Genomic DNA, 144179 nt, shown 5'->3' with positions numbered 1-144179 from the left:
TCCTCTCCCTACTCCCTTCTCTCCTCTCTCCTCTCCCTCCTCCCTTCTCTCCTCTTCAATCTCCCTTCTCTCCTCTCTCCTCTCCCTACTCCCTTCTCTCCTCTCCCTACTGCCTTCTCTCCTCTCCCTCCTCCCTTCTCTCCTCTCCCTTCTTTCCTCTCCCTCCTCCCTTCTCTCCTCTCCTCTCCCTCTTCCCTTCTCTCCTCTCTCCTCTCCCTACTCCCTTCTCTCCTCTCCCTCCTCCCTTCTCTCCTCTCCCTCCTCCCTTCTCTCCTCTCCCTACTCCCTTCTCCCTTCTCTCCTCTCCCTCCTCCCCTCTTTTCTTCATAGTTCTAAGTCCACCATTAGTCCCTACACCTTGCACCTAAAGCTGGCCCCTACAACTAGCCCTACATCTAGCCCCTAGCCCCAGCTCTTACCCAGCCCCCAGCCAATACAACTAGCCCCAGCCCCCTAGCTCCTACACCTAGCCCCAGCTCTTAGCTTCAGTACCATAGCCCCTCACCCCAGCTCTTAACCCCAGCCCCCTAGCCATTACACCTACCCCCTTCACCTAGACCCTATACCTAGTCCCTCACCCCAGCTCTTAGCCCCAGCCCCCTAGCCCATGGTCCCAGCTCTTAGCCCCAAACCCCTAGACCCAGCTCTTAGCCCCTGCCCCTAGCCCCAGCTCTTAGCCCCAGCTCTTAGCCCCAGCTCTTAGCCCCTGCCCCTAGCCCCAGCTCTTAGCCCCAGCTCTTAGCCCCTGCCCCTAGCCCCAGCTCTCAGCCCCTGCCCCTAGCCCCAGCTCTTAGCCCCAGCTCTTAGCCCCTGCCCCTAGCCCCAGCTCTTAGCCCCTGCCCCTAGCCCCAGCTCTTAGCCCCTGCCCCTAGCCCCAGCTCTTAGCCCCTGCCCACACACACACCTGAGTGAGTGCAGGTGGCACTACAGATGCAGCACTATACAGTTTAAACAGTAGCTGAGGAGGAAATCAGAGTAGGGAACTTTTCCAACGTGTTACAACCTGCTGATTAAAGGTGTTTCTGAGTTCCAGAGTTTCTCACAATGTTTTCTCTTCTTGAAGATCTGCCTGCTGCAATGATCAAAGACAACACAGTACACAGCTGGCAAACACTCAAATAGCATCCTAAAATATCCCTTTTCAAATGGCTGAGATTAGAGTACATGGATGCCAGAGAGGGTCTGAGTCACAGAGAGAGAGAGAGAGAGAGAGAGAGAGAGAGAGAGAAGAGAAGAGAGAGAGAGAGAGAAAGAGGGAGAGAGAGAGACAGAGAGAGTGTGTGTGTGTACCTCTATACGGGAATTATATTATGTGGAGAAATAGAGAGGGAGAGAGAGAGAGAGAGAGAGAGAGAGAGAGGAGAGAGACAGAGAGAGAGACAGAGAGAGAGAGACAGAGAGAGAGGAGAGAGAGAGAGAGAGAGAGACAGAGAGAGAGTGTGTGTGTGTACCTCTATACGGGAATGATATTATGTGGAGAAATAGAGAGGGAGAGCACAGAGCAAATAGCTGGAACATACGGCTGCTATGGCACACATACACACACACATGTACAGTATACGCACACACACACACACACACATGTACAGTATACGCACACACACACACACATGTACAGTATACGCACACACACACACACGTACAGTATACGCACACACACACACATGTACAGTACACGCACACACACACACACATGTACAGTACACGCACACACACACACATGTTCAGTACACGCACACGCACACACACACTCACACATACAGATTTGATTAAACCTCACGTGGATGGGTTCTCGTCATAACACATTCTGCCTCTTCATCCCTCCATCCCCACATCCCTCCATCTCTCCATCTCTCCATCCCTCTCCCACCACGACAGCCATCCCATCTACTCAACACAGAGCATGTTGTGGTTGCTGCTTGGCTCAACAACAAGGACAGGCAGGATAAAGGCCTTTATTCACCCTCAGCACAACAAGGGCAACTTGCAGGCCAGCTAGCTAGCCAACACTCACTGTGACAAGAACAGAGTCAGCAGCTTTCACCTCTCACAGAGATGAAATGAGATAAGATAGGGAGGTGGAGGGCCATCCATTCACTCACTGCTAACAGAACAGCCAATAGCACATATAGCTAGCTGGATGTGAAGTAGGTGATTGTTTGAGAGCTTCTATTGAAGGTTTTTGACTCTCACTCCGGTTCACAGCTGTGTATTGTTGATGCTGATGCTTTGTGCTACGTGCTTTGTGCTACGGTCCATTGTAGAGCTAGCTGAGAGCCCGAAGCACAGCAGACGCAGATCTCATAATAGGATATGTATTCATGGATGACCAGGGTCGGCTCCAGGAATAAGGGACATAGTGGTCACTTAGGGAATCTGACACACCCCATATATATATTTTGGGGGAACTCAGTAGGGATTTTAACTTACTGTTGAGAGCTAGAATAGAATAATGCACAAGGTGCAAATTCACCATTTCTTTGTGCATCAGCAGTTTTTCTCTTTGTTTTGTCCGTCACTGACAGTCACTCAACTAGCCATGTCGGCTAACAATTATTTGACAGCTTGAGTTAGTTCAGCAAGTTATCTAACTTTGTAGTAAAAATGGCTGAATACTGACCAGGCATGTGCCCAGGGGCCCTGACTTTCAGGGTGCCCCATTGATTTTGTTAGCCGCTCTCACTCAGATACCATTATTAAGTCATGGCAAAATGGGTAGAATTGCAGGAAATTAGCTTTAAAATGTCAAAGATTTTTCTCTGCCGCATGACAAAATGAGTGAGTTTTCTCTCCGACCCATAACAACTCTGGTATCCATCTATCTGACCCATAATAACTCTGGTATCCATCTATCTGGCCCATAACAACTCTGGTATCCATCTATCTGACCCATAATAACTCTGGTATCCATCTCTCCGACCCATAACAACTCTGGTATCTATCTATCTGACCCATGGTAACTCTGGTATCCATCTATCTGGTCTAACCTCTATAATAACTATGGTATCCATCTATCTGGCCTAACCTCTATAATAACTCTGGTATCCATCTATCTGGTCTAAACTCTATAATAACTCTGGTATCCATGTCTCTGGCCTAACCTCTATAATAACTCTGGTATCCATCGATCTGGTCTAACCTCTATAATAACTCTGGTATCCATCCATCTATCTGACCCATGGTAACTCTGGTATCCATCTATCTGGCCTAACCTCTATAATAACTCTGGTATCTATCTATCTGGTCTAACCTCTGTAATAACTCTGGTATCCATATATCTGGTCTAACCTCTATAATAACTCTGGTATCCATCTATCTGGTCTAAACTCTGTAATAACTCTGGTATCCATCTATCTGGTCTAACCTCTATAATAACTCTGGTATCCATCTATCTGGTCTAACCTCTATAATAACTCTGGTATCCATGTCTCTGGCCTAACCTCTATAATAACTCTGGTATCCATCTATCTATCTGACCCATGGTAACTCTGGTATCCATCGATCTGGTCTAACCTCTATAATAACTCTGGTATCCATCTATCTATCTGACCCATGGTAACTCTGGTATCCATCTATCTGGTCTAACCTCTATAATAACTATGGTATCCATCTATCTGGTCTAACCTCTATAATAACTCTGGTATCCATCTATCTGGTCTAACCTCTGTAATAACTCTGGTATCCATCTAGCTGGTCTAACCTCTGTAATAACTCTGAAATTCATGTCTCTGGCCTAACCTCTATAATAACTCTGGTATCCATCTATCTGACCCATGGTAACTCTGGTATCCATCTATCTGACCCATGGTAACTCTGGTATCCATCTATCTGGTCTAACCTCTATAATAACTCTGGTATCCATCTATCTGGCCTAACCTCTATAATAACTATGGTATCTATCTATCTGGTCTAACCTCTATAATAACTCTGGTATCCATCTATCTGGTCTAACCTCTATAATAACTCTGGTATCCATCTATCTGACCCATGGTAACTCTGGTATCCATCTATCTGGTCTAACCTCTATAATAACTCTGGTATCTATCTATCTGACCCATGGTAACTCTGGAATCCATCTATCTGACCTAACCTCTGTAATAACTCTGGTATCCATCTATCTGACCCATGGTAACTCTTGTATCCATCTATCTGACCCATGGTAACTCTGGTATCCATCTATCTGGTCTAACCTCTATAATAACTCTGGTATCCATATATCTGGCCTAACCTCTATAATAACTATGGTATCTATCTATCTGGTCTAACCTCTGTAATAACTCTGGTATATATCTATCTGGTCTAACCTCTCTAATAACTCTGGTATCCATCTATCTGGTCCGACCTCTATAATAACTCTGGTATCCATCTATCTGACCCATGGTAACTCTGGTATCCATCTATCTTGTCTAACCTTTATAATAACTATGGTATCCATCTATCTGGCCTAACCTCTATAATAACTCTGGTATCTATCTTTCTGGTCTAACCTCTGTAATAACTCTGGTATCCATATATCTGGTCTAACCTCTATAATAACTCTGGTATCCATCTATCTGGTCTAACCTCTATAATAACTCTGGTATCCATCTATCTATCTGACCCATGGTAACTCTGGTATCCATCTATCTGGTCTAACCTCTATAATAACTCTGGTTTCCATCTATCTGGCCTAACCTCTATAATAACTCTGGTATCCATCTATCTGGTCTAACCTCTGTAATAACTCTGGTATCCATCTATCTGGTCTAACCTCTATAATAACTCTGGTATCCATCTATCTGGTCTAACCTCTATAATAACTCTGGTATCCATCGATCTGGTCTAACCTCTATAATAACTCTGGTATCCATCTATATATCTCACCCATGGTGACTCTGGTATCCATCTATCTGGTCTAACCTCTATAATAACTCTGGTATCCATCTATCTGGTCTAACCTCTATAATAACTATGGTATCCATCTATCTGGCCTAACCTCTATAATAACTCTGGTATCTATCTATCTGGTCTAACCTCTGTAATAACTCTGGTATCCATATATCTGGTCTAACCTCTATAATAACTCTGGTATCCATCTATCTGGTCTAACCTCTATAATAACTCTGGTATCCATGTATCTGGCATAACCTCTATAATAACTCTGGTATCCATCTATCTGACCTAACCTCTATAATAACTTTGGTATCCATCTATCTGGTCTAACCTCTATAATAACTCTGGTATCCATCTATCTGGTCTAACCTCTGTAATAACTCTGGTATCCATCTAGCTGGTCTAACCTCTGTAATAACTCTGATATTCATGTCTCTGGCCTAACCTCTATAATAACTCTGGTATCCATCTATCTGACCCATGGTAACTCTGGTATCCATCTATCTGACCCATGGTAACTCTGGTATCCATCTATCTGGTCTAACCTCTATAATAACTCTGGTATCCATCTATCTGGCCTAACCTCTATAATAACTATGGTATCTATCTGTCTGGTCTAACCTCTATAATAACTCTGGTATCCATCTATCTGGTCTAACCTCTATAATAACTCTGGTATCCATCTATCTGACCCATGGTAACTCTGGTATCCTTCTATCTGGTCTAACCTCTATAATAACTCTGGTATCTATCTATCTGACCCATGGTAACTCTGGAATCCATCTATCTGACCTAACCTCTGTAATAACTCTGGTATCCATCTATCTGACCCATGGTAACTCTGGTATCCATCTATCTGACCCATGGTAACTCTGGTATCCATTTATCTGGTCTAACCTCTATAATAACTCTAGTATCCATATATCTGGCCTAACCTCTATAATAACTATGGTATCTACCTATCTGGTCTAACCTCTGTAATAACTCTGGTATATATCTATCTGGTCTAACCTCTCTAATAACTCTGGTATCCATCTATCTGGTCCGACCTCTATAATAACTCTGGTATCCATCTATCTGACCCATGGTAACTCTGGTATCCATCTATCTTGTCTAACCTTTATAATAACTATGGTATCCATCTATCTGGCCTAACCTCTATAATAACTCTGGTATCCATCTATCTATCTGACCCATGGTAACTCTGGTATCCATCTATCTGGTCTAACCTCTATAATAACTCTGGTATCCATCTATCTGGCCTAACCTCTATAATAACTCTGGTATCCATCTATCTGGTCTAACCTCTGTAATAACTCTGGTATCCATCTATCTGGTCTAACCTCTATAATAACTCTGGTATCCATCTATCTGGTCTAACCTCTATAATAACTCTGGTATCCATCGATCTGGTCTAACCTCTATAATAACTCTGGTATCCATCTATATATCTCACTCATGGTGACTCTGGTATCCATCTATCTGGTTTAACCTCTATAATAACTCTGGTATCCATCTATCTGGTCTAACCTCTGTAATAACTCTGGTATCCATCTATCTGGTCTAACCTCTATAATAACTCTGGTATCCATCGATCTGGTCTAACCTCTATAATAACTCTGGTATCCATCTATATATCTCACCCATGGTGACTCTGGTATCCATCTATCTGGTTTAACCTCTATAATAACTCTGGTATCCATCTATCTGGTCTAACCTCTGTAATAAATCTGGTATCCATCTATCTGGTCTAACCTCTATAATAACTCTGGTATCCATCTATCTGGTCTAACCTCTGTAATAACTCTGGTATCCATCTATCTGGTCTAACCTCTATAATAACTCTGGTATCCATCTATCTGGTCCGACCTCTATAATAACTCTGGTATCCATCTATCTGACCCATGGTAACTCTGGTATCCATCTATCTTGTCTAACCTCTATAATAACTATGGTATCCATCTATCTGGCCTAACCTCTATAATAACTCTGGTATCTATCTATCTGACCTAACCTCTATAATAACTCTCGTATCCATCTATCTGACCTAACCTCTATAATAACTTTGGTATCCATCTATCTGGTCTAACCTCTATAATAACTCTGGTATCCATCTATCTGGTCTAACCTCTGTAATAACTCTGGTATCCATCTAGCTGGTCTAACCTCTGTAATAACTCTGATATTCATGTCTCTGGCCTAACCTCTATAATAACTCTGGTATCCATCTATCTGACCCATGGTAACTCTGGTATCCATCTATCTGACCCATGGTAACTCTGGTATCCATCTATCTGGTCTAACCTCTATAATAACTCTGGTATCCATCTATCTGGCCTAACCTCTATAATAACTATGGTATCTATCTATCTGGTCTAACCTCTATAATAACTCTGGTATCCATCTATCTGGTCTAACCTCTATAATAACTCTGGTATCCATCTATCTGACCCATGGTAACTCTGGTATCCTTCTATCTGGTCTAACCTCTATAATAACTCTGGTATCTATCTATCTGACCCATGGTAACTCTGGAATCCATCTATCTGACCTAACCTCTGTAATAACTCTGGTATCCATCTATCTGACCCATGGTAACTCTGGTATCCATCTATCTGACCCATGGTAACTCTGGTATCCATCTATCTGGTCTAACCTCTATAATAACTCTGGTATCCATATATCTGGCCTAACCTCTATAATAACTATGGTATCTATCTATCTGGTCAAACCTCTGTAATAACTCTGGTATATATCTATCTGGTCTAACCTCTCTAATAACTCTGGTATCCATCTATCTGACCCATGGTAACTCTGGTATCCATCTATCTGACCCATGGTAACTCTGGTATCCATCTAGCTGGTCTAACCTCTGTAATAACTCTGATATTCATGTCTCTGGCCTAACCTCTATAATAACTCTGGTATCCATCTATCTGACCCATGGTAACTCTGGTATCCATCTATCTGACCCATGGTAACTCTGGTATCCATCTATCTGGTCTAACCTCTATAATAACTCTGGTATCCATCTATCTGGCCTAACCTCTATAATAACTATGGTATCTATCTGTCTGGTCTAACCTCTATAATAACTCTGGTATCCATCTATCTGGTCTAACCTCTATAATAACTCTGGTATCCATCTATCTGGCCTAACCTCTATAATAACTATGGTATCTATCTATCTGGTCTAACCTCTGTAATAACTCTGGTATATATCTATCTGGTCTAACCTCTCTAATAACTCTGGTATCCATCTATCTGGTCCGACCTCTATAATAACTCTGGTATCCATCTATCTGACCCATGGTAACTCTGGTATCCATCTATCTTGTCTAACCTTTATAATAACTATGGTATCCATCTATCTGGCCTAACCTCTATAATAACTCTGGTATCTATCTTTCTGGTCTAACCTCTGTAATAACTCTGGTATCCATATATCTGGTCTAACCTCTATAATAACTCTGGTATCCATCTATCTGGTCTAACCTCTATAATAACTCTGGTATCCATCTATCTATCTGACCCATGGTAACTCTGGTATCCATCTATCTGGTCTAACCTCTATAATAACTCTGGTTTCCATCTATCTGGCCTAACCTCTATAATAACTCTGGTATCCATCTATCTGGTCTAACCTCTGTAATAACTCTGGTATCCATCTATCTGGTCTAACCTCTATAATAACTCTGGTATCCATCTATCTGGTCTAACCTCTATAATAACTCTGGTATCCATCGATCTGGTCTAACCTCTATAATAACTCTGGTATCCATCTATATATCTCACCCATGGTGACTCTGGTATCCATCTATCTGGTCTAACCTCTATAATAACTCTGGTATCCATGTATCTGGCATAACCTCTATAATAACTCTGGTATCCATCTATCTGACCTAACCTCTATAATAACTTTGGTATCCATCTATCTGGTCTAACCTCTATAATAACTCTGGTATCCATCTATCTGGTCTAACCTCTGTAATAACTCTGGTATCCATCTAGCTGGTCTAACCTCTGTAATAACTCTGATATTCATGTCTCTGGCCTAACCTCTATAATAACTCTGGTATCCATCTATCTGACCCATGGTAACTCTGGTATCCATCTATCTGACCCATGGTAACTCTGGTATCCATCTATCTGGTCTAACCTCTATAATAACTCTGGTATCCATCTATCTGGCCTAACCTCTATAATAACTATGGTATCTATCTGTCTGGTCTAACCTCTATAATAACTCTGGTATCCATCTATCTGGTCTAACCTCTATAATAACTCTGGTATCCATCTATCTGACCCATGGTAACTCTGGTATCCTTCTATCTGGTCTAACCTCTATAATAACTCTGGTATCTATCTATCTGACCCATGGTAACTCTGGAATCCATCTATCTGACCTAACCTCTGTAATAACTCTGGTATCCATCTATCTGACCCATGGTAACTCTGGTATCCATCTATCTGACCCATGGTAACTCTGGTATCCATTTATCTGGTCTAACCTCTATAATAACTCTAGTATCCATATATCTGGCCTAACCTCTATAATAACTATGGTATCTACCTATCTGGTCTAACCTCTGTAATAACTCTGGTATATATCTATCTGGTCTAACCTCTCTAATAACTCTGGTATCCATCTATCTGGTCCGACCTCTATAATAACTCTGGTATCCATCTATCTGACCCATGGTAACTCTGGTATCCATCTATCTTGTCTAACCTTTATAATAACTATGGTATCCATCTATCTGGCCTAACCTCTATAATAACTCTGGTATCCATCTATCTATCTGACCCATGGTAACTCTGGTATCCATCTATCTGGTCTAAACTCTATAATAACTCTGGTATCCATCTATCTGGCCTAACCTCTATAATAACTCTGGTATCCATCTATCTGGTCTAACCTCTGTAATAACTCTGGTATCCATCTATCTGGTCTAACCTCTATAATAACTCTGGTATCCATCTATCTGGTCTAACCTCTATAATAACTCTGGTATCCATCTATCTGGTCTAACCTCTGTAATAACTCTGGTATCCATCTATCTGGTCTAACCTCTATAATAACTCTGGTATCCATCTATCTGGTCTAACCTCTATAATAACTCTGGTATCCATCGATCTGGTCTAACCTCTATAATAACTCTGGTATCCATCTATATATCTCACCCATGGTGACTCTGGTATCCATCTATCTGGTCTAACCTCTATAATAACTCTGGTATCCATCTATCTGGTCTAACCTCTATAATAACTATGGTATCCATCTATCTGGCCTAACCTCTATAATAACTCTGGTATCTATCTATCTGGTCTAACCTCTGTAATAACTCTGGTATCCATATATCTGGTCTAACCTCTATAATAACTCTGGTATCCATCTATCTGGTCTAACCTCTATAATAACTCTGGTATCCATGTATCTGGCATAACCTCTATAATAACTCTGGTATCCATCTATCTGACCTAACCTCTATAATAACTTTGGTATCCATCTATCTGGTCTAACCTCTATAATAACTCTGGTATCCATCTATCTGGTCTAACCTCTGTAATAACTCTGGTATCCATCTAGCTGGTCTAACCTCTGTAATAACTCTGATATTCATGTCTCTGGCCTAACCTCTATAATAACTCTGGTATCCATCTATCTGACCCATGGTAACTCTGGTATCCATCTATCTGACCCATGGTAACTCTGGTATCCATCTATCTGGTCTAACCTCTATAATAACTCTGGTATCCATCTATCTGGCCTAACCTCTATAATAACTATGGTATCTATCTGTCTGGTCTAACCTCTATAATAACTCTGGTATCCATCTATCTGGTCTAACCTCTATAATAACTCTGGTATCCATCTATCTGACCCATGGTAACTCTGGTATCCTTCTATCTGGTCTAACCTCTATAATAACTCTGGTATCTATCTATCTGACCCATGGTAACTCTGGAATCCATCTATCTGACCTAACCTCTGTAATAACTCTGGTATCCATCTATCTGACCCATGGTAACTCTGGTATCCATCTATCTGACCCATGGTAACTCTGGTATCCATTTATCTGGTCTAACCTCTATAATAACTCTAGTATCCATATATCTGGCCTAACCTCTATAATAACTATGGTATCTACCTATCTGGTCTAACCTCTGTAATAACTCTGGTATATATCTATCTGGTCTAACCTCTCTAATAACTCTGGTATCCATCTATCTGGTCCGACCTCTATAATAACTCTGGTATCCATCTATCTGACCCATGGTAACTCTGGTATCCATCTATCTTGTCTAACCTTTATAATAACTATGGTATCCATCTATCTGGCCTAACCTCTATAATAACTCTGGTATCCATCTATCTATCTGACCCATGGTAACTCTGGTATCCATCTATCTGGTCTAACCTCTATAATAACTCTGGTATCCATCTATCTGGCCTAACCTCTATAATAACTCTGGTATCCATCTATCTGGTCTAACCTCTGTAATAACTCTGGTATCCATCTATCTGGTCTAACCTCTATAATAACTCTGGTATCCATCTATCTGGTCTAACCTCTATAATAACTCTGGTATCCATCGATCTGGTCTAACCTCTATAATAACTCTGGTATCCATCTATATATCTCACCCATGGTGACTCTGGTATCCATCTATCTGGTTTAACCTCTATAATAACTCTGGTATCCATCTATCTGGTCTAACCTCTGTAATAACTCTGGTATCCATCTATCTGGTCTAACCTCTATAATAACTCTGGTATCCATCGATCTGGTCTAACCTCTATAATAACTCTGGTATCCATCTATATATCTCACCCATGGTGACTCTGGTATCCATCTATCTGGTTTAACCTCTATAATAACTCTGGTATCCATCTATCTGGTCTAACCTCTGTAATAAATCTGGTATCCATCTATCTGGTCTAACCTCTATAATAACTCTGGTATCCATCTATCTGGTCTAACCTCTGTAATAACTCTGGTATCCATCTATCTGGTCTAACCTCTATAATAACTCTGGTATCCATCGATCTGGTCTAACCTCTATAATAACTCTGGTATCCATCTATATATCTCACCCATGGTGACTCTGGTATCCATCTATCTGGTTTAACCTCTATAATAACTCTGGTATCCATCTATCTGGTCTAACCTCTGTAATAAATCTGGTATCCATCTATCTGGTCTAACCTCTATAATAACTCTGGTATCCATCTATCTGGTCTAACCTCTGTAATAACTCTGGTATCCATCTATCTGGTCCGACCTCTATAATAACTCTGGTATCCATCTATCTGACCCATGGTAACTCTGGTATCCATCTATCTTGTCTAACCTCTATAATAACTATGGTATCCATCTATCTGGCCTAACCTCTATAATAACTCTGGTATCTATCTATCTGACCTAACCTCTATAATAACTCTCGTATCCATCTATCTGACCTAACCTCTATAATAACTTTGGTATCCATCTATCTGGTCTAACCTCTATAATAACTCTGGTATCCATCTATCTGGTCTAACCTCTGTAATAACTCTGGTATCCATCTAGCTGGTCTAACCTCTGTAATAACTCTGATATTCATGTCTCTGGCCTAACCTCTATAATAACTCTGGTATCCATCTATCTGACCCATGGTAACTCTGGTATCCATCTATCTGACCCATGGTAACTCTGGTATCCATCTATCTGGTCTAACCTCTATAATAACTCTGGTATCCATCTATCTGGCCTAACCTCTATAATAACTATGGTATCTATCTATCTGGTCTAACCTCTATAATAACTCTGGTATCCATCTATCTGGTCTAACCTCTATAATAACTCTGGTATCCATCTATCTGACCCATGGTAACTCTGGTATCCTTCTATCTGGTCTAACCTCTATAATAACTCTGGTATCTATCTATCTGACCCATGGTAACTCTGGAATCCATCTATCTGACCTAACCTCTGTAATAACTCTGGTATCCATCTATCTGACCCATGGTAACTCTGGTATCCATCTATCTGACCCATGGTAACTCTGGTATCCATCTATCTGGTCTAACCTCTATAATAACTCTGGTATCCATATATCTGGCCTAACCTCTATAATAACTATGGTATCTATCTATCTGGTCAAACCTCTGTAATAACTCTGGTATATATCTATCTGGTCTAACCTCTCTAATAACTCTGGTATCCATCTATCTGACCCATGGTAACTCTGGTATCCATCTATCTGACCCATGGTAACTCTGGTATCCATCTAGCTGGTCTAACCTCTGTAATAACTCTGATATTCATGTCTCTGGCCTAACCTCTATAATAACTCTGGTATCCATCTATCTGACCCATGGTAACTCTGGTATCCATCTATCTGACCCATGGTAACTCTGGTATCCATCTATCTGGTCTAACCTCTATAATAACTCTGGTATCCATCTATCTGGCCTAACCTCTATAATAACTATGGTATCTATCTGTCTGGTCTAACCTCTATAATAACTCTGGTATCCATCTATCTGACCCATGGTAACTCTGGTATCCTTCTATCTGGTCTAACCTCTATAATAACTCTGGTATCTATCTATCTGACCCATGGTAACTCTGGAATCCATCTATCTGACCTAACCTCTGTAATAACTCTGGTATCCATCTATCTGACCCATGGTAACTCTGGTATCCATCTATCTGACCCATGGTAACTCTGGTATCCATTTATCTGGTCTAACCTCTATAATAACTCTAGTATCCATATATCTGGCCTAACCTCTATAATAACTATGGTATCTACCTATCTGGTCTAACCTCTGTAATAACTCTGGTATATATCTATCTGGTCTAACCTCTCTAATAACTCTGGTATCCATCTATCTGGTCCGACCTCTATAATAACTCTGGTATCCATCTATCTGACCCATGGTAACTCTGGTATCCATCTATCTTGTCTAACCTTTATAATAACTATGGTATCCATCTATCTGGCCTAACCTCTATAATAACTCTGGTATCCATCTATCTATCTGACCCATGGTAACTCTGGTATCCATCTATCTGGTCTAACCTCTATAATAACTCTGGTATCCATCTATCTGGCCTAACCTCTATAATAACTCTGGTATCCATCTATCTGGTCTAACCTCTGTAATAACTCTGGTATCCATCTATCTGGTCTAACCTCTATAATAACTCTGGTATCCATCTATCTGGTCTAACCTCTATAATAACTCTGGTATCCATCGATCTGGTCTAACCTCTATAATAACTCTGGTATCCATCTATATATCTCACCCATGGTGACTCTGGTATCCATCTATCTGGTTTAACCTCTATAATAACTCTGGTATCCATCTATCTGGTCTAACCTCTGTAATAACTCTGGTATCCATCTATCTGGTCTAACCTCTATAATAACTCTGGTATCCATCGATCTGGTCTAACCTCTATAATAACTCTGGTATCCATCTATATATCTCACCCATGGTGACTCTGGTATCCATCTATCTGGTTTAACCTCTATAATAACTCTGGTATCCATCTATCTGGTCTAACCTCTGTAATAAATCTGGTATCCATCTATCTGGTCTAACCTCTATAATAACTCTGGTATCCATCTATCTGGTCTAACCTCTGTAATAACTCTGGTATCCATCTATCTGGTCTAACCTCTATAATAACTCTGGTATCCATCTATCTGGTCCGACCTCTATAATAACTCTGGTATCCATCTATCTGACCCATGGTAACTCTGGTATCCATCTATCTTGTCTAACCTCTATAATAACTATGGTATCCATCTATCTGGCCTAACCTCTATAATAACTCTGGTATCTATCTATCCGACCTAACCTCTATAATAACTCTCGTATCCATCTATCTGACCTAACCTCTATAATAACTTTGGTATCCATCTATCTGGTCTAACCTCTATAATAACTCTGGTATCCATCTATCTGGTCTAACCTCTGTAATAACTCTGGTATCCATCTAGCTGGTCTAACCTCTGTAATAACTCTGATATTCATGTCTCTGGCCTAACCTCTATAATAACTCTGGTATCCATCTATCTGACCCATGGTAACTCTGGTATCCATCTATCTGACCCATGGTAACTCTGGTATCCATCTATCTGGTCTAACCTCTATAATAACTCTGGTATCCATCTATCTGGCCTAACCTCTATAATAACTATGGTATCTATCTATCTGGTCTAACCTCTATAATAACTCTGGTATCCATCTATCTGGTCTAACCTCTATAATAACTCTGGTATCCATCTATCTGACCCATGGTAACTCTGGTATCCTTCTATCTGGTCTAACCTCTATAATAACTCTGGTATCCATCTATCTGACCCATGGTAACTCTGGAATCCATCTATCTGACCTAACCTCTGTAATAACTCTGGTATCCATCTATCTGACCCATGGTAACTCTGGTATCCATCTATCTGACCCATGGTAACTCTGGTATCCATCTATCTGGTCTAACCTCTATAATAACTCTGGTATCCATATATCTGGCCTAACCTCTATAATAACTATGGTATCTATCTATCTGGTCAAACCTCTGTAATAACTCTGGTATATATCTATCTGGTCTAACCTCTCTAATAACTCTGGTATCCATCTATCTGGTCCGACCTCTATAATAACTCTGGTATCCATCTATCTGACCCATGGTAACTCTGGTATCCATCTATCTTGTCTAACCTCTATAATAACTATGGTATCCATCTATCTGGCCTAACCTCTATAATAACTATGGTATCTATCTATCTGGTCTAACCTCTCTAATAACTCTGGTATCCATCTATCTGGTCCGACCTCTATAATAACTCTGGTATCCATCTATCTGACCCATGGTAACTCTGGTATCCATCTATCTTGTCTAACCTTTATAATAACTATGGTATCCATCTATCTGGCCTAACCTCTATAATAACTCTGGTATCTATCTATCTGGTCTAACCTCTGTAATAACTCTGGTATCCATATATCTGGTCTAACCTCTGTAATAACTCTGGTATCCATCTATCTGGTCTAACCTCTGTAATAACTCTGGTATTCATGTCTCTTGCCTAACCTCTATAATAACTCTGGTATCCATCTATCTGGTCTAACCTCTGTAATAACTCTGGTATCCATCTATCTGGTCTAACCTCTATAATAACTCTGGTATCAAACCATCTGACCCATGGTAACTCTGGTATCCATCTATCTGGTGTAAGCTCTATGATAACTCTGGTATCCATCTATCTGACCCATGGTAACTCTGGTATCCATCTATCTGGTCTAACCTCTATAATAACTCTGGTATCCATCTATCTGGCCTAACCTCTATAATAACTATGGTATCTATCTATCTGGTCTAACCTCTGTAATAACTCTGGTATCAATCTATCTTGTCTAACCTCTGTAATAAATCTGGTATCCATCTATCTGGTCTAACCTCTATAACAACTCTGGTATCCATCTATCTGGTCTAACCTCTATAATAACTCTATCCATCTATCTGGTCTAACCTCTATAATAACTCTGGTATCCATCTATCTGACCCATGGTAACTCTGGTATCCATCTATCTGGTCTAACCTCTATAATAACTCTGGTATCCATATATCTGGCCTAACCTCTATAATAACTATGGTATCTATCTATCTGGTCTAACCTCTGTAATAACTCTGGTATCAATCTATCTGGTCTAACCTCTATAATAACTCTGGTATCCATCTATCTGGTCTAACCTCTGTAATAACTCTGGTATCCATATATCTGGTCTAACCACTATAATAACTCTGGTATCCATCTATCTGGTCTAACCTCTGTAATAACTCTGGTATTCATGTCTCTGGTCTAACCTCTGTAATAACTCTGGTATCCATATATCTGGTCTAACCTCATTAATAACTCTGGTATCCATCTATCTGGTCTAACCTCTATAATAACTCTGGTATCCATGTCTCTGGTATAACCTCTATAATAACTCTGGTATCCATCTATCTGGTCTAACCTCTGTAATAACTCTGGTATCAATCTATCTGGTCTAACCTCTATAATAACTCTGGTATCAAACCATCTGACCTATGGTAACTCTGGAATCCATCTATCTGGTGTAAGCTCTCTGATAACTCTGGTATCTATCTATCTGACCCATGGTAACTCTGGTATCCATCTATCTGGTCTAACCTCTATAATAACTCTGGTATCCATCTATCTGGCCTAACCTCTGTAATAACTCTGGTATCAATCTATCTGGTCTAACCTCTATAATAACTCTGGTATCCATCTATCTGGTCTAACCTCTGTAATAACTCTGGTATCCATATATCTGGTCTAACCACTATAATAACTCTGGTATCCATCTATCTGGTCTAACCTCTGTAATAACTCTGGTATTCATGTCTCTGGTCTAACCTCTGTAATAACTCTGGTATCCATATATCTGGTCTAACCTCAATAATAACTCTGGTATCCATCTATCTGGTCTAACCTCTATAATAACTCTGGTATCCATGTCTCTGGTATAACCTCTAAAATAACTCTGGTATCCATCTATCTGACCTAACCTCTATAATAACTTTGGTATCCATCTATCTGGTCTAACCTCTATAATAACTCTGGTATCCATCTATCTCGTCTAACCTCTGTAATAACTCTGGTATCCATCTAGCTGGTCTAACCTCTGTAATAACTCTGGTATTCATGTCTCTGGTCTAACCTCTGTAATAACTCTGGTATCCATATATCTGGTCTAACCTCTATAATAACTCTGGTATCCATCTATCTGGTCTAACCTCTATAATAACTCTGGTATCCATGTCTCTGGTATAACCTCTATAATAACTCTGGTATCCATCTATCTGACCTAACCTCTATAATAACTATGGTATCTATCTATCTGGTCTAACCTCTGTAATAACTCTGGTATCAATCTATCTGGTCTAACCTCTATAATAACTATGGTATCTATCTATCTGGTCTAACCTCTGTAATAACTCTGGTATCCATCTATCTGGTCTAACCTCTGTAATAACTCTGGTATCCATATATCTGGTCTAACCTCTATAATAACTCTGGTATCCATCTATCTGGTCTAACCTCTATAATAACTCTGGTATCCATGTCTCTGGTATAACCTCTAAAATAACTCTGGTATCCATCTATCTGACCTAACCTCTATAATAACTTTGGTATCCATCTATCTGGTCTAACCTCTATAATAACTCTGGTATCCATCTATCTGGTCTAACCTCTGTAATAACTCTGGTATCCATCTAGCTGGTCTAACCTCTGTAATAAATGTGATATTCATGTCTCTGGTCTAACCTCTGTAATAACTCTGGTATCCATATATCTGGTCTAACCTCTATAATAACTCTGGTATCCATCTATCTGGTCTAACCTCTATAATAACTCTGTTATCCATGTCTCTGGTATAACCTCTATAATAACTCTGGTATCCATCTATCTGACCTAACCTCTATAATAACTATGGTATCTATCTATCTGGTCTAACCTCTGTAATAACTCTGGTATCAATCTATCTGGTCTAACCTCTATAACAACTCTGGTATCCATCTATCTGGTCTAACCTCTATAATAACTCTATCCATCTATCTGGTCTAACCTCTATAATAACTCTGGTATCCATCTATCTGACCCATGGTAACTCTGGTATCCATCTATCTGATCTAACCTCTATAATAACTCTGGTATCCATATATCTGGCCTAACCTCTATAATAACTATGGTATCTATCTATCTGGTCTAACCTCTGTAATAACTCTGGTATCAATCTATCTGGTCTAACCTCTGTAATAACTCTGGTATCCATCTAGCTGGTCTAACCTCTGTAATAACTCTGATATTCATGTCTCTGGCCTAACCTCTATAATAACTCTGGTATCCATCTATCTGACCCATGGTAACTCTGGTATCCATCTATCTGACCCATGGTAACTCTGGTATCCATCTATCTGGTCTAACCTCTATAATAACTCTGGTATCCATCTATCTTGCCTAACCTCTATAATAACTATGGTATCTATCTATCTGGTCTAACCTCTATAATAACTCTGGTATCCATCTATCTGGTCTAACCTCTATAATAACTCTGGTATCCATCTATCTGACCCATGGTAACTCTGGTATCCATCTATCTGGTCTAACCTCTATAATAACTCTGGTATCTATCTATCTGACCCATGGTAACTCTGGAATCCAACTATCTGACCTAACCTCTGTAATAACTCTGGTATCCATCTATCTGACCCATGGTAACTCTGGTATCCATCTATCTGACCCATGGTAACTCTGGTATCCATCTATCTGGTCTAACCTCTGTAATAACTCTGGTATCAATCTATCTGGTCTAACCTCTATAATAACTCTGTTATCCATCTATCTGGTCTAACCTCTGTAATAACTCTGGTATCCATATATCTGGTCTAACCACTATAATAACTCTGGTATCCATCTATCTGGTCTAACCTCTGTAATATCTCTGGTATCCATATATCTGGTCTAACCTCTATAATAACTCTGGTATCCATATATCTGGCCTAACCTCTATAATAACTATGGTATCTATCTATCTGGTCTAACCTCTGTAATAACTCTGGTATCAATCTATCTGGTCTAACCTCTATAATAACTCTGGTATCCATCTATCTGGTCTAACCTCTGTAATAACTCTGGTATCCATATATCTGGTCTAACCACTATAATAACTCTGGTATCCATCTATCTGGTCTAACCTCTGTAATAACTCTGGTATTCATGTCTCTGGTCTAACCTCTGTAATAACTCTGGTATCCATATATCTGGTCTAACCTCATTAATAACTCTGGTATCCATCTATCTGGTCTAACCTCTATAATAACTCTGGTATCCATGTCTCTGGTATAACCTCTATAATAACTCTGGTATCCATCTATCTGGTCTAACCTCTGTAATAACTCTGGTATCCATCTATCTGGTCTAACCTCTATAATAACTCTGGTATCAAACCATCTGACCTATGGTAACTCTGGAATCCATCTATCTGGTGTAAGCTCTCTGATAACTCTGGTATCTATCTATCTGACCCATGGTAACTCTGGTATCCATCTATCTGGTCTAACCTCTATAATAACTCTGGTATCCATCTATCTGGCCTAACCTCTGTAATAACTCTGGTATCAATCTATCTGGTCTAACCTCTATAATAACTCTGGTATCCATCTATCTGGTCTAACCTCTGTAATAACTCTGGTATCCATATATCTGGTCTAACCACTATAATAACTCTGGTATCCATCTATCTGGTCTAACCTCTGTAATAACTCTGGTATTCATGTCTCTGGTCTAACCTCTGTAATAACTCTGGTATCCATATATCTGGTCTAACCTCAATAATAACTCTGGTATCCATCTATCTGGTCTAACCTCTATAATAACTCTGGTATCCATGTCTCTGGTATAACCTCTAAAATAACTCTGGTATCCATCTATCTGACCTAACCTCTATAATAACTTTGGTATCCATCTATCTGGTCTAACCTCTATAATAACTCTGGTATCCATCTATCTGGTCTAACCTCTGTAATAACTCTGGTATCCATCTAGCTGGTCTAACCTCTGTAATAACTCTGGTATTCATGTCTCTGGTCTAACCTCTGTAATAACTCTGGTATCCATATATCTGGTCTAACCTCTATAATAACTCTGGTATCCATCTATCTGACCTAACCTCTATAATAACTATGGTATCTATCTATCTGGTCTAACCTCTGTAATAACTCTGGTATCAATCTATCTGGTCTAACCTCTATAATAACTATGGTATCTATCTATCTGGTCTAACCTCTGTAATAACTCTGGTATCCATCTATCTGGTCTAACCTCTGTAATAACTCTGGTATCCATATATCTGGTCTAACCTCTATAATAACTCTGGTATCCATCTATCTGGTCTAACCTCTATAATAACTCTGGTATCCATGTCTCTGGTATAACCTCTAAAATAACTCTGGTATCCATCTATCTGACCTAACCTCTATAATAACTTTGGTATCCATCTATCTGGTCTAACCTCTATAATAACTCTGGTATCCATCTATCTGGTCTAACCTCTGTAATAACTCTGGTATCCATCTAGCTGGTCTAACCTCTGTAATAAATGTGATATTCATGTCTCTGGTCTAACCTCTGTAATAACTCTGGTATCCATATATCTGGTCTAACCTCTATAATAACTCTGGTATCCATCTATCTGGTCTAACCTCTATAATAACTCTGTTATCCATGTCTCTGGTATAACCTCTATAATAACTCTGGTATCCATCTATCTGACCTAACCTCTATAATAACTATGGTATCTATCTATCTGGTCTAACCTCTGTAATAACTCTGGTATCATTCTATCTGGTCTAACCTCTGTAATAACTATGGTATCTATCTATCTGGTCTAACCTCTGTAATAACTCTGGTATCAATCTATCTGGTCTAACCTCTATAACAACTCTGGTATCCATCTATCTGGTCTAACCTCTATAATAACTCTATCCATCTATCTGGTCTAACCTCTATAATAACTCTGGTATCCATCTATCTGACCCATGGTAACTCTGGTATCCATCTATCTGATCTAACCTCTATAATAACTCTGGTATCCATATATCTGGCCTAACCTCTATAATAACTATGGTATCTATCTATCTGGTCTAACCTCTGTAATAACTCTGGTATCAATCTATCTGGTCTAACCTCTGTAATAACTCTGGTATCCATCTAGCTGGTCTAACCTCTGTAATAACTCTGATATTCATGTCTCTGGCCTAACCTCTATAATAACTCTGGTATCCATCTATCTGACCCATGGTAACTCTGGTATCCATCTATCTGACCCATGGTAACTCTGGTATCCATCTATCTGGTCTAACCTCTATAATAACTCTGGTATCCATCTATCTTGCCTAACCTCTATAATAACTATGGTATCTATCTATCTGGTCTAACCTCTATAATAACTCTGGTATCCATCTATCTGGTCTAACCTCTATAATAACTCTGGTATCCATCTATCTGACCCATGGTAACTCTGGTATCCATCTATCTGGTCTAACCTCTATAATAACTCTGGTATCTATCTATCTGACCCATGGTAACTCTGGAATCCAACTATCTGACCTAACCTCTGTAATAACTCTGGTATCCATCTATCTGACCCATGGTAACTCTGGTATCCATCTATTTGACCCATGGTAACTCTGGTATCCATCTATCTGGTCTAACCTCTGTAATAACTCTGGTATCAATCTATCTGGTCTAACCTCTATAATAACTCTGTTATCCATCTATCTGGTCTAACCTCTGTAATAACTCTGGTATCCATATATCTGGTCTAACCACAATAATAACTCTGGTATCCATCTATCTGGTCTAACCTCTGTAATATCTCTGGTATCCATATATCTGGTCTAACCTCTATAATAACTCTGGTATCCATCTATCTGGTCTCACCTCTATAATAACTCTGGTATCCATCTATCTGGTCCGACCTCTATAATAACTCTGGTATCCATCTATCTGGTCCGACCTCTATAATAACTCTGGTATCCATCTATCTGACCCATGGTAACTCTGGTATCCATCTATCTTGTCTAACCTTTATAATAACTATGGTATCCATCTATCTGGCCTAACCTCTATAATAACTCTGGTATCCATCAATCTATCTGACCCATGGTAACTCTGGTATCCATCTATCTGGTCTAACCTCTATAATAACTCTGGTATCCATCTATCTGGCCTAACCTCTATAATAACTCTGGTATCCATCTATCTGGTCTAACCTCTGTAATAACTCTGGTATCCATCTATCTGGTCTAACCTCTATAATAACTCTGGTATCCATCTATCTGGTCTAACCTCTATAATAACTCTGGTATCCATCGATCTGGTCTAACCTCTATAATAACTCTGGTATCCATCTATATATCTCACCCATGGTGACTCTGGTATCCATCTATCTGGTTTAACCTCTATAATAACTCTGGTATCCATCTATCTGGTCTAACCTCTGTAATAACTCTGGTATCCATCTATCTGGTCTAACCTCTATAATAACTCTGGTATCCATCTATCTGGCCTAACCTCTATAATAACTCTGGTATCCATCAATCTATCTGACCCATGGTAACTCTGGTATCCATCTATCTGGTCTAACCTCTATAATAACTCTGGTATCCATGTCTCTGGTATAACCTCTATAATAACTCTGGTATCCATCTATCTGGTCTAACCTCTGTAATAACTATGGTATCCATCTATCTGGTCTAACCTCTATAATAACTCTGGTATCAAACCATCTGACCTATGGTAACTCTGGAATCCATCTATCTGGTGTAAGCTCTCTGATAACTCTGGTATCTATCTATCTGACCCATGGTAACTCTGGTATCCATCTATCTGGTCTAACCTCTATAATAACTCTGGTATCCATCTATCTGGCCTAACCTCTGTAATAACTATGGTATCTATCTATCTGGTCTAACCTCTGTAATAACTCTGGTATCAATCTATCTGGTCTAACCTCTGTAATAAATCTGGTATCCATCTATCTGGTCTAACCTCTATAACAACTCTGGTATCCATCTATCTGGTCTAACCTCTATAATAACTCTATCCATCTATTTGGTCTAACCTCTATAATAACTCTGGCATCCATCTATCTGACCCATTGTAACTCTGGTATCCATCTATCTTGTCTAACCTCTATAATAACTCTGGTATCCATATATCTGGCCTAACCTCTATAATAACTATGGTATCCATCTATCTGGTCTAACCTCTGTAATAACTCTGGTATCAATCTATCTGGTCTGACCTCTATAATAACTCTGGTATCCATCTATCTGGTCTAACCTCTGTAATAACTCTGGTATCCATATATCTGGTCTAACCTCTATAATAACTCTGGTATCCATCTATCTGGTCTAACCTCTGTAATAACTCTGGTATCCATATATCTGGTCTAACCTCTATAATAACTCTGGTATCCATCTATCTGGTCTAACCTCTATAATAACTCTGGTATCCATGTCTCTGGTATAACCTCTAAAATAACTCTGGTATCCATCTATCTGACCTAACCTCTATAATAACTTTGGTATCCATCTATCTGGTCTAACCTCTATAATAACTCTGGTATCCATCTATCTGGTCTAACCTCTGTAATAACTCTGGTATCCATCTAGCTGGTCTAACCTCTGTAATAACTCTGGTATTCATGTCTCTGGTCTAACCTCTGTAATAACTCTGGTATCCATATATCTGGTCTAACCTCTATAATAACTCTGGTATCCATCTATCTGGTCTAACCTCTATAATAACTCTGGTATCCATGTCTCTGGTATAACCTCTATAATAACTCTGGTATCCATCTATCTGACCTAACCTCTATAATAACTATGGTATCTATCTATCTGGTCTAACCTCTGTAATAACTCTGGTATCAATCTATCTGGTCTAACCTCTATAATAACTATGGTATCTATCTATCTGGTCTAACCTCTGTAATAACTCTGGTATCCATCTATCTGGTCTAACCTCTGTAATAACTCTGGTATCCATATATCTGGTCTAACCTCTATAATAACTCTGGTATCCATCTATCTGGTCTAACCTCTATAATAACTCTGGTATCCATGTCTCTGGTATAACCTCTAAAATAACTCTGGTATCCATCTATCTGACCTAACCTCTATAATAACTTTGGTATCCATCTATCTGGTCTAACCTCTATAATAACTCTGGTATCCATCTATCTGGTCTAACCTCTGTAATAACTCTGGTATCCATCTAGCTGGTCTAACCTCTGTAATAAATGTGATATTCATGTCTCTGGTCTAACCTCTGTAATAACTCTGGTATCCATATATCTGGTCTAACCTCTATAATAACTCTGGTATCCATCTATCTGGTCTAACCTCTATAATAACTCTGTTATCCATGTCTCTGGTATAACCTCTATAATAACTCTGGTATCCATCTATCTGACCTAACCTCTATAATAACTATGGTATCTATCTATCTGGTCTAACCTCTGTAATAACTCTGGTATCATTCTATCTGGTCTAACCTCTGTAATAACTATGGTATCTATCTATCTGGTCTAACCTCTGTAATAACTCTGGTATCAATCTATCTGGTCTAACCTCTATAACAACTCTGGTATCCATCTATCTGGTCTAACCTCTATAATAACTCTATCCATCTATCTGGTCTAACCTCTATAATAACTCTGGTATCCATCTATCTGACCCATGGTAACTCTGGTATCCATCTATCTGATCTAACCTCTATAATAACTCTGGTATCCATATATCTGGCCTAACGTCTATAATAACTATGGTATCTATCTATCTGGTCTAACCTCTGTAATAACTCTGGTATCAATCCATCTGGTCTAACCTCTGTAATAACTCTGGTATCCATCTAGATGGTCTAACCTCTGTAATAACTCTGATATTCATGTCTCTGGCCTAACCTCTATAATAACTCTGGTATCCATCTATCTGACCCATGGTAACTCTGGTATCCATCTATCTGACCCATGGTAACTCTGGTATCCATCTATCTGGTCTAACCTCTATAATAACTCTGGTATCCATCTATCTTGCCTAACCTCTATAATAACTATGGTATCTATCTATCTGGTCTAACCTCTATAATAACTCTGGTATCCATCTATCTGGTCTAACCTCTATAATAACTCTGGTATCCATCTATCTGGTCTAACCTCTATAATAACTCTGGTATCCATGTCTCTGGTATAACCTCTAAAATAACTCTGGTATCCATCTATCTGACCTAACCTCTATAATAACTTTGGTATCCATCTATCTGGTCTAACCTCTATAATAACTCTGGTATCCATCTATCTGGTCTAACCTCTGTAATAACTCTGGTATCCATCTAGCTGGTCTAACCTCTGTAATAAATGTGATATTCATGTCTCTGGTCTAACCTCTGTAATAACTCTGGTATCCATATATCTGGTCTAACCTCTATAATAACTCTGGTATCCATCTATCTGGTCTAACCTCTATAATAACTCTGTTATCCATGTCTCTGGTATAACCTCTATAATAACTCTGGTATCCATCTATCTGACCTAACCTCTATAATAACTATGGTATCTATCTATCTGGTCTAACCTCTGTAATAACTCTGGTATCATTCTATCTGGTCTAACCTCTGTAATAACTATGGTATCTATCTATCTGGTCTAACCTCTGTAATAACTCTGGTATCAATCTATCTGGTCTAACCTCTATAACAACTCTGGTATCCATCTATCTGGTCTAACCTCTATAATAACTCTATCCATCTATCTGGTCTAACCTCTATAATAACTCTGGTATCCATCTATCTGACCCATGGTAACTCTGGTATCCATCTATCTGATCTAACCTCTATAATAACTCTGGTATCCATATATCTGGCCTAACGTCTATAATAACTATGGTATCTATCTATCTGGTCTAACCTCTGTAATAACTCTGGTATCAATCCATCTGGTCTAACCTCTGTAATAACTCTGGTATCCATGTCTCTGGCCTAACCTCTATAATAACTCTGGTATCCATCTATCTGACCCATGGTAACTCTGGTATCCATCTATCTGACCCATGGTAACTCTGGTATCCATCTATCTGGTCTAACCTCTATAATAACTCTGGTATCCATCTATCTTGCCTAACCTCTATAATAACTATGGTATCTATCTATCTGGTCTAACCTCTATAATAACTCTGGTATCCATCTATCTGGTCTAACCTCTATAATAACTCTGGTATCCATCTATCTGACCCATGGTAACTCTGGTATCCATCTATCTGGTCTAACCTCTATAATAACTCTGGTATCTATCTATCTGACCCATGGTAACTCTGGAATCCAACTATCTGACCTAACCTCTGTAATAACTCTGGTATCAATCCATCTGGTCTAACCTCTGTAATAACTCTGGTATCCATCTAGATGGTCTAACCTCTGTAATAACTCTGATATTCATGTCTCTGGCCTAACCTCTATAATAACTCTGGTATCCATCTATCTGACCCATGGTAACTCTGGTATCCATCTATCTGACCCATGGTAACTCTGGTATCCATCTATCTGGTCTAACCTCTATAATAACTCTGGTATCCATCTATCTTGCCTAACCTCTATAATAACTATGGTATCTATCTATCTGGTCTAACCTCTATAATAACTCTGGTATCCATCTATCTGGTCTAACCTCTATAATAACTCTGGTATCCATCTATCTGGTCTAACCTCTATAATAACTCTGGTATCCATGTCTCTGGTATAACCTCTAAAATAACTCTGGTATCCATCTATCTGACCTAACCTCTATAATAACTTTGGTATCCATCTATCTGGTCTAACCTCTATAATAACTCTGGTATCCATCTATCTGGTCTAACCTCTGTAATAACTCTGGTATCCATCTAGCTGGTCTAACCTCTGTAATAAATGTGATATTCATGTCTCTGGTCTAACCTCTGTAATAACTCTGGTATCCATATATCTGGTCTAACCTCTATAATAACTCTGGTATCCATCTATCTGGTCTAACCTCTATAATAACTCTGTTATCCATGTCTCTGGTATAACCTCTATAATAACTCTGGTATCCATCTATCTGACCTAACCTCTATAATAACTATGGTATCTATCTATCTGGTCTAACCTCTGTAATAACTCTGGTATCATTCTATCTGGTCTAACCTCTGTAATAACTATGGTATCTATCTATCTGGTCTAACCTCTGTAATAACTCTGGTATCAATCTATCTGGTCTAACCTCTATAACAACTCTGGTATCCATCTATCTGGTCTAACCTCTATAATAACTCTATCCATCTATCTGGTCTAACCTCTATAATAACTCTGGTATCCATCTATCTGACCCATGGTAACTCTGGTATCCATCTATCTGATCTAACCTCTATAATAACTCTGGTATCCATATATCTGGCCTAACGTCTATAATAACTATGGTATCTATCTATCTGGTCTAACCTCTGTAATAACTCTGGTATCAATCCATCTGGTCTAACCTCTGTAATAACTCTGGTATCCATGTCTCTGGCCTAACCTCTATAATAACTCTGGTATCCATCTATCTGACCCATGGTAACTCTGGTATCCATCTATCTGACCCATGGTAACTCTGGTATCCATCTATCTGGTCTAACCTCTATAATAACTCTGGTATCCATCTATCTTGCCTAACCTCTATAATAACTATGGTATCTATCTATCTGGTCTAACCTCTATAATAACTCTGGTATCCATCTATCTGGTCTAACCTCTATAATAACTCTGGTATCCATCTATCTGACCCATGGTAACTCTGGTATCCATCTATCTGGTCTAACCTCTATAATAACTCTGGTATCTATCTATCTGACCCATGGTAACTCTGGAATCCAACTATCTGACCTAACCTCTGTAATAACTCTGGTATCCATCTATCTGACCCATGGTAACTCTGGTATCAATCTATCTGGTCTAACCTCTATAATAACTCTGTTATCCATCTATCTGGTCTAACCTCTGTAATAACTCTGGTATCCATATATCTGGTCTAACCACTATAATAACTCTGGTATCCATCTATCTGGTCTAACCTCTGTAATATCTCTGGTATCCATATATCTGGTCTAACCTCTATAATAACTCTGGTATCCATCTATCTGGTCTAACCTCTATAATAACTCTGGTATCCATCTATCTGGTCCGACCTCTATAATAACTCTGGTATCCATCTATCTGGTCCGACCTCTATAATAACTCTGGTATCCATCTATCTGACCCATGGTAACTCTGGTATCCATCTATCTTGTCTAACCTTTATAATAACTATGGTATCCATCTATCTGGCCTAACCTCTATAATAACTCTGGTATCCATCAATCTATCTGACCCATGGTAACTCTGGTATCCATCTATCTGGTCTAACCTCTATAATAACTCTGGTATCCATCTATCTGGCCTAACCTCTATAATAACTCTGGTATCCATCTATCTGGTCTAACCTCTGTAATAACTCTGGTATCCATCTATCTGGTCTAACCTCTATAATAACTCTGGTATCCATCTATCTGGTCTAACCTCTATAATAACTCTGGTATCCATCGATCTGGTCTAACCTCTATAATAACTCTGGTATCCATCTATATATCTCACCCATGGTGACTCTGGTATCCATCTATCTGGTTTAACCTCTATAATAACTCTGGTATCCATCTATCTGGTCTAACCTCTGTAATAACTCTGGTATCCATCTATCTGGTCTAACCTCTATAATAACTCTGGTATCCATCTATCTGGTCCGACCTCTATAATAACTCTGGTATCCATCTATCTGACCCATGGTAACTCTGGTATCCATCTATCTGACCCATGGTAACTCTGGTATCCATCTATCTGGTTTAACCTCTATAATAATCTGGTATCCATCTATCTGGCCTAACCTCTATAATAACTATGGTATCTATCTATCTGGTCTAACCTCTATAATAACTCTGGTATCCATCTATCTGGTCTAACCTCTATAATAACTCTGGTATCCATCTATCTGACCCATGGTAACTCTGGTATCCTTCTATCTGGTCTAACCTCTATAATAACTCTGGTATCTATCTATCTGACCCATGGTAACTCTGGAATCCATCTATCTGACCTAACCTCTGTAATAACTCTGGTATCCATCTATCTGACCCATGGTAACTCTGGTATCCATCTATCTGGTCTAACCTCTATAATAACTATGGTATCCATATATCTGGCCTAACCTCTATAATAACTATGGTATCTATCTATCTGGTCTAACCTCTGTAATAACTCTGGTATATATCTATCTGGTCTAACCTCTCTAATAACTCTGGTATCCATCTATCTGACCCATGGTAACTCTGGTATCCATATATCTGATCTAACCTCTATAATAACTCTGGTATCCATGTATCTGGCCTAACCTCTATAATAACTATGGTATCTATCTATCTGGTCTAACCTCTGTAATAACTCTGGTATCAATCTATCTGGTCTAACCTCTGTAATAACTCTGGTATCCATCTAGCTGGTCTAACCTCTGTAATAACTCTGATATTCATGTCTCTGGCCTAACCTCTATAATAACTCTGGTATCCATCTATCTGACCCATGGTAACTCTGGTATCCATCTATCTGACCCATGGTAACTCTGGTATCCATCTATCTGGTCTAACCTCCATAATAACTCTGGTATCCATCTATCTTGCCTAACCTCTATAATAACTATGGTATCTATCTATCTGGTCTAACCTCTATAATAACTCTGGTATCCATCTATCTGGTCTAACCTCTATAATAACTCTGGTATCCATCTATCTGACCCATGGTAACTCTGGTATCCATCTATCTGGTCTAACCTCTATAATAACTCTGGTATCTATCTATCTGACCCATGGTAACTCTGGAATCCAACTATCTGACCTAACCTCTGTAATAACTCTGGTATCCATCTATCTGACCCATGGTAACTCTGGTATCCATCTATCTGACCCATGGTAACTCTGATATCCATCTATCTGGTCTAACCTCTGTAATAACTCTGGTATCAATCTATCTGGTCTAACCTCTATAATAACTCTGTTATCCATCTATCTGGTCTAACCTCTGTAATAACTCTGGTATCCATCTATCTGGTCTAACCTCTGTAATATCTCTGGTATCCATATATCTGGTCTAACCTCTATAATAACTCTGGTATCCATCTATCTGGTCTAACCTCTGTAATAACTCTGGTATTCATGTCTCTTGCCTAACCACTATAATAACTCTGGTATCCATCTATCTGGTCTAACCTCTGTAATATCTCTGGTATCCATATATCTGGTCTAACCTCTATAATAACTCTGGTATCCATCTATCTGGTCTAACCTCTATAATAACTCTGGTATCCATCTATCTTGTCCGACCTCTATAATAACTCTGGTATCCATCTATCTGGTCCGACCTCTATAATAACTCTGGTATCCATCTATCTGACCCATGGTAACTCTGGTATCCATCTATCTTGTCTAACCTTTATAATAACTATGGTATCCATCTATCTGGCCTAACCTCTATAATAACTCTGGTATCCATCAATCTATCTGACCCATGGTAACTCTGGTATCCATCTATCTGGTCTAACCTCTATAATAACTCTGGTATCCATCTATCTGGCCTAACCTCTATAATAACTCTGGTATCCATCTATCTGGTCTAACCTCTGTAATAACTCTGGTATCCATCTATCTGGTCTAACCTCTATAATAACTCTGGTATCCATCTATCTGGTCTAACCTCTATAATAACTCTGGTATCCATCGATCTGGTCTAACCTCTATAATAACTCTGGTATCCATCTATATATCTCACCCATGGTGACTCTGGTATCCATCTATCTGGTTTAACCTCTATAATAACTCTGGTATCCATCTATCTGGTCTAACCTCTGTAATAACTCTGGTATCCATCTATCTGGTCTAACCTCTATAATAACTCTGGTATCCATCTATCTGGTCCGACCTCTATAATAACTCTGGTATCCATCTATCTGACCCATGGTAACTCTGGTATCCATCTATCTGACCCATGGTAACTCTGGTATCCATCTATCTGGTCTAACCTCTATAATAACTCTGATATCCATCTATCTGGCCTAACCTCTATAATAACTATGGTATCTATCTATCTGGTCTAACCTCTATAATAACTCTGGTATCTATCTATCTGACCCATGGTAACTCTGGAATCCATCTATCTGACCTAACCTCTGTAATAACTCTGGTATCCATCTATCTGACCCATGGTAACTCTGGTATCCATCTATCTGGCCTAACCTCTATAATAACTATGGTATCTATCTATCTGGTCTAACCTCTGTAATAACTCTGGTATATATCTATCTGGTCTAACCTCTCTAATAACTCTGGTATCCATCTATCTGGTCCGACCTCTATAATAACTCTGGTATCCATCTATCTGACCCATGGTAACTCTGGTATCCATCTATCTTGTCTAACCTTTATAATAACTATGGTATCCATCTATCTGGCCTAACCTCTATAATAACTCTGGTATCTATCTATCTGGTCTAACCTCTCTAATAACTCTGGTATCCATCTATCTGGTCCGACCTCTATAATAACTCTGGTATCCATCTATCTGACCCATGGTAACTCTGGTATCCATCTATCTTGTCTAACCTTTATAATAACTATGGTATCCATCTATCTGGCCTAACCTCTATAATAACTCTGGTATCTATCTATCTGTCTAACCTCTCTAATAACTCTGGTATCCATCTATCTGGTCCGACCTCTATAATAACTCTGGTATCCATCTATCTGACCCATGGTAACTCTGGTATCCATCTATCTGGTCTAACCTCTATAATAACTCTGGTATCCATATATCTGGCCTAACCTCTATAATAACTATGGTATCTATCTATCTGGTCTAACCTCTGTAATAACTCTGGTATATATCTATCTGGTCTAACCTCTCTAATAACTCTGGTATCCATCTATCTGGTCCGACCTCTATAATAACTCTGGTATTTATCTATCTGACCCATGGTAACTCTGGTATCCATCTATCTTGTCTAACCTTTATAATAACTATGGTATCCATCTATCTGGCCTAACCTCTATAATAACTCTGGTATCTATCTATCTGGTCTAACCTCTCTAATAACTCTGGTATCCGTCTATCTGGTCCGACCTCTATAATAACTCTGGTATCCATCTATCTGACCCATGGTAACTCTGGTATCCATCTATCTTGTCTAACCTCTGTAATAACTCTGGTATCCATATATCTGGTCTAACCTCTGTAATAACTCTGGTATCCATCTATCTGGTCTAACCTCTGTAATAACTCTGGTATTCATGTCTCTTGCCTAACCTCTATAATAACTCTGGTATCCATCTATCTGGTCTAACCTCTGTAATAACTCTGGTATCCATCTATCTGGTCTAACCACTATAATAACTCTGGTATCAAACCATCTGACCCATGTTAACTCTGGTATCCATCTATCTGGTGTAAGCTCTATGATAACTCTGGTATCCATCTATCTGACCCATGGTAACCATATTATAGAGGTTAGACCAGATAGATGGATACCAGAGTTAACATGGGTCAGATGGTTTGATACCAGAGTTATTATAGAGGTTAGACCAGATAGATGGATACCAGAGTTATTATAGAGGTTAGACCAGATATATGGATACCAGAGTTATTACAGAGGTTAGACCAGAGACATGAATACCAGAGTTATTACAGAGGTTAGACCAGCTAGATGGATACCAGAGTTATTACAGAGGTTAGACCAGATAGATGGATACCAGAGTTATTATAGAGGTTAGACCAGATAGATGGATACCAAAGTTATTATAGAGGTTAGGTCAGATAGATGGATACCAGAGTTATTTTAGAGGTTATACAAGAGACATGGATACCAGAGTTATTACAGAGGTGAGACCAGATAGATGGATACCAGAGTTATTATAGAGGTTAGACCAGATATATGGATACCAGAGTTATTACAGAGGTTAGACCAGATAGATGGATACCAGAGTTATTATAGAGGTTAGACCAGATAGATTGATACCAGAGTTATTACAGAGGTTAGACCAGATAGATAGATACCATAGTTATTATAGAGGTTAGGTCAGATAGATGGATACCAGAGTTATTATAGAGGTTATACCAGAGACATGGATACCAGAGTTATTATAGAGGTTAGACCAGATAGATGGATACCAGAGTTATTATAGAGGTTAGACCAGATATATGGATACCAGAGTTATTACAGAGGTTAGACAAGAGACATGAATACCAGAGTTATTACAGAGGTTAGACCAGCTAGATGGATACCAGAGTTATTATAGAGGTTAGACCAGATAGATGGATACCAGAGTTATTATAGAGGTTAGACCAGATAGATGGATACCAACGTTATTATAGAGGTTAGGTCAGATAGATGGATACCAGAGTTATTTTAGAGGTTATACCAGAGACATGGATACCAGAGTTATTATAGAGGTTAGACCAGATAGATGGATACCAGAGTTACCATGGGTCAGATAGATGGATACCAGAGTTATTATAGAGGTTAGACCAAATAGATGGATAGAGTTATTATAAAGGTTAGACCAGATAGATGGATACCAGAGTTGTTATAGAGGTTAGACCAGATAGATGGATACCAGATTTATTACAGAGGTTAGACCAGATAGATTGATACCAGAGTTATTACAGAGGTTAGACCAGATAGATAGATACCATAGTTATTATAGAGGTTATGCCAGATAGATGGATACCAGAGTTATTATAGAGGTTAGACCAGATAGATGCATACCAGAGTTACCATGGGTCAGATAGATGGATACCAGAGTTATTATAGAGGTTAGGCCAGAGACATGAATATCAGAGTTATTACAGAGGTTAGACCAGCTAGATGGATACCAGAGTTATTACAGAGGTTAGACCAGATAGATGGATATAACTCTGGTATCCATATATCTGGTCTAACCTCTGTAATAACTCTGGTATCCATCTATCTGGTCTAACCTCTATAATAACTCTGGTATCCATGTCTCTGGTATAACCTCTAAAATAACTCTGGTATCCATCTATCTGACCTAACCTCTATAATAACGTTGGTATCCATCTATCTTGTCTAACCTCTATAATAACTATGGTATCCATCTATCTGGCCTAACCTCTGTAATAACTCTGGTATCCATCTATCTGGTCTAACCTCTATAATAACTCTGGTATCCATGTCTCTGGCATAACCTCTATAATAACTCTGGTATCCATCTATCTGACCTAACCTCTATAATAACTTTGGTATCCATCTATCTGGTCTAAACTCTATAATAACTCTGGTATCCATCTATCTGGTCTAACCTCTGTAATAACTCTGGTATCCATCTAGCTGGTCTAACCTCTGTAATAACTCTGGTATTCATGTCTCTGGCCTAACCTCTATAATAACTCTGGTATCCATCTATCTGGTCTAACCTCTGTAATAACTCTGGTATCCATCTATCTGGTCTAACCTCTATAATAACTCTGGTATCAAACCATCTGACCCATGGTAACTCTGGTATCCATCTATCTGGTGTAAGCTCTATAATAACTCTATCCATATATCTGACCTAACCTCTATAATAACGTTGGTATCCATCTATCTTGTCTAACCTCTATAATAAATATGGTATCCATCTATCTGGCCTAACCTCTGTAATAACTCTGGTATCCATCTATCTGGTCTAACCTCTATAATAACTCTGGTATCCTTGTCTCTGGCATAACCTCTATAATAACTCTGGTATCCATCTATCTGACCTAACCTCTATAATAACTTTGGTATCCATCTATCTGGTCTAAACTCTATAATAACTCTGGTATCCATCTATCTGGTCTAACCTCTGTAATAACTCTGGTATCCATCTAGCTGGTCTAACCTCTGTAATAACTCTGGTATTCATGTCTCTGGCCTAACCTCTATAATAACTCTGGTATCCATCTATCTGGTCTAACCTCTGTAATAACTCTGGTATCCATCTATCTGGTCTAACCTCTATAATAACTCTGGTATCAAACCATCTGACCCATGGTAACTCTGATATCCATCTATCTGGTGTAAGCTCTATAATAACTCTATCCATCTATCTGGTCTAACCTCTATAATAACTCTGGTATCCATCTATCTGGTCTACCCTCTATAATAACTCTGGTATCCATCTATCTGACCTAACCTCTGAAATAACTCTGGTATCCATCTAACTGACCCATGGTAACTCTGGTATCCATCTATCTGACCTATTCTCTGTAATAACTCTGGTATCCATCTATCTGACCCATGGTGACTCTGGTATCCATCTATCTGGCCTAACCTCTATAATAACTCTGGTATCCATCTATCTAACCTAACCTCTTTAACAACTCTGGTATCCATCTATCTGACCCATGGTAACTCTGGTATCCATCTATCTGACCCATGGTAACTCTGGTATCCATCTATCTGGTCTAACCTCTATAATAACTCTGGTACCCATCTATCTGGTCTAACCTCTGTAACAACTCTGGTATCCATCTATCTGGCCCATGGTAACTCTTTTATCCATCTATCTGGTCTAACCTCTATAATAACTCTGGTATCCATCTATCTGGTCTAACCTCTATAATAACTCTGGTATCCTTGTCTCTGGCATAACCTCTATAATAACTCTGGTATCCATCTATCTGACCTAACCTCTATAATAACTTTGGTATCCATCTATCTGGTCTAAACTCTATAATAACTCTGGTATCCATCTATCTGGTCTAACCTCTGTAATAACTCTGGTATCCATCTAGCTGGTCTAACCTCTGTAATAACTCTGGTATTCATGTCTCTGGCCTAACCTCTATAATAACTCTGGTATCCATCTATCTGGTCTAACCTCTGTAATAACTCTGGTATCCATCTATCTGGTCTAACCTCTATAATAACTCTGGTATCAAACCATCTGACCCATGGTAACTCTGATATCCATCTATCTGGTGTAAGCTCTATAATAACTCTATCCATCTATCTGGTCTAACCTCTATAATAACTCTGGTATCCATCTATCTGGTCTACCCTCTATAATAACTCTGGTATCCATCTATCTGACCTAACCTCTGAAATAACTCTGGTATCCATCTAACTGACCCATGGTAACTCTGGTATCCATCTATCTGACCTATTCTCTGTAATAACTCTGGTATCCATCTATCTGACCCATGGTGACTCTGGTATCCATCTATCTGGCCTAACCTCTATAATAACTCTGGTATCCATCTATCTAACCTAACCTCTTTAACAACTCTGGTATCCATCTATCTGACCCATGGTAACTCTGGTATCCATCTATCTGACCCATGGTAACTCTGGTATCCATCTATCTGGTCTAACCTCTATAATAACTCTGGTACCCATCTATCTGGTCTAACCTCTGTAACAGCTCTGGTATCCATCTATCTGGCCCATGGTAACTCTTTTATCCATCTATCTGGTCTAACCTCTATAATAACTCTGGTATCCATCTATCTGGTCTAACCTCTGTAATAACTCTGGTATTCATGTCTCTGGTCTAACCTCTGTAATAACTCTGGTATCCATCTATCTGACCCATGGTAACTCTTTTATCCATCTATCTGGTCTAACCTCTATAATAACTCTGGTATCCATCTATCTGGCCTAACCTCTATAATAACTCTGGTATCCATGTCTCTGGCCTAACCTCTATAATAACTCTGGTATCCATCTATCTGGTCTAACCTCTGTAATAACTCTGGTATCCATCTATCTGGTCTAACCTCTGTAATAAATGTGGTATCCATCTATCTGGTCTAACCTCTATAACAACTCTGGTATCCATCTATCTGGTCTAACCTCTATAATAACTCTGGTATCCATCTATCTGGTCTAACCTCTATAATAACTCTGGTATCCATCTATCTGACCCATGGTAACTCTGGTATCCATCTATCTGGTCTAACCTCTATAATAACTCTTGTATCTATCTATCTGACCCATGTTAACTCTGGTATCCATCTATCTGACCTAACCTTTGTAATAACTCTGGTATCCATCTATCTGGTCCGACCTCTATAATAACTCTGGTATCCATCTATCTGACCCATGGTAATTCTGGTATCCATCTATCTTGTCTAACCTCTATAATAACTATGGTATCCATCTATCTGGCCTAACCTCTGTAATAACTCTGGTATCCATCTATCTGGTCTAACCTCTATAATAACTCTGGTATCCATGTCTCTGGCATAACCTCTATAATAACTCTGGTATCCATCTATCTGACCTAACCTCTATAATAACTTTGGTATCCATCTATCTGGTCTAAACTCTATAATAACTCTGGTATCCATCTATCTTGTCTAACCTCTGTAATAACTCTGGTATCCATCTAGCTGGTCTAACCTCTGTAATAACTCTGGTATTCATGTCTCTGGCCTAACCTCTATAATAACTCTGGTATCCATCTATCTGGTCTAACCTCTGTAATAACTCTGGTATCCATCTATCTGGTCTAACCTCTATAATAACTCTGGTATCAAACCATCTGACCCATGGTAACTCTGGTATCCATCTATCTGGTGTAAGCTCTACAATAACTCTATCCATCTATCTGGTCTAACCTCTATAATAACTCTGGTATCCATCTATCTGGTCTACCCTCTATAATAACTCTGGTATCCATCTATCTGACCTAACCTCTGAAATAACTCTGGTATCCATCTATCTGACCTATTCTCTATAATAACTCTGGTATCCATCTATCTGACCCATGGTAACTCTGGTATCCATCTATCTGGCCTAACCTATATAATAACTCTGGTATCCATCTATCTGACCTAACCTCTTTAACAACTCTGGTATCCATCTATCTGACCCATGGTAACTCTGGTATCCATCTATCTGACCCATGGTAACTCTGGTATCCATCTATCTGGTCTAACCTCTATAATAACTCTGGTACCCATCTATCTGGTCTAACCTCTGTAAGAACTCTGGTATCCATCTATCTGACCCATGGTAACTATTTTATCCATCTATCTGGTCTAACCTCTATAATAACTCTGGTATCCATCTATCTGGCCTAACCTCTATAATAACTCTGGTATCCATGTCTCTGGCCTAACCTTTATAATAACTCTGGTATCCATCTGTCTGGTCTAACCTCTATAATAACTCTGGTATCCATCTATCTGACCCATGGTAACTCTGGTATCCATCTATCTGGCCTAACCTCTATTATAACTCTGGTATCCATCTCTCTGGCCTAACCTCTATAATAACTCTGGTATCCATCTATCTGGCCTAACCTCTATAATAACTCTGGTGTCCATGTCTCTGGCCTAACCTCTATAATAACTCTGTTATCCATGTCTCTGGCCAAACCTCTATAATAACTCTGGTATCCATATATCTGACCCATGGTAACTCTGGTATCCATCTATCTGGCCTAACCTCTATTATAACTCTGGTATCCATCTCTCTGGCCTAACGTCTATAATAACTCTGGTATCCATCTATCTGGCCTAACCTCTATAATAACTCTGGTGTCCATGTCTCTGGCCTAACCTCTATAATAACTCTGGTATCCATGTCTCTGGCCAAACCTCTATAATAACTCTGGTATCCATCTCGCTGACTCCACTTAGTCTGAGAGAGAACACCCAGCACAATGGGATATAATAAACCCCCCCCCCCCCCATTCACTCACACACATGCACACGCGCAGACACACGCACACGTGCACCCACACGCACAATCTGATTCCCCTTACTGAATCATAAACTTCATATTCATAGCTTGTCTCCTTCCTCAACAGAGTGAGAGAGAGAGTGAGAGAGAGAGAGAGAGAGAGAGAGAGAGAGAGAGAGAGAGGGGGGAGAGAGAGAGAGCGAGTGAGAGAGAGAGAGAGAGAGAGAGAGAGAGAGATAGAGAGAGAGAGAGAGAGAGGGGGGGGGGGGGGGGGGAGAGAGCGAGCGAGAGACAAAGTGAAATAATGTGAATTACTCTGATGCTCTAATGGAGGAAGGAGCCTCGTTTACAATACTTAATCTGAGATGAGAGGAAGAGGAGAGCAATGGAGGAAGAGAAACCAAGGGAAGCCTTTATTTAACTTTGCTTTAGATGTAGGAAGACAGTTGTTGCCCCAGGTAATACAGCTAAGCTACTTCTCTGCTCCAGCCTGCAGGAAAACTGCTGAGAAAGGAGTTTCTCTGGAAAGGAAGTCATTAATTATCATAGATAACATCTTGTATTTTATAGTCATCATCACATACAGAGGCCTATACAGGCTCTCCAGAATAAGATATCTTATATTGTAAAATCTTAGAATAGTATATTTTATAGTAATCTTTACATACTGTACAGGGGACTAAACAAGCTCTCCAGATAGGTTTAACACAGTCTGAGAAGATGGAATTAACGGCACAACAGTAAAGCTAGGTATACTGCAGAGACCTGCAGGACGAGGAACGACCACTGAGGAGACTGAACCTCCGTCGCACTAACCCTAATGTAAGTACCCTGACCACAACCCCAAGGTAAGTACCCTAACCACAACCCCAAGGTAAGTACCCTAACCACAACCCCAAGGTAAGTACCCTAACCACAACCCCAAGGTAAGTACCCTAACCACAACCCCAATGTAAGTACCCTAACCACAACCCCAAGGTAAATACCCTAACAACAACCCCAAGGTAAATACCCTAACAACAACCCCAAGGTAAATACCCTAACCACAACCCCAAGGTAAATACCCTAACAACAACCCCAAGGTAAGTACCCTAACCACAGCCCCAAGGTAAGTACCCTAACCACAGCCCCAAGGTAAGTACCCTAACCACAACCCCAAGGTAAGTACCCTAACCACAACTACTGAGAAGCCCCTCACTGGGTCCCAAATGATAACCTATTCATATGTAGTGCACTACTGTTGAACAGGGCCCATAACCAACTCAGTGGCTTTGTGGTTAGTGTCCACTCTGAGATTGGTAGGTCCGACTCGCAAAAGCCAAGGCTACCTACTCTTACTTTATATGGATTAGGACGCCATTTTGGATTCAGACCAGCCTGGTGACATGTTATCAAAAGAAGATCAGGTCAGTCACTACAAGTCAAGTCTGGCTCTGCAGCTGTCAGTCTGACTCTGAAACAGCTCAAGCTGCTTTCTACACTATATATATATATATACACATATATGCGTGTTGAGTTGAAGTGAGCTTATTCCTTCAAGGTAGATGTGTGGCATTAGCTTCATTAATAATGTAATGTAGCGTGGCTGTGAAAAACATATGGCTGAACTTCCAGGGCACTTGGCATCCACACCTCTCTCAGAGAAATCTATCAAGATATTCATTTGGTGCAACACAAGAGAAATCAATGCTGCAAAGATACAGCTCTTAATAGCGGTCCATTAACCTACCTCAGAGGGGCTGTAGACAGAGCTGCTATGACGCTATGGAGGAATACAGAAGACTGTTATACAGTGGATGTGTCTCAAATGGCACCCTGTTCCCGATAAAGTGCACTACTTTAGACCAGAGCAACATAGGGCTGCCAAATAGTGCTCTGGCCAGTAGTGCACCACTATCTGTAAAATAGGGTGTAAGGTGAGATTTACTCTCAGAAAGGGCTGCTATGGAGGAGCAGAGAGGGCTGCTATGGAGGAGCAGAGAGGGCTGCTATGGAGGAGCAGAGAGGGCTGCTATGGAGGAGCAGAGAGGGCTGTTATGGAGGAGCAGAGAGGGCTGCTATGGAGGAGCAGAGAGGGCTGCTATGGAGGAGCAGAGCGGGCTGTTATGGTGGAGCAGAGAGGGCTGCTATGGAGGAGCCGAGAGGGCTGTTATGGAGGAGCAGAGGGCTGCAATGGAGGAGAAGAGAGGGCTGCTATGGAGGAGCAGAGAGGGCTGTTATGGAGGAGCAGAGAGGGCTGCTATGGAGGACCAGAGAGGGCTGTTATGGAGGAGCAGAGAGGGCTGCTATGGAGGAGCAGAGAGGGCTGCTATGGAGGAGCAGAGAGGGCTGTTATGGTGGAGCAGAGAGGGCTGCTATGGAGGAGAAGAGAGGGCTGCTATGGAGGAGCAGAGAGGGCTGTTATGGAGGAGCAGAGAGGGCTGTTATGGAGGAGCAGAGAGGGCTGTTATGGAGGAGCAGAGAGGGCTGTTGTGGAGGAGCAAAAATCAGAAATCAGAAGCAGAGGCAGTTTTCAGAGGAATTAGAAGTGTGTCCCCAATGGCACCCTATTCCCTATTTAGTGCACTACTTGGGCCCTGGTCAAATCTTTATAGGGACTATGGTGCCATTTGGGACACTGCCAGAGAGTAGACAGAGGAGACCATTTTCACCAGGCTACAATGTGGGATGAACAGAGTCATGCTCCATTTTATGCCAGCCCTGACAACTGCACTTTTAAATGACACCCGATACCCCGGCACTGCTAGGCTCTGCTAGGGACACACTGGAGAGAGAGAGGAGGAAGGGAGGAGGGGAGGGAAACTAGGGGGGTGAGACGCCAGCTTTGCACATCTCAATCCCACAGCTGTAGCTCAGTAACAGTGGTAGCAATGGTAGCTCCAGTAGTATCTATACTCACTCTCACAGTGTTAGCAGAGTTCAACTCAGCAGCCAGCACAGGCCAGGGTGAGAGTTAGGCCATATTGTTGAGATAATACCCTCTACTTTGCATTGTCACAAATAAACATGTGCTTTACATGTGTCTGTTTAGGCTTAGGGTCAGAGACAGGGCTACATAACACAAATACACAGGTACACTGCTCTATCAGGCATCTATCAGGGTTTTATCAGGGCGCTATCAGAGCTCTATCAGGGCTCTATCAGAGTTCTATCAGGGCTCTATCAGGGTTATATCAGGGCTCTATCCGGGCTCTATTGGGGTTTTATCAGGGCTCTATCAGGGCTCTATCCGGGTGCTATCAGGGTTATATCTTAATCAGGGCTCTATCAGGGTACTATCAGGGTTGTATCAGGGTTCTATCAGGGCTCTATCGGGGCTGAATCAGGGTTCTATCAGGGCTCTATTAGGGTTCTATCAGGGCTCTATCCGGGTGCTATCATGGTTATATCTTAATCAGGGTTCTATCAGGGCTGAATCAGGGTTCTATCAGGGTTCTAGCAGGGCTGTATCAGAGTTCTATCAGGGCCCTAACAGGACTCTATTAGGGCTCTATCAGGGCTTCCAGCCAGGAATATATAGGAATATACCGAATGTACCAACAGTTTTACTGTCTATTCCCATTGGTTAGTATGTTGTGCCTTAATGCCATTATGGTGGTTTGAGCTGATAGAAAGATAGGTCCGTGCTTCAGCATTATGATGGTTTGGGAAATAAAATGCTGACTGTTGAGTTCACTGTTATCTGCTTTGATAAACACCTGATAGCCCATATATCTATGGGCTTGGCTATAGAAGTGGAGCAGTAGAGCAGTGGAGTCTAGCTGAAGCATGTTCTAGCTGGTCAAAGCCTCATGTTCTAGCTGTGGAAAACATTCATATATATTAACCCCTTGACGGATGACTGGGGCCGGAGAGAGAGGGAGGGAGAGAAGAGAGGGTGGGGGGACGAAGGAACAAGAGAACAAGAGAAGGAAGGTGAGAATGAGAGAGAGAAGGAGAGGCAGATTTCCCTGTTGGTGTGTGTTAATTAGTACAGGGCAGATAAAGGCTGAGCCTGCTGCAGCTTGTCAGTGTGTGACCTGTTGAGACGAGATGGGATGGGATTACATCTCCAGCTGCTCTCTCTCTAAACTCCACACACACACACTTCCTGTCCCACCACACCCCACCCCTCGTTACAGCCTTTATAAAGGCATGGTGTTATACGTCATTCAAGGATAGGCTAATAAAACTTAAGGATAGGCTAGGATCCCAGCTCAGTGTGTCAGTCCCATTACTAATAATGACGTGGAACTAGGACTGTCTGTGGAAACGTATAGGAATAAAATGAGGAATACTTCCGGAACAGATCCTCAGGAAACAACATGATCTATGAGCAATTGTTTTGCAATAGGGGAATGATCTGTAAGGGCTTGAGACAAGTGAAAGTTAAGAACACATCATAGAAATGGTAGAAAACAGTACCATGCCTCCAGTATGAGGGATGGGGTGAGAGAGGACAGAGTGGTAAACCAACACTCATCCTACATGTTGTCTAATTAAATGTATTGAGTTACACTTAAACTGTATGTGTGTAATACTTTGGCATACTGGCCCCTCTTGTGAAGCCCAGCACTTGCTATTGTCATGCAGGGCAACCGGGTCCGACCCTTTTAAGACACACACACACACACACACACACACACCACACACACACACACACACACACACACACCCACACACCTCCAGCTGGGTTGACAACTGGTCAGTCGTAGACATTCCTAAAGACAGGAACCTTAATCCTCAGATTAGCCCAGTGTCCAGTCTGTCTGTCAGTCAGCCTGAGAATACTGGGGGAGGCTGCACCAATACCATATCCAGGCAACACTGGGACTACTACTCACTACTACTCACTATGGAGCAGTCACAGGCCTCTTTAGACTCACCTAGCAACACGCTATATACCTACAGTACTATGGAGCAGTCACAGGCCTCTTTAGACTCACCTAGCAACACGCTATATACCTACAGTACTATGGAACAGTCACAGGCCTCTTTAGACTCACCTAGCAACACGCTATATACCTACAGTACTATGGAACAGTCACAGGCCTCTTTAGACTCACCTAGCAACACGCTATATACCTACAGTACTATGGAACAGTCACAGGCCTCTTTAGACTCACCTAGCAACACGCTATATACCTACAGTACTATGGAACAGTCACAGGCCTCTTTAGACTCACCTAGCAACACGCTATATACCTACAGTACTATGGAACAGTCACAGGCCTCTTTAGACTCACCTAGCAACACGCTATATACCTACAGTACTATGGAACAGTCACAGGCCTCTTTAGACTCACCTAGCAACACGCTATATACCTACAGTACTATGGAACAGTCACAGGCCTCTTTAGACTCACCTAGCAACACGCTATATACCTACAGTACTATGGAACAGTCACAGGCCTCTTTAGACTCACCTAGCAACACGCTATATACCTACAGTACTATGGAACAGTCACAGGCCTCTTTAGACTCACCTAGCAACACGCTATATACCTACAGTACTATGGAACAGTCACAGGCCTCTTTAGACTCACCTAGCAACACGCTATATACCTACAGTACTATGGAACAGTCACAGGCCTCTTTAGACTCACCTAGCAACACGCTATATACCTACAGTACTATGGAACAGTCACAGGCCTCTTTAGACTCACCTAGCAACACGCTATATACCTACAGTACTATGGAACAGTCACAGGCCTCTTTAGACTCACCTAGCAACACGCTATATACCTAAAGTACATTTCTTCTAATTTCCTCATCCTTGCACGAAGGACCCAGAAGCCTAGAAGGGAACATAGAATCCTATAGCATATGAAGCTAACATCCTCTGTGATGGGCAGAAATGTATGTACTAGACACTAGGGGAGTGGAATTGCAGAACAGGGGTATAAACAGTAGATCTACCGTTGTTGTTAAAGGATACCAGTTAAATGTGGATTCTTTGGGAGAACATTCCCATGCTTTCAGGGTCCCCATATAAAATAATAGATACCAAATACCGTCATCTCTTCTACAAATCCTCACAGCTTCAGACAGGCAGAGAGAGATACTATTTACAGCTCTGGTATGGTTCTGCTGAGAGCTGGTGTTTTCCTGTTGGTCTGTAGTAGAGGCTGTGCCAGTGAAAGTCCTGGGATAAACAGCTTTTCTCTTAAACCCTTGATAACCCTACAATTCACAGGGCTGGCAGGTTATACAGGAAGGTTAGGCTGTGGGACTGGAGCTGGGGCTGAGGTATGGGGCTAGGCTGGGGCTGAGGCATGGGGCTAGGCTGGGGCTGAGGCATGGGGCTAGGCTGGGGCTGAGGCATGGGGCTAGGCTGGGGCTGAGGTATGGGGCTAGGCTGGGGCTGAGGTATGGGGCTAGGCTGGGGCTGAGGTATGAGGCTAGACTGGGGCTGAGGTATGGGGCTAGGCTGGGGCTGAGGCATGGGGCTAGGCTGGGGCTGAGGCATGGGGCTGGGGCTGGGGCTGAAGCATGGGGCTAGGCTGGGGCTGAGGTATGGGGCTCGACTGGGGCTGAGACATGGGGCTAGGCTGGGGCTGAGGTATGGGGCTAGGCTGGGGCTGAGGTATGAGGCTGGGGCTGAGGTATGGGCTAGGCTGGGGCTAAGGTATGGGGCTAGGCTGGGGCTGAGGCATGGGGCTGAGGCATGGGCTAGACTGGGGCTGAGGTATGGGACTATGCTGGGGCTGAGGCATGGGGCTAGTCTGGGGCTGAGGAATTAGGCTGGGGCTGAGGCATGGGGCTAGGCTGGGGCTGAGGTATTGGGCTAGGCTGGGGCTGAGGTATGAGGCTGGGGCTGATGAATGAGGCTGGGGCTGAGGTATGAGGCTAGGGCAGAGATATGTGGCTAGGCTGAGGTATGAGGCTGGGGTAGATATATGGGGCTAGGCTGGGGCTGGGGCTGAGGTGTGTGGCTAGGCTGGGGCTGATGTATGAGGCTGGGGCTGAGGTATGAGGCTAGGGCAGAGATATGTGGCTAGGCTGGGGCTGAGGTATGAGGCTGGGCTGTGGCTGAGGTATGGGGCTGGGGCTGAGGTATGAGGCTAGACTGGGGCTGAGGCTGGGGCTGAGGTATGAGGCTAGGCTGGGGCTGAGGTATGAGGCTGGTGCTGAGGTATGAGGCTAGACTGGGGCTGGGGCTGAGGTATGTGGCTAGACTGGGGCTGAGGTATGAGGCTAGGCTGGGGCTGAGGTATGGGGCTGGGGCTGAGGTATGAGGCTAGACTGGGGCTGAGGTATGAGACTAGACTGGGGCTGAGGTATGGGGCTGGGGCTGAGGTATGAGGCTAGACTGGGGCTGAGGTATGAGGCTAGGCTGGGGCTGAGGTATGTGGCTAGACTGGGGCTGAGGTGTGTGGCTAGGCTGGGGCTGAGGTATGAGGCTAGACTGGGGCTGAGGTATGAGGCTAGGCTGGGGCTGAGGTATGAGGCTAGACTGGGGCTGAGGTATGAGGCTAGGCTGGGGCTGAGGTATGTGGCTAGACTGGGGCTGAGGTGTGTGGCTAGACTTGGGCTGAGGTATGAGGCTAGGCTGGGGCTGAGGTATGAGGCTAGGCTGGGGCTGAGGTATGAGGCTGAGGTATGAGGCTAGGCTGGGACTGAGGTATGAGGCTATGCTGGGGCTGAGGTTTGGGGCTAGGCTGGGGCTTAGGTATGGCTGACATATCTGACAGGGGATAAATCTGGAGGTGGACTTAGAGAGGCCCAGGGACTAAGAGCTTTCTCCATTTCAGGGCTTGTGAATGCCACCCCACAACTGTCTGGGCATGCATATCTGTGGGTGTGGGGAGTGGTGGGGCGGGGGGGTCTGTGTCCGGTTGGTCAGTCTGAGAATGTAGAACCATTACCACCCGAAGTGCCACTGACGCTCCTCCACACAACTGCTGTCCAGTCAGCACATCTCCACAACACCTGTCTGAATACCCCCCGTGTGCATGTGTGTGTCTCTCTCTCTTTCCCCATGGCCCCACACACAGACACAGGAATAGATAACCCCCAAAGAGTGTGTGAGCAGAACGAACACATGCACACACACTCCCACACATACGTACATCTTGCGGAAGCTCAGAAAATAGAAACAATAGAAACAACCAACCAAATTCCAAATAATAAAGCCATTGAACCTCAAGAGCAGTATATTGAACACTTCTCCATGCATCTATAACCTCTATAACACTTCCCCATGCATCTATAACCTCTATAACACTTCTCCATGCATCTATAACCTCTATAACACTTCTCCATGCATCTATAAACTCTATAACACTTCTCCATGCATCTATAACCTCTATAACACTTCTCCATGCATCTATAACCTCTATAACACTTATCCATGCATCTATAACCTCTATAACACTTCTCCATGCATCTATAACCTCTATAACACTTCTCCATGCATCTATAAACTCTATAACACTTCTCCATGCATCTATAACCTCTATAACACTTCCCCATGCATCTATAACCTCTATAACACTTCTCCATGCATCTATAACCTCTATAACACTTCTCCATGCATCTATAACCTCTATAACACTTCTCCATGCATCTATAACCTCTATAACACTTCTCCATGCATCTATAACCTCTATAACACTTCCCCATGCATCTATAACCTCTATAACACTTCTCCATGCATCTATAACCTCTATAACACTTCTCCATGCATCTATAACCTCTATAACACTTCTCCATGCATCTATAACCTCTATAACACTTCTCCATGCATCTTTAACCTCTATAACACTTCTCCATGCATCTATAACCTCTATAACACTGCCTCATGCATCTATAACCTCTATAACACTTCTCCATGCATCTATAACCTCTATAACACTTCTCCATGCATCTATAACCTCTATAACACTTCTCCATACATCTATAACCTCTATAACACTTATCCATGCATCTATAACCTCTAAAACACTTATCCGTGCATCTAGAAGCTATAGAACACTTCTCCATGCATCTATAACCTCTAAAACACTTCTCTGTGCATCTAGAAGCTATAGAACACTTCTCCATGCATCTAGAAGCTATAGAACACTTCTCCATGCATCTATAAACTCTAAAACACTTCTCCATGCATCTAGAATCTCTAGAACCCATTCACCACATGATTAAGGCTATGTTTACGCACACACACACACACACACACTGCCCTTCACTTCGTTAGTCCATCGATCCCATTAAAGGTTCTTGTTAAGTCTATCATCATAACTCTTGTTATGATGGTTCTAAACCAAACAACCCACCACTCAGGTCAGAGGAGGCCTTGATCACACCTTTCTATCAAACTTAGGCAGTCCAATTCTGATATTTTGCCCAATTATTGGCAAAAGATCTGATCTGATTGGTCAAAATACCAATTAGTGGCAAAATATCAGAATTTGTCTACCTGTGTTGAGGGCCCTGCTCTGACCTGAGGGGTGGGTTGTTTGGTTAAGAACCGTCATTACAGGAGTTATGATAGACTTAACAAGAACCTTTAATGGGATCGATGGCCTAACGAAGCAAAGGGCAGTGTGTGTGTGTCGGTGTTAATGTGTGTGTGTGTGTGTGGGAGGAAACACTCATTATCATTTGCTATAGTAATGAACCTCTCCTCCTTCATAATGATAATAATGAACCAACAGCCACACAGCCAGAAGGCCTTACAGGTTAGAATAGAGACCTTGAGAGGAGTAAACAACATTATCTAACAGTGTCAAGGTCACAAAACAGGGGATATTATGAGATGTGTTTGGAGTTGTTTATCCTAGTCTAAGACAGAGGCCTCATTTGAAAACATTTCAACATTCAAAGCATCAACCTCCATGAACACTCAACAGTAGAAACGCCCCCTGTGAGGGCTAATGTTGGGCAGCAGACGACAACATTATGATAGGAGCTGGAGGAATCAATACATTATGAGCTCAGAATGTCATCTACTTTCTTTCCTCAATCAACAGCTGTGAGTGTGTGTGTGTGTGTGTGTGTGTGTGTGTGTGTGTGTGTGTGTGTGTGTGTGTGTGTGTGTGTGTGTGTGTGTGTGTGTGTGTGTGTGTGTGCGTGCGTGTGCGCGTGCGTGCGTGCGTGCGTGTAGTGTCACGAGTCAGCCAGTCGCTGGTCTATGAATATGATTATGCATCCCATTCTGGGCAGAACAACTATAATAACCACAATCATCAGCTGTCACAGATTACATTCTACCTTTACAGGCCGTTCCACTGTTGTCACATTGTGACAGTCATCTGGTTCATCACATTACAGCAGTCATTTCCTAAACCCAAATACAACTAAACAGGTTAGTTATGGAATATACTATATAAACCCAAATATAACTAAACAGGTTAGTGTGGAATATACTATATAAACCCAAATATAACTAAACAGGTTAGTTATGGAATATACTATATAAACCCAAATATAACTAAACAGGTTAGTTATGGAATATACTATATAAACCCTAATATAACTAAACAGGTTAGTTATGGAATATACTATATAAACCCAAATATAACTAAACAGGTTAGTTATGGAATATACTATATAAACCCAAATATAACTAAACAGGTTAGTTATGGAATATACTATATAAACCCTAATATAACTAAACAGGTTAGTTATGGAATATACTATATAAACCCAAATATAACTAAACAGGTTAGTTATGGAATATACTATATAAACCCAAATATAACTAAACAGGTTAGTTATGGAATATACTATATAAACCCAAATATAACTAAACAGGTTAGTTATACAATATACTATATAAACCCAAATATAACTAAACAGGTTAGTTATGGAATATACTATATAAACCCAAATATAACTAAACAGGTTAGTTATACAATATACTATATAAACCCTAATATAACTAAACAGGTTAGTTATACAATATACTATATAAACCCAAATATAACTAAACAGGTTAGTTATGGAATATACTATATAAACCCAAATATAACTAAACAGGTTAGTTATACAATATACTATATAAACCCAAATATAACTAAACAGGTTAGTTATGGAATATACTATATAAACCCAAATATAACTAAACAGGTTAGTTATGGAATATACTATATAAACCCTAATATAACTAAACAGGTTAGTTATGGAATATACTATATAAACCCTAATATAACTAAACAGGTTAGTTATGGAATATACTATATAAACCCTAATATAACTAAACAGGTTAGTTATGGAATATACTATATAAACCCTAATATAACTAAACAGGTTAGTTATGGAATATACTATATAAACCCAAATATAACTAAACAGGTTCGTTATGGAATATACTATATAAACCCTAATATAACTAAACAGGTTAGTTATGGAATATACTATATAAACCCAAATATAACTAAACAGGTTAGTTATGGAATATACTATATAAACCCTAATATAACTAAACAGGTTCGTTATGGAATGTACTATATAAACCCAAATATAACTAAACAGGTTAGTTATGGAATATACTATATAAACCCAAATATAACTAAACAGGTTAGTTATGGAATATACTATATAAACCCAAATATAACTAAACAGGTTAGTTATACAATATACTATATAAACCCTAATATAACTAAACAGGTTAGTTATGGAATATACTATATAAACCCTAATATAACTAAACAGGTTAGTTATGGAATATACTATATAAACCCAAATATAACTAAACAGGTTAGTTATGGAATATACTATATAAACCCAAATATAACTAAACAGGTTCGTTATGGAATATACTATATAAACCCTAATATAACTAAACAGGTTAGTTATGGAATATACTATATAAACCCTAATATAACTAAACAGGTTAGTTATGGAATATACTATATAAACCCTAATATAACTAAACAGGTTAGTTGTGGAATATACTATATAAACCCAAATATAACTAAACAGGTTAGTTATGGAATATACTATATAAACCCAAATATAACTAAACAGGTTAGTTATACAATATACTATATAAACCCTAATATAACTAAACAGGTTAGTTATGGAATATACTATATAAACCCTAATATAACTAAACAGGTTAGTTATGGAATATACTATATAAACCCAAATATAACTAAACAGGTTAGTTATGGAATATACTATATAAACCCAAATATAACTAAACAGGTTCGTTATGGAATATACTATATAAACCCTAATATAACTAAACAGGTTAGTTATGGAATATACTATATAAACCCTAATATAACTAAACAGGTTAGTTATGGAATATACTATATAAACCCTAATATAACTAAACAGGTTAGTTATGGAATATACTATATAAACCCTAATATAACTAAACAGGTTAGTTATGGAATATACTATATAAACCCAAATATAACTAAACAGGTTAGTTATGGAATATACTATATAAACCCTAATATAACTAAACAGGTTAGTTATGGAATATACTATATAAACCCTAATATAACTAAACAGGTTAGTTATGGAATATACTATATAAACCCTAATATAACTAAACAGGTTAGTTATGGAATATACTATATAAACCCTAATATAACTAAACAGGTTAGTTATACAATATACTATATAAACCCAAATATAACTAAACAGGTTAGTTATGGAATATACTATATAAACCCTAATATAACTAAACAGGTTCGTTATGGAATATACTATATAAACCCTAATATAACTAAACAGGTTAGTTATGGAATATACTATATAAACCCTAATATAACTAAACAGGTTAGTTATACAATATACTATATAAACCCTAATATAACTAAACAGGTTAGTGTGGAATATACTATATAAACCCAAATATAACTAAACAGGTTAGTTATGGAATATACTATATAAACCCAAATATAACTAAACAGGTTAGTTATGGAATATACTATATAAACCCTAATATAACTAAACAGGTTCGTTATGGAATATACTATATAAACCCTAATATAACTAAACAGGTTAGTTATGGAATATACTATATAAACCCTAATATAACTAAACAGGTTCGTTATGGAATATACTATATAAACCCTAATATAACTAAACAGGTTAGTTATGGAATATACTATATAAACCCAAATATAACTAAACAGGTTAGTTATGGAATATACTATATAAACCCTAATATAACTAAACAGGTTAGTTATGGAATATACTATATAAACCCAAATATAACTAAACAGGTTAGTGTGGAATATACTATATAAACCCAAATATAACTAAACAGGTTAGTTATGGAATATACTATATAAACCCAAATATAACTAAACAGGTTAGTGTGGAATATACTATATAAACCCAAATATAACTAAACAGGTTAGTTATGGAATATACTATATAAACCCTAATATAACTAAACAGGTTAGTTATGGAATATACTATATAAACCCTAATGTAACTAAACAGGTTAGTTATACAATATACTATACAAACCCTAATATAACTAAACAGGTTAGTTATGGAATATACTATATAAACCCAAATATAACTAAACAGGTTAGTTATGGAATATACTATATAAACCCAAATATAACTAAACAGGTTAGTTATGGAATATACTATATAAACCCAAATATAACTAAACAGGTTAGTTATGGAATATACTATATAAACCCTAATATAACTAAACAGGTTAGTTATGGAATATACTATATAAACCCTAATATAACTAAACAGGTTAGTTATGGAATATACTATATAAACCCAAATATAACTAAACAGGTTAGTTATACAATATACTATATAAACCCAAATATAACTAAACAGGTTAGTTATGGAATATACTATATAAACCCAAATATAACTAAACAGGTTAGTTATGGAATATACTATATAAACCCTAATATAACTAAACAGGTTAGTTATGGAATATACTATATAAACCCAAATATAACTAAACAGGTTAGTTATGGAATATACTATATAAACCCAAATATAACTAAACAGGTTAGTTATGGAATATACTATATAAACCCTAATATAACTAAACAGGTTAGTTATGGAATATACTATATAAACCCAAATATAACTAAACAGGTTAGTTATACAATATACTATATAAACCCAAATATAACTAAACAGGTTAGTTATGGAATATACTATATAAACCCAAATATAACTAAACAGGTTAGTTATGGAATATACTATATAAACCCAAATATAACTAAACAGGTTAGTGTGGAATATACTATATAAACCCAAATATAACTAAACAGGTTAGTTATGGAATATACTATATAAACCCTAATATAACTAAACAGGTTAGTTATGGAATATACTATATAAACCCTAATATAACTAAACAGGTTAGTTATGGAATATACTATATAAACCCAAATATAACTAAACAGGTTAGTTATGGAATATACTATATAAACCCTAATATAACTAAACAGGTTAGTTATGGAATATACTATATAAACCCTAATATAACTAAACAGGTTAGTTATGGAATATACTATATAAACCCTAATATAACTAAACAGGTTAGTTATACAATATACTATATAAACCCTAATATAACTAAACAGGTTAGTTATACAATATACTATATAAACCCTAATATAACTAAACAGGTTAGTTATGGAATATACTATATAAACCCAAATATAACTAAACAGGTTAGTTATGGAATATACTATATAAACCCTAATATAACTAAACAGGTTAGTTATGGAATGTACTATATAAACCCTAATATAACTAAACAGGTTAGTTATACAATATACTATATAAACCCTAATATAACTAAACAGGTTAGTTATACAATATACTATATAAACCCTAATATAACTAAACAGGTTAGTTATGGAATATACTATATAAACCCTAATATAACTAAACAGGTTAGTTATACAATATACTATATAAACCCTAATATAACTAAACAGGTTAGTTATGGAATGTACTATATAAACCCTAATATAACTAAACAGGTTAGTTATGGAATATACTATATAAACCCAAATATAACTAAACAGGTTAGTTATACAATATACTATATAAACCCTAATATAACTAAACAGGTTAGTTATACAATATACTATATAAACCCAAATATAACTAAACAGGTTAGTTATACAATATACTATATAAACCCTAATATAACTAAACAGGTTAGTTATGGAATATACTATATAAACCCTAATGTAACTAAACAGGTTAGTTATACAATATACTATACAAACCCTAATATAACTAAACAGGTTAGTTATGGAATATACTATATAAACCCAAATATAACTAAACAGGTTAGTTATGGAATATACTATATAAACCCAAATATAACTAAACAGGTTAGTTATGGAATATACTATATAAACCCTAATATAACTAAACAGGTTAGTTATACAATATACTATATAAACCCTAATATAACTAAACAGGTTAGTTATGGAATATACTATATAAACCCTAATATAACTAAACAGGTTAGTTATGGAATATACTATATAAACCCTAATATAACTAAACAGGTTAGTTATACAATATACTATATAAACCCTAATATAACTAAACAGGTTAGTTATGGAATATACTATATAAACCCTAATATAACTAAACAGGTTAGTTATGGAATATACTATATAAACCCAAATATAACTAAACAGGTTAGTTATGGAATATACTATATAAACCCAAATATAACTAAACAGGTTAGTTATGGAATATACTATATAAACCCAAATATAACTAAACAGGTTAGTTATGGAATATACTATATAAACCCAAATATAACTAAACAGGTTAGTTATGGAATATACTATATAAACCCAAATATAACTAAACAGGTTAGTTATACAATATACTATATAAACCCTAATATAACTAAACAGGTTAGTTATGGAATATACTATATAAACCCTAATATAACTAAACAGGTTAGTTATGGAATATACTATATAAACCCTAATATAACTAAACAGGTTAGTTATGGAATATACTATATAAACCCTAATATAACTAAACAGGTTAGTTATGGAATATACTATATAAACCCTAATATAACTAAACAGGTTAGTTATGGAATATACTATATAAACCCAAATATAACTAAACAGGTTAGTTATACAATATACTATATAAACCCAAATATAACTAAACAGGTTAGTTATGGAATATACTATATAAACCCAAATATAACTAAACAGGTTAGTTATACAATATACTATATAAACCCTAATATAACTAAACAGGTTCGTTATGGAATATACTATATAAACACAGCCAATGTTGACTTTGCAGCTTGCCTATCTAAGGGGAAATGGCTCAGTTCTGCCTCCAGAACAAGACTCATGACAATAAAGGTCCACCTTTATGCCCCTTTCAAATCCGAGTGTGGAATGTCCTTCTTCACTCGGCTACAACATATGCTCTAAAACATTTGAACTTACTCTACTGATTTCCTGCTTATTCAGCTGGATATACGAGACAAAACATCCACTGTAAAGTATTTTTAACGTAACTTGAAAACGCGTGTCTCTGTGTGTGGCTATCACGATTTGTTTGTTAATCACCTGACCCACTGGGCACAGATGTCAATTCAATGTTTATTCCAGGTTGGTTCAACGTCATTTCAATGAAGTGAAGTGGAACCAACGTTTATTCAACCAGTGTGCCCAGTGGGAAGGCACTCGCACAAGACAGAAGTACATGCGTGTGATGCAAACTAACGGAATTTTGCATTTCGTTGCACCTTTAATTAATACCTGCTGTAAACGAATCCCTTTGTTATATATATGTATTTAAAGTCAGGCAGGTGTTTGGCGCGTGTGCCCGGTGACCTCAACGGCAGTACCAGTGTTCTGATAAATCGGTTTTATTGTAATGTTTTTCTCACATTTCCACCTGAATAAGGATCAACTGCACAGACAACCGGTCAAGTAGGTTCAAATGTCATTTTATTCAACATTCTGGCTTGTAAGGAGACCTTCCTGGTTTTTGCAGTGCTTTAATTCAGACTGTGTTAGCAGAAAGCTGGTATCACAGTCTGATTCATTAGGCAAGCAGGACTCTACCAGACAAAGTACTGCTTTCATTAACAAAATCCTGGTTGTGATGATGATAGCAATACTTAGGCAGAATAGGTTGAAATGTCAAACGCTTAACAGAAATAAACAGGTTCTGATGTCAAACTCAAACCTTTCAAATCAATCCAAACTGGATCTGGCCCAGGATCAGGGTACAGGCACTGTAACATCACAGACAACCTACCCACACAGACACTCACAAATGTTGACAGAAAAAAAGCAAAGCCAAGTTGAAATACCTTTAAAGCCTGTTGAAATTTCCCTTTGCTCTCTAAACTCTAACCCACGTAGTGACATTATCACATCCTGCCTGTTTCCAACCACCACGACCAGTAGGGAAACTCCACAACATACTGTAGGTAGCATTTCATTTAACCTCAGCTCACAGGGTGTGTAGTAGTTGTGTAGACAAATAAGGTGAAGGAAATTATGACTTTGGTACAAAATGACTGGTTGAGCATGAGGGTGGAGGGATAGGGGGTCTCAGGAGCACTAAACACTGTGTCCCAAATGTGCATGGGCCCTGGTCAAAAGAGCATGTGCCCTGGTCAAACGCAGTGCACTATAAACGGTGCCATTTGGGACACACCCTGAATGACAAATGGTGACCAGGCAGGCAGAGTGCCAGATATGGCCTCTAAATCAGCCAGAGATCAGGAGAGTGGCATCCAGCCTCCCATAGAGAACCATCTGATAGACCACTCATGGTGATATAAAATACACAATAAGGTAAAAATACTATTTATTTGGGGGGTAAAAATGTGGTTCTTTAGCTCAGTTAGTTGGTTCTGTTATCGTTTTGGATAAAAGCATCTGCTTGGTAAATGTCCATATTTCCCATGTCATATCTCAACTGCCAAACCTATACCTTCCATCTGCTATTCTGTCAACTTAGTTCCTCTCACATTTTTGGGATATCATTTGAGTGTTCTGGAACATTTAATGTGCCTCTACCTGTGTTGCCGGGTAAGATACAGCTGGTTCAGACAGTGACTCAGGAGTCAGACAGAGAGCACAGCTCAGACAGGTACCCAGCCTCACCCTGTGTTGTCGGGTAAGATACAGCTGGTTCAGACAGTGACTCAGGAGTCAGACAGAGACCACAGCTCAGACAGGTACACAGCCTCACCCTGTGTTGTCGGGTAAGATACAGCTGGTTCAGACAATGACTCAGGAGTCAGACAGAGAGCACAGCTCAGACAGGTACCCAGCCTCACCCTGTGTTGTCGGGTAAGATACAGCTGGTTCAGACAGTGACTCAGGAGTCAGACAGAGACCACAGCTCAGACAGGTACACGGCCTCACCCTGCTGGCTGGGAATTAACCTCACTGTAACCTTGTCTTTAACGTAACCTGGTCAACACGTATTCTTTTGAATGGATTAATTCAGCTAATATCATTTCTGTATCCCCAGCCTTGTACAACCAGCTACTAACTCATTCTCAGCCTCTACCTCAGGCCTCAGTATCAAGGCCTAGCCCCAGCCATATACCCCAGTAGCCCTATACCCCAACCCCAGCATCAAGCCACAGCTCAGCCCCAGCCCTGCCTCCAGCCCCTACCTCAGAGCCCCATCTTCCTACCCCAGCTTCTACTTCCAGCCCCACAGGAATGAGCCCTAGGCCATCTGGAGGCATTTCTGTCTATACATCTTGTTGCAATGGTGGCCTTCTGGCCCCTGGCCCAACCCAGCCCTGTCGGGGGTGTGCAGGAGCTGGGCCTGAGACTTAGGGGGTGTGGCCCTCTGGCCCAGCCCTGTCAGGGGTGTGCAGGGGCTGGGCCTGAGACTTAGGGGGTGTGGCCCTCTGACCCCCTAAGGTCATCCCACACACCCCTGAGGACATAGGTCCCATACCCTCTAAGTCTCAGGCCCCTGCACCCCAATGGTCACCCCACCACCCTCTCCCTCCTCTCGGACACACAAGGGCTTGGAAGCACCACTTTCTCCTTCTGTCATCTGTCCATCCTCCCCCACCCTCAATCCATCTATTCCCACACAACCTACTCCTGTCCATCTAGCACCGTCAATACATCAATCTCTCCATTCCGCCAACATTGGATACATTGATCCATCCCTACATCCATCCTCACAATGAGAACAGATGCCTCTCCTTCCTCCATGCTGACACAGCCATCTGACCAGCATTCTGGGGAGCAGACAGTTTACTAAACAGACAGGAGACTGACTGGTAGAGACAGACAGGAGACTGACTGGTAGAGACAGACAAGAGACTGACTGGTAGAGACAGACAGGAGACTGACTGGTAGAGACAGACAGGAAACTGACTGGTGGAGACAGACAGGAGACTGACTGGTGGAGATACAGACAGGGGACTGGTAGATACAGACAGGGGACTGGTAGATATACAGACAGGGGACTGGTAGATACAGACAGGGGACTGGTAGAGATACAGACAGGGTACTGGTAGAGATACAGACAGGGTACTGGTAGATACAGACAGGGTACTGGTAGATACAAACAGGGGACTGGTAGAGATACAGAACGAGGACTGGTAGATACAGACAGGAGATTGGTAGAGATACAGACAGGGTACTGGTAGAGATACAGACAGGGTACTGGTAGAGATACAGACAGGGTACTGGTAGAGATACAGACAGGGGGCTGGTAGATACAGACAGGGTACTGGTAGAGATACAGACAGGGTACTGGTAGAGATACAGACAGGGGACTGGTAGAGATACAGACAGGGTACTGGTAGAGATACAGAGTGTACTGGTAGAGATACAGACAGGGTACTGGTAGAGATACAGACAGGGTACTGGTAGAGATACAGACAGTGTACTGGTAGAGATACAGACAGGGGACTGGTAGAGATACAGACAGGGTACTGGTAGAGATACAGACAGGGTACTGGTAGAGATACAGACATGGTACTGGTAGATACAGACAGGGGACTGGTAGAGATACAGATGGGGTACTGGTAGAGATACAGACAGGGGACTGGTAGATACAGACATGGGACTGGTAGAGATACAGACAGGGGACTGGTAGATACAGACAGGGGACTGGTAGAGATACAGACAGGGGACAGGTAGAGATACAGACAGGGTACTGGTAGAGATACAGACAGGGGACTGGTAGAGATACAGACAGGGGACTGGTAGAGATACAGACAGGGTACTGGTAGAGATACAGACAGGGGACTGGTAGAGATACAGACAGGGTACTGGTAGAGATACAGAGTGTACTGGTAGAGATACAGACAGGGTACTGGTAGAGATACAGACAGGGTACTGGTAGAGATACAGACAGTGTACTGGTAGAGATACAGACAGGGGACTGGTATAGATACAGACAGGGGACAGGTAGAGATACAGACAGGGTACTGGTAGAGATACAGACAGGGTACTGGTAGAGATAGAGACAATGGTGGAAAAAGTACCCAATTGTCATACTTGAGTAAAAGTAAAGATACCTTAATAGAAAATGACTCAAGTAAAAGTGAAAGTCCCCCAGTAAAATACTACTTGAGTAAAAGTCTAAAAGCATTTGGTTTTAAATACACTTAAGTATCGAATGTAAATACAGTTGGTCAAATATACTTAGTATTAAAAGTAAAAGTATGAATAATTAAAATGGCCTTTTATTAAGCAAACCAGATGACACATTTTTCTAGTTTTTTAAAATTTACATATCGACAGGGGCACACTCCAACACTCTGACATCATTTACAAACACAGCATTTGTGTTTAATGAGTCCCCCAGATCAGAGGCTGTAGGGATGACCAGGGATGTTTTCTTGATAAGTGTGTGAATTTAACCTTTTTCTGTCCTGCTAAGCATACAGAATGTAACGAGTACTTTTGGGTGCCTGGGAAAATGTATGGAGTAAAAAGTACATACTTTTCTTTAGGAATGTAGTGAAGTAAAAGTAAAAGTTGTCAAATATATAAAGAGTAAAGTACAGATACTAAAAAAAACGACTTAGTACTTTAAAGTATTTTTACTTAAGTACTTTACACCACTGGAGACAGACAGGGGAGAGTGAGTGAGTGAAACATTGGAGAGAGTGAATCAGTAGAGAGAGTGAAACAGTGGAGAGAGTGAATCAGTAGAGAGAGTGAATCAGTAGAGAGAGTGAAACAGTGGAGAGAGTGAATCAGTGAAGAGAGTGAATCAGTAGAGAGAGTGAATCAGTGGAGAGAGTGAAACAGTGGAGAGAGTGAATCAGTGGAGAGAGTGAATCAGTGGACAGAGTGACAGAGAAGAGAGTGAATCAGTAGAGAGAGTGAAACAGTAGAGAGAGTGAAACAGTAGAGAGAGTGAATCAGTGGAGAGAGTGAAACAGTGGAGAGAGTGAATCAGTGGAGAGAGTGAAACAGTGGAGAGAGTGAATCAGTGGAGAGAGTGAATCAGCGGACAGAGTGAAACAGTGGAGAGAGTGAATCAGTAGAGAGAGTGAAACAGTAGAGAGAGTGAATCAGTAGAGAGAGTGAATCAGTAGAGAAAGTGAATCAGCGGACAGAGTGAAACAGTGGAGAGAGTGAATCAGCGGACAGAGTGAATCAGTAGAGAGAGTGAATCAGCGGACAGAGTGAATCAGTGGAGAGAGTGAATCAGCGGACAGAGTGAAACAGTGGAGAGAGTGAATCAGTAGAGAGAGTGAAACCGTAGAGAGAGTGAATCAGTAGAGAGAGTGAATCAGTAGAGAAAGTGAATCAGTGAAGAGAGTGAATCAGTGGCCAGAGAGCCAGAATGGGATCAGACACATCAACAGTGTAAACTGGCTCTTCCTGTCAAACCATTCACATGGAAATACCACCTTCACAATTACTAATGGGGGGGCAGAGTGTGTGAGTGGTGGGGAGGTCGTTCGGCAGAGTGTGTGTGTGGAAAGGTAGGGGAGCAGAGTGTGTGAGGGGGGAGGTGGGGGGGCAGAGTGTGTGAGTGGTGGGGAGGTTGTTCGGCAGAGTGTGTGTGTGGAAAGGTAGGGGAGCAGAGTGTGTGTGAGGGGGAGGTGAGGGGCAGAGTGTGTGTGTGGGGGGGGAAATGGAGGGGCATAGTGTGTGTGTGAGGGGGGAGGTGGGGGGGCAGAGGGTGTGTGAGGGGGGAAGTGGGGGGGCAGAGTGTGTGTGAGGGGGGTTAACATACATCTACTAACGTGTTGCAAATGGACGGCCACTGTTTGGGTAAGTTGCCCTAGAATGACTTGACACGGTCAATAAGGACTTTCACTCCCCTCCCAGCCCAGCTCTTTGTCTCTCTCTCTCTCTCTCTCTCTCTCTCTCTCTCTCTCTCGCTCTCTCTCTCTCTCTCTCTCTCTCTCTCTCTCTCTCTCTCTCTCTCTCGCTCACTCTCCCTATCCCCCTCTCTCTCTCTCTCTCTCTCTCTCTCTCTCTCTCCCTCTCCCCCTTTCTCTCTCTCTCTCTCACACACACACACACCACATACTGTACACACAGAGAGAGAGAGACCCACACACTTAAACAGACACACATTCTGATTCTCCAAATGTGCATCGAGAATCATCTGCTGCTTGAACACAGTCTTGCAGATTTGATGAGTGACTGAAGCACATTATAGGAGTGACTGAAGCATGTTATACGAGTGACTGAAGCATGTTATAGGAGTGACTGAAGCATGTTATAGGAATAACTGAAGCATGTTATAGGAGTGACTGAAGCATGTTATAGGAGTGACTGAAGCATGTTATAGGAGTGACTGAAGCATGTTATAGGAGTGACTGAAGCATGTTATAGGAGTGACTGAAGCATGTTATAGGAGTGACTGAAGCATGTTATAGGAGTGACTGAAGCATGTAATAGGAGTGACTAAAGCATGTTATAGGAGTGACTGAAGCATGTTATAGGTGTGACTGAAGAATGTTATAGTAGTGTGTGAGCCATGTCATAGACATTGAGTCAGTGAGTCCTGGGGTCTGAGTAATGTAAGGGCTTGTGGGGGATTTCCTTTCCTGATAGATTGTAACTGTATTTGTGTCTACTTCCAGTGCATCTCTCTGTCTGTATCTCTCCCCTCCTCTCCCCATCCACAACCCTCCTCTCCACTCCTCGCCCCTCGTCTCCGCCTAGCTAGCCCTTCGTTATCCCTCTGATGTGATTCTCACTGACAAACTGGGTTAATGGAACAAATTGTAAGAATTTATTACCATAGGCCATACCAATTGTTCAGTTCAGTGCATCGCTGGGCTCTGCATTTGTGTGTGTGTGTGTGTATTGTTTTTAGATCAGGGCATTACTTACTGGTGTGTTAAAGACAAATGTTTAAATCCATCAGCATCGTTGCGTGATGCACATATTTACTGTGGGATCCATTTGTGGAATGGCAGAAAGGGTACACATGGGTAAAGTACATGAATAACTATGTCTAAGTTTCATACATAACCATGCATTTGGTCTATTGCATTCAACAACTGCACGTTGGTGTAGAAAGGTCATAGCATTAGGCTAGCTGTAGTCCAGTATAGCAGACTGGAGTTAAATGGTTTAAAGATAGTTCCTTTCTCAGCAAGTCCCCCTTTCCCCTCCAAAAACTATTCTGCTGAAGATATTTACCAAGGGCTTCACTTACTGGCTGTGGGGGATGGGAGAAAGGAGAGGGGGGCAAGGCAGGGTCATGTGGGAAGGTGGGGGCCTCTCTCTTCTCTTTCTTTTCTCTCTCGTAGGAAAGAAAGCGGTCGGGGAGGGAGAGTAGCCAAAACCCACAGCCCTGGAGAGAGAGACGCGGAGAGGGAGAGAGATGTGGGAGGGACTGAAGCGAGAGCTCGGCCTATTGGAAGACAGGCAGAACGCTGTGTGATGGATTGACTCAGTATGGATCGAGTTACACCATTTGCCGTGCATTAGATTGTTTTTCTGGCTGCCCACTGCAAGCTAACAGCGACCAGTTGGACTATTCGTGATTTTGTGATTGTATAGAAACTAAAAAGGATTAAAAAAATGTATACCCGATGAGGTGAGTTTATTCTTTAAATCAGCAACGAGCAGCGAAAGTGCCCTTGCAAACTGAAGGGGAAAGGTTGTATTTGTTGCAAACTGAGTCGGCTTGTAGGGCTGCCCTGCACAAGTGGTGAATACTACAGAAATAGTTGTCGACCGGGCTATTTATACATGGGCTTTCTTCGTATGGGTTGCAGCCTATATAATCATAGTTTATAAAACATTATCGTTCTGCTTGTATCTCTTTTGCCTGATTTGTTCTATGTGCGCGCTCAGGGCTGAACGGAAAGCGCACGTCTCTTATTTACGTTTCCCCTCTGGTTTAAAAGTTAATAGTAAAGGGGGGTGGGGAATGAACGTACGAGGGGACTGTAGCGCAATTTGATCACGGTTGAGCTTTGAAGATCAGTAAGCATTGAGCCGGGCCCAAGGACGCAGAGAGAGGAGAATTCCGCGACTCTGAATTAATGTCCGCGGTCCGCGACTGGAAAAGAGAAGTGTGGAGACCATATGGCACTGGGAATAAGGAATTATATACGTTTATAACTCCACCAAATGGAATTATTATAATGGATGAACGTTATAGGGAATATAGCCTTCATTGGGATTGGAATACGCAATACGCTTTCATGAATCATTTTGGAACTACAAGGTATGTTATTAGTGTTCATAATAAACCGTTTGAAAAGTGCGTAAAATAGGTTTGTTAAAGGTTATAGGTTTGTTAAAATATATTTTATTCTTCTAATTGAGCATTGGACTTTCTGTTAATTATCTAGACTACATTTGTTTGACTGTAGTTTTCGTCCTATAGAGATTGGTACAGAATTCACAATAGATTTCAGATAACAGCACTTTATTGTTGGAGTGAATAAAGTAATAGCGTAATTAGTTTGTTGTCCTCTCATGGATAGATGAGCAAATACACATCATTATATTTACAGAGAATAAAATAGTTCACTATTGTTCTAATACTGTGGCGCAGATAAGATGGATGAGCCCTGATTGTTGATTTGAAGCGCAGGTGAGAAAAGCGTTTCTCACATTGTGTTGTGGGGGTCGTGACGGTGTATAGGCATGTAAGCAATGGGAATAAGATGTGAACTTTCACATTCTCACACAGTGGACTTTTGGTACTGATCAACAGAACATGACCAGCGAAATTGCACATTCATTGTAATTGTGAAACGAGATATTTTATTCGTTATTGGCGTTAGGTTGGATAGGTAGGCGACTACCTATACGTGTTATCCAATGGTTAATTTCATTTGTTGTTAGATTGTATTTTAGTAATATACACGTCTAAACATGTTGGTAAATAGGGATTGATGATTAGTCTAAATAAATCAGTGTTTCCTGTGAACTAATCAGCCTTCGTTCCGTCCGCCGTGGTAGGGACCTTTTAGAGAATGCGCCCGCCTCCGAGCCCATCCCTGCATCCATGCATTAGTGGAACAATCAATTCTCTCCTCTCCCCATTACTGGTGTGTCACTCCTCTGCTCTCCCTCACGGCTTTGTTGTCTTTCGCATTTCATGTGGAGTATAAAGGTTAGCACAGATCAATGTTGAATGCGTTCCCTCCCAGCCGGGACAATAGGTGTTGTGGAGCCGGGATGTGGCTTTGGTCCACCGGCACTAGAAAGCTCCCCCCACGCACTCTCTGTCCGCTAGGGTAAATAGCCAGATTGTCCCGCAGCTCTGGATCCCTGAACATCTGTGTTCTAATCCAGTGATAGGATGAATGGGTTAAGGTTAGGGGGAGTTGGGGTGCGGTAGTGTAGGGGTTAACGTCGGAGAATGAATGAATCGGCGCAATAGAGTCAGCTAATTGAATGACAGCCGTGGAACGACTGTGTCGGGAAGATAAGTTATTCAAGTCAATATTCACACGCTGTATGTTGTGTTTAGGAGGGCCATGCCTAATTTAGTTAGACACATTATTTAGGTAAAATTAGCAAATAGTTGATGCCATTCTGATTACTATGTGACATACATAATATCACAAGAACTAGATTGTTTTTGTGACTGAAATGATATGGAAAGTTGAATATAATTGTAAACCCTTGTTTTAAGGGCAAATGTAATCCAGTAAAATGATTCCCCATTCACTCTGGTCAATAGTAGCAGGTCTACAGGGTGTCCCTGCTCAAACCCATCAATATAGCAATATATTCAGGAATATGTTGGCGCTGAATTTGCATATAGCAGCAACTTGAACAGTTGACTTACATTAAGTGATTTACAGTAAACACATATATTCAGTATATGGCCCATGCTGGAATCTAACCCACTCTGGTGTTGCCAGTACCAAACCCACTCTGGTGTTGCCAGTACCAAACCCATTGGTGTTGCCAGTACCAAACCCACTCTGGTGTTGCCAGTACCAAACCCACTCTGGTGTTGCCAGTACCAAACCCACTCTGGTGTTGCCAGTACCAAACCCATTGGTGTTGCCAGTACCAAACCCACTCTGGTGTTGCCAGTACCAAACCCACTCTGGTGTTGCCAGTACCAAACCCACTCTGGTGTTGCCAGTACCAAACCCACTCTGGTGTTGCCAGTACCAAACCCACTGGTGTTGCCAGTACCAAACCCACTCTGGTGTTGCCAGTACCAAACCCACTCTGGTGTTGCCAGTACCAAACCCACTCTGGTGTTGCCAGTACCAAACCCACTCTGGTGTTGCCAGTACTAAACCCACTCTGGTGTTGCCAGTACCAAACCCACTCTGGTGTTGCCAGTACCAAACCCACTCTGGTGTTGCGCCAGTACCAAACCCACTCTGGTGTTGCCAGTACCAAACCCACTCTGGTGTTGCGCCAGTACCAAACCCACTCTGGTGTTGCCAGTACAAAACCCACTCTGGTGTTGCCAGTACCAAACCCACCCTGGTGTTGCCAGTACCAAACCCACTCTGGTGTTGCCAGTACCAAACCCACTCTGGTGTTGCCAGTACCAAACCCACCCTGGTGTTGCCAGTACCAAACCCACTCTGGTCTTGCCAGTACCAAACCCACCCTGGTCTTGCCAGTACCAAACCCACTCTGGTCTTGCCAGTACCAAACCCACTCTGGTGTTGCCAGTACCAAACCCACTCTGGTCTTGCCAGTACCAAACCCACTCTGGTCTTGCCAGTACCAAACCCACTCTGGTGTTGCCAGTACCAAACCCACTCTGGTGTTGCCAGTACCAAACCCACTCTGGTGTTGCCAGTACTAAACCCACTCTGGTGTTGCCAGTACTAAACCCACTCTGGTGTTGCCAGTACCAAACCCACTCTGGTGTTGCCAGTACCAAACCCACTCTGGTGTTGCCAGTACCAAACCCACTCTGGTGTTGCCAGTACCAAACCCACTCTGGTGTTGCCAGTACCAAACCCACTCTGGTGTTGCCAGTACTAAACCCACTCTGGTGTTGCCAGTACCAAACCCACTCTGGTGTTGCCAGTACCAAACCCACCCTGGTGTTGCCAGTACCAAACCCACTCTGGTCTTGCCAGTACCAAACCCACCCTGGTCTTGCCAGTACCAAACCCACTCTGGTCTTGCCAGTACCAAACCCACTCTGGTGTTGTGCCAGTACCAAACCCACTCTGGTGTTTCCCTACAAAGTAATATTGTGCTGAATATGAAATTAACCAACGTTAACTCCTTTAATCAGGTTTGTTAACTCCACTACTACTAACCCTAACCCCCAGAGAGTTGGACAGTGAAGGGCCACTACTACTAACCCTAACCCCCGGAGAGTTGGACAGTGAAGGGCCACTACTACTAACCCCCGGAGAGTTGGACAGTGTTAGGGGCCACTACTACTAACCCTAACCACCGGAGAGTTGGACAGTGAAGGGCCACTACTACTAACCCCCGGAGAGTTGGACAGTGTTAGGGGCCACTACTACTAACCCTAACCACCGGAGAGTTGGACAGTGAAGGGCCACTGCTACTAACCCTAACCACCAGAGAGTTGGGTCAGTGAAGGGCCACTACTACAAACCCCCGGAGAGTTGGACAGTGAAGGGCCACTACTACTAATCCTAACCCCCAGAGAGTTGGACAGTGAAGGGCCACTACTACTAACCACCAGAGAGTTGGGACAGTGAAGGGCCACTACTACTAACCACCAGAGAGTTGGACAGTGAAGGGCCACTACTACTAATCCTAACCACCAGAGAATTGGACAGTGAAGGGCCACTACTACTAACCACCAGAGAGTTGGGACAGTGAAGGGCCACTACTACTAACCCTAACCACCAGAGAGTTGGACAGTGAAGGGCCACTACTACTAACCCCCAAAGAGTTGAACAGTGAAGGGCCACTACTACTAACCCCCAGAGAGTTGGACAGTAAAGGGCCACTACTACTAACCCCCAAAGAGTTGGACAGTAAAGGGCCACTACTACTAACCCTCAGAGAGTTGGACAGTGAAGGGCCACCACTACTAACCCCTCAGAGAGTTGGACAGTAAAGGGCCACTACTACTAACCCCCAGAGAGTTGGACAGTGAAGGGCCACTACTACTAATCCTAACCACCAGAGAATTGGACAGTGAAGGGCCACTACTACTAACCCCCAAAGAGTTGAACAGTGAAGGGCCACTACTACTAACCACCAGAGAGTTGGACAGTGAAGGGCCACTACTACTAATCCTAACCACCAGAGAATTGGACAGTGAAGGGCCACTACTACTAACCCCCAAAGAGTTGAACAGTGAAGGGCCACTACTACTAACCACCAGAGAGTTGGACAGTGAAGGGCCACTACTACTAACCCTAACCACCAGAGAGTTGGACAGTGAAGGGCCACTACTACTAACCCCCAAAGAGTTGAACAGTGAAGGGCCACTACTACTAACCCCCAGAGAGTTGGACAGTAAAGGGCCACTACTACTAACCCCCAGAGAGTTGGACAGTAAAGGGCCACTACTACTAACCCCCAGAGAGTTGGACAGTAAAGGGCCACTACTACTAACCCTCAGAGAGTTGGACAGTGAAGGGCCACTACTACTAACCCCTCAGAGAGTTGGACAGTAAAGGGCCACTACTACTAACCCTCAGAGAGTTGGACAGTGAAGGGCCACTACTACTAACCCCTCAGAGAGTTGGACAGTGAAGGGCCACTACTACTAACCCCTCAGAGAGTTGGACAGTAAAGGGCCACTACTACTAACCCTCAGAGAGTTGGACAGTAAAGGGCCACTACTACTAACCCCCAGAGAGTTGGACAGTGAAGGGCCACTACTACTAACCCCCAGAGAGTTGGACACTGAAGGGCCACAACTACTAACCCTAACCCCCAGAGAGTTGGACAGTGAAGGGCCACTACTACTAAGCCTAACCCCCAGAGAGTGGGACAGTGAAGGGCCACTACTACTAAGCCTAACCCCCAGAGAGTTGAACAGTGAAGGGCCACTACTACTAAGCCTAACCCCCAGAGAGTTGGACAGTGAAGGGCCACTACTACTAACCACCAGAGAGTTGGACAGTGAAGGACCACGACTACTAACCCTAACCCCCAGAGAGTTGGATAGTGAAGGGCCACTACTACTAAGCCTAACCCCCAGAGAGTTGGACATTGAAGGACCACTACTACTAACTCTAACCACCAGAGAGTTGGACAGTGAAGGGCCACTACTACTACCTCTAACCACCAGAGAGTTGGATAGTGAAGGACCACGACTACTAACCCTAACCCCCAGAGAGTTGGATAGTGAAGGGCCACTACTACTAACCCTAACCCCCAGAGAGTTGGATAGTGAAGGGCCACTACTACTAACTCTAACCACCAGAGAGTTGGACAGTGAAGGGCCACGACTACTAAGCCTAACCCCCAGAGAGTTGGATAGTGAAGGGCCACGACTACTAACCCTAACCCCCAGAGAGTTGGATAGTGAAGGGCCACTACTACTAAGCCTAACCCCCAGAGAGTTGGATAGTGAAGGGCCACTACTACTAAGCCTAACCCCCAGAGAGTTGGACAGTGAAGGGCCACGACTACTAAGCCTAACCCCCAGAGAGTTGGACAGTAAAGGGCCACTACTACTAACCCCCAGAGAGTTGGACAGTGAAGGGCCACTACTACTAACCCCCAGAGAGTTGGACACTGAAGGGCCACTACTACTAACCCTCAGAGAGTTGGACAGTAAAGGGCCACTACTACTAAGCCTAACCCCCAGAGAGTGGGACAGTGAAGGGCCACTACTACTAACCCTAACCCCCAGAGAGTTGGACAGTGAAGGGCCACTACTACTAACCCTAACCCCCAGAGAGTTGGACAGTGGAGGGCCACTACTACTAACCCCCAGAGAGTTGGACAGTGAAGGGCCACTACTACTAACCCCCAGAGAGTTGGACAGTGAAGGGCCACCACTACTAAGCCTAACCCCCAGAGAGTTGGACAGTGAAGGGCCACTACTACTAACCCCCAGAGAGTTGGACAGTAAAGGGCCACTACTACTAACCCCCAGAGAGTTGGACAGTGAAGGGTCACTACTACTAAGCCTAACCCCCAGAGAGTTGGACAGTGAAGGGCCACTACTACTAACCCCCAGAGAGTTGGACAGTAAAGGGCCACTACTACTAACCCCCAGAGAGTTGGACAGTGAAGGGCCACTACTACTAACCCCCAGAGAGTTGGACAGTGAATGGCCACTACTACTAACCCCCAGAGAGTTGGACAGTAAAGGGCCACTACTACTAACCCCCAGAGAGTTGGACAGTGAAGGGCCACTACTACTAACCCTAACCTCTAGAGAGTTGGACAGTGAAGGGCCACTACTACTAACCCCCAAAGCGTTGGACAGTGAAGGGCCACTACTACTAACCCTAACCCCTAGAGAGTTGGACAATGAAGGGCCACTACTACTAACCCTAACCCCTAGAGAGTTGGACAGTGAAGGGCCACTACTACTAACCCCCAAAGAGTTGGACAGTGAAGGGCCACTACTACTAACCCTAACCCCTAGAGAGTTGGACAATGAAGGGCCACTACTACTAACCCCCAGAGAGTTGGACAGTGAAGGGCCACTACTACTAACCCTAACCCCTAGAGAGTTGGACAGTGAAGGGCCACTACTACTAACCCCCAAAGAGTTGGACAGTGAAGGGCCACTACTACTAACCCTAACCCCTAGAGAGTTGGACAATGAAGGGCCACTACTACTAAACCCCAGAGAGTTGGACAATGAAGGGCCACTACTACTAACCCCCAGAGAGTTGGACAGTGGAGGGCCACTACTACTAACCCCCAGAGAGTTGGACAGTGTTAGGGGCGGTAGCTCCATTGTACAGCCCAGCGAAAAGCCTCTATTGTTCCTGTCACACCTGCAGCTCTGGCCTTTGTGCTTCACTACAGCTGAACTACCATGGAGCCTTTCTCCTCTTAAAATCCCCCTCTCACCAAGGTATATGGAAAGAGAGAGTAAAGGAGACAAGGAGAGAAACAACTGTCTTTCTCCTCTTATACCCCTCTACACACAAAAGGAAAGAAAGAGGGAGGAAAGGAGGGAAGTAGAGAGGAGGGAGGGATGGTGTGAGGTGGCACAGCCTTCTTTCTCTGCCAACTCTCTCTGTACCAACAAGTCAGGCTCTTCAGATGTAATCCTCAGTAAATACTGAGATGACTGGCTCATGTTGTTATTGAAGAGAAGGAGAGGGAGCAGTAATGGTTTCTCTAGTCTGCTCTGATGGAGGTCTGCTAATCGCCTGGCTGCTCGGTCACAAACTGATTACTTTCCCAAAGCCCTGATGAGGACAACAAAGTTATTTAGTACATCCAATTTGGCATGGCTGCACACACACATGCACGCACGTAGGCAAGCACACACACATACACACACACACACACACACACACACGCACGCGTGTAGTCAGGCAGACACTTGCACACACACAGAGAATGCTACTAGTAAAATGTAATTGTATTCAGTGAAGTCCAGTAGAAGTAATACTACAGTTTGTACTGAGGTTAACTGATTTCCTCTACGTTGTGTGTATGGCTGTGTGTTTTTGATTTTACTATACTTGTGGAGACCAGAAGCCCTCACAATGATACTAAAACAATTCCAATTTGGACAAGTGGGGACAATTCGATGGTCTCCACAAGGAAAACATAGATTTTAGGCTTAGGGTTTAGGTTTAGGGGTACAATTAGGTTTAGGATTAGAAATAGGGTTTGGAATTAGGGTTAAGGGTTTAAAGGTTAGGGAAAATAGGATTTTTAATGGGAATAAATTGTTTGATCCCCACAAGTATAGTAAAATGTGTGTGTGTGTGTGTGTGTGTGTGTGTGTGTGTGTAACATAGGGCTGGGCTGGGTTGTCCCTGGAGCAGAATCTATTGTTCAGTGGTGTTCTATTGGTGTTCTATTGGTCATACTGATGGAGGGGTATTTACAACAACACACAGGGTGGGGTCATGGGGGTTACATTACTGTGTACAACACTTGATTGGGCCAATTCCTCCACAGCCCCAGTTGTACTGACCTGCAGGAGAAGAGACTGCTCTGGTGTTGTTTCTACAGGCAGAATGGAAACAGCGGGAGGGGAGGGAGTGAGAGAATAGAATGAGAGAAGGAGGGTAGGGAGAGAGAGAGAATAGAAAGATGGATGGATATGGACAGAGAAAATGAGAGAGAGAGAAATAACTATACATACAGTATGTCCAACAATCACAGAAGCTGGACTAAATATACAGTACCAGTCAACAGTTTGGACACACCTACTCATTCAACGATTTATCTTTATTTTTACTATTTTCTACATTATAGAATAATAGTGAAGACATCAAAACTATGAAATAACACATGTGGAATCATGTAGTAACCGAAAAAGTGTTAAACCAATTCAAATATATATTTAACAAAGTAGCCACCCTTTGCCTTGAGGAAAGCTTTGCACACTCTTGACATTCCCTCAACCAGCTTCACCTGGAATGCTTTTCCAACAGTCTTGAAGGAGTTCACATATATGATGAGCACTTGTTTCCTTCACTCTGCTGTCCAACTCATCCCAAACTATCTCAATTGGGTTGAGGTTGGGTGATTGTGGAGGGCAGGTCATCTGATGCAGCACTCCATCACTCTCCTTCTCTGTCAAATAGCCCAAATAGCCTGGAAGTGTGTTGGGTCATTGTCCTGTTGAAAAACAAATGATAGTCCCACTAAGAGCAAACCAGATGGGATGGCATATCACTGCAGAATTCTGTGGTAGCCATGCTGGTTGTGTGTCTTGAATTCTAAATAAATCACAGACAGTGTCACCACCAAAGCACCCCAACATCATCACACCTCCTCCTCCATGCTTCACGGTGGGAACTACACATGCGGAGATCATCCACGGTGGTTGGACGGTGGTTGGAACCAAAAATCTCAAATTTGGACTCATCAGACCAAAGGACAGATTTCCACTGGTCTAATGTCCATTGCTTGTGCTTCTTGGCCCAAGCAAGTCTCTTCTTATTATTGGTGTCCTTTAGTAGTGGTTTCTTTGCAGCAATTCGACCACGAAAGCCTGATTCATGCAGTCTCCTCTGAACAGTTGATGTTGAGATGTGTCTGTTACTTGAACTCTGTGAAGCATTTATTTGAGCTGCAATTTCTGAGGTTGGTAACTCTAATGGACTTATCATCTGCAGCAGAGTAACTCTGTGTCTTCCTTTCCTGTGGCGGTCCTCATGAGAGCCAGTTTCATAGCGCTTGATGGTTTTTGCAACTGCACCTGAAGAAACGTTAAAAGTTCTTGAAATTTTCCGGATTGACTGACCTTCATGTCTTAAAGTAATGTCATTTCTCTTTGCTTATTTAAGTTGTTCTTGCCATAATATGGACTTTGTCTTTACCAAATAGGGCTATCTTCTGTATACCACCCATATCTTGTCCCAACACAACTGATCGGCTCAAACACATTAACAAGAAAATAAATTCCACAAATTCACTTTGAACAAGGCACACCTGTTAATTGAAATGCATGCCATACCTCTTGAATCTGGTTGGCAGAATGCCAAGAGTGTGCAAAGTTGTCATCAAGGCAAAGAGTGGCTACTTTGAAGAATCTCAAATATAAAATAAATTTATTTTTGTTTAACACTTATTTGGTTACTACATGATGCCACGTGATGTTTCATAGTTCTGATGTCTTCACTATTATTATACAAAGTAGAAAATAGTAAAAGTAAAGAAAAACTCTTGAATGAGTGGGTGTTGTTTAAATCTTTGACAGGTATTGATGTATATATGCAGAGAGAGGAAGTCCTGTCCACACTGATTGCTGCTCCCAGTCTGTAAGTTCTCTGTTAATAACCTTGTGCTACTTACAACTTTACCACAATGTAGGTGTTGGTCAGGTTCTGTGATTGAAACACTGCAACTAGAACAAGCTTCATAGGGCAACTTGGTGCAGATCCTGCCAATAACAAACAACCAGCCAACAACCCCCGCCACACACACACACACACACACATACACACACTATACTTACGCACACACCCTCCTCTTGGTGTTTAAACAGTGTGAGTCTGAGCCAACAACATCAGCAGTGGGAGAGTGATTGTAGGATACTGAAAAGCCTGTAATAACAGACAGAGAGAGGAGAGAGAGAAGGAGGGGGAAGGCTGAACAGGACAGAGTTGCGTGACTAGCTCTATTCCTGCGTCTCAGGGCCTGTCGAGCCCCCCCCCCCCCCCCCCCCCCCCCCCCACACAAACACACACAAACACTCGGCAGGGTAGGAATAGGATAGTGAATAGGGAACATGCTAGGTTGGCCTCAGATTGAGGGTAATTTTAGCAGGCTGACCCCTCCACGTCTCCCCTTTCTCTCCCTCTCTGTTCTGTTTTACATTAGAGCTGCTCAGGAACAACTGCTGCTCCACCGCTAGGCATCATGGGAAGTTACAGCCCAAGTGTTCCACAATAACAGAGAGAGAGAGAGAGAGTCTTGAAAGAAAATAAAAAGAGAAAGGATAGGGAATGAAGGAAGGGAGAAAAAGAGAGGATAGGGAATGAAGGAAGGGAGAAAAAGAGAGAGGATAGGGAATGAAGGAAGGGAGAAAAAGAGAGAGGATAGGGAATAAAGGAAGGAAGAAAAAGAGAGAGGATAGGGAATGAAGGAAGGGAGAAAAAGAGAGGGGATAGGGAATAAAGGGAGGGAGAAAAAGAGAAAGGATAGGGAATAAAGGAAGGGAGAAAAAGAGAGAGGATAGGGAATAAAGGAAGGGAGAAAAAGAGAGAGGATAGGGAATAAAGGGAGGGAGAAAAAGAGAAGGGATAGGGAATGAAGGAAGGGAGAAAAAGGGAGGATAGGGAATGAAGGGAGAAAAAGAGAGATGATAGGGAATGAAGGAAGGGAGAAAAAGAGAGAGGATAGGGAATGAAGGAAGGGAGAAAAAGAGAGAGGATAGGGAATGAAGGAAGGGAGAAAAAGAGAGGATAGGGAATGAAGGAAGGGAGAAAAAGAGAGAGGATAGGGAATGAAGGAAGGGAGAAAAAGAGAGGATAGGGAATGAAGGAAGGGAGAAAAAGAGAGAGGATAGGGAATAAAGGAAGGGAGAAAAAGAGAGAGGATAGGGAAGGAAGGGAGAAAAAGAGAAAGGATAGGGAATAAAGGGAGGGAGAAAAAGAGAAAGGATAGGGAATGAAGGAAGGGAGAAAAAGGGAGAGGATAGGGAATAAAGGAAGGGAGAAAAAGAGAGAGGATAGGGAAGGAAGGGAGAAAAAGAGAGAGGATAGGGAATAAAGGAAGGGAGAAAAAGAGAGAGGATAGGGAAGGAAGGGAGAAAAAGAGAGAGGATAGGGAAGGAAGGGAGAAAAAGAGAGGATAGGGAATGAAGGAAGGGAGTAAAAAGAGAGCGTTAGAAAGAAGAAAGAAAGGAAAAATAATACAAATAATCCTTAACAAGGGAGATTTATGATTTACCTGTAAATAAATGATTAACCAGTGAAAGGAGCCTTGTTGTATCTTGAGGCAGCCCTGAGGCAGTATAGTAATGTTCATATCATTTTCCCAGGGTTTATACTTTATTGATTGTATCTGTATTCATTGTTTTCTTCTTAGAGATTTAATTGTCAGTTGTTGTCTCGAGAACCATTTGGAAAACAATACATTTTCTCTTGGACAACTTTTTGGAATTGATTTGAAGGTCTGAATTGTAGGGAGAGTAACAACAGCAGCGGGGATATTGCCAGATTTTGGCAATTAAGCTAGCATGCTAGCTGTTCTGGTAGACTTCCAGGCATTGTGCTAATGCTAGTTAGCAACGACTGGTGAAACTACAGTTCATTCAGAAAGTATTCACAGCGCTAGACCTTTTCCACATTTTGTTGTGTTACAGCCTGAATTTAAAATGTGTTCATTTGAGATTTGGTGTCACTGATCTCCACACAATAAATACCCCATAATGTCAAAGTGCAGTTATGATTTTAGAAATGTTTACAAATGAATTCAAACTGAACAGCTGAAATGTCTTGAGTCAATAAGTATTCAACTATTTTGTTAAGGCAAGGCTAAATAAGTTCAAGAGTAAAAATGTGCTCAACAAGTCACATAATAAGTTGCATGGACTCACTCTGTGTGCAATAATAGCGTTTAAATGACTACCCCATCTCTGTACCCCACACATACAATCAGGGGCGCACCTTTGGTTTTAGAAGTGGGGGGACATAACTTGTGTTTTTTAAATGTTTTTTTATCCAGTCGGATAAACACTCCAAACAACCTACCTGACCACATGGTCCTGGAGCCTCGTTGTTGGACCACATTCCAATGATAAAACGGGGTGCGGGGGGGGGACAAAAATGCAATTTCAAAATGTGGAGGGGACATGTTCCCCCCGTCCCCAGTGAAAGATGCGCACCTGCATACAATTATATGTAAGGTCCCTCAGTCGAGCAGTGATTTTCAAGCACAGATTCAACCACAAAGACCAGGGAAGGAAACTGTGTAGGGATTTCACCATGAGGCCAATGGTGACTTTAAAACAGTTAGTGTTTAAAATGTCTGTAGAATCAGATAACGGAGGATGGATCAACAACATTGTAGTTACTCCACAATACTAACATAAATGATAGAGTGAAAAGAAGGAAGCCTGTACAGAATAGGCAGTAAGGAAGGCACTTAAAATAATACTGAAAAGAAAATTGGCAAAGAAATAAACATTTTGTCCTGAATACAAAGTGTTATGTTTGGAGCAAATCCAACACATCACTAAGTACCACTCTTCATATTTTTAAGCATGGTGGTGGCTGCATCATGTTATGGGTATGCTTGTCATCGGCAAGGACTAGGGAGTTTTTTAGGATAAAAATAAATGGAATAGAGCTAAGCACTGGCAAAATCATATAGGAAAACTTGATTCAGTCTGTTTTCCAACAGACACTGGGAGACAAATTCACCTTTTAGCAGGACAATGACCTAAAACACAAGGCCAAATATACACTGGAGTTGCTTACCAAGATGACATTGAATGTTGCTAAGTGACCTAGTTACAGTTTTGACTTAAATCGGCTTGAAAATCCATGGCAAAACTTGCAAATATCTGTCTAGCAATGATCAAGAACCGACTTGATAATTTTTTAAAAGAATAATGGGCAAATATTGTACAATCCAGGTAAGCAAAGCTCTTAGAGATTTACCCAGGAAGACTCACACCTGTAATCACTGCCACATGTGATTCTAACATGTATTGACTTAGGGGGTTGAATACTTACTTAGCGGTTTATTTTCCATATATATATATATACATTTCTTCCATTTTGTCATCACAGAGTATTTTGTGTAGATCATTGAAAAAAATAAAAAATAATCAATTTCAATCCCACTTTGTAACACAACAACATTTGGAAAAAGTCAAGGGGTGTGGATAGTTTCTGAAGGAACGGTACCTTCATCTTCCTTCAAACTGCATGCAGAGACATACAGATTGTACCCATGAGCTCATCTGACTCTGGGTAAGTAGAAAAAGGTCTTAATTGCCGATATCTCACATTACCCCTTTAAGTAGCTAAAGCAGCATGTCCCCATGTAGTTGTCTCTACTTGTCTCTCTTTCTCCACTATATCAATTCCTCTTCTTCACTGATTAGGGTGAGGGATGAAATTGCTGACAGTTGCAGATCAGTGAATCATTCGTTATAGATCTCTGAATCGTTCTATATAGATTATATGAATTGTTCGGTATGGATCAGTTAATCATTTGTGTATGGGATATCCTGTAGCCAGCCTCATCGATGTGTGTTAGATCACCAGAGATCTTTCTGCTCTGATTCTTTCTGCTCTGATTTTCAGAACTCTAATTTCTCCACTAAAACCACTAATTGAAGAGAAGAGCAGATCTGCTCTGCCAGCTGGCACTGGGCTGGTTGTGCAGTAGTGCATGTGTACCTCCATAGTGGCTGGTGATGCATCACTGCCAGTCATACAGTTTGGTTTGACTCTCTCTGTGTCTCTCTGTGTCTCTCTGTGTCTCTCTGTGTCTCTCTGTCTCTCTCTGTCTCTCTCTGTCTCTCTCTGTCTCTCTCTGTCTCTGTCATCACCACAGTGATATAACTCTCCTCAGGCCACTTTAACAGCCACATAGATACCATAGATCTAAGGCTGTGTGTATTCAGCCAGCTAACAGTATTAGACAGGGAGAGTAGATTTAGTCTGCAGTGTGTTGATTGTTCCATCCGGCCCCCCGCAGACATCCTCATTCTCATTGGTCATCTGTGCTGCTCTAACGATGACATCTAATGTTTCTTAGATCTAAAGATATAATATAATAATAATAATATAATAGTTCATATATGTGAACATGTATATAAGCCTAGTGAGGCATACATCCTGACTGGATCAATCAGATACTAAGGGGCTGGCCAGACAGACACACCGGCTGCTGCCAGTTAGCTCTGCTCTGAAGCAGGTGGACCTTGGGCTAATTGAAAACGTGTCAATACTGGTTTGTGTGTGTGTGGCTGTGTGTGCGTGCGTGTGCGCAAAGAGATGACGTGCTCATCAGTGGTACTCTGGGATACTCTGCTTGTGTGCACACTTTTGTGTGTGTGTGTCTCAGTGTGCTGCTGGCTAATCCATCCCCGTGTGTGTGTGTGTGTGTGTGTCTAGTGGTAAATTGTGTATATCCGTTCAGACTGTCCACATGAATAATTTGTTTGTCTTATAAATATTTGACTGGACGTTCATTAATATGCACACACGTCGTCTCTAAAGGGCCTCTCACACACACACACACACACACACACACACACACACACACACACACACACACACACACACACACACACACACACACACACACACACACACACACACACACACACACTAGCTGATCAGGCCGTCCGAGGTACTGCTCATGTCATAAATGATCTCAACTTGAAACCGCTAAACATTCCATCATGTGATCTACAATAGACCTGGGTATAATAGTTCCTGGTAAAAGGGGTTCAGAGAGAATGAGAGAGAAATGGTGTGTGTGTGTGTGTGTGTGTGTGTGTGTGTGTGTGTGTGTGTGTGTGTGTGTGTGTGTGTGTGTGTGTTTGTGTGTGTGTGTGTGTGAGAGAGAGATATAGAGAGCGATTACAGAAAATATCATTTTCTTTGGCGATTTAGAATATACAGGTATTTGGTGTCAATACTGAAATCTGTTAGTTCTGGACTTTCCTGTGTGTATCTGTATTTCATGACTGATCGTCTCTGTGTTTCCAGGTAACATCTTGTTGGGTGAGAACCAGGCAGGAAGGAGTGGTCTCAGACCAAAAGCAGCAACAGTCATGGTTAGGAGAGCAGGCCTTCTGCTCAGCATACTGCTAGCTACAGCCACACACACCATGTCTGCCAGCTTCCCAGAGGACAGTATACCCCTGGACGTTGTCGATGCACACTGTGAGTACACACACGCTGCACGTACACACACACTCAGGTTAGTCTCACTCACAAGACAGCAGCATCATGTCTCAGTACAATTTAATTTCCAATCAGCTTTTATGCTGCACCCTGTTGTCATGAATTATGTGTCCCATTGTCCTGCATGTATCAGTGAACAGTGTATTGATGGTGTACTGTAAGGTCTTCATGGTAATGTAATGTGTATCAGTGAACAGTGTATTGATGATGTACTGTAAGGTCTTCATGGTAATGTAATGTGTATCAGTGAACAGTGTATTGATTGTGTACTGTAAGGTCTTCATGGTAATGTAATGTGTATCAGTGAACAGTGTATTGATTGTGTACTGTAAGGTCTTCATGGTAATGTAATGTGTATCAGTGAACAGTGTATTGATGGTGTACTGTAAGGTCTTCATGGTAATGTAATGTGTATCAGTGAACAGTGTATTGATGGTGTACTGTAAGGTCTTCATGGTAATGTAATGTGTATCAGTGAACAGTGTATTGATTGTGTACTGTAAGGTCTTCATGGTAATGTAATGTGTAAACCTTAACCCTAACTGTAACCTGAACCTAAACTAAACCCTAACTACTAACCCTAAACCTTAACCCTAACTGTAACCTGAACCTAAACTAAACCCTAGCTACTAACCCTAAACCTTAACCCTAAATCCCCTAGAAATGGCATTTGACCATGTGGGGACCAACAACATTCTGTTGGTTTACTATTCCTGAGGCGACCACCGTGCTGTATCAGCAGCCTGAATTACACTACTGAGACATTTCTATAAAGCTGTAACACACAACATGTTTACGCTTAATCAATAACCTGATTGATAGTGTGTGGCCCTCAGAGCCAGTGTGTGTGTGTAGCACTCTGAAAGCTTACACGTGCGTGATCTCTAACTAACGTGTGTTTGTGTGTTTCAGTCTCGCGGCAGTACCCAGTGTTCCGAGGTCGTCTGTCGGGGAACGAGTCACAGCACAGACTGGACTTCCAACTGATGACCAAGATACAGGATACACTGTTCATCGCTGGCAGAGACCAGGTGTATCTAGTGAGTCTCCGGGAATCCTACAGGAATGAGATCATTCCCTACAGGGTAAGTCTGCCTGTCTTTGAGTTTGTCTGTCTGTCTAACCACAAGTTACTCACTGAGTTACACACAAGTCGTCTGTAGAAAAAACAACCTCATCAATCACATAATTAACAGGCTATAAATGAGAGTGGAAATGGCTCTTTCTATAAATAATGGGGCCAATGTGTGACATTGGGATCAACATTTAAAGTGGTTTGAAACTAAAATAAAATGTTTTTTCATAGATGAAATAGATTGGATGCATACATGGTGTTGTTTCGGTAGCCGATGTGGTTCACGCAGGGATACATAATAAAGCCATAAATAATGGTAGCATTAATCTCACCATCCCTGGTTTAATAATGAGAAAGTGACCAAAAAACAGGTTCCTTTTTAATGGAAGACTTTGTATGGGAAGCCAACAGATGTCTTCATAATAACTGCACATGGTTTTACCAACAGAGTACTGCAACACCCTTCAATTGAATTCCATTGAAGCGGTGGGAAACTGTGGCCACATTTCTCACAAAAACGGATCAAAAATGAAATCACAGATAATTATAAGGGAGCAGGAGAACTTATAAATGGGCTACAAGAATTAAAAATAATTTTCAAGCACCAGATTTTCAAGGTAGGCCTATTCCAGTTCTTGAATTTCTGAGCTCCAAATTTAATTTCAAGTAGGCTACTTCAAGCCTCTTGTATTGTTTAAAATTGCAGGTATAACATGGAGAAAAAAATGTCTTTGTCACGTTATTTCATGACCAGATCATAATGTCCATAAGCCCACTAGGCTGTGTAATTTGTTGGCATTATATCCAGAATAATTCATAGGAATAACATTGGTGTTGCGCACAGCTGCGCACAGTAGACTCCATGTCCAATCGGAGGCACAAAAACAGATGAAAACTTTTATGTACTGAGTTCATGTTTTCTATGTTAAATCTAACGAGACCCTGCTGTAAATCAAGCAGGAAACAACAGATGATCCGCATCAATTCACAAGGGATATTAGATCCAACGTGGATCCAGGAACAACTGTCTTCACCGGTGTAACGAATGAGACACCAAAATAGGATTTTTTTTCCCAGCACTCGGGCTGTTGTTGCATTGCATGCGCTTTCACAACAGCTGTTTGTTCCGCACTTGACTGTCATTCAGAAAATTCCTTCCTGGATCAGATGATGATGTGTGAAAATATTACGGCGTACCTAATCAGCTGGTCACCAAATGATCACCCAACAAGTATTAAGCATAATTATTGAAGAACCGGAGGGTCTGCTGTCCGGACCTCTGGCAGTCTCTATGGGGGTGCCACAGGGTTCAATTCTTGGACCGACTCTCTTCTCTGTATACATCAATGATGTCGCTCTTGCTGCTGGTGAGTCTCTGATCCACCTCTACGCAGACGACACCATTCTGTATACTTCTGGCCCTTCTTTGGACACTGTGTTAACAACCCTCCAGGCAAGCTTCAATGCCATACAACTCTCCTTCCGTTTCCTCCAATTGCTCTTAAATACAAGTAAAACTAAATGCATGCTCTTCAACCGATCGCTGCCTGCACCTGCCCGCCTGTCCAACATCACTACTCTGGACGCCTCTGACTTAGAATACGTGGACAAATACATAGGTGTCTGGTTAGACTGTAAACTCTCCTTCCAGACCCACATCAAACATCTCCAATCCAAAGTTAAATCTAGAATTGTCTTCCTATTTCGCAACAAAGCATCCTTCACTCATGCTGCCAAACATACCCTTGTAAAACTGACCATCCTACCAATCCTCGACTTTGGCGATGTCATTTACAAAATAGCCTCCAATACCCTACTCAACAAATTGGATGCAGTCTATCACAGTGCAATCCGTTTTGTCACCAAAGCCCCATATACTACCCACCATTGCGACCTGTACGCTCTCGTTGGCTGGCCCTCGCTTCATACTCGTCGCCAAACCCACTGGCTCCATGTCATCTACAAGACCCTGCTAGGTAAAGTCCCCCCTTATCTCAGCTCGCTGGTCACCATAGCATCACCCACCTGTAGCACGCACTCCAGCAGGTATATCTCTCTGGTCACCCCCAAAACCAATTATTTCTTTAGCCGCCTCTCCTTCCAGTTCTCTGCTGCCAATGACTGGAACAAACTACAAAAATCTGTGAAACTGGAAACACTTATCTCCCTCACTAGCTTTAATTAACCTCTAGTGACTCCCAAACCCGCATGCGGGAGCGTAATCATCGCCTGAAACTAATTAGCATAATGCAGCGGACATAAATATCCCTAGAAAATATTCCTATTCATGAAAATCACAAATGAAATATATTGAGACACAGCTTAGCCTTTTGTTAATCACACTGTCATCTCAGATTTTCAAAATATGCTTTACAGCCAACGCTAGACAAGCATTTGTGTAAGTTTATCATAGCCTAGCATAGCATTATGCCTTGCTAGCAGCAGGCAACCTTGTCACGGAAATCAGAAAAGCAATCAAATTAAATAATTTACCTTTGAAGAACTTTGGATGTTTTCACTCACGAGACTCCCAGGTAGATGCCAGAGTTCATTTTTTCCCAAAATATTATTTTTGTAGGTGAAACAGCTCTGTTTGTTCTTCACTTTTGGCTGAGAAATCGCCCGGAAATTGCGGTCACCACAACGCTGAAAAATATTCCAAATTAGCTCCATAATACCGACAGAAACATGGCAAACGTTGTTTAGAATCCATCCTCAAACGTTAGTGTTTTCTATTGAAAGCTGTCAATTAAACACCATTCCAGTGTTTTACTTGCTATATTGAATTTACTTCGTCACCATGGCCTTTTTTTGCCTTTACCTCCCTTATCTCACCTCATTTGCTCACATCGTATATAGACTTGTTTATACTGTATTAGTGACTGTATGTTTGTTTTACTCCATGTGTAACTCTGTGTCGTTGTATCTGTCGAACTGCTTTGCTTTATCTTGGCCAGGTCGCAATTGTAAATGAGAACTTGTTCTCAACTTGCCTACCTGGTTAAATAAAGGTGAAATAAATAAATGATCAATTTAGGTTTTAAGTATCAAGGTACGTTGACTCTTTCGGTTAGAAGCATTAACTTTTGCAATCACGTACATTATTTTGGATTTGTGTGCCCATAAAAACAGTTTTCACCCTGTAACATAAGGAGACAAGAAATGGTTACACTGCATTTCTGAGATCTCTATACAAAAAAAAACTGTCCTACAGCTATATCCAGGATTCTTACTGGGTTAAAGTTCAATGTCTAATTGAACTGATTACTGCTTAATACAGTATATGATATAACGACAACTTACACTGCCATAAATGCAAGGACAGAAAAGTAATTTTTTATGTAACACGATTTTGGACAAATCCGTCAAGACGCCAATCATGATAAAAGGTTAAACAGGTTTTTAAGTCAACTTTGATTGAATATAGCTATGATCCCACATTACATCTTCATGTAATGACATGACATTGTTTTTGCAGATTGTTATCAATGACTTATCAACAGCTGTAAAAAGTTGTCCAGTGTGGGAAATCCCAAATGCTGAATTGTGTATGTTTGTGCTTGCCTGAATGTATGTGCCTCAATGTGTGTGTGTGTTGATGTTTACAGAAGTTAACATGGAGGTCAGGTGAGGCAGACAGAAAGAACTGTGCCATGAAGGGGAAACACAGAGTAAGACTTTACTATACTTACTAATATACTATGTTACTACTCACTGCCTTTCTACTGACAACTATAGACTCTCTACACTCGGCTTTACCTCTCACCTCATAATGTCTTATCATTATAGCTACCGGCTATAGCTGCCATTATAGCTACTGGCTATAGCTGCCATTATAGCTACTGGCTATAGCTGCAATTATAGCTACTGGCTATAGCTGCCATTATAGCTACTGGCTATAGCTACTGGCTATAGCTGCCATTATAGCTACTGGCTATAGCTGCCATTATAGCTACTAGCTATAGCTGCCATTATAGCTACTGGCTATAGCTACTGGCTATAGCTGCCATTATAGCTACTGGCTATAGCTACTGGCTATAGCTGCCATTATAGCTACTGGCTATAGCTGCCATTATAGCTACTAGCTATAGCTGCCATTATAGCTACTGGCTATAGCTACTAGCTATAGCTGCCATTATAGCTACTGGCTATAGCTACTGGCTATAGCTGCCATTATAGCTACTGGCTATAGCTACTGGCTAAACGGTTTATAATATGATCTCCTCTCTCTCTGTCCTCCTCCAGGATGAGTGTCATAACTACATCAAGGTTCTGGTTCCCAGAAATGATGACCTGGTGTTCATCTGTGGAACAAACGGCTTCAACCCCATGTGCCGATACTACAGGGTAAGACAACAGCAGGGTGTGTGAGAAACGTTCTCTCTCCCTCCCGCTCTGCCTCCATAAGCACCTATTGTTCACTATGCCGTCCGCGTCTTTGTTAACGGAGTGCATGTGTGTCTGTGTGTAGCTGGATAACCTGGAGTTTGATGGGGAGGAAATCAGCGGACTGGCACGATGCCCATTTGACGCCAAGCAGACCAACGTCGCTCTGTTCGCTGGTATAACCACACACACACACACACACACACACACACACACACACACACACACACACTGTGGCCATAGCAACTAGGGTTCATAAGTCAGTCTGTAAACAAACAGTTTGAACCAGGGTGTTAGATCCACATGTCCAGTCTGACAGAATGGAATGTGTTTGTCTGACCTGTGTGTGTGTGTGTGTATGTTGTTTTAGACGGGAAGCTGTACTCGGCAACGGTTGCTGACTTCCTGGCGAGCGACGCAGTGATCTACCGTAGTATGGGTGACGGCTCGGCCCTCAGGACTATCAAATATGACTCCAAATGGCTGAAAGGTAAACATAGCAGTGTGTGTTGACCAGAGACTCTGTCCATGTCCCTGTCCTGCGAAGACGTCCTGTAGCTCTGCTCTGTCACACTATCTAGGTCAACTTTTACACACAGCTGTAACAGGAACACTGAAATATTCAGGATGGATGCAGAGAGAGAGAGAGAAGTGGGGAAGGAGGGAGAGGGGAGGAGAACAGAGAGAGACAGAGTTGAAGGGAGGACAGAGGTAGTTATGTATAGACAGAGGTAGTTATGTATAGACAGAGGTAGTTATGTATAGACAGAGGTAGAAGTAGAGGGAGAGAAAAAAAGAGACGTGACAACACAAAACCTCTGTCCCCTCTCTCTTCCAGAGCCCCATTTCCTGCATGCAGTGGATTATGGGAACTATGTCTACTTCTTCTACAGAGAGATCGCAGCAGAACACAACAACTTGGGCAAGGTAACACACACACACACACACACACACACACACACACACACACACACACACACACACACACACACACACACACACACACACACACACACACACACACACACACACACACACACACAGTTTACTAGACAACATTGTATATTATAAATATTGATGTATTATAAATAGTAAACACTATATTACCAGACAACAGACAGTGTTGTAGAAAAGTGCAGAGTACAGCAGAATGTGTAAGGTGTAGTTTGGTAGGGACTGAACTGTAGGTCAAACTACACACACACACACACACACACACACACACACACACACACACACACACACACACGCACACACACACACACACACACACACACACACACAGTTTACTAGACAACATTGTATATTATAAATATTGATGTATTATAAATAGTAAACACTATATTACCAGACAACAGACAGTGTTGTAGAAAAGTGCAGAGTACAGCAGAATGTGTAAGGTGTAGTTTGGTAGGGACTGAACTGTAGGTCAAACTACTTTACATGTAAACCCTTTACCCATGGAGAGGATTCACACACACACACACACACACACACACACACACACACACACACACACACACTCTTGGTGGTAATGGATGTTTTCTGCAGTTGTTAGTTGCTTTAGCCACCACAGGCCTCATATTTACCCATGATGCATCATTCAGAGAATGGGCGGCCAGGCTGAAACCGTGGGATGATAAATATTTTAGCGCTACTAATGCTGGGATGTGTGTTTGTGTGTGTTCCTGTGTGTGTGTGTGTGTGTCGATGCTGATGGGTCTGGGATAACACCTGGGCAGATGGAGCTTTGCACTGGTCAATTATTTAAGCTGTTTCTGCTGACTGCTTCACACGCTTCATTTAAACCACAATAGCTCTAGCCCTAGTCCCCCACACTCCAACACCCAGAGCTCTAGCCCTAGTCCCCCACACTCCAACACCCAGAACTCTAGCCCTAGTCCCCCACACTCCAACACCCAGAGCTCTAGTCCTAGTCCCACACAGTCCAACACCCAGAGCTCTAGCCCTAGTCCCCAACACTCCAACACCCAGAGCTCTAGCCCTAGTCCCCCACACTCCAACACCCAGAGCTCTAGCCCTAGTCCCCCACAGTCCAACACCCAGAGCTCTAGCCCTAGTCCCCCACACTCCAACACCCAGAGCTCTAGCCCTAGTCCCCCACACTCCAACACCCAGAGCTCTAGCCCTAGTCCCACACAGTCCAACACCCAGAGCCCTAGCCCTAGTCCCCCACAGTCCAACACCCAGAGCTCTAGCCCTAGTCCCACACAGTCCAACACCCAGAGCTCTAGCCCTAGTCCCCCACAGTCCAACACTCCAACACCCAGAGCTCTAGCCCTAGTCCCCTACAGCCCAACACTCCAACACCCAGAGCCCTAGTCCCCCACAGTCCAACACCCAGAGCTCTAGCCCAGAGATCTAGCCCAGTCCCTATCATATAGCCCCGTCCTATAGCCCAGTCCCCATCATATAGCCCAGTCCCTATCATATAGCCCCATCCTATAGCCCAATTCCAGTCCTATAGCCCACTCCCTATCATATAGTTCCGTCTTATAGCACCATCCTATAGCCCAGTCCCTATCATATAGCCCAGTCCTATAGCCCAGTCCCTATCATATAGCCCAGTCCCTATCATATAGCCCAGTCCCTATCATATAGCACCATCCTATAGCCCAGTCCCTATCATATAGCCCAGTCCCTATCATATAGCACCATCCTATAGCCCAGTCCTATAGCCCAGTCCCTATCATATAGCCCAGTCCCTATCATATAGCCCAGTACCTATCATATAGCACCGTCCTACAGCCCAGCCCCTATCATATAGCCTAGCCCCTATCACATAGCCCAGTCCTATAGTCCATCTCTGTCCTAGTTCAAGGTTAATCAGACTGAGTAAAGAGGTGTGTGTGAATCAGGTTTAGGGCTAAGAGGTGTGAGTGTGAGGTGTTTGTTCAATCGGAGCTTCAAACAAATGTCGTCTCTGACACAGGGTCCTGGATAAGCATGTGTGTGCGCCCTCGCGTGTGCTTGTGTATGCGTCACACTGTGAGGCCACAGGATGAGGCAGATGTCTTATTCAGAGGGAGGAAGTGTTTTAGTGATGCTGATTGCAGAGTCTCTCTCTCTCCCCCCTGCTCCCCCTTTCCTTTCCAGGCCGTCTACTCCAGAGTGGCTCGTATCTGTAAGAACGACGTAGGCGGGTCTCAGCGTGTGTTGGAGAAACACTGGACGTCCTTCGTCAAGGCCAGACTCAACTGTTCTGTTCCTGGAGAATCGTTCTTCTACTTCGATGTTCTACAGTCCATCACTGACATCATCAACATCAACGGAGTTCCTTCTGTGGTGGGAGTCTTCACTACACAGATGAACAGGTAAGGATGGACACACTGAGGCTGCATCCCAAATGGCACCCTATTCCCTGTATAGTGCACTACTTTTGACTAGGGACCATAGGGATCTGGTCAAAGTGGTTCACTATACGGGAATAGGGTGCCATTTGGGGTACACTCTTTGTAATATTGGTGTAACAGATGTGTAACAGATGTGTTGTTATTGTGAATCTCTTGTTGTGTGTTTTCTCCATATCTAGTTAATAGTAGTTGTGTAACAGTGTGTGGTTGTGTTCATCTCTCTTCAGTATCCCAGGGCCTACAGTGTGTATATTAGTAGCTATAGTTAATAGTAGTTTTGTAACAGTGTGTGGTTGTGTTCCTCTCTCTTCAGTATCCTAGGGTCTGCAGTGTGTGTATTAGTAGCTATAGTTAATAGTAGTTGTGTAACAGTGTGTGGTTGTGTTCCTCTCTCTTCAGTATCCTAGGGTCTGCAGTGTGTGTATTAGTAGCTATAGTTAATAGTAGTTGTGTAACAGTGTGTGGTTGTGTTCCTCTCTCTTCAGTATCCCAGGGCCTACAGTGTGTATATTAGTAGCTATAGTTAATATTAGTTGTGTAACAGTGTGTGGTTGTGTTCCTCTCCTTCAGTATCCTAGGGTCTGCAGTGTGTGTATTAGTAGCTATAGTTAATAGTAGTTGTGTAACAGTGTGTGGTTGTGTTCCTCTCCTTCAGTATCCTAGGGTCTGCAGTGTGTGTATTAGTAGCTATAGTTAATAGTAGTTGTGTAACAGTGTGTGGTTGTGTTCCTCTCCTTCAGTATCCCAGGGCCTACAGTGTGTATATTAGTAGCTATAGTTAATATTAGTTGTGTAACAGTGTGTGGTTGTGTTCATCTCTCTTCAGTATCCCAGGGCCTACAGTGTGTATATTAGTAGCTATAGTTAATAGTAGTTGTGTAACAGTGTGTGGTTGTGTTCCTCTCTCTTCAGTATCCCAGGGCCTACAGTGTGTATATTAGTAGCTATAGTTAATATTAGTTGTGTAACAGTGTGTGGTTGTGTTCCTCTCCTTCAGTATCCTAGGGTCTGCAGTGTGTGTATTAGTAGCTATAGTTAATAGTAGTTGTGTAACAGTGTGTGGTTGTGTTCCTCTCCTTCAGTATCCCAGGGCCTACAGTGTGTATATTAGTAGCTATAGTTAATAGTAGTTGTGTAACAGTGTGTGGTTGTGTTCATCTCTCTTCAGTATCCTAGGGCCTACAGTGTGTATATTAGTAGCTATAGTTAATAGTAGTTGTGTAACAGTGTGTGGTTGTGTTCCTCTCCTTCAGTATCCCAGGGCCTACAGTGTGTATATTAGTAGCTATAGTTAATATTAGTTGTGTAACAGTGTGTGGTTGTGTTCATCTCTCTTCAGTATCCCAGGGCCTACAGTGTGTATATTAGTAGCTATAGTTAATATTAGTTGTGTAACAGTGTGTGGTTGTGTTCCTCTCTCTTCAGTATCCCAGGGCCTACAGTGTGTATATTAGTAGCTATAGTTAATAGTAGTTGTGTAACAGTGTGTGGTTGTGTTCCTCTCTCTTCAGTATCCCAGGGCCTACAGTGTGTATATTAGTAGCTATAGTTAATATTAGTTGTGTAACAGTGTGTGGTTGTGTTCATCTCTCTTCAGTATCCCAGGGCCTACAGTGTGTATATTAGTAGCTATAGTTAATAGTAGTTGTGTAACAGTGTGTGGTTGTGTTCATCTCTCTTCAGTATCCCAGGGTCTGCAGTGTGTATATTAGTAGCTATAGTTAATATTAGTTGTGTAACAGTGTGTGGTTGTGTTCCTCTCCTTCAGTATCCTAGGGTCTGCAGTGTGTATATTAGTAGCTATAGTTAATAGTAGTTGTGTAACAGTGTGTGGTTGTGTTCCTCTCTCTTCAGTATCCTAGGGCCTACAGTGTGTATATTAGTAGCTATAGTTAATATTAGTTGTGTAACAGTGTGTGGTTGTGTTCCTCTCTCTTCAGTATCCTAGGGTCTACAGTGTGTAAATTAGTAGCTATAGTTAATAGTAGTTGTGTAACAGTGTGTGGTTGTGTTCCTCTCTCTTCAGTATCCCAGGGCCTACAGTGTGTATATTAGTAGCTATAGTTAATATTAGTTGTGTAACAGTGTGTGGTTGTGTTCCTCTCTCTTCAGTATCCCAGGGCCTACAGTGTGTATATTAGTAGCTATAGTTAATAGTAGTTGTGTAACAGTGTGTGGTTGTGTTCATCTCTCTTCAGTATCCCAGGGCCTACAGTGTGTATATTAGTAGCTATAGTTAATAGTAGTTGTGTAACAGTGTGTGGTTGTGTTCCTCTCTCTTCAGTATCCCAGGGCCTACAGTGTGTGTATTAGTAGCTATAGTTAATATTAGTTGTGTAACAGTGTGTGGTTGTGTTCATCTCTCTTCAGTATCCCAGGGCCTACAGTGTGTATATTAGTAGCTATAGTTAATAGTAGTTGTGTAACAGTGTGTGGTTGTGTTCATCTCTCTTCAGTATCCCAGGGTCTGCAGTGTGTATATTAGTAGCTATAGTTAATATTAGTTGTGTAACAGTGTGTGGTTGTGTTCCTCTCTCTTCAGTATCCTAGGGCCTACAGTGTGTATATTAGTAGCTATAGTTAATAGTAGTTGTGTAACAGTGTGTGGTTGTGTTCCTCTCTCTTCAGTATCCTAGGGCCTACAGTGTGTATATTAGTAGCTATAGTTAATATTAGTTGTGTAACAGTGTGTGGTTGTGTTCCTCTCTCTTCAGTATCCTAGGGTCTACAGTGTGTATATTAGTAGCTATAGTTAATAGTAGTTGTGTAACAGTGTGTGGTTGTGTTCCTCTCTCTTCAGTATCCCAGGGCCTACAGTGTGTATATTAGTAGCTATAGTTAATATTAGTTGTGTAACAGTGTGTGGTTGTGTTCATCTCTCTTCAGTATCCCAGGGCCTACAGTGTGTATATTAGTAGCTATAGTTAATAGTAGTTGTGTAACAGTGTGTGGTTGTGTTCCTCTCTCTTCAGTATCCCAGGGTCTGCAGTGTGTGCGTTCTCCATGGATGACATAGAGAAGGTGTTCAGAGGACGATTTAAAGAACAGAAAACACCTGACTCTGTCTGGACCGCCTTCCCAGAGGAGAGACTGCCCAAACCCAGGTATGTACCTGTACCTTTACCCAAACCCAAACCCAGGTATGTACCTGTACCTTTACCCAAACCCAAACCCAGGTATGTACCTGTACCTTTACCCAAACCCAGGTATGTACCTGTACCTTTACCCAAACCCAGGTATGTACCTGTATCTTTACCCAAACCCAAACCCAGGTATGTACCTGTACCTTTACCCAAACCCAAACCCAGGTATGTACCTGTACCTTTACCCAAACCCAAACCCAGGTATGTACCTGTACCTTTACCCAAACCCAGGTATGTACCTGTACCTTTACCCAAACCCAGGTATGTACCTGTATCTTTACCCAAACCCAAACCCAGGTATGTACCTGTACCTTTACCCAAACCCAAACCCAGGTATGTACCTGTACCTTTACCCAAACCCAAACCCAGGTATGTACCTGTACCTTTACCCAAACCCAGGTATGTACCTGTATCTTTACCCAAACCCAAACCCAGGTATGTACCTGTACCTTTACCCAAACCCAAACCCAGGTATGTACCTGTACCTTTACCCAAACCCAAACCCAGGTATGTACCTGTACCTTTACCCAAACCCAAACCCAGGTATGTACCTGTACCTTTACCCAAACCCAGGTATGTACCTGTACCTTTACCCAAACCCAGGTATGTACCTGTACCTTTACCCAAACCCAGGTATGTACCTGTACCTTTACCCAAACCCAGGTATGTACCTGTACCTTTACCCAAACCCAAACCCAGGTATGTACCTGTACCTTTACCCAAACCCAAACCCAGGTATGTACCTGTACCTTTACCCAAACCCAGGTATGTACCTGTACCTTTACCCAAACCCAGGTATGTACCTGTATCTTTACCCAAACCCAAACCCAGGTATGTACCTGTACCTTTACCCAAACCCAGGTATGTACCTGTACCTTTACCCAAACCCAAACCCAGGTATGTACCTGTACCTTTACCCAAACCCAGGTATGTACCTGTACCTTTACCCAAACCCAGGTATGTACCTGTACCTTTACCCAAACCCAAACCCAGGTATGTACCTGTACCTTTACCCAAACCCAAACCCAGGTATGTACCTGTACCTTTACCCAAACCCAAACCCAGGTATGTACCTGTACCTTTACCCAAACCCGGGTATGTACCTGTACCTTTACCCAAACCCAGGTATGTACCTGTACCTTTACCCAAACCCAGGTATGTACCTGTACCTTTACCCAAACCCAGGTATGTACCTGTACCTTTACCCAAACCCAGGTATGTACCTGTACCTTTACCCAAACCCAGGTATGTACCTGTATCTTTACCCAAACCCAGGTATGTACCTGTACCTTTACCCAAACCCAGGTATGTACCTGTACCTTTACCCAAACCCAGGTATGTACCTGTACCTTTACCCAAACCCAGGTATGTACCTGTACCTTTACCCAAACCCAAACCCAGGTATGTACCTGTACCTTTACCCAAACCCAGGTATGTACCTGTACCTTTACCCAAACCCAGGTATGTACCTGTACCTTTACCCAAACCCAGGTATGTACCTGTACCTTTACCCAAACCCAAACCCAGGTATGTACCTGTACCTTTACCCAAACCCAAACCCAGGTATGTACCTGTACCTTTACCCAAACCCAAACCCAGGTATGTACCTGTACCTTTACCCAAACCCAAACCCAGGTATGTACCTGTACCTTTACCCAAACCCAGGTACTATACCTACAGTATGTCAGTCTCTAACCCTGACCCAAGCCCAGGTACTATACCTACAGTATGTCAGTCTCTAACCCCGACCCAAGCCCAGGTACTATACCTACAGTATGTCAGTCTCTAACCCTGACCCAAGCCCAGGTACTATACCTACAGTATGTCAGTCTCTAACCCTGACCCAAGCCCAGGTACTATACCTACAGTATGTCAGTCTCTAACCCTGACCCAAGCCCAGGTACTATACCTACAGTATGTCAGTCTCTAACCCCGACCCAAACCCAGGTACTATACCTACAGTATGTCAGTCTCTAACCCTGACCCAAGCCCAGGTACTATACCTACAGTATGTCAGTCTCTAACCCTGACCCAAGCCCAGGTACTATACCTACAGTATGTCAGTCTCTAACCCTGACCCAAGCCCAGGTACTATACCTACAGTATGTCAGTCTCTAACCCTGACCCAAACCCAGGTACTATACCTACAGTATGTCAGTCTCTAACCCTGACCCAAACCCAGGTACTATACCTACAGTATGTCAGTCTCTAACCCTGACCCAAGCCCAGGTACTATACCTACAGTATGTCAGTCTCTAACCCTGACCCAAACCCAGGTACTATACCTACAGTATGTCAGTCTCTAACCCTGACCCAAGCCCAGGTACTATACCTACAGTATGTCAGTCTCTAACCCTAACCCAAGCCCAGGTACTATACCTACAGTATGTCAGTCTCTAACCCTGACCCAAGCCCAGGTACTATACCTACAGTATGTCAGTCTCTAACCCTGACCCAAGCCCAGGTACTATACCTACAGTATGTCAGTCTCTAACCCTGACCCAAGCCCAGGTACTATACCTACAGTATGTCAGTCTCTAACCCTGACCCAAGCCCAGGTACTATACCTACAGTATGTCAGTCTCTAACCCTGACCCAAGCCCAGGTACTATACCTACAGTATGTCAGTCTCTAACCCTGAACCAAGCCCAGGTACTATACCTACAGTATGTCAGTCTCTAACCCTGACCCAAGCCCAGGTACTATACCTACAGTATGTCAGTCTCTAACCCTGACCCAAGCCCAGGTACTATACCTACAGTATGTCAGTCTCTAACCCTGACCCAAGCCCAGGTACTATACCTACAGTATGTCAGTCTCTAACCCCGACCCAAACCCAGGTACTATACCTACAGTATGTCAGTCTCTAACCCTGAACCAAGCCCAGGTACTATACCTACAGTATGTCAGTCTCTAACCCTGACCCAAACCCAGTATGTCTCAGTAAGTGTATGTCAGTCTCTAACCCTGACCCAAGCCCAGTATGTCTCAGTAAGTGTATGTCAGTCTCTAACCCTGACCCAAGCCCAGTATGTCTCAGTAAGTGTATGTCAGTCTCTAACCCTGACCCAAGCCCAGTATGTCTCAGTAAGTGTATGTCAGTCTCTAACCCTGACCCAAGCCCAGTATGTCTCAGTAAGTGTATGTCAGTCTCTAACCCTGACCCAAGCCCAGTATGTCTCAGTAAGTGTATGTCAGTCTGCACAACAACAGGTACATGACCCACCCTTAAGTTTATGATGCAGGGCAGGACTGTATTGTCACTATAACCTTGAGTTTTGGTCTCATTGAGATAAACCCTCTTTAACAAGAGAGACATGGTCTATGACCACACACACGTACACACACGTACACACACGTACACACACGTACACACACGTACACACACGTACACACACACACACACACACACACACACACACACACACACACACACATAGCTGATGGTTATTAGCAGTAAATAATGAATCTGGATATTTAGACGTTGCATATTTAAGCTGTATTCACATACACACGTAGCTCAGCTCTCTGGCCCCAGAGCTCCACAGAGCTGCTCATTATGGTGGTAAATAATGAAGATTCTAATCCTCTGTTATGACTTCATGTTTACGGTGATACAGCAGCACGTCTCTTTGTGGTCCTGACAGGCATCTGCTCCTCTGTCATACCCTAACCCCTCTCCTCAGTTCAATTCAATAGTCAACATTATTAGTCCCTACAGGGGGATGGTAGCTGGGCTCATGTGTGACCTGTGTTGACCTTTGACCCCTATGACTCCAGGCCAGGCTGCTGTGCGGGTCATGGCCAGGCTGAGTCCTATAAGACCTCTATAGAGTTCCCTGATGAGACCCTCCTCTTCATCAAGTCTCACCCCCTCATGGACTCCTCTGTGCCTAACATAGGAGATGAGCCCTGGTTCACCAAGACACGCGTCAGGTAAGCACACACAGACAAACACACACACGCACACATCGCAAGAGTTGCTTGTAGGATCTAAATTCCCGGGTAACAATCAACAAAAAACTAAATCAAAATGCTCATTTGTAGATCGCACTGATGGCCTTTAAATACTGGCTTGATAATTCCTACTGAAGTCTGACTGTCCTCCTGTCTTGTCCTTGTCTCTCTAGGTACAGGCTGACAGCCCTGGCGGTGGACAACGCAGCTGGTCCACATGGTAACTACACGGTGCTGTTCATTGGTTCAGAGGCGGGCGTGGTGCTGAAGGTTCTAGCCAAGACTTCCCCTCTGTCCCTAAACGACAGCATCCTATTGGAGGAGATTGACCTGTTCAACAGAGCCAAGTACGGAACACTCACTACACGTCTCTCACTGTCTCTCTCTCTTACTCTCTTTGCGTCTCTCTCTTAGTCTCTGTCTCACTGTCTTTCTCTTTTTTTGGTCTCATCTCTCACTCTGTGTTCTTCTCTTTCACGCTGTGTCTCTCACCGTCTGTCTCTCCTCTCTCTTCCTCTCAGTCTCTCTCGCTCTCCTCTTTCTTCCTTTCAGTATCTCTCGACTGTCTTTCCCTGTCTCTCTCTTTCCTCTGTCACTTTCTCTTTCCTCTGTCTTCCTCTGTCTCTCTCTCTTTCCTCTGTCTTCCTCTGTGTCTCTCTCTTTCTTCTGTCTTCCTCTGTCTCTCTCTCTTTCCTCTGTCTTCCTCTGTCTCTCTCTCTTTCCTCTGTATTCCTCTGCCTCTCTCTCTCTCTCTCCTCTGTCTTCCTCTGTCTTCCTCTCAGTCTCTCGTTCTCTCCTGTCAGTAAGGGTATCAGGGCTAAACAGTGCCACTGTGATTACATCTGGAGAGTGAAACCGTAGACAGGCCTTTCTGATAAACAACCGATCAAGTAACCTGTAATCTGATTTCTGATTCTCCTCTGTCTCCCCCTCCACCACCCACCCTCCCTTTCTCTCTCTCCCCTACTCCCTCTCCTCTCCTAACCCATCTCTTCCCTCTCTTTTATTCTCTCTGTCTCCCAGGTGTCTGTCTAACAGTGAGGATGACAGGCATATTTTGTCGCTCCATGTTGACAGAGACACACACAGTGTGTATGTAGCTTTCTCTAGCTGTGTGGTTCGCATGCCTCTCAGCCGCTGTGAGCGACACACTAACTGCCACAAGTGAGTCAGACACAGACACATACAGACACACACACACACGCATTCAGAAACATGCACACACTCCACTCCAAGGTTACTTTCTGCTGTACCTGGTCACAGGTTTGTGTGTTTATTGATGTGTTTTTTCTCTATCTACATGTCATAAACACTGAGTACCTGTAGCACACTGGTTAATATACAGCCAGACAGAGGTTAACTGGTTCTGCCTATTTAACCCTGTATGGTGAACTGTATATTTACAGATATGTTAACCCTGTGTTGTGTTTCTCCCCTAGGTCTTGTATAGCGTCCAGGGACCCCTACTGTGGCTGGATGCCTCATGGAGCCTGTGAGAGGATCCTGCCTGGAGTTCTGTGAGTACCAAGTATTACAATACTAAATAGTATGAATACTCAGGGCCCTAAAGTGTGATCAATTTGATCTCATATGCAACAAAATATTTTGCTGTGTGACCTGGAGTTTTTAATTTGGGAGCACCAGTGCAACCCCAAAAAATCCAATATGAGTTTTTCTTTATTTTGAATAATAATGTTTGTAATGATAAGGCTTGGTTGTACCGTTGTTTCCCGAGTGCAGATTCGTTAGCACCATGATTGCACCACTAATCCAGTGGAAACTGCTTGTTTTTAGCCCAAACATTTCAAAAGATCTGACTCATATTACTGGAGCAACATTTATTTCTTCTGGTCACGGATTGGCGGGACACATTTTACATTCATAAACTAGGTCACGGGCCTTTCTAAAACTATTGGAGGGACAAATTTTACATTCATAAACCAGGTCACGGGCCTTTCTAAAACTATTGGAGGGACACATTTTACATTCATAAACCAGGTCACGGGCCTTTCTAAAACTATTGGCAGGACACATTTTACATTCATAAACCAGGTCACGGGCCTTTCTAAAACTATTGGAGGGACACATTTTACATTCATAAACCAGGTCACGGGCCTTTCTAAAACTATTGGCAGGACACATTTTACATTCATAAACCAGGTCACGGGCCTTTCTAAAACTATTGGAGGGACACATTTTACATTCATAAACCAGGTCACGGGCCTTTCTAAAACTATTGGCGGGACACATTTTACATTCATAAACCAGGTCACGGGCCTTTCTAAAACTATTGGAGGGACACATTTTACATTCATAAACCAGGTCACGGGCCTTTCTAAAACTGTTTGCGGGACACATTTGTTTTACACCTTGTTCAGTCATGTTTGTTAGCTCATTAGCTATCTAGCAAACGACCTGGTAACTTGACCAGTATATTCAAACATTTGGAGGCACAGAAAGAAAGGAAAGGGAATAGCTTCTTCAGGAGATCAATGATCAATGAATGAATGGAACAATGAATGGCACAAGCATTTCGCTACACCCGCAATAACATCTGCTAAATATGCGTATGTGACCAATAAAATTGTATTTGATTTGAATGAGAGATGTTCTGCATGACATCATCACAAATGCTCTTAAAGAGACAGTGAACAATTTTCGGTGTAATGCATCTCAATAGGAAAATAGTGCTTTTACATAATGCAGAAACCGTATATTCCCCAAAATTACTTTTTCATTTCAATGACAGGTATCTGTATCAACATTTTAGGTTTTTATAGTAAACACATGTATTTACAGGGTTCCATATGAGTTTTTAGGGCACAACATGGGCTGTAGAGCAGCTAGACTTCATATAGACTACATCTCAATCTATTTCAAAAATCAGATTTTCTGGTTCTCCTAACCTTTTTAAAGGCGGGAGGACTAGTGCTACCAATGAAAAATGTAAATGTAGAGCCCTGTGAGTATTAAATATTACAATACTACCACAGTACTAAGCTAGGGTACATACTACAGAGTTCAGGAAAAACTTGAATAAAGGAAGGAAATGTTGGTTAGAGAGGTTTGGTTCTCGGCTCTAATCTTCTCCCCTCTGCCTCTCTCTTTCAGGTCTGGTTATGAGCAGGATGTAGAGTTTGGGAACACGGTTCAGCTGGGAGACTGCCATGGTGAGCCCCTCCCATTCATACCAACCCATCTCTTTCTCACTCTCTCTTGCTATCACACACCATCAGTCTGCACAACCAACCAGTAACACACTACCAGTAACACCAGTAACCACACCATACCAACACACCAATCAGTAACCCTCCCTACATGGTTCTATGTTCAGTATTAACATACACATCTACCGTAGATCCACATACTGTACACAGCCAGGCCACCTGTAACTAATGCTGCCTACTTGGAGGGGAGAAACATAGACGTGCTCTACCAGTAGCAGTACTAAGACAGTGTTGCTATAGGAGACACACCAGGCCAAACCATAGAACTAGAACAGGGGATAGAGGCCATGCATAGCTGTCTCTCCTCAGGTCTAGAGACAGACAAGACTTGTAGCAATGGGCCTACTCAGACAACCTGTCCTTTAGCTTTTTATCATTTGATTAGAAAGAACTACACTCTTAGTTATCAGGGCCTTTTTTTGTTTTGGGACTTTACTTTTGGGTTCCTTTATACTGATTTCTTGTTCCTTTAATTGTTTTAGTGTTTTTGGCCACTACATCAGCGACAGATTACAAATCATTTGGTGACCCGACCTCTGGTTAGTTGGATCTTTTATTCCGCTGGTTTCTTTCTTTCCTTGAACTCCGAACCCCTCTCTCCGTCCATCCTTCCTTCAACGCTGCTCACTCTTCATCTTATTTAACAAGCCTCCTCTTCTTCAACACCTTTTTATCTTCTTCATCATCTCAACAAACATCATCACCGGGTCTCGTCAGAAATCTCCATCTCCACACGGACTCATTTCCTCACTTCATCTTCCTCACGCACTTCCCCTTTACTTCCTGCATGCTCACTCGGCGCCCCTCCCTCCTCTGACGTCATCACTGCTATGAAATCATCGCTGCTGTGTACCAAAGACCTTCCTCAGACAACTCTCACCCTTTTCCCCTTTCAAACTGTATCCTGTCTCAACAAAATTAATCTTACAACTGTATTTCTATGACTGGTAATGATAAATAAAAAGCTCTTGAATCAGAAAAGGTATTATTTTTTAAAACAGCATTATCATAAAACATAAAACCTATTATGTTATGTAAACTAACCCACATGTCCGTACACATACCAACCCATGCCTACTAACCAGGATGTAAGCTAACAGCCTGCTGGCCTCATGTCTACACACCGTGTTAACAGTTTGTTTGTCACCACAGACATGGAGTTGTCATCTACGTCATTCACAGACCAGCCCAGTGGGCCCATACACCCCCCAGTACCCCCAGTACTCACCCCCACCCTGAGTCCCCATCCTGGGCTTGGTCCTGGGGAAGGGCCTGGGTTGGGGCCTGGGGCTGGTTTTCCAGACCTGTATGGCTCAGGGTTTGTGCAGCAGGATGACCCGGCCACCTCCCATTCACTAGAGTCACTCCCAGGGGGCCTAGAGGGTAAGGCCTAGCAGGGAGAGAGAGAACTGCTGCCACCACACTGTATGGAGCCCTGACGGTCCCATAGCTGCTACAGCAGACACACACACACACATACAGTACCAGTCAAAAGTCCGGACACACCTACTCATTCAAGGGTTTTTCTTTATTTGTACTATTTTCTACATTGTAGAATAATAGTGAAGACATCAAAACTATGAAATAACACATATGGAATCATGTAGTAACCAAAAAAGTGTTAAACAGATCAAAATATATTCTTCAAAGTAGTGACCCTTTGCCTTGATGACAGCTTTGCACACTCTTGGCATTCTCTAGACCAGCTTCATGAGGAACTTGTTGGTTGCTTTTCCATCACTCTGAGGTCCAACTCATCCCAAACCATCTCAATTGGGTTGAGGTCAGGTGATTGTGGAGTCCAGGTCATCTGATGCAGCACTCCATCACTCTCCTTGGTCAAATAGACTTACACAACCTGGAGGTGGATTTTGGGCCATTGTTCTTTTGAAAAACAAATGATAGTCCCAATAAGCGCAAACCAGATGGGATGGCATATCGCAGCAGAATGCTGTGGTAGCCTTAAATAAGTAAATCACAGACCGTGTCACCAGCAAAGCCCCATCACACACACCCACGGTGGGAACCACACATGCGGAGATCATCCGTTCACCTACTCTGTGCCTCACAAAGACACGGCGGTTGGAACCAAAAATCTCAAATTTAGACTCATCAGACCAAAGGACAGATTTCCACCGGTCTAATGTCCATTGCTCATGTTTCTTGGCCCAACCAAGTCTCTTCTTATTGTTGGTGTCCTTTTGTAGTGGTTTCTTTACAGCAATTTGACCCTGAAGGCCTGATTCACACAGTCTCCTCTGAACAGTTGATGTTGAGATGTGTCTGTTACTTGAACTCTGAAGCATTTATTTGGGCTGTAATTTCTGAGGCTGGTAACTCTAATGAACTTATCATCTGCAGCAGAGTAACTCTGGGTCTTCCTGTGTTGTGCTGGTCATCATGAGAGCCAGTTTCATCATAGCGATTGATGGTTTTTGCGACTACATTTGAATAAACTTTCTGTATTGACTGACCTTCATGTCTTAAAGTAATGATGGACTGTCATTTCTCTTTGCTTATTTGAGCTGTTCTTGCCATAATATGGACTTGGTCTTTTACCAAATAGGGCTATCTTCTGTGTACCACCCCTACCTTGTCACAACACAACTGATTGGCTCAAATGCATTGAGGAAAGAAATTCCACAAATGAACTTTTAACAAGGCACACCTGTTAATTGAAATGCATTGCAGGTGACTACCTCATAAAGCTGGTTGAGAGAATGCCAAGGGTGTGCAAAGCTGTCATTAAGGCAAAGGGTGGCTACTTTGAGGAATCTCAAATATAACATATATTTTGATTTGTTTAATACTTTTTTGGTTACTACATGATTTCATATGTGATATTTCATAGTTTTGATGTCTTCACTATTATTCTACAAGAAAAACCCTTGAATGAGTAGGTGTGTACATTTTTGACTGGTACTATATGCACACACACACACACACATACACGCACGCATACACACACACACACACACACACACACACACACACACACACACACACACACACACACACACACACACACACACACACACACACACACACACACACACACACACACACACACACACACACACACACACTCAGTGGCAGGTATTTGGGATTACCATCAAGTGATATAGCAGATGACATTTTTCAGATTTTGTTATGATTTATATTTCATCCAACTTCATGTATTTTGATTTATTCATGGATTTATTGTCATGATTCTAATGATTTTCTACATGGTGAAAATGTATTTTCTCCCTTTTTAAACAATTCTTTCAAATCTTATCTTCAAACCTTCTGCACTTCTATATTATTTCTTCAGACTCTTTATTTTGCCCTCGTTTCTCTCTGTGCCAGTAGACCCTATAACCCTGGCTGTTACAGTTGAAGGGTTAACCCTGTTCCCGGGTGTAAAGGGTTAACCCTGGGAGTTAGGTTTTTTAACCCTAGGAGCGTTAGAGCAGGTTCCAGGCCTGTCCATTAACCCCTCCGGCTCCAGGACCTCTCTCTGTCTCTCTCCTGCTCTGTGAATGTTTAACTCGTCCATGTCTGTGGTTACTAACCAAGCTGCAGTCTAGAAACAGAACAGCCTCACCATGTAGAGGACAAACTACAATCCTCTTCCCTTTGACAACGCTGGGGAGTCAATGGTTCTTTGTCTTTCTGATTTTGGGAGAACAAGTCTTTCTCTGTCCTGGTTAGGAATGCACTAACCCTATTTCTATCTGGACAAATGTTTGACACTTGGTAGGGAAAAAGCAACACTTCAATTCTTCCTTTTCAAACTAACATAATACTACTTCTTCTAGATTGGCTTACATCACTGGAGTGGTTGTGGGATTCTAACCATTTTCACCATGTATTTACAATTAAGAATGACTAGAGTGGAAGCCAATCTGAATGGTTTTGGTAACGATAAAATCCCTGTTGGATAGCGGACAGAATACCTTTAAGGGGAAAAGCAGAGAAACCATGCATGACTGAGTGTCCACAAACACACCTGATATAGAGGTGTAGTGTAAAGCTGTGATTGGCTGTGATTGTGTGTGTCGGGGTGTTCGTTAACCAATGGGGTGTGTGACTTCAGGTGTGTGGGAGATCCAGGCGGGAGAAGCCAATCAGATGGTCCACATGAATATCCTGATCAGCTGTGTGTTGGCTGCCTTCCTCCTGGGGGCGCTAGTGGCCGGCCTGGTGGTGTTCTGCTACAGAGACTCCTTCCTCCGCCACAAGCCCCGGCACGCCCACAAAGATGCAGAGTCAGCCCCCTCCTGCAGCGACTCCACCGGATCCTTCGCTAAGCTCAACGGGCTCTTCGACAGTCCTGTCAAGGTAACCTGCAGCCCTGAATACAGAGTGCAATTTATGAGTCAACACATTATTCAGTAACCGAGTGTTACAGACTGACATGGTCGTTGTATCTTATGTAGATAGATAGAACCAGAGTGAGAATTATACCGTGACATTCAGGGTGCGACGTCCACAATTTATTTTGGGGAGGGGGGGGCTAATAATAATAATAATAAAGAAGTAATTTAACGGTAAAAATGTATTACCTTTTAACGTGGCATGAACACAACCAGTCATGATGCTGTCATCTGATTGTCAAACAAATCACCTCAAAATGTAGGCTACCTGTGCATGTTCGTCCAGTCCAAAATAATCCAAACAGTGCAATGCATGTACTCTGATGACTGGAAATAGACATCTGCATGTACTCTGATGACTGGAAATAGACATCTGCATGTACTCTGATGACTGGAAAAAGACATCTGCATGTACTCTGATGACTGGAAATAGACATCTGCATGTACTCTGATGACTGGAAAAAGACATCTGCATGTACTCTGATGACTGGAAATAGACATCTGCATGTACTCTGATGACTGGAAATAGACATCTGCATGTACTCTGATGACTGGAAATAGACATCTGCAGGTACTCTGATGACTGGAAATAGACATCTGCATGTACTCTGATGACTGGAAATAGACATCTGCATGTACTCTGATGACTGGAAATAGACATGTGCAGGTACTCTGATGACTGGAAATAGACATCTGCATGTACTCTGATGACTGGAAAAAGACATCTGCATGTACTCTGATGACTGGAAATAGACATCTGCATGTACTCTGATGACTGGAAATAGACATCTGCATGTACTCTGATGACTGGAAATAGACATCTGCATGTACTCCTGATGACTGGAAATAGACATCTGCATGTACTCTGATGACTGGAAATAGACATCTGCATGTACTCTGATGACTGGAAATAGACATCTGCAGGTACTCTGATGACTGGAAATAGACATCTGCATGTACTCTGATGACTGGAAATAGACATCTGCATGTACTCTGATGACTGGAAATAGACATCTGCATGTACTCTGATGACTGGAAATAGACATCTGCATGTACTCTGATGACTGGAAATAGACATCTGCATGTACTCCTGATGACTGGAAATAGACATCTGCATGTACTCTGATGACTGGAAATAGACATCTGCATGTACTCTGATGACTGGAAATAGACATCTGCAGGTACTCTGATGACTGGAAATAGACATGTGCAGGTACTCTGATGACTGGAAATAGACATCTGCATGTACTCTGATGACTGGAAAAAGACATCTGCATGTACTCTGATGACTGGAAATAGACATCTGCATGTACTCTGATGACTGGAAATAGACATCTGCATGTACTCTGATGACTGGAAATAGACATCTGCATGTACTCCTGATGACTGGAAATAGACATCTGCATGTACTCTGATGACTGGAAATAGACATCTGCATGTACTCTGATGACTGGAAATAGACATCTGCAGGTACTCTGATGACTGGAAATAGACATCTGCATGTACTCTGATGACTGGAAATAGACATCTGCAGGTACTCTGATGACTGGAAATAGACATCTGCATGTACTCTGATGACTGGAAATAGACATCTGCAGGTACTCTGATGACTGGAAATAGACATCTGCATGTACTCTGATGACTGGAAATAGACATCTGCATGTACTCTGATGACTGGAAATAGACATCTGCATGTACTCTGATGACTGGAAATAGACATCTGCATGTACTCTGATGACTGGAAATAGACATCTGCATGTACTCTGATCACTGGACGTAGATCTTTACAACACCAAAAAGTGTGCCTACTGACATTAGGCGAATACCATTGATTAGGCCAAATGAATTGATGCTTCTTGCTGACAAATTTAAATGTTTTGTTCCTTGAAAAGTCGGGCCAACTGAAATGGGTCTGAAACTGTCCTGGGGAAATTGGGTGGTTACCCTAACACACATGGTCAATTTACTAGACTAGGCTACAATGTGTAGGCCTATAGAGTACCACAGTATGAGTCATAATACCCTCCAATCGTTTTTCCACCATACATTTTTCCCATAGAGGATTTTAGAAACACGTAAAATAAGGGCTGTGTTTGGTGTAGGTTTACTTTGGTGGGACGTTTTAATAACCATGTAAATCTCTAGGATAAGGTGATTTTTATCAACATAGTCGCCTGTGTTTATCCCCTAAAAATTAAACGCTAATGTGGCTATCATAAAGAACTACAAATACCATGATGATCTGGACAAGACTGCCGAATAGAGGCAAAGATAAGAATCTCTGGATTAACTATCTGTTAGCTAAATGTAGCAATTCTGTAAACTGTCTTGTGCAAGTTTTAACTTGAGACAATACCTGTTAGCAAAGGTGTCAGCTAGAGACGACGTGCAGAAGCTTGCAGGGATTTGTAGTCTTGCATGTCTACGTTGATACTACTTAGCAGAAAAGTAAATAGAGCTGAATATATTGATAAAAGTCACCTTGTCTGAGAGAGATTTACATGGTTATTAAAACGCCACGACTGGGTAAGCCTCCACGAATCACAGCCCTTATTTTAAGTGTTTATAAAATTTCCTATGAGAAAAATGAATGGAGTAAAAACGATTGGAACCATTTCCCTGTTTGACCGTTAGGTTTTATGGGTATTATGACACCTCCACTGTGGGGTAGCCAGTGATGTAGTAGTAAATAAATGGTGGGTAAACTCTGATTGCCGGTTGCGGTGAGAAAAGTTACGCTCCCTATACTTTCAATGCATTTTTCAGAAAGGGAGGGTCAACTGCATTTTGTTGCCTTTACCCTCCACTAGGCCTACACTGCCAGTAGCCTACGCTCTCAACTGAAGCAATTTTACACACATGAACATAAACAGAACAGGTTACATTCAATATAATACACAAGTTGAATTCTTAGATTCTTCACAGATCGTGTGACATAAACCACAACCTTTCCCTACATTTATGACATTAATGATAGTGTAATTTGTAATTATTAAGCATTTAATGATTGAATTAGAACATTGAACTTAAACCCTGTACTATTCCTGGATCTTGGAGATCTCGGAAAAAGCACTAAGTGTAACCATGCCTATGTAAAATGTCATTATCCAAAATAATGTAGGCCTATGCCATTGCCAAATCGAAGTCTTGTGAAGAGTCTACTATAGGCGTACTGTCATTAATGTTGGATGGAATGGTTGCGCAATGCTATTTAGCTGTAGGCTGGTTGTCTAGTGATATTGGAGACAATCATCAGCTCATCCAGGCAAGAAAACTGATATTGATTGAAAATAATAAAGCTAAATAAATGGTCTACTTCTGGTCGCGGACGGCACAGAGAACAGCGATACCCGCGCCCGCCTGAGAAACAAAGCAATGAGCGCTCTAAACAGCTGACTGACAAGAGCAAACAATTATGAATGAACGGATAAATCTAATGCATTGGAATTAAAGGCGATTTTTATCAAGGGGACTTGGCAAACAAATGGCGAAAGTGAGCAAGTGCAAAGAAAAATCTGTGTTTAAAGGAGCTCAGCTGAGGCTGAAATTCAGCACTAGTGAGTGGACAGTGCTGTGGACAGAGAGACGGTTTGTGCAGCCACATAGAAATACATGGTTTAAACCATGACAGAAAGGTGGGGGTGTTCGATTCATTTGTAAACTTTTATTTTCATATTTACCACTGCTTTTAAACAAATAGGAGAATGGTTAAATTAGCATTATTTAGATTTTTGGGGGTATTGTGTGTAGATTGCTGAGGATTTATTTTTATTTAATCCATTTTATAATAAGGCTGTAATGTAACAAAATGTTGAAAAAGTTAAGGGGTCTGGATACTTTCTGAAGGCACTGTGTATGTATGTATGTACAGTATGTACAGTATGTACAGTATGTGTTGGCTGGAGGAACCAAATTAACAAAGCCCTCTCTTCTGTCTTGTCTCCAGGAGTACCAGCCAAGTCTGGACTGTCCCAAGCTGTACACCAACTTACTGAGCAGTGGTAAGGACCTGACGCCTAACGGAGACACCAAGACCATGATCCTCCGGGACGGCTGTCAGCCCCCCGAGCTGGCCGCCCTGCCCACCCCCGAGTCTACCCCTGTGCTGCAGCAGAAAGGCCTGCAGCCAATCAGGAACCAATGGGAGCGAGCCAATCACCACGGGAAGATCAACGGACCCAGGAAGAACTCCAACTCTACCTCCTCCTCCATTGCCAAGAGTCCCCAGTTCCACCCCAGTTCCCCCCCTCCTCACCCCCAGCCCCACCCTGCGCTGGGACACTCCCACATCCCCAGCGCCGTCGTCCTTCCCAACGCCACGCACGAATACCGCAGTGGTTACCATGGAAACCCGACCGACGACGTCACGCCGCCGCGCACCCTAGACAGGAAGCCAGAGAACATGGAACACCTGCAGGCCACGCCCCCTCATTCTAAAGGGAGCAGAAAGGAGCAGAAGAGGTCACTGGATGCCAGGAACACACTGAACGACTTGCTGAAGCACCTGAACGATGCTAACACGGCTAACGCTAGCTCCAAGGCTATCCTCCAAGAGGGGGCCGGCTCAGCACCCCGACCCAGCAGACAACACCTGATGCTGGAGCCTCTAGGGGACATCACTGAGGTTCCCCCCAAGGTCCCCAGCCGAGAGGCCTCTCTTTACTCCCCCTCCTCCTCCTCCTCCCTGCCCAGGCACAGCCCCACCAAGAGGGTTGACGTCCCACTGCCCTCCACCCCTAGCTCCCCCACAGGCAGCCTGGGTATGGGAGGAAGCATGAGCGGCACCCTGGAGAGGAGGTACGGCTCTCATCACAGGATCTCTTCTCACAGACACTCCCTCACCGCCACCTCTCCCAACGGGGTCAGTATGGGGGTGTCGTTGTCCCACCAACACAGTATGAACAGAGGGGGGTACATGCCCCCCACCCCTCCCTCCAGACTGGACTCCCAGAGGGGGCTTCACTCCCCCCATCAACACCCCCACCCCCCCTCCCTGTCCCGCCAGAGCAGCTACAGTGGGCACGGCTCGCTCCCCCGCCAGGGGCTTAAACGGACCCCGTCCCTAAAGCCTGACGTCCCCCCTAAACCCAACGCCTTCACCCCACAGACTCCTCAGATGAGGGTGGTCAACAAGTACAGCTACTAGGACACTATAGACACTATGGAGTGTACTACCAAGTGTACTAACTGGGACGGGGCAGGGGCACTACTGAGTGTGCTCTAGAGCCAGACTGGTTGTGAGAAGGCTTAGGGAGAGAGTAGGACCATGTGTGTGTCGGGGTGTGTTCCCCGTGGAATGATTCATTCCTTCACTCTAAAAAGAGAAAATCACACCAGATGTGACGTGGAGGTCTGTGTCTTGTCTTGTGGCTCCATGTTTCTCTCCATCTCACAACACACTGGTCAGTCTCCTCTAACCCTGACCCCTGGCCCTGACTCACTAACCTCAGCCCAGGCCCAGGACAGAAGGCAGGGTGGGGGTAGATGGGTGCAGGGGTCCTGTAGGGGACTAGCGTGGCCCCCAGTGTGTAGCCTAACCCTATGATCCCGACTGTGGACGGTACGAGGTCTAACTCCGAGAACTACTTGAAGAATGGGTCTGATGTCTCACTGTCACTAAGCACTGTCTGTTTGTGTCACAAATGGCACCCTATTCCCCTTTGTTGTCAACTACTTCTGACCACGGCACATAGGCCTGGTTGTACCTAGTGCACTATATAGGGAATAAGGGTGCCATTTGGGGGACACCCTCTGTCTTCCCATGAATGTGAACTGGACTGAACTGAACAAGGGGGAGGAATACAATAGAACTGTTTGTATCTTATCTGTCTGACTGATGGGGGAGAGCAGCGAGGAGACACACTAAACATAGTGTCCCTTTAGTGTCCCTTTAGAGGTGTTTAACTCAACTATAAAGACTGAGGAGGAAGGAAGGCAACAGAGAGAACACCAGTGTGTGTCAGCTGGAGGGCAAAACCCAATGTACAGCAAACACACACACACACACTTTGCTTGGGGAGGTGAAAGGCCTGGCTGCCTACGTACCCTAACAGGGACCCTCTGTAACTCACTGGGATATCTACTAAACACGTTTGCTGCTATTGGTTTATGATGAGTAATGTATGTTGAGTGTATTTAGTCCTCTTATGCGTCTGTACCCTACAGCTGCCGTTGTCTCCTGACGTGTGTGTGTATGTGTGCGTACAGACCATGCAATTCAATGCACTGTTAGAACAGGCTCCAGTGACATCAACACATACCACTCTTCTCCTGTCTCACACAGACACACAGATACAAACTGGCGATGCAGAGACCTTTGCTCCAGTCTTTCACTGTAGCAGAGTGGTATTTAGAAACATTTCATCCAACCCACTTCAACAGGCTGGTGTTGTTTTGGTTTGGTTTTCTTTATTTTATTCACAAATGAAAGACGTAAACATTTTAGGCAACACCAATGGGTTTAGTTCTGTCAGGTTGAAATGGCATCCTGTAACATGTCTGTCTGACTCACCTGCCAACTGCATGTCCATCACTAGTGTTAGTCTCTGTGCTCCGTTGGGAGTTCACACACAGCTCTCTGTGTGGTAGTCGCCCGAAGGTACAGATGCAGGATCAGCTTACCCTCTCTCAAACCTAATCTTAACCATTTCCAGGGTAACTGATCTTAGATCTTCGGTTCTCTGGTTGCCATTTTGGTTCCAGAGGCATTGTTGTGTTTGCAGTTTCCCAGTGAGTGACAAGTGTACAATCACACCAACATCTACCAATGTGTCCTACCGAGTCATGCTGGTAATGACAAGATACTGTACATATTATAAATATATGAGTATACATATTTTTAGGCCAGTTAACCCCAATCTGTGCATTGTGTGCCTTATTCAACGAATGATCGATATACAGAAAAATTGAGGGAAAAAAGTGATTTGGTCCTGAATTTCATTATTGTTACAATATAACCTAAGCAACTCTGATTATTTGAATTCAGAGTGAAATTTGTGTTCTGCATTTCAATTTGTATTTATCTACCAAACTGCAGTTATTTTGATTCTAGAACTAAGAGTCGGTTTAGTCACCAACATTCCATTACAGAATGCAGGCTGAAGCAAAGCATGCTGGGATTACAGTATCCGTATATGACCTCATGAAGAAGAAGGCTGCTGATAGACCAAGCTGAGGTTCCATGCAGTGAATGTACTATTATGGCATGGGGATGTAGACTGACTCTTGTCTTTTCTCTAAACGCTTTGCTTCAAAACACTCAGCTCAACATGGCACTATACAGCCAATATACAGTAAACAGTCACAATACAGTACTCAATAAACCATCCAACCCAGTATTAAGGTAAACACTCTGGGTAATTATTATAGATCAAAGATGTGTATCTAATGGCTTAATAAACTGTTCCATTAGAGTGAGCAGTGGTCATGTGACCGGGACATGTATAACAACAGGATGTGGGTCAGATCTCACATTGACAATGAGGTTCATGATTTGGGTACATTTACCTTATTTGGGGAATTAATTTGTCTGCCTGTTTGGAACCCGAAGCCACATTTAGTTTAAAAAAGATAATGGTATTAATTAAAGTCTGTTGTCTATCAGTCGTCCTCTGCTAACCAGCGTTTGGGCTCACACACACACACACACACACACCCCTGTTCCATTCGTCCAGACAGACAGGCTGCGTTGTCTTGTGCGTTGCCATATTGACCTGGGTTTTTGTGTTGCAGTGTCAGTCTAAAGCCTTCCTACCCTCCTGTCTATCTATGCTCTGTGTGTGCAGATGAACCAGCCTCGTTGACATTACCTTTCTAATACTGTTCTGATTGGACAGTAAGCCCTCCTGATGTTTGTTCAGAGTGTTTGTATATATGTTGTAAAGTTGGAACTGTGAATGTGTACAAAATGATCGTCTTTTGTTTCAGGACTTCTTGTTATAATTTTTTTAACACGGCATGTATAGTTGAAATAAAATATTACTGCACAGAATTCTGATTCTGAGAGAGACCCTTGTTTTTTATGATTCTCAGAAGACAGCGGATTAGACCAGTGACTCTCTAATCCAGTTAGTGAGTACAAGATGCAGCGATCACTGAACTCACTAGAGGAGTCAGACATCAACATACTCTTCATGTTCAACTGTATTGATTTAGCAAAGCTTTGGTTTAATTAGAGTTTGATGAGTGAAATGTTAACTGGGACACTAATGCCTATATTTCTACTAAAGTGTTCCTTCTTCAACATATCCCACAGCAGAAGAAGAGGCTATTTGCCTCCATGCACCCCTGCTATCATCACAAACCACTAGCTAACATCAAACACTATTTACACCTCTGCCAAACAATGTCCTGTTTTCCTCTGGCACTGAGTGAGCTACATATCTACAGTTATACATGTAAGACAGCATTGTTTCAGAAATAGACATTCAAAATGTAGATGGAGATTTGTTAAGATTTGGTGTTGCAGGCCAGGCTGTTTCTGCTAAGGGTTGCCAATAAGTAATTGTTGCCTTGCCAATAGCGTTGTTGTCTTGCCAACAACAGTGTTGATTTCCAAAGCAAAGTAGTGCTGTTGCATGCCTAGGCTTTAGCTTAGTGGGCTTACATGGTCTTGGTCCTTGGTTCGATTCCCTTTTGGTCATAGCAGCGCAGGATTGGTGATTAACATTCGAGAGGAGATCTGTTGCAGAGCAGAGGGTATTTGTGTGTGTGTGTGTGTGTGTGTGTGTGGTCATGTGGGAAAGTTTCCAGAGTGGTTTGTTGCCGTGGAGATGAACATCAGGTCCCTCCCTGCTCTGGGCTTAAGATCTGAGCTTCAGCACTGTGCCAGGCCCTTGAACACACACTAACACACCGTACACATGCACACTAACCCAGTACGGTCACAGTGATGAGATGAGATATAGAAGAGCGGACCAGGCCTGGGTGGGGGTATGAGGAGGCTACTCTTAACCCGCTTGATCCGTTGAATGAGCAATAACAATGCCGAAGAATGACATCCTCTGTTTTACAGATACACACTAACACACAATGGGGTTCTGCTTATGATTCCATGATTCATGGTGTTGTCAATACAGTGGCAGATGTAGTGCTATTTAATGGCTCCTCTATTTGCCTGCAACCCCCCCATGCTGTAATACTGGGCCTGAAGCTGCCACACTGGGCCTGAAGGACACCATGCCTGCTACCCCCTCCCCCCCAGTCATGCACGCCATAACACTGGGCCTGAATGACACCATGCCTGCTACCCCCCCCCCCCAGTCATGCTGTAACACTGGGCCTGAAGGACACCATGCCTGCTACCCCCTCCCCCCCAGTCATGCTGTAACACTGGGCCTGAAGGACACCATGCCTGCTACCCCCCACCCCCAGTCATGCTGTAACACTGGGCCTGAAGGACACCATGCCTGCTACCCCCTCTCCCTCAGGCATGCACGCCATAACACTGGGCCTGAAGGACACCATGCCTGCTACCCCCCCCCCCCCCCCCAGGCATGCACGCCATAACACTGGGCCTGAAGGACACCATGCCTGCTACCCCCTCCCCCCCAGACATGCACGCCATAACACTGGGCCTGAAGGACACCATGCATCTGGAGGTCATTCTCCTCTCAGTCACCACTACAGACAACAACACATAAACGCTACAGACAACATCACATGAACGCTACAGACAACATCACATGAACACTACAGACAACATCACATGAACACTACAGACAACATCACATGAACGCTACAGACAACATCACATGAACGCTACAGACAACATCACATAAACACTACAGACAACATCACATAAACACTACAGACAACATCACATAAACACTACAGACAACATCACATAAACACTACAGGTCGACCGATTATGATTTTTCAACGCCAACACCGATACCGATTATTGGAGGACCAAAAAAGCCGATACCGATTAATCGGCTTTTTTTTAAATGTAGTTGTAATAATGACAATTACAACAATAATGAATTAACACTTTTTAACTTAATATAATACATCAATAAAATCAATTTAGTCTCAAGTAGATAATGAAACATGTTCAATTTGGTTTAAATATTGCAAAAACAAAGTGTTGGAGAAGAATGTAAAAGTGCAATATGTGCCATGTAAGAAAGCTAACGTTTCAGTTCCTTGCTCAGAACATGAGAACATATGAAAGCTGGTGGTTCCTTTTAACATGAGTCTTCAATATTCCCAGGTAAGAATTTTTAGCTTGTAGTTATTATAGGACTATTTCCCTCTATACCATTTGTATTTCATTAACCTTGGACTATTGGATGTTCTTATAGGCACTTTAGCATTGCCAGTGTAACAGTATAGCTTCCGTCCCTCTCCTCCCTGGGCTCGAACCAGCAACACAACGACAGCCACCACATCGAAGCAGCGTTACCCATGCGGAGCAAGGGAAACAACCACCCCAAGGCTCAGAGCGAGTGAAGTTTGAAACGCTATTAGCGCACGCTAACTAACCAGCCATTTCACTTCGGTCACACCAGCCTCATCACCGGAGTTGATAGCCCCAAACATAAACAGCCAATGCTTGATGCACAACGAAGAGCTGCTGGCAAAACGCACGAAAGTGCTGTTTGAATGAATGTTTACGCGCCTGCTTCTGCCTACCACCGCTCAGTCAGATACTTAGATACTTGTATGGTCAGTCAGATTATATGCAACACAGGACACACTAGATAATCAATAATAATCAACCATGTGTAGTTAACTAGTGATTATGATTGATAGTTTTTTATAAGATAAGTTTAATGCTAGCTAGCAATTTACATTGGCTTACTGCATTTGCGTAACAGGCAGTCTCCTTGTGGAGTGCAACGAGAGAGAGGCAGGTCGTTATTGAGTTGGACTAGTTAACTATAAGGTTGCAAGATTGGATCCCCCGAGCTGACAATGTGAAAATCTGTTTTTCTGCCCCTGAACGAGGCAGTTAACCCACCGTTCCTAGGCCGTCATTGAAAATAAGAATGTGTTCTTAACTGACTTGCCTAGTTAAATAAAGATTAAATGAAGGTGTAAAAAAATATAAAAAAAAAAAAAAAAAAAAAAAAAAAAAAAAGGCAAATCGGCGCCCAAAAATACCGATTTCCAATTGTTATGAAAACTTGAAATCGGCCCTAATTAATCGGCAATTCCGATTAATCGGTCGACCTCTAATAAACACTACAGACAACATCACATAAACACTACAGACATCACATAAACACTACAGACAACATCACATAAACACGACAGGCAACAACCCATAAACAGGGTACACATAACACATTCAGGCCAGGGTTCAATCCGAAACAGCACTATAGTGTGCTTGGCATTTAAAGGTAATTTCCAATTGAGCTGTCATCTGCATCGTTTACTCTGAATGTGATCTATATGTATGCAGTATCATTACATTTAAAGGCCACATTGTCATATAGAGCGCTCAGATTGAATCCGGGCCTAACATAAACAGGGCACTAACAACACAATGAACATAAAAAGGGTGCTAGCAACACATAATTAACATATACAGTGGGGCAAAAAAGTAGTGGTGGTTTAGTCAGCCACCAATTGTGCAAGTTCTCCCACTTAAAGATGAGAGAGGCCTGTAATTTTCATCATAGGTACACTTCAACTATGACAGACAAAATGAGAAGAAAAAAATCCAGAAAATCACATTGTAGGATTTTTAATGAATTTATTTGCAAATTATGGTGGCAAATAAGTATTTGGTAACCTACAAAACAAGCAAGATTTCTGGCTCTCACAGACATGTAACTTCTTCTTTAAGAGGCTCCCCTGTCCTCCACTCGTTACCTGTATTAACCAGTTGCATCTCTAGGGGCGCTATTTCATTTTTGGATAAAAAACGTTCCCGTTTTAAGCGCGATATTTTGTCACGAAAAGATGCTTGACTATGCATATTCTTGACAGTTTTGGAAAGAAAACACTCTGAAGTTACAGGTTCTGCAAAGATTTTGTCTGTAAGTGCCGCAGAACTCATTCTACAGGCGAAACCAAGATGATACGTCAAACAGGAAATGAGCAGAATTTCTGAAGCTCTGTTTTCTAATGTCTCCTTATATGGCTGTGAATGCGACAGGAATAAGCTTAGACCTTCTGCCGTTTCCCCAAGATGTCGGCAGCATTGTGACGTATTTGTTGGCATATCATTGGAAGATTGACCATAAGAGACTACATTTTCCAAGTGTCCGCCTGGTGTCCTGCGTCGAAACTGGTGCGCAAAGCCATGTGCAAGTATTTTTCCATTTGATTGAGAGGAGAAACCATGCTTCCACGAACGATATATCATCGAAGAGATATGTGAAAAACACCTTGAGGATTGATTCTAAACAACGTTTGCCATGTTTTCAGTCGATATTATGGAGTTAATTTGGAAAAAAGTTCACGTTTTGAGGACTGAATTTTAGGTTTTTTTTGGTAGCCAAATGTGATGTACAAAACGGAGCTATTTCTAATACTCAAAGAATCTTTTTGGAAAAACAGAGCATCTGCTATCTAACTGAGAGTCTCCTCATTGAAAACATCAGAAGTTCTTCAAAGGTAAATGATTTTATTTGAAGGCTTTTATGTTTTTGTTGAAATGTTGCGTGCTGGATGCTAACGCTAATGCTAACGCTAAATGCTACGCTAGCTAGCTACTTTTACACAAATGATTGTTTTCCTATGGTTGAGAAGCATATTTTGAAAATCTGAGATGACAGTGTTGTTTACAAAAGGCTAAGCTTGAGAGATGGCATATTTATTTCATTTCATTTGCGATTTTCATGAATAGTTAACGTTGCGTTATGGTAATGAGCTTGAGTCTGTATTCACGATCCCGGATCCGGGATGGGGAGATCAGAAAGGTTAATGGCACCTGTTTGAACTTGTTATCAGTATCAAAGACACCTGTCCACAACCTCAAACAGTCACACTCCAAACTCCACTATGGCCAAGACCAAAGAGCTGTCAAAGGACACCAGAAACAAAATTGTAGACCTGCACCAGGCTGGGAAGACTGAATTTACAATAGGTAAGCAGCTTGGTTTGAATAAATCAACTGTGGGAGCAATTATTAGGAAATGGAAGACATACAAGACCACTGATAATCTCCCTTGATCTGGGGCTCCACGCAAGATCTCACACCGAAGGGTCAAAATGATCTCAAGAACGGTGAGCAAAAATCCCAGAACCACACGGGGGGACCTAGTGAATGACCTGCAGAGAGCTGGGACCAAAGTAACAAAGCCTACCATCAGTAACACACTATGCCGCCAGGGACTCAAATCCTGCAGTGCCAGACGTGTCCCTCTGCTTAAGCCAGTACATGTCCAGGCCCATCTGAAGTTAGCGAGAGTTTGTCAGATGAAACCAAAATATAACTTTTTGGTAAAAACTCAACTCGTCGTGTTTGGAGGACAAAGAATGCTGAGTTGCATCCAAAGAACACCATACCTACTGTGAAGCATGGGGGTGGAAACATCATGCTTTGGGGCTGTTTTTCTGCAAAGGGACCAGGACGACTGATCCGTGTAAAGGAAAGAATGAATGGGGCCATGTATCGTGAGATTTTGAGTGAAAACCTCCTTCCATCAGCAAGGGCATTGAAGATGAAACGTGGCTGGGTCTTTCAGCATGACAATGATCCCAAACACACCGCCCGGGCAACGAAGGAGTGGCTTCGTAAGAAGCATTTCAAGGTCCTGGAGTGGCCTAGCCAGTCTCCAGATCTCAACCCCATAGAAAATCTTTGGAGGGAGTTGAAAGTCCGTGTTGCCCAGCAACAGCCCCAAAACATCACTGCTCTAGAGGAGATCTGCATGGAGGAATGGGCCAAAATACCAGCAACAGTGTGTGAAAACCTTGTGAAGACTTACAGAAAACATTTGACCTCTGTCATTGCCAACAAAGGGTATATAAAAAAGTATTGAGATAAACTTATGTTATTGACCAAATACTTATTTTCCACCATAATTTGCAAATAAATTCATTAAAAATCCTACAATGTGATTTTCTGGATTTTTTTTCTAATTTTGTCTCTACTAGTTGAAGTGTACCTATGAATTACAGGCATCTCTCATCTTTTTAAGTGGGAGAACTAGCACAATTGGTGGCTGACTAAATACTTTTTTGCCCCACTGTACATGGTACTAAAAACAGATAATGCTGACAACACACAGTGAACATATACAGGGTCCTAACAACAGATAATGAACATATGCAGGGTGCTGACAACACACAGTGAACATATACAGGGTCCTAACAACACATAATGAACATTTACAGGGTACTGACAACACACAGACTCTGGGGACATACAGTCGTGGCCAAAAGTTTTGAGAATGACACAAATATACATTTTCACAAAGTCTGCTGCCTCATTTTGTATGATAGCAATTTGCATATACTCCAGAATGTTATGAAGAGTGATCAGATGAATTGCAAATAATTGCAAAGTCCCTCTTTGCCATGCAAATGAACTGAATCCCGTAAAAACATTTCTACTGCATTTCAGCCCTGCAACAAAAGGACCAGCTGACATCATGTCAGTGATTCTCTTATTAACACAGGTGTGAGTGTTGACGATGACAAGGCTGGAGATCACTCTGTCATGCTGATTGAGTTCGAATAACAGACTGGAAGCTTCAAAAGGAGGGTGGTGCTTGGAATTGTTGTTCTTCCTCTGTCAAACATGGTTACCTGCAAGGAAACACGTTCCGTAATCATTGCTTTGCACAAAAAGGGCTTCACAGGCAAGGATATTGATGCCAGTAAGATTGTACCTAAATCAACCATTTATCGGATCATCAAGAACTTGAAGGAGAGAGGTTCAATTGTTGTGAAGAAGGCTTCAGGGTGCCCAAGAAAGTCCAGCAAGCGCATCTGCACGCACAGTGAGGCAAAGACTTTTGGAGGATGGCCTGGTGTCAAGAAGGGCAGCAAAGAAGCCACTTCTCTCTAGGAAAAACATCAGGGACAGACTGATATTCTGCAAAAGGTACAGGGATTGGACTGCTGAGGACTGGGGTAAAGTAATTTTCTCTGATGAATCCTATTTCCGATTGTTTGGGGCATCCGGAAAAAAGCTTGTCCGGAGAAGACAAGGTGAGCGCTATCATCAGTCCTGTGTCATGCCAACAGTAAAGCATCCTGAGACCATTCATGTGTAGGGTTGCTTCTCAGCCAAGGGAGTGGGCTCACTCACAATTTTGCCTAAGAACACAGCCATGAATAAAGAATGGTACCAACACATCCTCCGAGAGCAACTTCTCCCAACCATCCAGGAACAGTTTGGTGACGAACAATGCCTTTTCCAGCATGATGGAGCACCTTGCCATGAGGCAAAAGTGATAACTAAGTGGCTTGGGGAACAAAACATCGATATTTTGGGTCCATGGCCAGGAAACTCCCCAGACCTTAATCCCATTGAGAACTTGTGGTCAATCCTCAAGAGGCGGCTGGACAAACAAAAACCCACAAATTCTGACAAACTCCAAGCATTGATTATGCAAGAATGGGCTGACATCAGTCAGGATGTGGCCCAGAAGTTAATTGACAGGATGCCAGGGCAGATTGCAGAGGTCTTGAAAAAGAAGGGTCAACACTGCAAATATTGACTCTTTGCATCAACTTCATGTAATTGTCAATAAAAGCCTTTGACACTTATGAAATGCTTGTAATTATACTTCAGTATTCCATAGTAACATCTGACAAAAATATCTAAAGACACTGAAGCAGCAAACTTTGTGAAAATTAATATTTGTGTCATTCTCAAAACTTTTGGCTACAGCTGTACAGTTGAAGTTGGAAGTTTACATACACTTAGGTTGGATTCATTAAAACTGGTTTTTCAACCACTCCACAAATTTCTTATTAAAAAACTATAGTTTTGGCAAGTAGGCTAGGACATCTACTTTGTGCATGACACAAGTAATTATTCCAACAATTGTTTAGACAGATTATTTCACTTATAATTCACTGTATCACAATTCTAGTGGGTCAGATGTTTACGTACACTAAGTTGACTGTGCCTTTAAACAGCTTGGAAACTTCCAGAAAATGATGTCATGGCTTTAGAAGCTTCTGATAGGCTAATTGACATAATTTGAGCCCATTGGAGGTGTACCTGTGGATGTATTTCAAGGCCTACCTTCAAACTCAGTGCCTCTTTGCTTGACATCATGGGAAAATCAAAAGAAATCAGCCAAGACTTCAGAAAAAAATTGTAGACCTCCACAAGTCTGGTTCATCCTTAGGAGCAATTTCCAAACACCTGAAGGTACCACGTTCATCTGTACAAACAATCGTACGCAAGTATAAACACCATGGGACCACGCAGCCGTCATACCGCTCAGGAAGGAGATGCGTTCTGTCTCCTAGAGATGAACGTACTTTGGTGTGAAAAGTGCAAATCAATCCCAGAACAACAGCAAAGGACCTTGTGAAGATGCTGGAGGAAACAAGTACAAAAGTTACTATATCCACAGTAAAACGAGTCCTATATCGACATAACCTGAAAGGCCGCTCAGCAAGGAAGAATCCACTGTTCCAAAACCTCCATAAAAAAAAGCCAGACAACGGTTTGCAACTGCACATGGGGACAAATATCGTACTTTTTGGAGAAATGTCCTCTGGTCTGATGAAACAAAAATAGAACTGTTTGGCCATAATGACCATCGTTATGTTTGAAGGAAAAAGGGGGAGGCTTGCAAGCCGAAGAACACCATCCCAACAGTGAAGCACGGGGTGACAGCATCATGTTGTGGGGGTGCTTTGTTGCAAGAGGGACTGCTGCACTTCACAAAATAGATGGCATCATGAGGCAGGACAATTGTGTGGATATATTGAAGCAAGATATCAGTCAGGAAGTTAAAGCTTGGTCGCAAATGGGTTTTCCAAATGGACAATGACCCCAAGCATACTTCCAAAGTTGTTGCAAAATAGTTTAAGGACAACAAAGTCAAGGTATTGGAGTGGCCATCATAAAACCCTGACTTCAATCGTAAAGAAAATTTGTGGGCAGAACTGAAAAAGCGTGAGCGAGCAAGGAGGCCTACCAACCTGACTCAGTTACACCAGCTCTGTCAGGAGGAACGGGCCAAAATTCACCCAACTTATTGTGGGAAGCTTGTGGAAGGCTACCCAAAACGTTTGACCCAAGTTAAACAATTTCAAGGCAATGCTACCAAATACTAATTGAGTGTATTCCCAAATGGGAATGCGATTAAATAAATAAAAGCTTAAATAAATAATGATCTCTATTATTATTTCACATTCCTTAAAGTAAAGTGGTGATCCTAATTGACCTAAGAGAGGGAATTATTACTGGGATTAAATGTCAGGAATTGTGAAAACTTAGGTTAAATGTATTTGGCTAAGGTGTATGTAAACTTCCGACTTCAACTGTAGGTGCAGATGTGAACTAGAGAGAACAAAATATGCAGTGGCACCACTCTAACCATGAAGTGACATCACCGTAACCATGCAGTGACACCACGGAAACAATGCAGTGACATCACTGTAACCATGCAGCGACACCACTCTAACCATGCAGTGACATCACCGTAACCATGCAGTGACATCACCGTAACCATGCAGTGACACCACTCTAACCATGCAGTGACACCACTCTAACCATGCAGTGACACCACTCTAACCATGAAGTGACACCACTCTAACCATGCAGTGATACCACTCTAACCATGCAGTGACATCACCCTAACCATGCAGCGACACCACTCTAACCAGGCAGTGACACCACTCTAACCAGGCAGTGACACCACTCTAACCATGCAGTGACATCACCGTAACCATGCAGTGACATCACCAGATTTGTGCAATATACGACTGATTGTTGTCCTATGGACAGAGTCTCCCACCTCAGCTGTAGATCTCTGCAGTTCATCCAGAGTGATCATGGGCCTCTTGGCTGCATCTCTGATCCGTCTTCTCCTTGTATGAGCTGAAAGTTTAGAGGGACGGCCAGGTCTTGGTAGATTTGCAGTGGTCTGATACTCCTTCCATTTCAATATTATCGCTTGCACAGTGCTCCTTGGGATGTTTAAAGCTTGGGAAATCTTTTTGTATCCAAATCCGGCTTTAAACTTCTTCACAACAGTATCTCGGACCTGCCTGGTGTGTTCCTTGTTCTTCATGATGCTCTCTGCGCTTTTAACGGACCTCTGAGACTATCACAGTGCAGGTGCATTTATACGGAGACTTGATTACACACAGGTGGATTGTATTTATCATCATTAGTCATTTAGGTCAACATTGGATCATTCAGAGATCCTCACTGAACGTCTGGAGAGAGTTTGCTGCACTGAAAGTAAAGGGGCTGAATAATTTTGCACGCCCAATTTTTCAGTTTCTGATTTGTTAAAAAAGTTTGAAATATCCAATAAATGTCGTTCCACTTCATGATTGTGTCCCACTTGTTGTTGATTCTTCACAAAGAAATACAGTTTTATATCTTTATGTTTGAAGCCTGAAATGTGGCAAAAGGTCGCAAAGTTCAAGGGGGCCGAATACTTTCGCAAGGCACTATATTTTGGCTGGTGTGGGCTCTGAGAGCCGTACTCAGATTATGCTTTTTCCATAAAGTTTTTAAAAAATCTGACACATTGAGGATATGGCTGACTTATGCCCCCTTTGGAGGAATTGGGTACCCCATGTAAACTGAAAAAAAAATGGTCAAAAATTGCTAATATATGCATGTAATAATTATTATTGGATAGAAAACACTCTAAAGCTTCTAAAACCGTTGGAATTATGTCTGTAAGTATAGCAGAACTCACAGGGCAGGCATTCTTCCAAACCAGTTTTTGTGGTCATGAAAGTTGGAGCAACTTTGATGTCATCGCCCCCACCCTTCCCAATCAGTTATGAATCTGGGGAGACTTTCTATGTCTTCCACTAGATGTCCTCATTCAGTAGAGCTTTTAATCGTTCAAATCGCGCGAAAATTGGCCCTATGGGAGTGAAATTAGTGTGTGCCATGAGAAAATATGTTGTGCGTTGGGGCGCGAATTGGTCCCGGTTCCAGCACTTGTCCAGCACTTTGTTCCAGCACTTCTGGGAAGAGCTAACGATGACCGGTTGAATTGAAATTTGTTTTGTGTGTTTAAAACATCATAAAGCTTGCTTCTGCACTTAGTTTGACCTGTTTAGTCGACATATAATATGTAATTTTGAAGTTTTGATGCGCAACTTTTCCGGACCAGAGGACATTTTGGGTGCATTTCAGCTGATGTTATTAGCAGTAGCTAATACAAAGACGCAAGACTTGAAACCAAACGATGTATTGGGTAAGTATGAAGCCTTCCAGAACATTCTGAACGAAGACCACCATTTTTGAGTAATTTCTGAACATGAACTCAATGTAAATGGACATTTATGGATATAAATGGCATATTATTGAAATTTTTTTTTACTGTGTAACATGTCCTATTACTGTCATCTGATGAAGATTTTCAAAAGGTTAGTGAATGATTTATTTTTTAATCCTGCGTTTGTTGATTGCATGTTTTGGCTATTCGAATGAGCTGTGTCTGGTGGTGGTTTGACATATATATGTGCTATGTTTTCGCCGTAAAACATTTTAGAAATCTGATAGATGAACAAGGTGTTTATCTTTCATTTGAGCTATTGAACTTGTTAATGTGTGGAGGTTAAATATTTCTAAGAATATTTTTGCGTTCCATGCGCCACCGTTCCAGCTGAACGTGGGAGGGTTGGTTCCCAACTGGGAACCAGTATCTCTAGAAGTGTATTTAAAGTTCCATGCATAACGCTTGAATTTTCATCAACATTTATAATGAGTATTTCTGTGAATTCATGTAGCTCTCTGCACAATCACTGCATGTTTTAGAACTACTGAACGTAACGCGCCAATGTAAAATGAGATTTTTTTTATATAAATATGCACTTTATCGAACAAAACATACATGTATTGTGTAACAAGAAGTCCGATGAGTGTCATCAAAGGTTAGTGATTCATTTTATCTCTATTTGTGCGTTTTGTGACTCCTCTCTTTGGCTGGAAAAATGGCTATGTTTTTCTGTGAGTTGGTGGTGACTTAACATAATCGTTTTTGGTGCTTTCGCTGTAAAGCATTTTTGAAATCAGACACTGTGGCTGGATAAATGAGAATTTTATCTTTAAAATGGTGTAAAATACTTGTTTGTTTGAGGAATTTTAATTATGGGATTTCTGTTGTTTTGAATTTGGCGCCCTGCAATTTCACTGGCTGTTGGCGAGGTGGGACGCTACTGTCCCATATATCCCAGAGAGGAACCTCTTAGAGCTCCCCCTACTTTGTGCAATTTCCGCCTGAAGACATACCCAAATCTAACAGCCTGTAGCTCAGGCACAGAACCAAGGATATGCATATTCTTGGTACCATTTGAAAGAAAACACTCGGAAGTTTGTGTAAATGTGAATTGAATGTAGGAGAATATAACACAATAGATCTGGTTTAGATAAAACAATGAAAAAAAACACACGTTTATTTTTTTATTTTTTATCATCATCTTTAAAATGAACAAGATAAAAACAAACATTCAGATAGGATGAAGGGGACAATTTCAGTGAAAAATATAAGAGGACAACAATACTTGTGCAAAGTTTCAGAATGATAACTTACAAAATGAGTGTGCTACATGACATTTATCATGAAGTCACCCATGTGTCCCACACAAGTAGCCCAAATGTACCCAAGTGGCCAAATTGGTGAAGGTATACATTTTGAAACAAATAACTATATACAAAATACCAAAATGGTATTCTAACACCACCCCCCCCCCCAAAAAAAATAAGAAAAAATAATTATTATTGATAAAAAAAATGTGAAAAAAAAATATATATAAATATACACATTAACAAAATAACATGGGCTATTTACACACTTTCAATATTTGGAAGAACCTCAGTCCTCTATCAAATCAAATCTATTTATATAGCCCCAGCCTAAAACCCCAAACAGCAAGCAATGCAGGTGTAGAAGCACGGTGGCTAGGAAAAACTCCCTAGAAAGGCAAAAACCTAGGAAGAAACCTAGAGAGGAACCAGGCTATGAGGGGTGGCCAGTCCTCTTCTGGCTGTGCCGGGTGGAGATCACAGTGGTTGTAGAGGGTGCAACAGGACAGCACCTCAAGAGTAAAAATTAACAGTTTAGGGTTCCATAGCCGCAGGCAGAACAGTTGAAACTGGAACAGCAGCAAGGCCGGGTGGACTGGGGACAGCAAGGAGTCATCATGACAGGTAGGCTCTGGAGCAACGAACCGCCCTTGCTGTCTCTGCCTGGCTGGTTCCCCTCTTTCCACTGGGATTCTCTGCCTCTAACCCTATTACAGGGGCTGAGTCACTGGCTAACTGGGGCTCTCTCATGCCGTCCCTGGAGGGGGTGCGTCACCTGAGTGGGTTGATTCACTGATGTGGTCATCCTGTCTGGGTTGGCCCCCCCCCCCTTGGGTTGTGCCGTGGCGGAGGTCTTTGTGGGCTATACTCAGCCTTGTCTCAGGATGGTAAGTTGGTGGTTGAAGATATCCCTCTAGTGGTGTGGGGGCTGTGCTTTGGCAAAGTGGATGGGGTTATATCCTTCCTGTTTGGCCCTGTCCGGGGGTGTCCTCGGATGGGGTCACAGTGTCTCCTGACCCCTCCTGTCTCAGCCTCCAGTATTTATGCTGCAGTAGTTTATGTGTCGGGGGGGCTAGGGTCAGTTTGTTATATCTGGAGTACTTCTCCTGTCCTATTCGGTGTCCTGTGTGAATCTAAGTGTGCGTTCTCTAATTCTCTCCTTCTCTCTTTCTCTCTCTCGGAGGACCTGAGCCCTAGGACCATGCCCCAGGACTACCTGACATGATGACTCCTTGCTGTCCCCAGTCCACCTGGCCGTGCTGCTGCTCCAGTTTCAACTGTTCTGCCTTATTATCATTCGACCATGCTGGTCATTTATGAACATTTGAACATCTTGGCCATGTTCTGTTATAATCTCCACCCGGCACAGCCAGAAGAGGACTGGCCACCCCACATAGCCTGGTTCCTCTCTAGGTTTCTTCCTAGGTTTTGGCCTTTCTAGGGAGTTTTTCCTAGCCACCGTGCTTCTACACCTGCATTGCTTGCTGTTTGGGGTTTTAGGGTGGGTTTCTGTACAGCACTTTGAGATATCAGCTGATGTACGAAGGGCTATATAAATAAATTTGATTTGATTTGATTTGCTTGGTGCAGTGGTGCTGTAGCCAGCAAGCTCCTTGATGCTCCCTCTAATGTACACTGATTGGAGTAAGCATGTGGGCTGTGTTGAGATGAATGGGTTTGCATTCTACACAATACCATTTTATATATATATATATATATATATATATATATATATATATATATATATATATATATATATATATATATATACACACACACACACAGACGTAGGCTATGGTCGTTCTCATACAAACAAACGGACCCTCACTCACAATGACTAGCTAACGTGTACTTTACCCATTTCATTACATCTTTATATATTGCAAAGAAAATGTAAAAACAATCACAAATAATATTTTATATTAATTTCAAACAACGGCATTAGCATGAGAGCAACTTACCAGTCCAAAACAATGTCCTCTCCGTTCAAAAAATATGCCTCCGTTTCAGAGTCTTCAAAATGGAGTCTTCAAAAAGCAGATCTGTCTCACTTTCACAATCTCTAAAATTGTTTCTACATTCGTATATCTAGTCTTAGAATTAGCTTTCCTTGACTTATTCGCCATGATGTTGGATAAATAAACAGCTGAAGATGCAAGTCATCGAAATACTGCTGTGCGTAATAAGCTTTGCTCCTTCGCGGTTGAATTGGCAATGACGAAAGAACGGTCCTCAGGCCAGCGTTCAATGGAAAGGTTTGTCTTACAACAAAGAATCATGCGATATTGCCGTTTCCCTCTGCTCATTGGCTATCTACCCAGCTAGATTTCAAGACAATCAGTGGTCATTGGGTTAAAATACAGTCAATCAACGTGTCACGGTGAGTGAATGAGGACCCAAAAGCGAATTAACTTAACAGAGCTTCTTTAATAACCAAACATAGGTAGGTTCAGACAGACCGGCAGATTCCGACAGGACAGGACAAGGTTACAGCAAACATGACGATAGTCTGGTTCAGGCATGAAACACAACAAACAAGAATCCGACAAAGACAGGAGCAGAAACAGAGAGAGATATAGGGACCTAATCAGAGGGAAAAAGGGAACAGGTGGGAAACGGGGTGAATGGGTAGTTAGGAGGAGACAAGGAACAGCTGGGGGAAAGCGGGGGAGAAAAGGTAACCTAATACGACCAGCAGAGGGAGACAGGGTGAAAGGAAAGGACAGAAAGACACAACATGACAATACATGACAGTACCCCCCCACTCACCGAGCGCCTCCTGGCGCACTCGAGGAGGAAACCTGGCGGCAACGGAGGAAATCCTCGATCAGCGCACGGTCCAGCACGTCCCGAGAGGGAACCCAACTCCTCTCCTCAGGACCGTACCCCTCCCAATCTACGAGGTACTGGTGACCACGGCCCCGAGGACGCATGTCCAAAATCCTGCGGACCCTGTAGATGGGTGCGCCCTCGACAAGGATGGGGGGGGGGGAAGACGAGCGGGGGCGCGAAGAACGGGCTTGATACAGGAGACATGGAAGACCGGATGGACGCGACGAAGGTATCGCGGAAGAAGAAGTCGAACTGCGACAGGATTAATGACCCGAGAAATACGGAACGGACCAATGAACCGCGGGGTCAACTTGCGAGAAGCCGTCTTAAGGGGAAGGTTCTGAGTGGAGAGCCAAACTCTCTGACCGCGACAATATCTAGGACTCTTAGTTCTACGCTTATTAGCAGCCCTCACAGTCTGCGTCCTATAACGGCAAAGTGCAGACCTGACCCTCTTCCAGGTGCGCTCGCAACGTTGGACAAAAGCCTGAGCGGAGGGGACGCTGGACTCGGCGAACTGAGATGAGAACAGCGGAGGCTGGTACCCGAGGCTACTCTGAAAAGGAGATAGCCCGGTCGCAGACGAAGGAAGCGAGTTGTGGGCGTATTCTGCCCAGGGGAGCTGTTCTGACCAAGACGCAGGGTTGCGAAAAGAAAGACTGCGTAAGATGCGACCAATAGTCTGATTGGCCCGTTCTGCTTGACCGTTAGACTGGGGGTGAAAGCCGGAAGAGAGACTGACGGAAGCCCCAATCAAACGGCAAAACTCCCTCCAAAATTGAGACGTGAATTGCGGACCTCTGTCCGAAACGACGTCTGACGGAAGGCCATGAATTCTGAAAACATTCTCGATGATGATTTGTGCCGTCTCTTTAGCAGAAGGAAGCTTAGCAAGGGGAATGAAATGAGCCGCCTTAGAGAACCTGTCGACAACCGTAAGAATAACAGTCTTCCCCGCTGACGAAGGCAGTCCGGTGACAAAATCTAAGGCGATGTGAGACCACGGTCGAGAGGGAATGGGAAGCGGCCTGAGACGGCCGGCAGGAGGAGAGTTACCGGACTTAGTCTGCGCGCAGACCGAACAAGCAGCCACGAAACGACGCGTGTCATGCTCCCGGGTGGGCCACCAAAAACGCTGGCGAATGGAAGCAAGCGTACCCCGAACGCCAGGGTGGCCGGCTAACTTGGCAGAGTGAGCCCACTGAAGAACGGCCAGACGAGTAGGAACGGGAACGAAAAGAAGGTTCCTAGGACAAGCGCGCGGCGACGGAGTGTGAGTGAGCGCTTGCTTTACCTGCCTCTCAATTCCCCAGACAGTCAACCCGACAACACGCCCCTCAGGGAGAATCCCCTCGGGGTCAGTGGAGGCTACTGAAGAACTGAAGAGACGAGATAAAGCATCAGGCTTGGTGTTCTTAGAGCCCGGACGATAAGAAATCACGAACTCGAAACGAGCGAAAAACAGCGCCCAACGCGCCTGACGCGCATTAAGTCGTTTGGCAGAACGGATGTACTCAAGGTTCCTATGGTCAGTCCAAACGACAAAAGGAACGGTCGCGCCCTCCAACCACTGTCGCCATTCGCCTAGGGCTAACCGGATGGCGAGCAGTTCGCGGTTTCCCACATCATAGTTACGTTCCGACGGCGACAGGCGATGAGAAAAATACGCGCATGGGTGGACCTTGTCGTCAGAGAGGGAGCGCTGAGAAAGAATGGCTCCCACGCCCACCTCTGACGCGTCAACCCCGACAACGAACTGTCTAGAGACGTCAGGTGTAACAAGGATAGGAGCGGATGTAAAACGATTCTTGAGGAGATCAAAAGCTCCCTGGGCGGAAACGGACCACTTAAAGCACGTCTTGACAGAAGTAAGGGCTGTGAGAGGAGCTGCCACCTGACCGAAATTACGGATGAAACGACGATAGAAGTTCGCGAAGCCGAGAAAGCGCTGCAGCTCGATGCGTGACTTAGGGGCGGGCCAATCAATGACAGCTTGGACCTTAGCGGGATCCATCTTAATGCCTTCAGCGGAAATAACAGAACCGAGAAATGTGACGGAGGAGGCATGAAAAGTGCACTTCTCAGCCTTCACAAAAAGACAATTCTCTAAAAGGCGCTGGAGGACACGTCGAACGTGCTGAACATGAATCTGGAGTGACGGTGAAAAAATCAGGATATCGTCAAGGTAAACGAAAACAAAGATGTTCAGCATGTCTCTCAGGACATCATTGACTAATGCCTGAAAGACAGCTGGAGCGTTAGCGAGGCCGAAAGGAAGAACCCGGTATTCAAAGTGCCCTAACGGAGTGTTAAACGCCGTCTTCCACTCGTCCCCCTCCCTGATGCGCACGAGATGGTAAGCGTTACGAAGGTCCAACTTAGTGAAAAACCTGGCTCCCTGCAGGATCTCGAAGGCTGAAGACATAAGAGGAAGCGGATAACGATTCTTCACTGTTATGTCATTCAGCCCTCGATAATCTATGCAGGGGCGCAGAGACCCGTCCTTCTTCTTGACAAAAAAAAACCCCGCTCCGGCGGGAGAGGAGGAGGGGACTATGGTACCGGCGTCAAGAGCTACAGACAAATAATCCTCGAGAGCCTTACGTTCGGGAGCCGACAGAGAGTATAGTCTACCCCGGGGGGGAGTGGTTCCCGGAAGGAGATCAATACTACAATCATACGACCGGTGTGGAGGAAGAGAGGTGGCCCTGGACCGACTGAACACCGTGCGCAGATCGTGATATTCCTCCGGCACCCCTGTCAAATCACCAGGCTCCTCCTGTGAAGAAGAGACAGAGGAAACAGGAGGGATAGCAGACATTAAACATTTCACATGACAAGAGACGTTCCAGGAGAGGATAGAATTACTAGACCAATTAATGGAAGGATTATGACAAACTAGCCAGGGATGGCCCAAAACAACAGGTGTAAAAGGTGAACGAAAAATTAAAAAAGAAATGGTTTCGCTATGATTACCAGAAACAGTGAGGGTTAAAGGTAGCGTCTCACGCTGAATCCTGGGGAGAGGACTACCATCCAGGGCGAACAAGGCCGTGGACTCCCTTAACTGTCTGAGAGGAATGTCATGTTCCCGAGCCCAGGTCTCGTCCATAAAACAGCCCTCCGCCCCAGAGTCTATTAAGGCACTGCAGGAAGCTGACGAACCGGTCCAGCGTAGATGGACCGACAAGGTAGTGCAGGATCTTGAAGGAGAGACAGGAGTAGTAGCGCTCACCAGTAGCCCTCCGCTTACTGATGAGCTCTGGCTTTTACTGGACATGAAGTGACAAAATGACCAGCAGAACCGCAATAGAGACAGAGGCGGTTGGTGATTCTCCGTTCCCTCTCCTTAGTCGAGATGCGGATACCCCCCAGCTGCATAGGCTCAGCTCCCGAGCCGGCAGAGGAAGATGGTAGTGATGCGGAGAGGGGGGCAACGGAGAGCGCGAGCTCCTTTCCACGAGCTCGGTGACGAAGATCAACCCGTCGCTCAATGCGAATAGCGAGTTCAATCAAGGAATCCACGCTGGAAGGAACCTCCCGGGAGAGAATCTCATCCTTTACCTCTGCGCGGAGACCCTCCAGAAGACGAGCGAGCAAGGCCGGCTCGTTCCAGCCACTGGAGGCAGCAAGAGTGCGAAACTCAATAGAGTAGTCAGTTATGGATCGATTGCCTTGACATAGGGAAGACAGGGCCCTGGAAGCCTCCTCCCCAAAAACAGATCGATCAAAAACCCGTATCATCTCCTCCTTAAAGTCCTGATACTGGTTAGTACACTCAGCCCTTGCCTCCCAGATTGCCGTGCCCCACTCACGAGCCCGTCCAGTAAGGAGAGATATGACGTAGGCGACACGAGCAGTGCTCCTGGCGTAAGTGTTGGGCTGGAGAGAAAACACAATATCACACTGGGTGAGGAACGAGCGGCATTCAGTGGGCTCCCCAGAGTAACACGGCGGGTTATTGATTCTGGGCTCCGGAGATTCGAAAGCCCTGGAAGTGGCCGGTGGATCGAGGCGGAGATGGTGAACCTGTTCTGTGAGGTTGGAGACTTGGGTGGCCAGGGTCTCAACGGCATGTCGAGCAGCAGACAATTCCTGCTCGTGTCTGCCTAGCATCGCTCCCTGGATCTCGACGGCTGAGTGGAGAGGATCCGAAGTCGCTGGGTCCATTCTTGGTCGGATTCTTCTGTCACGGTGAGTGAATGAGGACCCAAAAGCGAGTTAACTTAACAGAGCTTCTTTAATAACCAAACATAGGTAGGTTCAGACAGACCGGCAGATTCCGACAGGACAGGACAAGGTTACAGCAAACATGACGATAGTCTGGTTCAGGCATGAAACACAACAAACAAGAATCCGACAAAGACAGGAGCAGAAACAGAGAGAGATATAGGGACCTAATCAGAGGGAAAAAGGGAACAGGTGGGAAACGGGGTGAATGGGTAGTTAGGAGGAGACAAGGAACAGCTGGGGGAAAGCGGGGGAGAAAAGGTAACCTAATACGACCAGCAGAGGGAGACAGGGTGAAAGGAAAGGACAGAAAGACACAACATGACAATACATGACACAACGAGACAGTGGTCATATAATTGGTGCACAATGGGCTCGTCACTTGTTGTCTTCCAATCGGTTTTTCCGGGTCAATATGTCCCGCAAAATGACCCATCAGGTTTGGTTGTGTTACAAACAAACAGTTGATTGCAAGGAAACCAAACATGACTGGATAAAGTCAGGGAAAGTCTGTCTATTTTACGTTGAATGTTACGTCGAAAAATGAATGACACGAAATTCAACGAGATAAGCGGTCACAAAATGTTTTGTGTTAGGCTATAAAAAATGGATTTAACCGAACAAAAGACCATTCATTGTGTAACAAGGAGCCTTGGGATTGCAACCAGAGCAAGATCTTCAAAGGTCAATTTATTTCAATGCAATCTGTGATTTTGTTACGCAAGTACTGGCTGAATAAGTAGTTTGATATGGGGGTCTGTGCTCAGATAATCGCAGCGTATTCTTTCGCAATACATATTTTTTTTAATCTAACAACGCAGTTGGATTAGCAAGATTCTAGGTTTTCGAACCATGTGAGTCACTTGTATTTTCATGAATGTTTAATATGACTATTTACGTAGCGATCACCGTATGTTGTCGAATTTAATCCCGCTATCGGGTTCGGTACGCAGAGAGGTTAAAATCTCATCAATTCCTGGTGCCATTCTTGTGTATATAACACTGGTACTAAAGTGAACCAAGGTGGTTTGGCAGAGTACTTTAATCTGGCCAACCCAATCTCGACTTTCCTAGGGAATTGTTTAATGTTTACCTTAAATCCTACATCTTGGCCTTCTTTAACTCCTATTCTGTAAGTCATTCGTCCTTGATGGTCAGTGTATTATATAGTTTGTCTTTTACTTCTTATCAATGACAACAGCGTCGTATAATTAGAACCGGATGCATCAGAAAGATTACCGTATAATTAGTACCGGAAGGTGGTGGATCTTGATGTATCAGAAAGATTACCAAGACTATGATGCAGCTCAGAGTCACTAATATTCCCAAAAACCGCTAACTCTCTCCTGCCCTTAGTCGGTCTGCTAGGTACCATACCATACTCACACTTCTAGGAGCACACACAGTGATGAACGGTCGGGATAGGGAATCTTTGTTAAGGAGGTAACCCCCGGACCCTGTTGGTACTCGGTTCTTCTCCTAAAATTACAGACCTCTACATGCTTTGTAAGTGGGAAAGCCTGCAAAATAGGCAGTGTATCAAATACTTGTTCTGCCACCTTAGTTGTGGGTAGTTGTCTTTGTTAGTGGCCTGTATAGCCCTAGTAAGCTTCACATTAGTTTTTGTTGGCGACATTCATAATAAAAATAAATGTACGCTCACCACGCTGCACCATGGTCCGGTCATTTCCCTGACGACGTTCATGACACACCTGGTATGGCAACTGCACCACCCGCAACTGCAGGGCTCTCCAGAGGGTGGTGCGGTCTGCCCAACGCATCACCAAGGGGAAACTACCTGCCCTCCAGGACACCTGCAGCACCCGATGTCACAGGAAGGCCAAAAAGATCATCAAGGACAACAACCACTTGAGCCACTGCCTGTTCCGCCCGGTATCATCCAGAAGGCGAGGTCTGCACAGGTGCATCAAAGATGAGACTGAAAAACAGCTCCTATCGCAAGGCCATCAGACTGTTAAATAGCCATCACTAGCCGGCTACCACCCGGTTACTCAACCCTGCACCTTAGAGGCTGCTGCCCTGTATACATAGACATGAAATCACTGGTTACTCAACCCTGCACCTTAGAGGTTGCTGCCCAACATACATAGACATGGAATCACTGGTCACTTTAATCATGTTTAAATAATGTTTACATACTGCTTTACTCATCTCATGTATATACTGTATTCTATTCTACTGTATTTTAGTCAATGCCACTCCAACATTGCTCAATGTAGAATTTATATATTTCCATTATTTTACTTTTAGATTTGTGTGTATTGTTGTGAATTGTTAGATACTATTGCAATGTTGGAGCTAGGAACAGAAGCATTTTGCTTCACCCGCAATAACATCTGCTAAATATGTGTATGTGACCAATACATTTTCATTTGATTTGAAAAACGCTAACCTGCGAAAGAAGGGGGAATCTGACTAGGACATGAGCCAGAGGCTCTCTCTCTCTCTCTCTCTCTCTCTCTCTCTCTCTCTCTCTCTCTCTCTCTCTCTCTGTCTCTAGATTATAATGCAGGTCCCATCGCCCCTGTCTCATCAGATGTCCAGGCTGAATAGGCGAGGGCAGAGCAAAGTAAACACACAGAGCTATTCTGTCCTGTCCTTCATTCATCCCTCGACCCCCACGCCACACTCCTCCTCCGCCTCGCTGGCTCTTTGTGTGTGTCTAAGGACATAGCTAGGAGCTCATTCCCAAATAAACCCTTTCACCCACAGGTTGAAGGGAACACACTAAGGCACAAAGACACACACATGCACACACCCACACACAAACACAGGAATAACTAGATTACAGTAATTGTAGTAAGTGGATCTAGTAAAGCGTGTTGACACACAGCTAGAGGAGTGAGAAAATAAAAGCGCTGGTCTGGATGGTGGATCTCCACAGCAACCCTTCAATGGGGAAAACAAACTGTGTTACTGTAATAGAACCCCACCCCCTTTAACCTACACTCTCTATGGTCCATGTAGTTCACCCCCCAACCTACACCCCACCTCCTCTCTCTCTCTCTCTCTCTCTCTCTCTCTCTCTCTCTCTCTCTCTCTCTCTCTCTCTCTCTCTCTCTCTCTCTCTCTCTCTCTCTCTCTCTCTCTCTCTCTCTCTCTCTCTCTCTCTCTCTCTCTCTCTCTCTCTCTCTCTCTCTCTCTCTCTCTCTCTCTCTCTGATCTCCTCCAGACCTCCTTTGGAGATTGAAAGTAGCAATTAAACAAAATAATCACCCTGTACTCGTTCACTGTGCTCTCGTTCCAGCTCCCCTCCTCTCTTCCCCTCTTCTCTTCTTAACAGCAGTGGATGAAAACCTGCAATTACAGTTAGGAGCTGTAGTTATGGAAAGGTGTGTGAGAGGTTCTGTGTGTGATTCTCTACGATAGTCTCTCTCACACACTTAGGTGCAATCATGCACACGGGCAAATGCGAACACACACAGACACAGAAACACTCACGCACGCATGCACACTCACACATACACTCACACATACACACACAGAAAGGGTTCAATAGCCACTTAAAACCACAGTTATAATGACAGGGAGGTTAAATCCCCCGTTCGGCCTGGCAGCAGCAGCAGCCTGGAGTTGAAAAGAGAAGTTCTTCAGCAGCTATATGAGGAAGGAAGGCCTGGAAAATCTCTCTACTATACTAAACACACAACCATCTAGACTAATCCATATCCCACAGAACCACAAAATGGAGGGTTAGCCTAGTTAGTGGCACACAGAGCTTTGAGGACACACTTAAAAGACTGTTGTGAGGAGATGAGAAAGAGAGAGAGTGCAGGAGAGAGAGATATAGAGGGAGGGAAAGAGAGAGAGTGCAAGAGAGAGAGAGAGAGAGAGGGAGGGAAAGAGAGAGAGACGGGAGATGACATGGAGGGGGAAGGAGAACGATAAGAGAGAGTGGGGATATCTAAGGTGACTTTGATCCCTTAAGTCCTTTAAAATGATGTCAGTGGTACAGACAGTGAAGGTACGTACGTATACATTGACAGCTAAAGGAAACACAGTGTTGTGTGTATGTAAGGCCTGCTGCTGGTCTCCCTCTTCAACAGAACCTCAGCCAGAGAGAAATCCATTACACACAGAAACAGGAACCATTAGAGAATGTATAGAGCTGGAGAATGAGAGAAAGAGAGAAAGACAGACATAGAGATGGAGAGAGAGATTCCGTTCCATGAGTTTCTACACTCTTAGAAAAAGATTTCCCAGGGATGTTATTTGGCTGTCCCCATAGGAGAACCCTTTTTGTTCAAAGTATAACCCCTTTGGGTTCCATGTAGAACCGTCTGTGGAAAAGGGTCCACATCGAACCTACAATGGTTCTACCTGGAACAAAAAGGGTTTCCATCTGGAACCAAAAGAGTTATTCAAAGAGCTACCCTATGTGGACAGCTGAAGACCAGAGGGGGAGCTGGGTAGAGAATGGGAGATGAGAGAGAAGGTGTAGAAGAGAGGCGGGAGGGAGGAACAGAAGAGGGTTGAGGAGAGGTGGAGAGAGGAGAGAGGAGGGATGGAGAGGAGGATTGAGGGGAGAGGTGGAGAGAAGAGAGAGGAGGGATGGAGAGGAGGATTGAGTGGAGAGGTGGAGAGAAGTGGAACAGAAGAGGGTTGAGGAGAGGTGGAGAGAGGAGGGATGGAGAGGAGTGTTGAGGGGAGAGGTGGAGAGAAGAGAGAGGAGGGATGGAGAGGAGGATTGAGTGGAGAGGTGGAGAGAAGTGGAACAGAAGAGGGTTGAGGAGAGGTGGAGAGAGGAGCGATGGAGAGGAGGGATGGAGAGGAGTGTTGAGGGGAGAGGTGGAGAGAAGTGGAACAGAAGAGGGTTGAGGAGAGGTGGAGAGAGGAGAGAGGAGGGATGGAGAGGAGGGATGGAGAGGAGGGTTGAGGGGAGAGGTGGAGAGAAGTGGGTTGAGGAGAGGTGGAGAGTGGAGAGAGGAGGGATGGAGAGGAGGTATGAGGGGAGAGGTGGAGAGGTAGAGAGAGGAGGGATGGAGAGGAGGGTTGAGGGGAGAGGTGGAGAGGTAGAGAGAGGAGGGATGGAGAGGTGGAGAGGTAGAGAGAGGAGGGATGGAGAGGAGGCTTGAGGGGAGAGGTGGATTGATGTGAGTAGAAGAGGGTCAAGGGAGAGGATGAGACGATTGGAGGGTGGGCAGCATTGAAGGGAGAGAGGGGGATGAGGGAAGAGATGGATTGAGGTGAGAAGTGTAGAGAGGTGAGCCAGAGTTATATGTGTGTATTTAATATGAAACACACTGCAGTGTTCCTGTTCCAATACCTGCAGCTTAACCTGCTTACCTGTCAACTCTCATCTGCGTGTGTGTGTGTGTGTGTGTGTGGGGGACAAGCACCAGCATGCCTATCAAAGAGTCAGCATACACCTGGGAAGAGGTGCGTGTGGGGAGGGAGGGAGGTGGGGAGGGAGGGAGGGAGGGAGGGGGGTGGGGAAGAAGGTGCAGGTGGGAATTGGGAAAGCCCCTCGGTGGGGGGTAGCCATGCTAGTGTGTTCCTTGACTCTGCTCACACACACACACACACAAAGACACAGACAGACAGACACACTGTTTTCCTCTTTATTGATTTTCCCACAATGGAAACTTCAAAGGGCCACTAAGGAGTAGGTTGGTTCCTAAAGCAGCCACAGAGTTTAATGCTTTATGTTTCATCAGGCAACGTCCCCACAACACACACCCTCCCCCCAGGGCAGCGAGACCTGACAGATCTCCTCCTCCTCACCTGTGACGCTCTAAGCCCTGGGAAATGTCCCGATGGCCTCAGGAACTGGCAGCATACACACAGTTTGTTTACTGGTCATGTGCCAACACGTCTGTATAACTGGGATGATGTAGCAATAAAATGTTCAGCCACATCTGAAGAGCAGTACCATGACACATCAAACCAGATCCAGACAACCAGACAGTAGTGATTATGATGAATACTGACCACAGCAGAACTGTCTATCCCTTCACTTCTGACATTCACTATTCAGACATTCACTATTCAGACATTCACTATTCAGACATTCACTATTCAGATATTGTAATGACGTTCGTCTGTACGAGAGGAGGACCAAAGCGCAGCGTGGTTGTTTTGATTCATGTTTTTTAATAAATAACTTCACATGAACAAACTAACAAAAACAAGAAATGTGAAAACGCAAAACAGTCCTATCCTGTGACAACAAACACAGTGACAGGAACAATCACCCACAAACACACAGTGACACCCAGGCTACCTAAGTATGATTCTCAATCAGAGACAACTAATGACACCTGCCTCTGATTGAGAACCATACTAGGCCGAAACATAGAAATACCCAAATCATAGAAAAACAAACATAGACTGCCCACCCAACTCACGCCCTGACCATACTAACTACATACAAAACAAAGGAAATAGAGGTCAGAACGTGACAGTACCCCCCCCCCCCCCAAAGGTGCGGACTCCGGCCGCAAAACCTTGACCTATAGGGGAGGGTCTGGGTGGGCGTCTGTCCGCGGTGGCGGCTCTGGCGCGGGACGCGGACCCCACTTCACCATTGTCTTAGTCCGCCTTATTGTCCGCCTCCGTGGCTTTCTCACCATGGCCACCCTTCTCAATGACCCCACTGGACAGAGGGGCTGCTTGGGGACAGAGGTGAAGCAGCTGCTCGGGACAGAGGGACAACTGCTCGGGACAGAGGGGGGCGGCAGCAGCTTGGGACAGAGGGGCGATAGCAGCTCGGGACAGAGGGGCGGCAGCAGCTCGGGACAGAGGGGCGGCAGCAGCTCGGGACAGAGGGGCGGCAGCAGCTCGGGACAGAGGGGCGGCAGCTGCTCGGGACAGAGGGGCGGCAGCTGCTCGGGACAGAGGGGCGGCAGCTGCTCGGGACAGAGGGGCGGCAGCTGCTCGGGACAGAGGGGCGGCAGCAGCTCAGGACAGAGGGGCGATAGCAGCTCGGGACAGAGGGGCAGCTGCTCGGGCGGCCCCTGGCTGACTGGCGGCACTGGCGGCCCCTGGCTTACTGGCGGCCCCTGGCTGACTGGCGGCACTGGCGGCCCCTGGCTGACTGGCGGCCCCTGGCTGACTGGCGGCACTGGCGGCCCCTGGCTGACTGGCGGCCCCTGGCTGACTGGCGGCACTGGCGGCCCCTGGCTGACTGGCGGCACTGGCGGCCCCTGGCTGACTGGCGGCACTGGCGGCCCCTGGCTGACGGGCGGCACTGGCGGCCCCTGGCTGACGGGCGGCACTGGCGGCCCCTGGCAGACGGGCGGCACTGGCGGCTCCTGGCAGACGGGCGGCACTGGCGGCTCCTGGCAGACGGGCGGCACTGGCGGCGCTGGGCAGACGGGCGGCACTGGCGGCGCTGGGCAGACGGGCGGCACTGGCGGCGCTGGGCAGACGGGCGGCACTGGCGGCGCTGGGCAGACGGGCGGCACTGGCGGCGCTGGAGAGGAGGAAGGCTCTGGAAGCGCCGGACTGAGTAGCTCTTGTAGCGCCGAACAGGCGGGAGACTCCGGCAGCGCTGGACAGGAGGAAGGCTCTGGTAGCGCCGGAGAGGCGGGAGACTCCGGCAGCGCTGGAGAGGAGGGAGCCCCTGTAAGGATGGGCCGGAGAGACAGCCTGGTACGGGGGGCTGCCACCGGAGGGCTGGTGCGTGGAGGTGGTGACGGATAGACCGGGCCGTGCAGGCGCACTGGAGCTCTTGAGCACCGAGCCTGCCCAACCTTACCCGGTTGAATGGTCCCGGTCGCCCTGCCAGTGCGGCGAGGTGGAATAGCCCGCCCTGGGCTATGCAGGCGAACCGGGGACACCGTGCGCAAGGCTGGTGCTATGTAAGCCGGCCCAAGGATACGCACTGGAGACCAGATGCGTAGAGCCGGCTTCATGGCACTTGGCTCGATGCCCACTCTAGCCCGGCCGATACGCGGAGCTGGAATGTACCGCACCGGGCTGTGCACCCGCACTGGGGACACCGTGCGCTCCACCGCATAACACGGTGCCTGCCCGGTCTCTCTAGCCCCCCGGTAACCACAGGAAGTTGGCTCAGGTCTCCTACCTGGCGTAGCCATACTCCCTGTTAGCCCCCCCCCCCCAAGACATTTTTGGGGCTGACTCTCAGGCTTCCATCCACGACGCCGCGCTGCCTCCTCATACCGGCGCCTCTCCGCTTTCGCCGCCTCCCGTTCTTTCTTGGGGCGGCGACATTCTCCTGGCTGAGCCCAGGGTCCTTTACCATCCAAATCTTCCTCCCATGTCCATTTCTCCAGGTGGTGCAGCCTCTCCCACTGCTGCTGCTGCTCCTGTTGCTGCTGCCTCTGTTGCTTCTCCTGCTGCTCCTCTTGCCGTTGCCCGTTACCACGCCGCTTGGTCCTGTTGGGGTGGGTGATTCTGTAATGACGTTCGTCTGTACGAGAGGCGGACCAAAGCGCAGCGTGGTTGTTTTGATTCATGTTTTTTAATAAATAACTTCACATGAACAAACTAACAAAAACAAGAAATGTGAAACCGCAAAACAGTCCTATCCTGTGACAACAAACACAGTGACAGGAACAATCACCCACAAACACACAGTGACACCCAGGCTACCTAAGTATGATTCTCAATCAGAGACAACTAATGACACCTGCCTCTGATTGAGAACCTGTCACACCCTGACCATAGTTTACTTTGTATGTTTCTATGTTTTGGTTGGTCAGGGTGTGATCTGAGTGGGCATTCTATGTTACATGTCTAGTTTGTCCAGTTCTATGTTCGGCCTGATATGGTTCTCAATCAGAGGCAGGTGTTTGTCATTGTCTCTGATTGGGAACCATATTTAGGTAGCCTGGGTTTCACTGTGTGTTTGTGGGTGATTGTTCCTGTCTTTGTGTTTTCACCAGATAGGCTGTTTAGGTTTTCGTTTCGTTTTTGTAGTGTTTGTGTTTAGTGTGTTTTTTCATTAAACATGAATCGCAATCGACACGCTGCATTTTGGTCCGATCCTTGTTCTACTTCTTCATCAGAGGAGGAGATAGAAGAAAACCGTTACAGAACCATACTAGGCCGAAACATAGAAATACCCAAATCATAGAAAAACAAACATAGACTGCCCACCCAACTCACGCCCTGACCATACTAACTACATACAAAACAAAGGAAATAGAGGTCAGAACGTGACAGATATACACTGAGTGTACAAAGCATTAGGAACACCTTCAGTTGCGCCACCCCATTTTGCCCTCAGAACAGTTTCAATTCATCTGGGCAAGGACTCCACAAGGTGTCGAATGTTGACACAATGCTGGCCCATGTTGACTCCAATGCTTTCCACAGTTGTGTCAAGTTGGCTGGATATCTTTTGGGTGGTGTGATGGTGTGATGGATTTTTACATATATAATGTATTTGTAATAATGACAATTACAACAATACCGAATGAAAAATGAACACTTTTATTTTAACTTAATATAATACATAAATATAATCTATTTAGTCTCAATTTTTTTTATTTTTTTTATTTCACCTTTATTTAACCAGGTAGGCTAGTTGAGAACAAGTTCTCATTTGCAACTGCGACCTGGCCAAGATAAAGCATAGCAGTATGAGCAGACAACACAGAGTTACACATGGAGTAAACAATTAACAAGTCAATAACACAGTAGAAAACAAAGGGGGAGTCTATATACAATGTGTGCAAAAGGCATGAGGTAGGCGAATAATTACAATTTTGCAGAACACTGGAGTGATAAATGATCAGATGGTCATGTACAGGTAGAGATATTGGTGTGCAAAAGAGCAGAAAAGTAAATAAATAAATAAAAACAGTATGGGGATGAGGTAGGTGAAAATGGGTGGGCTATTTACCAATAGACTATGTACAGCTGCAGCGATCGGTAAGCTGCTCAGATAGCTGATGTTTGAAGTTGGTGAGGGAGATAAAGTCTCCAACTTCAGCGATTTTTGCAATTCGTTCCAGTCACAGGCAGCAGAGTACTGGAACGAAAGGCGGCCAAATGAGGTGTTGGCTTTAGGGATGATCAGTGAGATACACCTGCTGGAGCGCGTGCTATGGATGGGTGTTGCCATCGTGACCAGTGAGCTGAGATAAGGCGGAGCTTTACCTAGCATGGACTTGTAGATGACCTGGAGCCAGTGGGTCTGGCGACGAATATGTAGCGAGGGCCAGCCGACTAGAGCATACAAGTCGCAGTGGTGGGTGGTATAAGGTGCTTTAGTGACAAAACGGATGGCACTGTGATAGACTGCATCCAGTTTGCTGAGTAGTGTTGGAGGCCATTTTGTAGATGACATCGCCGAAGTCGAGGATCGGTAGGATAGTCAGTTTTACTAGGGTAAGCTTGGCGGCGTGAGTGAAGGAGGCTTTGTTGCGGAATAGAAAGCCGACTCTTGATTTGATTTTCGATTGGAGATGTTTGATATGAGTCTGGAAGGAGAGTTTGCAGTCTAGCCAGACACCTAGGTACTTATAGATGTCCACATATTCTAGGTCGGAACCATCCAGGGTGGTGATGCTAGGCGGGCATGCGGGTGCAGGCAGCGATCGGTTGAAAAGCATGCATTTGGTTTTACTAGCGTTTAAGAGCAGTCGGAGGCCACGGAAGGAGTGTTGTATGGCATTGAAGCTTGTTTGGAGGTTAGATAGCACAGTGTCCAATGACGGGCCGAAAGTATATAGAATGGTGTCGTCTGCGTAGAGGTGGATCAGGGAATCGCCCGCAGCAAGAGCAACATCATTGATGTATACAGAGAAAAGAGTCGGCCCGAGAATTGAACCCTGTGGCACCCCCATAGAGACTGCCAGAGGACCGGACAGCATGCCCTCCGATTTGACACACTGAACTCTGTCTGCAAAGTAATTGGTGAACCAGGCAAGGCAGTCATCCGAAAAACCGAGGCTACTGAGTCTGCCGATAAGAATATGGTGATTGACAGAGTCGAAAGCCTTGGCAAGGTCGATGAAGACGGCTGCACAGTACTGTCTTTTATCGATGGCGGTTATGATATCGTTTAGTACCTTGAGTGTGGCTGAGGTGCACCCGTGACCGGCTCGGAAACCAGATTGCACAGCGGAGAAGGTACAGTGGGATTCGAGATGGTCAGTGACCTGTTTGTTGACTTGGCTTTCGAAGACCTTAGATAGGCAGGGCAGGATGGATATAGGTCTGTAACAGTTTGGGTCCAGGGTGTCTCCCCCTTTGAAGAGGGGGATGACTGCGGCAGCTTTCCAATCCTTGGGGATCTCAGACGATATGAAAGAGAGGTTGAACAGGCTGGTAATAGGGGTTGCGACAATGGTGGCGGATAGTTTCAGAAATAGAGGGTCCAGATTGTCAAGCCCAGCTGATTTGTACGGGTCCAGGTTTTGCAGCTCTTTCAGAACATCTGCCATCTGGATTTGGGTAAAGGAGAACCTGGAGAGGCTTGGACGAGGAGCAGCGGGGGGGGCGGGGCTGTTGGCCGAGGTTGAAGTAGCCAGGCGGAAGGCATGGCCAGCCGTTGAGAAATGCTTATTGAAGTTTTCGATAATCATGGATTTATCGGTGGTGACCGTGTTACCTAGCCTCAGTGCAGTGGGCAGCTGGGAGGAGGTGCTCTTGTTCTCCATTGACTTCACAGTGTCCCAGAACTTTTTGGAGTTGGAGCTAAAGGATGCAAACTTCTGCCTGAAGAAGCTGGCCTTAGCTTTCCTGACTGACTGCGTGTATTGGTTCCGGACTTCCCTGAACAGTTGCATATCACGGGGACTATTCAATGCTATTGCAGTCCGCCACAGGATGTTTTTGTGCTGGTCGAGGGCAGTCAGGTCTGGGGTGAACCAAGGGCTGTATCTGTTCTTAGTTCTGCATTTTTTGAACGGAGCATGCTTATCTAAAATGGTGAGGAAGTTACTTTTAAAGAATGACCAGGCATCCTCAACTGACGGGATGAGGTCAATGTCCTTCCAGGATACCCGGGCCAGGTCGATTAGAAAGGCCTGCTCACAGAAGTGTTTTAGGGAGCGTTTGACAGTGATGAGGGGTGGTCATTTGACTGCGGCTCCGTAGCGGATACAGGCAATGAGGCAGTGGTCGCTGAGATCCTGGTTGAAGACAGCGGAGGTGTATTTGGAGGGCCAGTTGGTCAGGATGACGTCTATGAGGGTGCCCTTGTTTACAGAGTTAGGGTTGTACCTGGTGGGTTCCTTGATGATTTGTGTGAGATTGAGGGCATCTAGCTTAGATTGTAGGACTGCCGGGGTGTTAAGCATATCCCAGTTTAGGTCACCTAACAGAACAAACTCTGAAGCTAGATGGGGGGCGATCAATTCACAAATGGTGTCCAGGGCACAGCTGGGAGCTGAGGGAGATCGGTAGCAGGCGGCAACAGTGAGAGACTTATTTCTGGAGAGAGTAATTTTCAAAATTAGTAGTTCGAACTGTTTGGGTATGGACCTGGAAAGTATGACATTACTTTGCAGGCTATCTCTGCAGTAGACTGCAACTCCTCCCCCTTTGGCAGTTCTATCTTGACGGAAGATGTTATAGTTGGGTATGGAAATCTCTGAATTTTTGGTGGCCTTCCTGAGCCAGGATTCAGACACAGCAAGGACATCAGGGTTAGCAGAGTGTGCTAAAGCAGTGAGTAAAACACACTTAGGGAGGAGGCTTCTGATGTTGACATGCATGAAACCAAGGCTTTTTCGATCACAGAAGTCAACAAATGAGGGTGCCTGGGGACATGCAGGGCCTGGGTTTACCTCCACATCACCCGCGGAACAGAGAAGGAGTAGTATGAGAGTGCGGCTAAAGGCTATCAAAACTGGTCGCCTAGAGCGTTGGGGACAGAGAATAAGAGGAGCAGGTTTCTGGGCATGGTAGAATATATTCAGGGCATAATGCGCAGACAGGGGTATGGTGGGGTGCGGGTACAGCGGAGGTAAGCCCAGGCACTGGGTGATGATGAGAGAGGTTGTATCTCTGGACATGCTGGTTGTAATGGGTGAGGTCACCGCATGTGTGGGAGGTGGGACAAAGGAGTTATCAGGGGTATGAAGAGTGGAACTAGGGGCTCCATTGTGAACTAAAACAATGATAACTAACCTGAACAACAGTATACAAGGCATATTGACACTTGAGAGAGACATACAGCGAGGCATACAGTAATCACAGGTGTTGAGTTGGGAAAGCTAGCTAAAACAGTAGGTGAGACAACAGCTAATCAGCTAGCACAACAACAGCAGGTAAAATGACGTTGACTAGGCAACGGGGCCAACAGATAAAACAAACAAGCAGAATGGAGTACCGTGATTAATGGACAGTCCAGCGTGCATCAGCTATGTAGCCAAGAGATCAGTGTCCAGGGGGCAGCGGTGGATGGGGCAGGGAAGCTGGACTGGCGAGTGTTATCCAGGTTATAAATAATGAAATAAATAATGAAACATGCTCAATTTGGTTTAAATAATGCAAAAACAAAGTGTTGGAGAAGAAAGTAAAAGTACAATATGTGCCATGTAAAAAAGCTCATGTTTAAGTTCCTTGCTCAGAACATATGAAAGCTGGTGGTTCAATATTCCCAGTTCTTCAATATTCCCAGTTAAGACGTTTTAGGTTGAAGTTATTATAGGAATTATGACGTGTGGACTATTTCTCTCTATACCATTTGTATTTCATATACCTTTAACTATTGGCTGTTGTATTAGGCACTTTAGTATTGCCCGCCTAATCTCAGGAGTGGACAGGCTTGAAGTCATAAACAGCACTGTGCATTGCTAAGAGCTGCTGGCAAACCCAGTAAAGTTTGAATGAATGCTTACAAGCCTGCTGCTGCCTACCCCTGCTCAGTCAGACTGCTCTATCAAATATAAAATCATAGACTTAATTATAATATAATAAACAACGAAATACAAGCCTTTGATCACTAATATGGT

At 43.0% G+C, this 144179-nt stretch overlaps 1 protein-coding gene across 6 annotated transcripts; it reads left to right on the top strand.

The window, feature by feature from the left end:
- The first annotated feature begins 62916 nt into the window (after positions 1-62916).
- Positions 62917-110580, top strand: LOC110519503 (semaphorin-6D). 6 transcript variants are annotated; one of them, XM_036981098.1, is made up of 19 exons: positions 62918-63187; positions 78861-79037; positions 79971-80143; positions 83742-83804; positions 84379-84480; positions 84605-84695; positions 84890-85009; positions 85358-85446; positions 87637-87854; positions 90866-90997; positions 94817-94972; positions 95167-95340; positions 96017-96157; positions 96433-96510; positions 98105-98163; positions 98703-98759; positions 99373-99603; positions 102299-102543; positions 106525-110580. In XM_036981098.1, exons 2-19 carry the CDS (start codon positions 78926-78928, stop codon positions 107722-107724), a joined length of 3441 nt encoding a protein of 1146 aa, XP_036836993.1. In that variant the 5' UTR covers positions 62918-63187; positions 78861-78925; the 3' UTR covers positions 107725-110580. The 6 variants fall into 6 exon arrangements, with proteins under 6 accessions (XP_036836998.1, XP_036836993.1, XP_036836995.1 ...); XM_036981099.1 differs by lacking the exon at positions 62918-63187 and adding an exon at positions 63212-63823; XM_036981100.1 differs by lacking the exon at positions 98703-98759.
- The last annotated feature ends 33599 nt before the right edge of the window (positions 110581-144179 follow it).

The sequence above is a fragment of the Oncorhynchus mykiss genome, chromosome 6 (genome assembly GCF_013265735.2).
Source record: "Oncorhynchus mykiss isolate Arlee chromosome 6, USDA_OmykA_1.1, whole genome shotgun sequence".
Taxonomy (NCBI): domain Eukaryota; kingdom Metazoa; phylum Chordata; class Actinopteri; order Salmoniformes; family Salmonidae; genus Oncorhynchus; species Oncorhynchus mykiss.
The sequence above is the reverse complement of the archived record's forward strand: the minus strand, read 5'-3'. Positions and strand labels throughout refer to the sequence as shown.

Coding starts and splice junctions, on each gene's coding strand:
- LOC110519503 (XM_036981098.1), top strand. CDS start 78,926: ATGGTTAGGAGAGCAGGCCTTCTGCTCAGCATACTGCTAGCTACAGCC. Junction 87,855..90,865: donor TTCACTACACAGATGAACAG/GTAAGGATGGAC, acceptor CTCTCTCTTCAG/TATCCCAGGGTCTGCAGTGT. Junction 94,973..95,166: donor TTCACCAAGACACGCGTCAG/GTAAGCACACAC, acceptor TTGTCTCTCTAG/GTACAGGCTGACAGCCCTGG.